A 144,179-nucleotide genomic window follows, 5' to 3' on the forward strand; every position below is an offset into this window, starting at 1 on the left:
TTGAATAAGAAACCTTATTCAGTACTACATACATCTACATAATATTACCTTGATAAATTAAAGCATCAAATCACTTAGAAATACTCTTACATGTATTACACTCCCCGTATTTTGATTGTCAGAAAAAGCATTTATAGTTTGAAATATTTTACCTAATACATGTATTATGAAACTTGTTGCAATTTTCTTGGGTCATTTCTTACACATATTTGAAATAATCATCACTGAGGCTAAGAAATTGCTCTTTTTTGGTAAATTGGATGACTTGTAGCATTTTTATTCACAACTAGACATGCCATCCTGCATGTGTTTTTTTTTTTGTTTCCATGAAAATGGAAGTTAACAATCATATTTAGTGAATATCTTATCTATTCTGGTTTCTAGTCTCCTTTTGATAAACAGTAGGACCTGCAAGTATGATATACCTACCTTTAATTTAAATAAAATTAAAACACACCAGGGTTACGCTGGAGATGGATTATAAGAATTTCATGAAAAATGTTCAGTTTTTACATGTATTCTACATTTTTGACGCATATATATATACAATAAAAGGGTAAAAATATGTTGATTCTTGTTCGTTTCAATAGTAGTACTGTAATTATAGTAGCTAGATGTTATTTGAAGGTCAAGTGTACCTTTACATATCATACATGTATACGTAATGAAAGAAGGGAGATGATTTTTTAACTAATGTAAAAACATCTTAAATATCACTTTTGCACAGGATACACACACTTGGGTTTTTAAGGTTGATACTATAATAACTACATTTGTTTACATGTAATTACATTTGTACTACATTTGAAAGAAATTATTCTTTAAAAAAAAATGGGTTTATAATTTGTCAGGTTTCTTATTGGTATTTCATAAAACCAGAGAGCAACTTCACTGCAGATTTATAAATTTAAATGATTAAATTGATAAAAACTGTTTTAAAAGTATTAATTTATTCTTATCTCAGTAATTAACTTAAGCCTATAAATTGTCATCAGAATAGGAAATTCCAACTTTCTGGGTAGGCCAAATTTTACTCAAGTGGTGGCCATTCTACACATGTAACCGAAGAGGGAGTATTAATAAACTCTCCTTCTGTATGTATATAAAAATAATTGTTTACATTGTACCTTTTGTAATCAAGTCTCCCAAAAGAAGTTTGGAGACATTGTTTTTGACCGCTAGCCGTTTCTTCTTTTTCTTCTTTCTTGCCTCTGAACTTGTCCATCGCTTTTCTCAGAGATGGCTGCATGAACAGAGTTGTACACAACTCTAGATCTAGAATATGATAGGCCTGCATACCCTGTTTTAAATTTTAAATTTATTGTTTTTAAATTGGGGTTGGGCAACTATAGTTTTGGGGGTCAAATAGGGGTGGGGTCTAACACTGAATCCGTAGGGAAAAATTATACACTATATTGTAAATGGTTATCACTTGAAAACCGTTAAAGATATTGACATGGATTTTTCAAATGCTAAATATATTGAGTGTTAATTATGGTCAATACATGGTACATTATAGATATGATCTCTGGGGACTATATATATTCCCCAACCCCGAGGTTTGGGAAATTACTTAATATTTAAAAAACCGTGACTCCTCACCCCTAAACCATATAAATTCTTGTTCCTTGTGCAATGGGGCATCATATGGTATATAGGTTATGGCCATATGGGGGTGGTTCCGTCTACCCCTGAAACAGGAAGTGCCCTAATTTAGATATCTCATTAAATTCCTATGAGATCCCCAACCCCAAACTACTTATATTCTTGTTCTTTGTGTTAAGGGGCATCAAATGGTATGTAGGTTATGGGCCCTGGGGGTTGTCCTGACCCCCATTGAACAGGAAGTGTCCAAATATCTCGAAAACGGTTGAGATCCCCACCCCTAAACCAAATGAATTCTTGTTCCTTGTGTCAAGGAGCATCAAATAGGATATAGGTCATGGGCCCCAAGGGTGGTCATGACCCCCCCCCCCCCCCCTTTGAACAGGAAGTGCCCAAATATCTTAAAAACAGTTGAGATCCCCGCCCATAAATCATATATATTCTTGTTCCTTGGGTCATGCCGGTTCACCTGATGTACAGTATCAAATCAAAATTTAAAACAAAATTGAGTCTCCTTTCAGCAGTGAAAAGTAAGAGTTTATAGGTTTACATAAACAGAAATATTTTCATTAATATTCAATAGAATTGGTAATTTTTGGTATTTATTTTCTCAGAATTTGTTAAATCTTATTGTTATAAGCTCTATTAAGTCATTTCAAGAAGAATATGTTATTGATGGTACATATAATTTAGCATGTGTAATTCATTAGATGGATATAATGACATTATCTAATAAATTAATACATTGGTTGTTTGAATATTGCTTTTACTAGACTATATGATCAGACAATTGAATCATAAGTGTTTAGTTAACCCCAACATACAATCAATCAAGATGATATATTTAGAGGACTTTTTATCCTCTGGGATAAAATATCCCAACATGGTCATTCATAGGATTTTAAATCCTATAAAAGCCTTTTATAGGATTAATTATCCTATCAACACCAAAGATGGGAGAAAAAATCCCATGGGAGTTTATATCCCACAAAGATTTTTTTCTCCCATGGGATTTTGGTGGGGTTTGAGATGGGATGAAAAATCCCACCAAAATCCCATGGGATTTTGATATTTGAGAGACAATTATAAGGAAACTAGAGCAATGTGTACATTCATGCTGACATGATAGGATCAAAGTAAAATGTCCCACCAAGATATATAAACAAAAGTAAGCTATGTCCAACGGAAAGGGTAGCTAAAAGCCCGGACCTTGTCATGTCCGGACTTAAATGTCGCACTGTTATAAGCCTTTTACATAAAAAATATGTTTTATCCAATTGTCAATAATTTTGAAAAAAAAAATGCTCATTACTGGAAAAATAATGAGGTTGATCTAGCTTTTTTCTGTCAAACAGAACAAAACTACATTTTCTTCACTCATATCCAGACATACGTTGTCTGTCATCAATTAATGGTGTTCAATTTATAGCATTAGTAATGCTTTATAAAAAAGCATAAACTGTTCCAAATCATTTTATATCGTATTAAACTAATTGATATTGAATTCATTGCTTATACTTTCTTTTTGCAGTTATTGTAGATGAAAACGATCATTCGACTATAAAAATGACATAAACATGTACAAAATTCAAAACGTAACATTAGGCGGACTGTTGGGTTTTTGACGTTATTCTTACTATGACGTAGGGAACATTCTTTACACGATAGCGAATCAGAAAGCTCGTTACAACCAGAATTAAATTATAATGGTTGGCATTAAGGGTGCTTTCCATTTAACGGGCATCGCCGGATATGCCGGTGTTGCCTCTGTTGCCGATTGCTGGAACGCGCGTCGCCGGCGAGCGATTGTGGCAACGCAATATACCGTTGCCGATTAGGAGACAATATGGCGTCGAGGTTATTATGTTCTACAAATCCAATATTTCTAAAACTACCATTTGTCCTACTACATTGAAATATATTAAAACTGCAAATAGCCAAACTTTCTGGTTCAAATTTTAGATAAGTATCAGTTTTAAGTTGCAATAGCCCTCGTTGGAGCATTGTGACGTTGCCAACCGTTCCATTTACGTCACCGTTTCCCGATAACGTCGCCAGCAAGGCAACGTTAATGGAAAGCACCCCTAGTTTTTATACTTTTATTTTCAAATAGAAAAATATATGAAACAAAGGATTGTATTTCTGTTAAGCAAAGATTAAAATAAATATGGCGTGCTAAATCATATTATCTTGGTCTCCACTAAAACGGGCTTTTATTTCAACATGGTGGACAATACTGCTAGAGTTCACAATTTGTTAACTTAAGTATCTTAAATGGGAGAAAAACGTGAGTCCTGCGCATGCCCCCTAACTCACTGCCCAGGGTCGCTCAAAGATGGACACCCCAGGGAAAAAGGAACAGAGGCCTGCCAAAGGAGACTTGGAGAAGAACTGCCCTGAAAGACGTTAAAAGCATAGGCCTGACCATGGAGACAGCACCTAGAGTAGCTGCAGACCGAGCCAGGTGGAAATCCCTTCTAGACGCCTCAAGCACCTGACGGCGCAGAGAGGGTTGAGTGAGTTAAAGCATAAAGAAAAAAAACTGAAGTGGGACAGACAGACGGACGGACGGACAGACGGATACAGTGTCTCTAAAAAGGCATTAAACAAGCTCCTGGCCTCCTCTTTTAAATGATGTCAAATTGAATATAGGTACCGGAATTTCTTTTCCCGTGATTAAATATAGAATGTCTAAATATTGTTTTATTTTCTATATAATTCCATCAATTATGACGTCATAATGGTTCTAGCACCAAAAAGACAGTCTGGAACCATTTACTTGACCTTAACCGTTTACAGAATGCCGAAAATGATAAGTTTTTTTTAAATATCATTGTATTTATCTGTATTGATTTATGTTGGTATACCGGTAGTATTGTATAACAAAATGTCTGTAAAACTTAACAAATTCAGGGATGGATTGTCTATCACTTTTATCAAATTAAGATCGCAAATATCTTGACAGTCAAAGGTTTATTAGTAAGCGCTGGGGTAAATTAAGGGGAGTTGGGAACTTGTATAAACATCAAATTAAGTACTACTATTTTTTTTATGGCATCACCGGTATGGGGGGGGGGGGTAGTATCTATTACTTTAATTTCACTCTACATTTCCGTACTTTCATTCCATTTTTTAACAAACTCCAAAAGAAAAGTATGTGTGGGGGGGGGGGGGGGAGGGGAGGGACTCACTTTCCAAATTCTTTAAAATCCTAATCCGTGGGGGGAGGGGGCTGGCGTATTATCTTACAACTTCAACTTCACTCTACATTTCCGTTCCTTCATTCCACTTTTTTACCTACTCCCAAAAAACATGGGGGGGGGGGCAACTTCATGATAATTCAATTTAATTTTTTATACGTAAATTTAAGAAAATTTGTTGGTGCAAGAAAAAGTGCCTCCGCCCCCCCCCCCCCCCCTCCTGATGCTACGTGCATGTTTTATATTAAATAACGTTTTTTTTTTACTTTGCAATTTAAGTAATTATTATTGAAACATGTTGTCAATTTACAAGTTATTTTTTTTTTTACAGTAGTACATGTTCGGTAAACAAATATCATTTGACCTTACTACATATAATTTTACACCCTTTTTAACTGTATTAATTTTTAAGGCGAAATGGGAACACACCAATAAACATGACATAGATTAAATCAGTAAGAGCATTATGTTACCAAGCAAAGCGTGAATATAAAAATTGAGTTTTGAATCATGCGTACTTGGCCATTATATAGGCAAATGTTTGTATTTTTAGCGCTATTCGTAACGTAAGTCGATTATGACGTCATCAGATTCCATTTTCAAAATGAAGACGTCAACCAAACTGTCAATATGCGCAGCTAGTGTACTGACGGTAGGTTTACTCTGGTTTCTCTACAAGAAGAGGAAGGTCACCTTCACAAAGGTACAAACAGTAATTAATATCAATTTAATAACTTGTAATTAGGTATCGAAAAAAGTAATGGTCACGTGGATGAGGTGTGGGTGTCATTCTCCTACAGCATGCTCGCTTTTTACAGACTGAATATCAAAGAAGTATCAATTCAAAGAATGATACTTAAGTTTTTGGATAATGAATTATCAAACACACAATTGACAATTTTCGTCTTGAAAAGTACTAGGTTTATATAATGTACATAGTTTCTCATTTTTAAAATGTATTGCATGGGAAGTCATAATTGAAAATTTAATTCATTATAATTGTCAAACGAATAAACCCCTGCAGAATAGATTATATCGTCCGATGACTTCGTATAATTATAAACATTTTATATAATTATGTTATTGGGTAAATAATCTTAATTTATTAAGTTAGAATTTGAATTATTCTCTTCTTGGATTAAACCCCGTATCAACAATGGCCCCACTATACTCTGTCCCAAGATATTTTGGATTCACTTTTGGCTCAATTGCTTGATATTTATAAATACCTCAGGATTCAAACGATGTTCATTCAAAAGTATGAAAAATTCCCAAGATTTCTCAGTCAAAACGCCCCTGTTAGCATATCAGGTTTCAATACAATGCTAAAAAATGTGATGTCTACGGAGATTTTGTATTGCAGCAAGCCCGGATGATAACGTTGAAATATTGCGCGATGTATTCCGAGTGTATTCCGAATGGAGAAAAGATGTAAACATTCCCCATTATAAATCTCCGTAAGGAATCTGCTTTCGTTCCTGTGAATTTTTCTGAGTGAAAGATGATAATGTGTCAATGAAATTATCTTGGAAAATATTCATTTCAACTATTTCAATTTCACTTCTTTCACAGGTAAGTGTATTTTTACTAAAAATCGTCCAAATGCGCTGCATAAATATCTTGGGACAGACTATAGCACTTTAATACGAAAGCCGAATAGGGCCACATAAAAAAATATTTTTATCACGTAATTACGAGAAAAGATCTCGTTATTACGAGTTAATTATCTCGTTATTACGAGAAAAGATCTCGTTATTACGAGTTAGTTAATTCGTTATTACGAGAAAAGATCCCGTTATTACGAGAAAAGATCTATACAAAATGGTGCGTTTCTGAAAAAGAATTCGACTGGATCACACTTTAAATCTATCTTTTTCATTCCAGAAACGTTGATTCAATTTTGATCAATATTTAAAAATAACAACGATCATTATTCATTAATTTCTACATATCAAAATGATTGGATTTGACATTTTATCTGGTATTAATAAAAGGAAAGAACTTTATGTAATTTTTCTATTCAACTTATATATATTATAATCCCACTCCGAAGTAAATACCAGGTAGTCCTATAGTCGTAAAAACACAGTTTTATTAGTTACTTTTAGATCTTTTCTCGTAATTACGAGATAAAAATATTTTTTTAAGTGGCCCTATTCGTCTTTCGTACTTTAAGACTCCGGACAATGTTTTGCCTTGCGCATGAAATCTCTCCATAAATGTGATCTTCTCATCTTTGGTGATTTTATACTGATTGGTAAAATCCGATTATTTTACCCTAAAGCAAGTTAGAAACGCTGAGGTGGATTGAAAAATTAATACACTTCCTATAACTTTAGTTTCAATCCAGTGTTTTCTCAGACGTCCGCTCAGTTTGTTCCCGCCCATATCAAACGTTTTGACTGCAACAGGTGAACTTGACGTTTGCTGTATATTTTCAATCTTGCCAGTTAATTAATGTTCCGCGGTCTTATTATCTGAATTTTATAGATTCTAGATAATCATTACACATGCACGTAGCATCAATAAGGAAATGAGGAGTGAAATTGAGAGTTATATACAAGAACAGTCTCCCAAAAAAACCCCAGTGCTTTTGTTTACCCTCTAGTATGTTCAAATCATTTTGTTATTTTCAGAGAAGTTGCCTTGCGTTGATCGAATCACATATTGTGACGAATTTGATGAAAGAATTTGTACCGAAGAAAGATACGGGGAATACATGAGGGAGAACTGCAGAAGAACTTGCAATCTTTGTCAGGGTATTTTCAAAATAACCTTTCCGAATAAAATATATCAACAAATGCCAAAAATGAAAAATCCATAATTCACTCTAAGTAGGTATCTTACATGTATAACTTGAAACCTATGAAGTTAAACCTTGTACTTTATTTTTGATAGATAACTTATGACATAATATGTAAACGATTAAAGTCCATAAATGTTCTATTTAGTTATTAAAAATTGCAACAGAAAAGATGCAAATGAAAGAATATACCTGTAAAAAGTTGTCACGTTAATGACGTAAAAAGTAAGTAAGCTTAATTCTTAACAAAAAGACTTTAAAGTCGGTATAAAAGGTTATTTGATAACTACCTGAGAAGAGTTCGTAATAAAAATAATAATCACTTTATTGGGAGTAAGTATGTACGTGTATAAAAAAAAATTATAATCTCATATACAGATAGCTATTCATCTCGTTATAACAAGATATTTCATAACATATCAGATGCATCATTTGTAGTTTCTAGTGCTGAATTTTGTTTATTTTACAATGTTTTGATCGAAAATCTTTCTTATGCATTGGATATATTTAATGTGAATAGTATTTAAACATGCGATAAAAAAGGAACACTTGTATATAACAAAAGAATTGACCTATTGAAAAGATCAATTTCGTGGGAAAAATCACTTTTTCTACTGTACATATTTCTGATTTTTTCATTTAGAACCTAGCATGTTGTGTTTGTAATTCTTAAATTAACCTTCCAGGTTGTCTAAAACATCATTATTTTTACAGTAAAACGGTCTATTTCTGCATGACTTTTGGCCTAGAAATCTATCAGGACAGGCATGCTCCTAAAAAAAGAAATGTTGATAGGTTATGATCATAGGAATAGATAAATATACGACTTTTAGGGGCACGCCTGCCCTGAGGTCGAAATTTGCCAAAAACCTACTCCAAAAAATGAAAACTTACCAGTACCATAGTATACAATTATTTAATGCTTGAGCAGTCAATAGACCAGCATATTTTTCCCGAGGTGCAGGGAACGGCTCAATATGATCTATTGCACGAGGCCAACGGCCGAGGGCAATAGATGATAATGAGCTGTTCCCTGCACCAAGGGAAAAAAATCTGGTCTATTGACTGTTCAAGCATTAAATAATTGTTTGATTACCTAATTCAGTTTTTAGTTTTCCGGGTTTACAATTGGCATATTGCAGATGGTTTTCCTGCCATTATGCAATATACTAAGATTTTTTTTCGTCTTTTACATGCACCAAACTTGTTGCATGCATTACAACATCTCGATTTAATATTAGTTTACACAAGGAAGGAGGAGTCTTCAACCCATTAGATTTTAAATAGTCTTTTACCTTATATGAGGCTTTAAAACTGTTGAATATTTGATACTCCATTTTGATAACATTGAATTTGGTTTCACCATGTACTAAAAACAGCGTCTATGTAAAGACGTCGGTTGACAATGGTTTTCTCGGGGTGTCAATTTCAACTGTTATCCTCCCAAACAGGCACTATTTATTTTGTTATACTGAATGTCTTGATTTTAAAGAAAACATCACTGCTTCTAGATAGAAATAACAATTCGTAATGTTACCCGTTGCTAAGTGCGTTGCTAACGCTGAGGGTAATAGAACAGATTTATATTTATGAACTGCGTCTAATCCAATCATATTACAGTATTTTACATGAAAGTATAACAATATAACATACATGTACACGTTGCCGGTCCAATAGATCACAGTCTATTGACTGGCGGTCCAATAGATCGCAGTCTATTGACCGGCGGTCTAATAGATCGCAGTCTATTGACCGGCAGTTCAAAAAAGACGCTAATATTTAATATATATATATATATATATATAAATATATAAATATATATATATATATATATATATATATATATATATATATATATATATATTGTAATAAAACAACAAAATCCCCTTGATTGGGTAATAATTGCTTTTATATACTTGTTTCACCTGTAAGGTTTGAATAGCTCAGTTGGTTTCACCGCTGTGACTTACTGCATATATACTAAAGGGTTTATTTTGTATCCTGGCTCGATTCCACCTGTCGACATATTTTTTTTTTTTTTCTTGGTTTAAATTATCGGATTTTAATTTTGTTTTTATACAGGAGTGTGCATTTTGTATTTTACTCCGATTTTCTTCCTTTAATGAACGTTTGCTCTTCAGTTCTACAATATGCAAAAGTATGTACTGAACTAATGGCAATCAACCGTAACTATACCTTAGTGTACGCACGCTTTGTTTGAGGACAAGAATCGTTCACTCTGTGTTACTCGAGACAGGTGCCACGAAAATAAATCTTACCGAGCAAAAACTGTTGTGTTTGCCTTTCGAGAACATGGTACAACTGTGGGAGAAGCACTACAAAGTAGATGCAGTTCGTTCTTTGCAAAGAACGTGTGCATTGTTGACAGTTTATGCCAAAATTGCAGGAGGAAGATTAATATATTAGAGATCAGGTAGGTCCCCTTATACAACGGATGCAGCTATTAATCCAGACAGAGTTCAGTTAAATGTACATTGAATAATAGTAGTGTTCCAAAGTTATGGTGGCATAGATCTGCCACCACTTGTCAGATAATTATGTTAACTTCTCATATGATAATGTCGACTTGTCAGATATTTATGTCAACTTGTCAGATCTTTATGTTGACTTGTCAGAAAATAACCATAGTGACTAGAAACTCAATATTATGTTGTCAAAGCGTGTTAGTGCCACTAACTGCCATTTACTTGTCATCATTATATCATGTAAGTCGACATAAATATCTGACAAGTTTACATAATCATCTGACAAGTCGACATAAAGATCTGACAAGTTAACATAATTATCTGTCAAGTCGACATAAAGATCTGACAAGTTAACATAATTATCTGACAGAAAATATAATATGGCCACTAGTTTAAAGAAAATTATCATTCATATTGTATGTCGACTTGTCAGATAATGATGTTGTCTTGTCTGATGTTTTGTCGTTTTGTCAAATAATTATGTCGACTTGTCAGATAATTATGTCGACTTGTCAAATAATTATATCGACTTAAAAGATGATTTTATCGACTTGTCAGATCCTTATGTTGACTTGTCAGAAAATATTATTTCAAATGGATGACACAAATTGGGCGTGAAAAGGTTAAAGTGTTGAATTCTTAAACACGTTAATAAGTGACAAGTCGACTTAAATAACTGACAAGTAAACATAATTATCTGACAAGTCGACATCAAGATCTGACAAGTCGACATAATTATCTGACAAGTGGTGGCAGATCTATGCCACCATACAAAGTAGTGGTAAAAATCTTGATAAAGATAAATAAATTGATAAAGTTGTAGTGCCCCTTTTGAGCAAAATGCTCAAATAGAGCCTTGAAACTTTTATCTTTGTCTTACTTTGACTTTAAGGACCATTCAGTCTTTCATATCAAAAGGATTCAATGTCATCTTAAAGCAGTTATAGCCCTTGAAGTTTTTTAATTTGGTTAAAAACACTTATAACTTTTGAATCTTGCATTGTAGGGCAATCGGACCACTTCACATTAAAAGGTTGACCTTGACAAGTCATAATGACATAAAGTAACGCAGAGAAATATTTTTTTCATTCCATTGAACAACAAATAATAAGGTGGAATGACCTTTAGGTGATCGAAAACAATAAGTTTACTAGTTTTTATTATACTTCTTGGTAATCACTCTATTTCTCATCCGTTTTTTGACCAATTTTGATGATTTTTCCAGGTATAATGTTTGTAGTTAATAATCTTCATAAACTAGAAATTCTTCATATACTAGAAATTCTTTTTTATGAATTATCTCCCTTTTGTACATTTTTTAAACATGATTTTGTCTACATTTTTTTTAAAACCAGAACAGCAAGAGTCTTGAATTTTTATCCTAGAAAGAGTCATTGTTATAAATGTGCCTCTTGCTTTTTGATTTTATTAAAATATTGCTCAGGGAAAGTTCGTCTTATAATTTGAAAATGATGATGTCAATTTTTCTTCTTAGACTTTTGTTTACAATTTTTTGTAATAAATGTTTAAAAGATAAATGCAGAAACGAAAATTTATAGATTTCCAAGAGCTGTAAGAATTGGGATCGATAATCAGCAAACACGGCTCTGTTCTCAAAGTTAATGAAATATTTAATGAACAATTTGGAGAATTAGCCACTTTCAAAACAGTTTGATTTTTTAAAATATCTTTTAAGGTTTTCATATAATAGTAATTAAATCAGTTTGTTTTCTTTATAATAACATGTATATATAGATGAACTGTTGGAAATGGAAATTGGATTGAACATTGCCTTCTTATTTGTAAAGGCTTATTTGATATGGTTTTTATGCTTGGCGTTACCCTTTGCAAAAAAAAAATTATGAACATTAAAATTTCAGTTCAATTCAAATTGTCATGAACATTATGTTTTAAATATTTAATCAGTTTCTAATCTATTTTAACAAGAGTTTTGGAAATGAAATTTATTATCAAAATAATTTTTTTATCAACTTATTTTAAAAAACAAGTTGCTGTCCTTTAAAAAAGGACTGCAATACGTGGACCATGTGCATGTGTTTACAACGAACACGTGAAAGCCTTAAGAGTATTAAAGATTCCACCGACTCTAACCCCCGTTTTTAACCACTAAATTCGTACGTTGTATTACGTATATATATATAGCCCTGACTTTTTATCTCAGAGTTTAAAGGGTTCATACTTCTCAAATAATTATGATCTATATTAATGAAGATTGCATGTATAGTATCAGGCATTCGGCGAATTCTACTATTTTCGCACACATTACGCTTCGCACTACTTTGTTAACTATACAGCGACAGCTTTGTGTAAAGTAATTTCATATTTTGATACATTTTTCTTGAGATTTCAACTTTTATACAGTGACAGAATTATATCATCTATCATATACAGTCACAAAATTATTCAATCATACTTAATGCTTAATTTTTTTTAATCGGAAGTACTCTAGCTTCGCCTACAATAAAAGTAATGTTAAGCTACGTGTGTATTCGGAAAACAACAAAACAATGCAAATTATGCTATTTGATGCCTGTTGTTGTTTCGGCATAACATTAACTTATTTCATAATACTGACAATTCATATCACATGACGATCATTTCTTTAAAAGGAATTCTTTGTTTCTGTACTATTTACCGACTTTACAATTACAGCGCCTTCGAACTTATGTGTGCATAGGGCATGGAATCCCGATCCCGATTCAGATAAACATGTGCTAGCCTGGTTCCCTGAGCTACCCATTACGCACAGGAACCAGACTCGCTCATGCGCAGACTGAATTTTCCCCATAGCATCCGGTTTAACCTCGCTTATATATTTTCTGCGTGGACCTCAGGGTCCACGCAATAATTCAAATTTGTTAGAGTGGACACAATACCAAATTTTAAAGTTAAATGGAAAATAAAAAATGTTCACTGATTTTTGACAATGAATACTTCATAAATGTTACAATGTACCATGCTTTTTTTTTAAAAATGGCAACTGCGTTATTTTTTCTTCACCTGCTATTCTTAAGACACGCGTTGAAATACTGAGTAAAAATATTTATATCGAACATTTCAATTTTTGGTTATCTTAGAGCCACCAGCTTTGAGAAAGTAACACAGAATTATTTTGGTCTTTACTGAGAATTTATTTTAAGACGTATCTTTGGACGTTCTTAGATCAAGAAGGTATTGCAACTCTCATCTAAGCGTTTCGACTCACTTCGGTGTGTACCTGCCATGAGATTTTATTCTAAATGTGGTGATAAGAGTGGGTATCAATACTTAACAAAATCAATTCACTTTGGAAACTTATTTGTACAGAAAATCAATTTATTGAAAATCATCTGCTTCTAATTTACATGAAAAACTTTTGATTACAAATCTCTGATATAAAAGAAACAAGATAAACATTACAACTTTAACTATAAAGAACTTACAGCTCTAGACGTCATTAAGTGCATCAACTATGTATTCCAGTGAAACAACATGTTTTTGTTTTCTTATAAAAGTAAATTACAATCCTGAATTCGATTCGACAGCAGCATATACTTCCCCTGAGGTATTTATTTTCTCATTATACATCTTTTTTTTCAGATGCTTAAATCAATTGTACTGAAAAACTTCGTCCATTTCAAAGACAAAATAGTTATTGTTCTAAATAATTCACAGACAGAGCAAAGAAAAGAGCAATCGACAAATGCTGGTGAAAATACATCGCCTATTGATAGCTATGCTCTGAATAATTCACAAAGACAGCAGACAATAAAACAGTCGACAAATATCAGTGCATATACAACGCATTTGAAGGGTAACGCTTTAAATAGTTCACAAAAAGAGCAAATAGAAGAGGAATCAACAAAGTTTGCTGTGAATACTACCCCTTTGGATAGCAATGCTCTAAATAATTCACAAAGAGAGCAAACAGAAGAGGAATCGACAAATTTTGGTACGAATACTACCCCTTTGGATAGCAATGCTCTAAATAATTCACAAAAAGGGCAACCAGGGGAAGAATCGACAAATCCTGGTGCGAATACTTCCCCGTTGGATAGCAATGCTCTAAATAATTCACAAATAGAGCAAACAGAGGAGCAATCGACTAATACAGGTGCAAATACAACGCTTATGAAAGGTAACGCTTTAAATAGTTCACAAAAAGAGCAAACAGAAGAAGAATCGACAAATTCCGGTGCGAATACGACCCCCTTGGATAGCAATGCCCTAAATAATAAAGAAAACAGAAGAGCAATCGACTAATACAGGTGCAAATACACCTATTGACAGAAAAGCTGTAATTAATTCTCAGAAAGAGCAAACAGAAGAACAATCACCAAATGCTAGTGAAAATAAAACACCTATTCATAGTAATGGTCGGAGCTAATTTTTGTGGAAAAAGTACCGTTTGTGAGTTGATAAGAAGATGCATGACGGATGAAATAAATGTATCAGTCACACGTTCATTGGATGAAAGAAAAGTTGCATATGCATTCTGCCAATTTGATACGATTCATCACGAAGAGATCATTTCTGGAATTATAAAAGACCCACAAATGAATAAATTTTACAAGGTTTTCATTTACAAAAATCGCACTTTGGTCCTCTCAAAATTGTCGGGCAGTAAAACCACTCAAACTTTTTCCTTCGATGAACAGGAAGGTAAGGAGGTAATTGAATCAATTCTCAACAAAAATGATGATGGAATTAGTGATGGTAGAGTAAATGTTATTTTACATAAGATTAACCAAAGTGAGACAGAGGCATCTTCGAATGAACCAAACTGGACATCTCTAGAAAAAGAATTCATCGCTACTTTTCCTTTGAGGGGCATTGGAAGTGTACAGTGGACCAGAAGTACGAGAATTGGTAAAGACTACAAAGAAAATAACTACGAAAAAGCAAGCGAACGAGCAGAAATTATATCGGAATTAATGTCGCAAGAAAATAATGATGAACATTTCAATAAAAAGGATGATACGAGAATTTTTGATTTTCTTACTTATCCAGAAGTATTCAGATTTAAGAAGGTCGATAAAAAAATCATGGTTCAGCATAATGAACTATCATTTGATTTGTTGAAAACATCAGAAGGAATATTAGAGGCCAAAGTAGTATCTTTGCTACTTGCACAAAAATGACATTCGTACTCTTTGTCTAGAGGAACCAGATAGGGGGATGCATCCTCAAATGATAGAACGATTAAAAACAGTTTTGTACAAGAAAGCCCGCTGCAAGACAATTATTGTTGTGACACATAGTCCTTATTTCGTTGACACTAATACTATTCATAGAACACATGTCTTTATTCGAAATCGATTACATGAACCGTATGTTTGTTCCGTTTTAAATGCTGGAGATAATTCAAATCTCTCAAGAGTGTCTGATATTGAAACCCTAAGAACCTTATTGTTTGCAACAAAAGTTTTGTTAGTGGAAGGGCCAACTGACAGAGATGTAATGCAAGCTATTTTGACCCAAGAAAAATGCACTGAATTAGAAATTAGCAAATGTAAGGAAAGCAAAGAAGATTACTTAACAGAGAACATGACTGCCTATCAAATTATTCCAAACGGCGGTTGTGATAACATAGAAAAAGTACAGGCATTTAGCGACTATATCGATTTACCATGTTTATGTTTATTACATCGTGACAAAGCTATAGGAAAGGAAAAAAAAGACAAAAAAGACAAAAAAACCCCAAAAGTAACATTCTTGGGAAAACGCAAGAATATTGAAGATATAGAGAAGTTAGAGGCCGAAATACGTTGTACAGAGTCGGCGAAATTTCGTACCAGAGAGATATGTTTTGAAACATATATGGAGGCATTAAAGTCAAAAAAGAAGAAGTCAACAAGTGCAAGAAAAGAATCCAAAATTAATGAAATTATAAGTTTTAGGCAAAAAGAAAAGAAAGATGAAGACTTAAAGAACTATATTGAAGGCTTGGAAACAGACTTCTCGATTGAAAATATTTCTGATTTACGTAATAAACCTCTACAAGAATATACAAGAGTTTTCGAATCAAAAAAAGGAAACAGTGCAACTGAATTAGAAAAAGAACATTTAAGAAAGATAGCAAGCTTCTGGGAAAAGAGAAAAAAGGAAGAAAGTTTTCAAATGTATATCGATTCTTTGAAAGAAAAGTTTAAAACTTTTTCACCAAAACAATTCCGGGAAGATTATAAAAATGATTTTAAAGATTATTTAAAGAGGTTGGAAACCGATCGAAAAACATTTGTTTGGAGAAGTGGTGAATTGGAAGATGCGATTCTAAGTTCTAACAATTGGTTAGAAATTGACAAAGTTCTTAGCTTAACAAGTCAAAGTACTTCAGGTCCTTCCTCTAGTTCTGAATACAAAACACAAGCTTTAAAAACACTAAAAGAGGAATTACTGGAACGACTTGATGATTGCGCGAGGAAACAGTTTGCAGAATGCCTGATTAGTGTCGATGAAATAAAACAATTTCTCATATTTGTTAAAGACGAAACGAAACCCGATTGAAAATACTGTTTTAGGCAGCTAAGTTCTCAAACATCCTTTCTCAATGTCTTTAGTGATTTGTTTGTTCGTTCATCAATTTAGATTTTGTTTATTAAGGTCTTTCCACCTTTCAGGTAAAATACCTTATGTATTCTTTATGTTTTTCATTATTTTCTTCTTTTTTTTAATTATCAAATGTGTTGAAGCATTTTTTTATTTGTGTTATTGACCATTAAAAGTTATGGCACCCTTTACCTGATAACCCCCACAACTAACAAAGCTATTGCCATTTGTATATGAAATGCTTGTTATCGCCACTTCTCTGAAACCCCAAGAGATAGAGGCTTGAAACTTAAACCAAAGCTTTAGTTCACTTATAAGAGGATCATTCAATTATTAATACTCAAAAGATCCAATGTCCCTCTCTAGCAGTAATTGCCCCTGAAACTTTCTAAACTTCATCATAAAGACATCTGACCACTTCGGTTGGTGGCGTCTACCTTGGCCAATTAAAATGATTTAAATTACTGATTTTTTATATCTCTATTGTTTAGGGTGGTATTGAATTTTTTTTAAAGAATATAGTAGAATTTCTTATGGCTTTTCAAAATATAACCCCTTAGTCCCCATCTTGATATAGTTATAGAGTCGATGCCCTTATTATATGAATTGCTTGTTATCGCTTCTTCTCTAAAACATTAAAAATAGAAACTTGAAACTTTTACCAATATCTATAGTAGGATTTAAGAATTTCTTGATTTATTCATATCTTAAGGATCCGATATTCTTTTAGACAGTATTTGGCCCTGAATGTTTCTTTATTTTGTCAAAAACACTTACAACTTCAGATTCATACATCGTCGAGACGTATGACCACTTGAAAATGAAAAGTTGACTTTGGGCAATTAAAATGATATAAGGGTCAAAAGTCAATGTCAATTAAAAAATCATACTATATCTTTTGACATTATTTTATCATGAAGTAATGCAGGGACAGCATTTAATCGATTCTCTAAAAACAGAAATGTTCCAAACCTAAAACATTATAAGGTGGAAAGACCTCTAATTGTTCGAGAACAATGAGTCTACTAGTTGTAATCTGTGATGACTGATAAATGTGTGAATTTGATCTTTTTCTGATCAGCGCCTTTTGAATGTGTTTTAGAGTCTTGTTAGTTATAGATATAAATTTGTTATATGCAATTGGTTATCAATTTTATACATTTTTGCATTCAGCGTACGGATTAGAGGCCTGTGCTCCACATCGAGATTTGACAATTGGAAAAAAAAAAGATTTTGCATTTGTAAAACCCTAGTGCAAGACAATCAATGATGTTTTAGCTTAGATTTGTCCTCCTTTCATAAACAGATTATTAGATAATTAGATCCATTTCTGACTTAGACATAACATAAACATGATAACAAGAGATCAAATGGCCACATGCATCGTTCACCAGAGCAACAATCGCCATAATGAATTCAGATTTATGGAGTGAAGTACGATATATCTGGATAATGTTGTAGAAAAGATTCTTTAGATAGATTTCTAATTTTTTCTCCTGCTATTCTTATGTTAAACATCAAGCACTTTTTGAAACAGATTGATTTCATAGTCATATCACATATTGAGTACTGCAGTTCTCAAGAAAATCATAAGCAATCGTTGATATATCAATAAACATAAATCAAACTTTGAACCTCTGAAGGGGCCCAAAAATTTTCAAGGTACCATAGAGTAAGCAACTGAGAATCAACAATATGTCAAGATGCTCGCATATAAGTAATACAATATATCATGCCATTTGAATTTTTGAGAATGTTGCATTACACACGTACATTTTAGCAATGATTATCAGTTCAAACTATATCTCTTCTGATTAGATTTATATTCCTTTTTTTTTACCTGCAAATAAACAAATTTTTCGATCAAACGACAACTTCTTATCTAATATGAATATGTCCTTATCTTTGTAGTGGTTTTGTCAATAACTTGAAAAGTAAGACAAAATTCTAATGCACCATTGAATAAATGTTTTTTGATAACGATTATTTGATTCAAACTATTTTGTTGTTCAAGTACAAACATTTCTTGTAAATGTGTATTTCAACACAGTCAAAGTATTGGACTTATAAATTAAGACAATATTTTGTTGGTGGTTTGGGTAAAAGCTTGATAATTGCTTGAAATACATTATCAAAACGAGCACATTCGTAACTTTCAAATTGAAAATATATATAATAATTAGTTTTTTTAATTGATACTATGAATATGAAAAGTGGGTTCCTCTCAAAATTTTAAACCTATGTTGGGAATGTGTAATGCAATACGAGTTACATGGTGTAGTATACACGGTATCTTACGGTATAAACGGTGCTATCAATGTTAAAATTGGAATTTTTATACACTCTTATATTATCATATTAACCTTATGTCAACATCATTATTTGGCAATCTTACATACAATGTACGTGTTGAAAATAACTTGCATATTGTGAACATATATATAAATACACTAAGAACAAAAGAAAATACATATTTACATCTATCCTTGAGATAAAAATTGACCAAAAAAGCAACTTTTCTTTACATCCTAGTGCACATGTATGGTTGTCATTAAATTACAATGATAAGGTTAATATAATCAATGTATGAATAATTTGTCCGTAAAAAACTAATCCCATAATTTGCTTATTTTAAATGTACAACATGCTTTCACCTGTTACTGCTTTATTAATGTCAAACGGGATTTTCGTAACCTTGTTTATCGTTCGTAACATGAGTTATCTCTCTATTAAAGCAGGTACATGTATGTTACATGTATGTAACCAGTATAATAAACAAATGTTTGAAATAAACGTCTGTTGTCTTATTTAATTGGTTTTTGATGTAGATTGTCAATATAATAAGGCAATTCTGCAATTATAGTATGTTGTAATACTTCAAAAACATTCAGACTTAAGATTTGACGAGCGCGTTTAATTGTACCATCCAGGCAGGTTGCATCGTGATTGAAAGAAGTGGTAGGAGCATACTCATTCAAAACATCTTGACAAGCCAAAGATAAAAAAGAGGAAAATTACATCCTAATCCGTGTGTGTAAGGTGGGGGGGGGGGGTGTAGCGTACTGTATCTTTAACCCATTTCCTTCCTTTCACTTTTATTTGTTACATGCTCCCAACCAAAAAAGTGGCTGGCGGCACAATTTCCTTTTTTATATGAAAATTAATGAAAAATATTTGCTGCGAGAAGTTGGGTAGGGGGGCTGCTTCAGTAAAATGCATTGGTTTCAGGAGAGCGCCGCTGATACGTGTACATTGTAGCACCCGGAGAAGTGGACGTGTAAATCAATCATATGGGCATGGGTAGGTTGTTACAACCCACTTTGAAAAATTACGCACTTTGAAAACATTTTTCAAAGTGCGTTAATTTTGGAACCAAGTCAACGCACTTTGAAAAAAAACATCTTTTTCAAAGTGCGTTGATATCGTCGATATTAACGCACTTTGACAAGAAATTGTTCAGAATTTATGATAAAAAAATGATTGATACTTTTATTTTCAGTAAATGACTGTTTAAGGTCAGACGACACGTTCCTCGAGAATCTTTTTTGTATCTCCTCGTAATAAAGAGTTCTAATAAAAAACATTAATTTTATAATTACTTAACAAATGATCAACATTTACTTGAATTTGGTTATATGTGTACACAGTCGAGTGGTTAGAACCGTGGCCACTCACTGCCAGAAGCGTATAGGTTCTGGAGGTCGTGAGTTCAAATCCCCGCCCCGGCGGAGATATACTTCTAATTTAGTGAATTTCGCTGTGCTGTAGATGTATTTATTTTTATATCAGCAATTCAAGTGTATTTTCAAGAAGATTATATAGGAAACTGCATACTCTATTATTTTGCAGAAATGCCTGGTAAGGTACCCTAATTTTTTGCAAGAAAGCTTGTCAAAGTAATAGTAAACCATTAACAAATTCCTGGAAAAAGTTATCTAAAATTGAGGAACGTGTCGTCTGACCTTAAACCTTGATTAGCTCAATGTGATATATTTAAGAAAGAACCCTTTGCATTCTCAGCTAAACTTGATAAACAGTTTCTCGATTAGAAGTTTTTTTTCTTTTCTCATAAGACAATATTGACAATTTACACCAGGTTTGGGGTAATGCTAAATGTAATGGTAATGCATTACAATGTATTACAGGTTTTCAAAGTAATGCAAGTTATGTGTAATGCCACAAATTTAGCAGTACAAGAAATGGTAATGTTAATGCATTACTTTTCAAAATCTAGTGTAATGCTGGAATTACATTGCATTACTTTGCAATACTATGCTTTTTATGCATGTTCATTTCCATAAAATTGTGATGAATTGAATAACTGAAATTGTATTCTATTAAAAATTGTTTTTTAAAGAAAAAAAATGATCCTTTAAATTAAAATAGTTTATTTTTATTCTATAATAAAATTATCTTATATTAAATTGACCAAAAAAGCGTTATTTAAGGCAAAATAGGGTTTCAAAATGACCAACATCTAGATTTTGTACTTTTTTGAAGCCACTTAATGGGGTAAAATGTATAAGTTTTTTACTATACATATAAGTATTTGACAAATTAAATTATATCACATTAACGAACAAAAAAAGGCTAGACCATGCCAGTGGTTATTTGCAATACATCCTCATAACTAAGCTAGTTGACGAATGTTAGAACCCTTTCAAAATTACATATATTAAACATCCCTGTCATTGCTGTTGTAGGAAATGTTCCTCTCTCTAAAACTTCGTATAAGCGTGTCGTTCATTTTAACTGATATGGGGTGACACGACCTCTTTTCTCTGCAGCATATCAAGGAAATTGAGATATAAAATATACAGAAACAACTATGATATGGGGAATTTACCAGAAAGCAAAGTTCTCGAGAAGTTCTTCAGTTATATGTATAACCAAGACCCATTACCAACCGACACGGTTGATTTTGCTTTATTAAAAAAATCAAAGAGCCCGTTAATATGTTCCACCATAGGATATATCTAACGTTTACTTATGAAACAAACACATTACAGGGTAATAATAAGGGGACAGGTATATATTAGTTTGCCCATATTACCATGACCAGCCGAGATGAGTTCATAGCTAGCAACTGTCCTACAGGTTGTAGAACTTTTCTGTGTGAATGCAAACCTGCCACAGCGTAACCAAAATTCAAAACAAATACTGGGGTTTATATGCTAAAAGCTTGTTTCTACGCTATCATGCATTTATCTATACCTTTCTGCATTAAAAATGCATATAAATTGTTTTTCTCTCTATTATTTTTTTATCGGAATGAACCATGACATCATACAGAAATTCATTTTATTTACGATAAATTAAAAACATCATCAGGAAAAATGTCACAATTTCATCACTTGATTAATATTTTGACCTTTTTTGCACTAATGAAACACAATTTTCAGTCATTCACATTTCAATATGTAATGAAATTTTTAAAAGTCTAAAACTTTTAATAAAATTAGAACATACTTGCCAAAAAAAATCCCATGAATTCAAAAAATAAAACCAAAATTATTGGTCAATAATATAAAATTTTGCATGAAATAAGTTAATTTTAGGCAAAAATTCGAGTTACATTTACTTGACTTTTATGAAATATAAACAAAACATGCCAACATATGTAAATAGAAATATTAAAGAAAATTTCAAATAAATTGTTCAGAACAAAATAAATATATTTCTATGCACAATGAATCTGAAAGTTTTGCTAGCATGATGGTTGAAAATAAGGAAGCTAAATTTATAGTTCTCGAAACGTATAGGTTATAAGAAATGTTCATTTTCTTCTTGAAAACCTTCATTCTGTCATTTTCCCGTAACTGTTAATTTTGCGAGTTAATTCGGCATAATAACATATTAATGTACAAGTAGAATTAATATATGATGCAGGATTTTCAGACTACAGGTGACCCGAAATGGCTACCCATACTACACATGTTTTGAATTAACTGAAACATTGGGTTGATTATAAAACACAAATGATTTAAATCATTTTTGACAATAAAAGAGAAATACTTTACCCGTAATGGATTTTTAAACGCAAAGTGACAGTTCTTAGTAATATAGCGATTTTAAAGTCGTTATTACAACAAGGGGCCCATGGGACCACATCGCTCACCTGAGCAACAATGGGCGTTCTAAAAATAGTTTGCCATATGGTCCCTCGGTGGAATAACAAAAAATATAATATTGTAAAGTAGTCGAACTTTAAACTTATTTTTGCTACTTACTAATTATTGTATTTTTAAAAAAATATAGTATAATAGTTATTGTATTTTATTTTTAAAAAGTCTATAGATGTGAAGAACAAAATATACAGCATAGCATCAGTTAAGTATAAAACATTTATCGAGACATTTCTAATGATCAACCAAAATTTCAGCATCAATCGTAGAATCATAAGCAAGATACAGTGCCCACAATTCTGCTAGGTTTGAATCATATTTTGTTCACATGAGTTTATTACATTCAGCTTAAGATTTTTAACTTGGTATATCCTATTCAGCATTTAAAATGGGAAAAAAGAATGGCCTCAGATATGTGTACAAACATAACATTGTGAGCAAATATCTGTATCTTGCTTATAATTCCAAGCTTAACACTCAAATATGGTTTACTTAGTAAATAGAAATTGTAAACAATTAAACATACGAAACATGCACTATAAAAAATAAAGAGCACAATTTATTTTTCAAAATGAATCAAATACATGTATATACCTAAATATTTCCGTTAGCGATATTAAACTCTATTTGAACTGAATAAACTCGAGAAAATGCTGGGCATTTCAACAAAACACATTGCATTAATATACCATTACGCAAAAGATCATACTGAATTACCGATAGAATTATTTGTATTTTAGTACTTTTTTAATACATCAGATTTTGCTGAATTAGCGCAGGTAAACTGTCTGATTGACCGAAGTCTCTGTTTGATTTGAAACGTAAAAATGAAAATACAGGCGATAGTTCTCAGGTTACAAAGCATAAATAATGAGGACGAAATGAAAACCAACTTTTGTTCTGCACCGGCCCGGGTTTGCCTACCTATTTTACCAAGACTCATGGAATACCGAACCTGAAGCTATAAAATAATGGAAACACGCCTTACCTATACTAACCCAGATTTGAAACAGAATTATCCCATAATTTTTATATTTTCCTTTCCATAAGGATTATTTATGCAAAATTACATTGAGTATGACTCAGCAGTTCTTAAGAAGAAGATTTTTTAAAATGCACCCCCCCTTTTTCTACAGTTTCGAGGTTTTTTCCGCTTTCAATGAAGATCGGTCTTTCATTTTTGCAATTAATATTTGCCTTCCCATAAGAATTCTTTTTGCCAAATTTGGTTGAAATTGGCCAAACAGTTTTAGAGAAGAAGTTCAAAATGTAAAAAGTTTACCGACGGACAGACGGACGAACGGACGGACAGACAGACGTCGGATAAAATGTGATCAGAATAACTCACTTGAGCTTTCAGCTCAGGTGAGCTAAAAAGTTGAGCTAATTATTATGTGAGGAAAACGTATAAAAATATAAAACAAAATTATTCTGAGTAAGCATGTTTTTTACCTTATAATGAGTTACAGATATTTATCTTGATATACTAGTGGTTAGTTATCACTATATGCCAAGACATTTCATCTCATATATGTATCGGGTACATGCATTTTTAGTAGTTTTATTTAGTGCTGAAGTATGAATGGTTAATATATATTATACGCTCTGCTGTCGAAATTCTGTGCAATGCATTGGTCATATTTTATGTTTGATTGTATTTAAACATGTGATAATAAATTGAAGAAAAACTGTAGGCATTTCATATCACTGGCAAATAAAGGATCTCTATTCAAAATAAAATAAAACAGATATGAAATACATGTAGTTTGCCATGTTATTGCTCATTGACTGATAACAGCAAGACTAAATGAAAATACAACAAACTTGAATAAAAACGATTAAGCAGTACCCAACCAAACCCCTGCGTTCTATTGACACATATTGAAGGTAGTACTGTTTTAATTGGTTGTTTGGATTTTTATACATTACATTGAGTTGCGAATGGTAAATATTAGGAATTTGGTTTATAAGATGGTAATAGGACTAAGACATCTTACTAAGTTTATTTCATAATATTCAATCATATATAAAAAGTTTACACCAAAATGGTAAAAGTGAAACACAAGCTGAAGACCAATTATTAATAGTCTCTCGGATAGGATTGTTTTTATATTAATTTCTTGGATCTACTTCATTTCGATTAATTTCATATTTATATTTAAAAAAAAGCAGTAATGTCTGTAAATGTGGTTTTGGATTGACAAAAGTCCATAAAATTAATATTGACGTTTTTTTTTTTTACTTTTTTAACGATTTTGATATTTTACTTGCCAGGTAAATGTTTCAACTGGCGCCATTATGAAAACTTAAAATTTGCCGCTTCCAACTGAAAAACGTCAGATATTTCAGACAAGAATGACAAAACATTCAATTAATTATGTTAACAGTGTAATTCTTTGACCAGTATTTTGGGAATTTTATAAATTCTATAAATTTCAGATCAGAGTTGCGTTGATCTAAAACATCCATAAGTTCCATCTAAAAGTTATGACAGAATGGATTTAGATAACGTATCGATTTTTAAAGCTTAATATAATATGAATGTTTGGAAAATGAACAACCAATACAATAGCCATAATGTTATTGCAAAGATTATACAAGTATCAAAGCTCATAGTTTGTGCTCTTTCCTTGTCAAATTTATGGAAAACAAGAAACACATCTGCAGTTGTGTACCTATACTCTTTTAATTAATATTTTCATTATTTGAAAATCGATTGTCAAACCGTTTCGTGTGACCACCTCAACAATCGACTGCAATCGACTTACCTGAGCACGCCAATTGATTATTCGATGAAAAAACATTGTGTAACCGTACTTTAATATTTTTTCTTTCCTTCAATCCCTTTGTATAACAGAACAAAATTCACAGGAACGAATATACATATTCTATGGGAATTTAAAAATATATTTTATCGATTCAGAAATTCTCAGGATTCTTTGCACAATTTCCCAACATTATCATCAGGATATGTTTCATGTCGTTTGCATTGCAAAATCCCCGCTTGATTTTTTACTGTTTGTTGAAACCAAAGCGACAGGGAAGGTATTTCAAATAGAAAAAATGGTATTTTATATTTCAGTTAATATATGTAATCTGGGCACAAAGGTATAAATGATTATCTAACTAACAACCAAAATCAAAGTACTGAAAGTGTTGTTAGACGGTGGCGTCGTTTGAATGTGGCATATTACATGTATGATAATTGATGTTGTCGAAAATCCGCGTCCAGTATCGCATAAAAGTGCTAATATTTAACGCTTACATACACAACTGGTCGTGAGTTTCCTGCATGAATAATTATGTGGAAATCGTAGTTGTAATCTCAATCCCCACCTACATCTCTTGGCCGTCAATGTTTGGGAGAAAACCCGTAGATTTATCACAGTAGCCTTTGTAGTGTAGAAGTTTGTAACTAAATGTTTGTATCAATATCATTTGGAATTGAAATCCGTTTTCGGTGTGTATTTTGTTTTTCCCACAGTGCACCATTTAATATGTGAGTTGCCACCAGATAGTGAATAAATAAATAAAAATCAAAGCGATTTCATCACAGTACGCCCAAACATTTGATTGTATATAAAAGGGAAATATGGTTTTTATCCCTTTTGACCTTTGGGTTGACTCCTTAAAGAGGAACAACTTTTAAAAAGTGTGGATTGGACTATTGTGCTCTAAAGATATTGTAGATTTCTGAAAGTAACGAGAACAAATAATGATTTGATGGTATGATAAAAATTAATACTTATCAGAATTTTACTAACTATTTGGTCATACATGAAGTATTTTTATTGTCCCTCTCGACAACATTTTCCCTCAATTTCTTCACGTTGAAAAAGTTGCAGTCTCGTGGGCCAACACACATGTAGGTGTATACATGTAGAAAACGGAATGAGTTTACAAGACCCTGTTTGATAAAACTGGAAAATGCTTTTTAAATACGTCATCATGAAACCGCAGAGTCATTAAATATTTTATCTTCGATTTCGGGTGGTTTATTTCCATTTGCTCACAAAGAACGTAAAAGAAAATTTGAAGAAAAAATCATGCAATATTCAGTCGCGGCAGTTTCATTAATCAACGTTTTAAAGTAAGTTTGTTCAATTGAATTTAGCTGTAAATTTATTCAAATCATTTGAATGCATTCGGGAAAGTCACATGTATATTTTATCGCTTCTCGGTACATTTTAAAACGCATAGTTTACTTATTAGATTAAATTTTTTAGATTAATTTTCTAGTAAACATACAATAGATATCTGTTAATTATTCAGAAAAACAATTGCTTTACATAACTAAAGGTCATAATCAGTTCCTTTGTTTGGAAAGCACATATTTAGCATTTAATTTGCGAGATTTTGAAGACTCTTTTTTTAAAATTTCATTTAAAAAAAACTCTGTGTTGTGTCAGGAGTTTTCCACTAATATGTATAATTTTTACGAGGTCTTCAAATTTGCATCCGATTTTTTGCTGTAAGATAATGTATGTCAATTGTGATTCGCAAAAAAGATTATGATTGGCGCATATATATTGACCCGCCCGTTTATAATTGCATGTTGAGAACATGGTGCTAACATATGGAAACAAACGATGAAGAAAGCTCATATCAAAGTTGTACTCGCGAGTTAAATATTACAGAGTTTATTTGAGAACAAACGGGGCGATTTTTACGTACATGTAACATTAAAAAACACAAAAAAACAAAGAAAAAAGCAAGGACGGGCGCATATGGATAAATTAAAAACTCACATATTACGTTATTTAGCTTATTGGGAAGAAATTCGTCAGACACTATTTATTGAACATTAAAATATAATCTATGTTACAATGTACCATACATGTATATGGAATATCGCATGAGTTGAACCGATTGTTTTTCCTAAAAAAAGCTAGCTTTGCTGCAAAATGGAGATACACGAGTTGACATGTCGTGAAATCTACAAGACGTTTAACAGTATTTGTCTTCGATCCCTTATTTGCTTACAACAAATCTGTACTGAAAATCTTTGAAACAAGGTCCGTATAATATGACAAAGTGTGGTTTGTTTACATACATGTTAAACTGTGTGAAATGGCGACTCGATTTGCGCGTAAATTTTACAATCTAAGGTCGATTAGCATGTTTGAGAGACAGTCAGTGTAAAGCGTCAACATCAGTAGTAATTATTGTCTGATAAATATGGAGGTGTATGTTTTAAAACCAATACTTCTACAGACTGAGTGGGTTACAAAATTAGGTTGATCACAGACCAGTCCAAAATTGAAGAAGTTTGTTTCGTAAATTTCAAGCTCTTTGTATGTTTGAAAACATATGCACACTTGTAAAAGTATGCTATTGATCGGTTGAAGTTCAATTAAATGTAATTTATGTAATATGCATAGTCAATATCTGTTGTGAATTCTTTGGAAAAAGCTACAACAAAATTAATACCGCCTTAACTTAAATTGATGCGTTGAAAATGATTGAATTTATTGATGAAGCACAATTGCTGAAAAATAAAATGGCAAACCTGTTTAAATAGTGTTTGTCTGACAATTGTTTACACCATAAAAAAACAAGAAACGATTATTGTAAGAACTCTTGGTCAATTATTGCAGTAAAATAGTATTTGCAGTCCTGATACTGTTAAACGTCACATGTGACAGTTATTACAAATGTATCAATACCGCATAAGCAGTCAGGGTAACGGCTCATTAAAAATAAAAAACAATTTCATACATTATTGAGATGTATTTACAAAATAATTAGCAGCTATAATGCTTAAGATATCTGATAAGGTGTAAATTAGTTCTCAAACTGAAATCGACAAATAGGTAAAGCATTGCCTGTAACACTGCATACCTAACACAGTTATCGTTCCTTATCCGCTAGCTAGGGTCCCCGTGAGAAATACTCTTCCGGTCAGGACGATAGCAATAGACCGTGGCTATTTATAGTCACCGTCTAAAAATTGTAAAATCAGAAACTTGAGACAGAGCATAACAGTTTTTAGCCGGGCTCTGCTAAAAGCAGAGTCCTGGCTAAAGGCAGGCAAATCGCCAATGTTACTATAAATAGCACAAGTAAACAAAAAACCAAACAGCGTCAAGGTAAAGCTTCCGCTATACCAATTAAATAGTTACACAAAGAGTCACGTTTTGTCAAAAGTGTTGACATTTTGTTTCTTTTTTTTAAATTTCGAATAAATTGTCTATCTTTTTTAGTTTTCTTATTAATAACGTGTTTTTAAAACATTACTACGCATTTTGGACACATACAATGCGCATGAATTTCCATGAACTACTTTGCTGCGCGATGAAGAAATGGGGATTGAATATATAATGCTTGTCGCAAAATTCAAGGCAGCAGCTGTTGAACTTTTTAATTTCTACTAGACAGACATATTTTTTGTTTATAGCCGCTTACAAAATTTGGTCGCTCTCTGATGCTTTGCCGACATTAAAAGCAAGAGAGAGAGAGAGAGAGAGAGAGAGAGAGAGAGAGAGAGAGAGAGAGAGAGAGAGAGAGAGAGAGAGAGAGAGAGAGAGAGAGAGAGAGAGAGAGAGAATTTCAGTCTTTACTACACAATATGCATAAAGACACACCAAAAGAGCCCGGCTTTCTGTACTTCAGTACTTTGCTTGTTGTCTTCAAACCTGCATGTTTCATAGACATATAGCGAACCATGCGATCAAATTAAAATAGGTTCTTTACTTACTAAATCGTCTCATTATCTTTATCCTTTTTTCCCGTATTATTGTCTACAAGGGGAATGAAAAACTTGGAAAGTTCATTGATAGATTCAATTTATTTCCTTAATTTAAAGATGGTTAAGCCCGGATTTTACTGTGAACTTTTTCGTATCCCTGCTTATACTTCAGTTATTGGTCATAGCCAAAACAATCATTTTTTCGTTTCGTAGTACATGTAGTCACAAATTCAAACATCCTTTGCTCCATGATTTTATCGTGTAACGTCACTTGAAAGATGACGTACTAGCTTCCATAATCATGAATGGACAGATCGGTTTATTTGAAAGACTGTGTATATTTCATGCAATTGACTTTGACAAAAACTTCTTTATGACTTTCATTAGAATTTCTTTAAATTCAAACTATTTGTAATAACGAAAAAAAAAATCAATTTGATCTATCAGTTAAGTGTTTGTGAATATTTACTTGTCCTATCATAAAACAATCGAACAAAAATTAATGTTAAACTTTGATTACTGTTATTGCTTATTTATAGTAAAAAATAGCGCGGAAATTATTCTCCACGAATAAACTACGAATGCAATTAGTTATGTAGTGTACTTGACATGATATAATCATAACAACAGAACGTAACTAGAGGTACTGTGAGCAAGCTCACAATTGATACCCCCCGCTAAGAAAATCATAATTCATGTATTTTTTCTATTGTAGAAAATATTGGATGAATCTATTTCACCGTCCATTTTCTATGAATAACAACTGCTCTATTTTTTAATAAAACTGTTAATGCTTATATGAGTACACAAACCAATTTCTATTCTTTAAATTCCATTTTAGTTCAAGTTAACTGTTAATGCATGAGAATATTTGCATCCTTATGTTAACAAACATGACTCGAATCAAACAAAATTCCACATGTCAAGCAGCCATTTAATATAAACGTTTTGAATTATAAGAATACTGAGCCCGATTTTTTTTTAAACAATGACCTTGAACTTTCTCAATTGACCTTGGTTCAAGGTCATGACACACTTTCAGGTTAGAAGCAATCTTGATGTGAATTAAAGAACTTCCAATATTTGTCCATTAAAAAGATATGGACTGGACATGAATTTTGCACTTTTCTGCCAGTGACCTTGGCCTTGCTTAAATGACCTTAGGCCAAGGTCATGACACACCCTAGGTCATAAGCAATCTTTGTGTGAAGTAAGAACTTCCAATGTTTCTCCATTAGAAAGATATGAACCGGACACGAATTTTTTCTGCCAGTGACCTTGACTTTGCCCAAATGACCTTGGGTCAAGGTCATGACACACCCTTAGGTCATAAGCAATCTTTGTGTGAAGTAAGAACTTCCAATGTTTCTCCATTAAAAAGATATGGACCGGACACGAATTTTGAACTTTTTCTGCCAGTGACCTTGACCTTGCCCAAATGACCTTGGGTCAAGGTCATGAAAGAACTTCCAATGTTTCTCCATAAGAAAGATATGGACCGGACACGAATTGAACAGACAGACGGACGGACGGACAGACGGACGGACAAGGTGATTCCTATATACCCTCCAAACTTCGTTTGCGGGGGGTATTATAAGTTTTAACACTGTGTCAGATTTTCAGCATTTTGCTTCATTTAACTGGCTCCATACACCCACAGTTTATTCAAATTTTCAATAGAAGACTAAAAAAAAATGTCTATCAAATATTAAAATGATGATAGTGAAACTATGGGTATTTTTAAAGATTTTTAAAATGTTTTATGGTGTTTTTGTAAATTAATTTTTAAAAAGTTACATGTAACTATAAACAAATTGAAAGAATTTTTTTTGGTCATAATTATGAATATTTCCTGCAGACACATTATATAAATAGTGCCTGTTTGGGAGGGTAACAGTTAAAATTGACACCCCGAGAAAACCATTGTCAACCGACGCGAAGCGGAGGTTGACAATGGTTTTCGAGGGGTGTCAATTTCAACTGTTATCCTCCCAAACAGGCACTATTTTTTTTGTTATACTGAATGTCTTAATTTTTAAGAAAATTTTACTGCTTTTATATAGGAATAACGTGAATTCTACAGCGAACCGTACGCGCATAATTTTCGCGCATGTAACATTTTTTAATGTTACCCGTTGCTAAGTGCGTTGCTAACGCTGAGGGTAATAGAAAATATTATTAACTGCGTCTTAACCAATCAGATTTCAGTATTTAACATGAAAGTATAACAAAAAAAAAATATAACACTTCATAACATTAAAAAAATTATGATTTTTTTAGTATTTCCCCAAACATAATTTTTTATATCTTCTTACTTTGTTGACAAATCATCTGAAAAAGCTGCTTGATGTTATAAGAAAATGTATTTTAATAAATGTGACATAAAAAAAGAATGAAAATCATTGCAAATAAACACCAAAAAATTTGTAAATTTTATTTGGTATGAAAGTTCCTCAGGTAAGAATTATCGTTCCTAAGTCCCAATGCCCAAACAACTTGGGGACTTTTCAATTTCTGAGTTGAAAAAAATCCTTAAAGTTGTTATGTAATGATTAAAACATACATATTTTATTTTAAAATATATAAGTAAATATATAGTATATAAGTAAATATATTCGCTTTAATGCAAAACAAAGTCAAATAAATAAAGGTGAAAATTAACTTATAAAAGTTTTGTATCCCAACCTGAGAGAAATTCAAAGCCATGCACCCTCCCATCCCCTTACGATGGTAAGGAACATCTGTCGATATTAATGTGGATTAAAGTACATTATAATTGAAATCCTTTCACTTGTTTAGAATAATTTTCTTTAATACAATTTAACAAAAAAAAATACGTTATAGAAAATTTTGGAAAGGTAAAAAAATTTTTTATAATCACCAGCGGGATTGGAACTCATGTCTTACATGACCGTATTGAACCCTCTTACCCACTGCGCTACGTTGTAAGATGCCAATGGTAGGGGAAAACTATCTATAAAATTATACTCGATTTTATTGTTTTTTTGTCCCCCGCCGCAACGCGGAGCGGACACATAGAAATGCCGGGCGTCCGTCCGTGCGTCCGTGGGTCTGTGTGTCCGTGGGTCCGTGCGTCCGTGTGTTCGTCCGTCACACTTTTTTGTAAGCACTCTCATGCCTACAAATTTTGACGGATTTTCATTAAATTTATACCAAATGTTTATACCACTAATACCTTGGTCAAGTTCGAAAATCAGCATTGGTCGATACTTTTTGTTGGAGTTATGGGACTTTGACCACAATAATGACTCCGTTTTATCCAAAAATTGACCTTGTAAGCGCTCTCATGCCTACAAATTTTGACGGATTTTCATTAAATTAATACCAAATGTTTATACCACTAATACCTTGGTCAAGTTCGAAAATCAGCATTCGTCGATACTTTTTGTTGGCGTTATGGGACTTTGACCACAATGATGACTCCATTTTATCAAAAAATTGACCTTGTAAGCGCTCTCATGCCTACAAATTTTGACGGATTTTCATTAAATTTAAACCAAATGTTTATACCACTATTACCTTGGTCAAGTTTGAAAATCAGCATTCGTCGATACTTTTTGTTGGCGTTATGGGACTTTGACCACAATAATGACTCGGCTTTATCCAAAATTTGACCTTGTAAGCGCTCTCATGCCTACAAATTTTGACGGTTTTTCTTTAAATTTATACCAAATGTTTATACCACTATTACCTTGGTCAAGTTCGAAAATCAGCATTCGTCGATACTTTTTGTTGGCGTTATGGGACTTTGACCACAATAATGACTCCGTTTTATCCAAAAATTGACCTTGTAAGCGCTCTCATGCCTACACATTTTGACGGATTTTCATTAAATTTATACCAAATGTTTATACCACTAATACCTTGGTCAAGTTCGAAAATCAGCATTCGTCGATACTTTTTGTTGGCGTTATGGGACTTTGACCACAATGATGACTCCATTTTATCAACAAATTGACCTTGTAAGCGCTCTCATGCCTACAAATTTTGACGGATTTTCATTAAATTTATACCAAATGTTTATACCACTAATACCTTGGTCAAGTTTGAAAATCAGCATTCGTCGATACTTTTTGTTGGCGTTATGGGACTTTGACCACAATAATGACTCGGCTTTATCCAAAATTTGAGCTTGTAAGCGCTCTCATGCCTACAAATTTTGACGGTTTTTCTTTAAATTTATACCAAATGTTTATACCACTAATACCTTGGTCAAGTTCGAAAATCAGCATTCGTCGATACTTTTTGTTGGCGTTATGGGACTTTGACCACAATAATGACTCCGTTTTATAAAAAAATTGACCTTGTAAGCGCTCTCATGCCTACAAATTTTGACGGATTTTCATTAAATTTATACCAAATGTTTTTACCACTAATACCTTGGTCAAGTTCCTTAATCAGCCTTGGTCGATAGACTCGATACTAGTATACTGCTTGACCGGCGGGGGACCCAGGAATTCTATTCTTGTTTAAATAAATATTACGACATAACATGAAAGTGTCCCATACAACCTTACATGTAAACAATGCATTTTCAAATTATTAAATTAAATCTATTCATTTAACAAATTTTTTAAAAGAGCGAACCCGATACAATTCGCCTCAGTTTAAATCAGCCAGTACCGGAATTACATGCTTCAAGATTTACTTTTTTTGCCTACTGCGTCATCAAAAAGTGTTCGTATAGAGCCACCTTTATTGAATAAATTATTTTCTTTGGCGATTCGTGCTATTTTTTCTACAGTTATCGCTACCTTTACAACACGCATGAATAATTTTTAAAAAGCATGTTGTTTGTATCTTTTTTTGACAAATTAACAAATTGATCGTAAAAATTAAAAAAAAAATGACTAAATTATTATCACTGTGTCGGATAATTATGCCATTGCCAAGATGGAATATTTACACCCGCTTAAGATGCAGTTTCGGTAAAATCCATATATACGTAATGGATTTGTCTGGAGAGTATATTATAATAACATTAGTTTTTAGTCAGGGGCCCGTTTCACAAAACAATCTTATGACTAAGATCTGTCTTAAACTTTGTCATAAGTTTTCATCACTGCTGTTTCACAAAACTGTCATATCTTATGATTATCATAAGATCCGTCTTAATCTTAAGACAACCGTATACATGTCATAAGTCCAAACTTAACATGGCGGCGGCCTTTGTTTTGATTCAAAACAGAAGACAATTAAGAAGAGAACGGGTGTTTAGAGATAGAAATAATCCCTTGGACTATATGGACGACGTAGATATCATAGATAAGTTTCGACTACTGCGTTTTCTGATACTAGATTTATGTGGGGAGCTCAGGGTCCATCTGGAACACCTGGGGCCCGTTTCACTAAAAGGCGTAAGATACAACGAAACTTAAGTTAGGCCTTAGGGCGTACGCCGAAATTTAGTCCGGCGTAAACTGCGTTTCACTAAGAGGCGTACGCCTGGCCGTAAACACTAGTATCGGACTAAGTTAAGGCCAGACTTACATCCTTGACAACGAGCTTATGCACATGCGCAGACAGATGATAAACAGTAGAAAGGAAGATAGATAGACAAATATAGATAGATATTCTTTAGATAGATAAAATGATAGAAACTGAATTGTGTTTGAGAGAGAGAGAGAGAGAGAGAGAGAGAGAGAGAGAGAGAGAGAGAGAGAGAGAGAGAGAGAGAGAGCCGTAAAGTATTCAGGCATATTAATCATGCATGTTAAGTGACAAAATCACACAGCAAAACTTGCTAAAATGTTTTATTTGAAAGATATTTTTGATGAGGCATATAGGATATGGTCATTCAAAATTATTAAGTCAACAGAACTATTTTGTTATCGATATCTACGGGGATACATGCTTCGAACCATGCTTCGAACATCCTTGATCTTACGTCAATTATGGGCCGAGCATAAATATTTTTTTATTAGATTTTCTTGCTTCCTCTTGCTACATCATTGAAAGAAAATCAGTGAATTTGTTAAAAAAAAAGAAAATATAGCGAATTAATGCAGCAATGGGCTATTTAACCATGGATTGGACAATATTAAGCAAGCATCGAACAACCATACAACAGATACTAAAAATAGCGAAATTTTAATATTTCATGCGAAAAAAAACCCATAAAACGAAGAGGCTCGGATACATATGTTTATTACTTTCATATTAAGATTTGTGTTAATGTAAAATGTGGAGCAAAAAGGACCTAGGAAATAATTGATGTATTCCAAGTCTAATTTTTTTTTACACAATTTGTTTCCGAAGTTATTTTTTTTTCGAATTATTTATGTGAAAGGGTACAAACATACCATAAGTGCATGCACGTTTATTTGTAAATGTTTCCCCAAAGTTATCAGATCCAAGGTACAGATGTATGTGTCAGACGTATGGTGGACTCAACAGAAACTACCCAAGTACAATTACATGTGTATTTAGTATATTGAACGAGGCTTCATATAAATTTGAAGTTAAGAAAGAGCAGGTGTATGTAACCTACGAAATAAAATCTATTTAATCTGGAGTCAGTGTTTTGCATCGGTTGTATGGTAAATACATTATCTAATATATAAAAAGAATTAGGGTCTTTTGATGACTCTAAAACATAGTTGGAGATTGAATCATCACATTGTGGTATTAACATTTTCACAATACTGAAAATACTTTTGTGATTAACCTTAGTTTAACTACCTAAGCAAGACACCTTTTACTCACCAAAAAAAAATAAAAAAAGAGGAATATATAATAGTCAATTATTCACTTAATGAGTTTTGAATTTCAAAATATCCCGCTCACACATATTTTGCGTGGAAGTTGGGGGGGGGGGGGGGGGGGGGAATGCTTGAAATGCTAGACATTTCTTAAACAAATATACCTTTGTACTACATGTGCATCATGTATGTATATTTTCTGCATTATTCATTGCCCAATTTACTAAAAATATGAAACGTAAATCAAATTATTGAATAAAAATAATCGAACGAAAACTATATATCGATTGTCTAAATATGTAATTTAACATGTAAACGGAAAGTGCAAATATATAGAATGTGCATAAAACATGGTAAGAAAGTTTCTATTCGAGAATTGGTATTACCTATCAAAACTCTCTATTTCCTTAATTTCATATGAAATTAATAAAATTTACATGACAAATTGTACAATTTAACATTACAGTACAGCACTTGTAACTTTAAGCCAAAATTATGTAAGATTTCCACGCGATGACAGAAGCATAAATGACACCATACTGGGCTTTTCCCGCATATCCAATTTCCCTAATGTCATTGGTGCCATAGATGGAACTCATATTCCTATAAAAGCTCCAAAAGATGACGAACATCTCTTTGTCAACCGAAAATTTTTTCACTCTATAAACGTTATGGCAGTTTGTGATGCAAGTTTGAAATTCACCAACTTAGTTGCTAGATGGCCTGGTTCATCACACGATGTTTTTGTGTGGACAAATTCTACGCTATGTGATTTATTTGAGAGTGGTGGCATGAATAGAGGGTGGTTACTTTGAGACAGTGCATACCCCTTGAAAAAATATTTGTTGACCCCTGTCATGAACCCAAGTAACCCCCATGAAGAAGCGTATAACGAGGCCCATACCAGGACGAGAAATACAATTGAAAGAAGTTTTGGGGTCCTAAAGATGCGTTTTCGTTGCATCGACCATTCCGGGGTAACACTTCTCTTTCATCCGTCAAGAGCATGCCGAATCATTACAGCTTGAGCGGTTTTACATAATATGTGTATTAATAACCATGTACCAGCACCACGCCCACAGAACCCCCGGGGAAATCGATTTATGTCGCCAGACAACTATGTGTATCAAGGCCCAAATAACGATGGGATGGAGGTTCGTCGAAGACTTATCCATACTCGATTTTAGGACCTTAGTTCGGAGAAAGAATTTGTGTAATTTCAGTGAATTTTTTCCTAAAACCATGAAGACATTATTGTGTATGATTCCTTATTCCGCTTTAAAATTGAACCTGTAACAAAGAAGTTTGTTCACTTATTGGACTAATTGGTTTGAAATGTGTATTCATGTATATTTATTATTCTTATTAAGGGATGCTTAATGAACAAGATATAAAATGAATCAAACACATATTTTCAATTTATTACTCATTTTCAGTCAAAGGGTGGCATTATTTACTATTCCGAGTTGACACAGGTGAAGCGAGTGCTGCTCACGCTGTATCTGAAGCTGATGCTCAGCAACCGCAAGACGCCGGTCCTCAATCTTGAGACGCTTCTCCTCGGTGTCAGGTCTTCTTTCCTCTATCTCAAGCCTTCTTTTCTCAATACTCAGCCTTTCCTCTTCTGCTGTCACAAGTCTCGTCATGAGGTCATCCCTTTGCTGCGATTCACTAGTACTAACGGTTCTTTTTGTGCCCTTTCTGCTTAAACGCGAGTTTTCAACGGAAGGTTGGCATTCTGTAAAAAAAAAAATTATAGATAAATCTTTCTATATACAATGCAAAACAATGTAAATATTAATTTAACTTGTTTAAGTATTTAGAATATAAAATTATAGTAGATATTCCACGTAAAAGATGCGTGTTTAAAATTAACTTAGTGCACAAAAAAAGCCATGTAATTACATTTTATACCTATTGAGGCATCTGTCATGTTGCTTGGAGGTGCTAATAATGCATCCGTGGTCGTAGAAGAGTCTAGGACATCAATGCCACCTTCAACTCCGGATATGGAAGTTTCTCCGATAATTCCCTCTATCTTCTCGTCTATGGGTCGTAGTGTAGCTTCTGATGGCAAACACCCCCCTCCAGTCTTTCTCTGCTCTCTCCTATTCAAGGCTAGTTTTTTCCTACTTTCACTGCTCAAGCAAATCCACTTCTTCTTCTTCATTTCTTCCCCCGTCCTGACGTACCCTGTTGTATTTACTGCATTCACTTTTAATGCCACTTCTTTCCATGCATCTCGCTTTAAAGCATTTGAGACAGTGGAGTTTTGTTTTGAAAAAAGAATATCTTTCTTACTTTCAACTTCATCTGTTAAAACAGATATTTCTGCAGCCGAAAAATTTTGACACCTCTTTGCCATCCCCGAGCTCACTTAATGTCGTTTTTCTGACCGCACGGACTTTCGATTTCCTACCCGCTTACTGGTCACAACTGAGTGCATTCAAACATCATGCTTTGGTTTTTTCTTCAATAGACACAAAGGCAGGGGCGGATCACATTACTTGTAATGATATGATTACAATATATTTTATATCTCTTATTTTCTGTTAAAATTTTATATTTAAAATTGTATTCCACATGCGTACATTGTATACTAGTATAGTAATACAACAATTCCCTTACTTCCAAAAAAACCCCACTATTGTCTTATGAATACAGCAATAAATGCAATTAAGTATATTTTTAAAAACTTAAGGTAAAACATAAAAAAATTGTTTAGATAAGTTGAATATGTTTTAAAAACCAAAATAATAATAGATAAATAATGAAATGAAAATAATCCAAGTGTGAGCGCATCTTTTTTAACGTATCGCATTAAAAGTTGTATATGTTTAAAAAGTATATACAAGTGTAAACATATCTTAAGATTTATAACACTTAAGATTGTTTTGTGAAATGCAAATGATAGATCTTATGATTGTCATAAGTCAGATCTTATGACAATCTTAAGATCTTTCTTATGACAAATCTTATGATACTTTTGTAAAACCCAGCCCAGTTTTACCAGACAGGTGAGATATTTACCTTTAAAAATGAGAAACGGTTCTCCTACAGGAAACATTGACAATCCTATAGGATTTTCTAAAATTCCTTGGAATTATATTTCCTATAGGAGATTGGTATTTCCTGTAGGAATTTGGTTTAGACAGGTTTTTTTTACCATAGGAAATTAAAATTTCCTTTCGGATTTTATCAAATTCTATCGGGATTAAAATTTCTATAGCAATTTCTTGTATTCCGGTAGGAAATTTCAAAATTCAAATTTCCAATTGGAACATATTTTTTCCTATGGAAAAAACATTTTCCTGTAGGAATTTATTTATGAAAGGCAATTATCACACCTTATCTCACCTGACAGGTAAAATACAATGATCGATATCAAAGGCGGTTTTAAACTTTTTAAACAAAGGTATATCATATGGCATATTGGAATTTTTCGATATATGCAGCTTAGACGGGTGCAAAAATGCCATCTTGGCACTGGCATAATTATACGGCACAGTGTTTATTGTTGTGAACACCAGGATTTTGGATAAAAGAAACAGCCAAATCATCTTCTTTAAAAAAAAAATGAGTCTGACATCAACATGGTTATTTCGTCAATTCGTAAATTTTCTCAGGTTGCTAAAGGTTTCAACCATTTGATAAACGGGGCTTGTAGATTTTAGTCATGTCAGTCTCTACACAGCTTTTAGTTAACAATAAATTTTTGCAGGAAAAAAGGGAATCATACTTGAAGGACGTATATTCCTAATATTTGCACTGCATGTTCCTACAAAAATTAAACACATGATATAATTTAAAGGTAATTTAAAGTAATCCAAGTGTTTTGCAAAGTCAAAACATCCGTTGTCTGCATTATGTCCCGATTGATAAATTGCGATCGATACGCATTGGAAATAAAAAAGATATGAACAAATGTGTGTTTTGTACACCCATTTAAATGCCCCTGAATTCTGTTACGATCGATTATCTGCAATTGATAATAGATACCTAATACATAATTGTATTTAAAAGTTTTTGATTAACAAAGTTACACGTAACAACTCCCTTAGTGATATTTGTTTTCCTAAAATGTAAAGAATTAGCGAAGATTCTAAACTGTTCGTAGTTAGACAAAATCATTGACTAGCGCATGCTCCCTGTGAACTTGGTTAAATTTATGATCGATATAGAGTTCTGAGGTTAAATATCCTACTAGAAAGCATCAACAAATTTGTGAAATACCTCTCAAGGAACTGTCCTTTCCGATATATTTTATTTTATCAAATAAAACATACAACATGACTACTTTAAGTAGTCATGTTGTATGTTTTATTTGATAAAATAAAATATATCGGAAAGGACAGATATGATTAATAACAATATATGTGTGTCTTAATTAAAGATAAATGTTTTTTTATTTTTTTGTGTAGAATTTCATTAGAGACATTATTTAGCCAATTAGTGTGTTTGATATGTAGTGTAGAATATTTTTTTATTGATCTAATATTTTACTCAGGTTTACCATTATCAGCAATGCACATTTTAATTTTGATTTTTTTCTCCATTATATAAAATACATACAAGACTTTAATGTCGGCATATCTAACAAATATTGTTACAGAGTTTTTGAACAAAGTCAGATGGTTCAAAGTAAATAGCTTATTTTTGTCAAATTACTTATCTAAACATTATCTGTAAAACATGCGGAGTAACAATGTCACAAAAATGTATAATTATGTAATTGATTAATCCGAAGACCTAAGAAATTTACATATGGGTGCTTCAATGTTTGTAATTGTTATTACGGTGTCTTTTTATCTTTTTACCTGGTGTCAAAAACAAGATGTGCTCAGGTGTCAACAGATTTTTCTTTGTCAAGGGATTATCTACGTTAACTCAATTATTTCTTTATGGCCAGTGTCCGTCGATAAGGTCACGTGGGTTAATTTTTTAATTACCAAAATTGTTCCGAACAAAGAATCTAATTTTTGATTGGTCGAAATAGATCAGGGAAGCCCAGGTCTCCGATTGAGATAGCTTGCCCTACCTCGGCCATTCTAATCGGAGACCTGCATCAATAAAGTTGTTCAGTTAATTAATCAAGGCTTCCCTGTATCTGATTTCAGGTAAATTATGGTTTACGTTCATTTTTGTTAAATTCATTCATGCAAAGTTCAAATATTTTTCATTTTCTTTATTTTAATGAAATATAAAGTATTTCTTATTATTTTTAATGTTTAAATGCACTTTTAAGAAATTTGAGCTTTCATCAGAGTTAAAGTTTTTATTTGACCTTGTTTATTTTCATTAAGCCTGTTTTGATATTTTTCTACTTTTAAATGTTAAGTTAGTTGAAAAAGGTTTTTGGCTTGATTATTCATTTTGTTGATTAGTTAAATTTATTTTTAACAAGTTTCATAACTGACACCAGGCGGCATAAGCGTTTTTATATTCTCTTTATAAAACCGGAAATGGTTATTCCGTTTTGGTTTTTCATTTTACTATTTCTTTAAACAATGCCGCGTGCATAAGATTAATACATTACATGTACCGGAAATTCTAGGGGGGTTTCTTGGTGGACTAGATGGTCATGGCCATCTTCTGTATTCTGTCTTCAAGAGTTCTGTATAAATAGGAAAATACTTAAATTTAGAAGCCAAACAATAGTTCAATCAATCATACCTTAAAATTTAAGGTACTGGTAGATCTGATGGAAAATGTTTTGACCACCCAGCCTGCTCACTACACCTTAAAACAGTTTCTCAAATCAGCAGAAAATTACTTTATATATTATGACAGATAGCATGATGGCTAAGCGGCATGTAAATATAATAGGTGAAAAAATGTGCAATTTAGGATATAAATAATATTTCAAAATTTAATTCAGTAAAGATGAACAAAAGCCCCATTTTAACGAAACATTCCAATTGCCATCTTATGACGTGGTGTTTAAACAAGTATAAGTCAAGGTGTAGTGGATTTCCGGTACCTTAATTGAAATAAATTTGCATTATATTAATTGATCAAAGTTTTTATCAAAATTATTGCTATGGAGCAGATACTAAAATTGAAGTTTAGGTAATAAAAAATGCCTCACTTCATTGATTCACAATGCATGTAAGTTTCTGAGTTTTCAAACACATTTCATTATTATCAATATTGATATCATGATTATCATGATTATGAAAAGACAAATTTGAAAAATATTCATTTCAATCTTTACTCTCTCTAAGATATCTCTTTAAACAACTATGGCCTAGTTAAAAATAGTTACCCATCAATGAAGAGTTGATGAAATCTGGAAAGTTTATTACAGACACTAGGACACATTTTTTTCATTCATCATCAGATAAGTGGGTCTATCAAAGCAATGGATGAGGGAACAGGGTCTGGCTCATGTGGGTATTTCAATTTCTCCATACTGCGCTGTAACAAGCAGAATATGAACTTTAGTATACATGTACACTGTATATATAATTATGATTATACTGATATATTTATTAGACATACATATACATGTAAATACATTTTATGTCAATCTAAAACTGACTACATTAAACAAATACTAAAAAGAAAAAGACATTAATTGCCTAGTACATTGTTTACACTGACAAGATACATATTACATTGTCCAGAAACTGTTAACATTGTCCAGTTAGTGAATACTAAATAAATATTATCTAAATACAATGTAGTGATTACATTAACCACATATAGATTACACTGACCAGACATACTGATTACAGTAAACAAATACTGATAACAGTGACCTGAGAAACTTATTACATTGACCAGACACAAGTCTCTGAATAACATAGGAGCCAGTCCAGGGGTCAATCACTTTAAAAAATACAATTTCATTGGAATTCTTTTCATTACAATTATCATTATCATTACTTTCATTTACAAAAGTAATAAATAACAATTATTTTTCTAAACAATAAAGTAATGAATTACATTAAACATTACAAAAAAGATACAATGACAATTTTTCATAACTATTCATGGCATTTTTATGGAAGTAATGCATTACATTACAATTACTTGTAACTGAGAAATGGGTGCATTACACATTACTTTTGAAAAATGTAATGATTACAATGCATTATCATTGCACATCACCCCAGTTCTGATAGGAGCAGTGTGAATAAGACTAAAGAATTCATAGTAATTCCTAATGTATTGAGTATTACATGCATTATCAAACAGCACAAGTTCTTTTTTAACACTTCACAAAAAATAGATATAGTTACAATTAGGTTTCCTCTGAATTACAGTACATCAATTTCTTTTAGTGTCATATAGTGTGACTGTGTGCTGCACATTACAAATTTTAACATTTATGATATGCATGAATATAATTCAATATCTTGAACCTACTGCATGATGTAATAACTTGAAATTTACAAAGCATGTGAGTGATCATTATAGGTAAGTAGTTACATAGCTATGTCACTGTCTGGATCAAGTGAGAGCTTCTCATTAACTGAAACAAATGAGACACAAATGGAGATCTTGTAAAACCTAACAAGTTGAATCAAGATACATGTTAATAACGTTAAGAGAATGTCAATGACTAATTGTAATAATAAGAATCTCTTTAAAACACAAAATTACAATAACATACTGAAGCTCTAGAGAAGTCTCCATGTGGATTACCTGATTGTTTTGTTCTGCCTAGTAAGGTGTATAGAAAGGTAACTTTATCACCAAATAGATGAAAACACAGGGTTCCTGAAAAACAAATAGAAATCTTTCAACCAGCATTGAACAAGAATCACGTCTTCCACCTCATCTATTTTGCATGTCTGAGAACACCAAGAATTTAGCAAGAACAAAATGCTATACCACTCTTAAGTCAGCAGTCCCACCGCTCAAATGGAAGACTACATGATATTGTGTAGGTCAAATTTAGGGAGTACAGAAGGGTTTATATTCAGATTATATCCACTGGTTGACTAGGGTGCTTGTAAAGAATCACCCCAGCTGGCTGACTGGAGGATTCTGAAACAATAAAAGCATGCTTTAATCAATGTAGAATTATTATAGCAGCTGTAAAAGCTAGGGCACACGGCCCAATCCTGTACAGCATGTAATAAATACTTGTCTAGGCATTGAAGAGAATCAAAGCTTATACAAAATTTAAAAATATCAATCTTACAGAAGAATATACTGTACTTGTAATGTACTTCTAACATTTTACATTGAAGATTGATTTTATCACAGATTTTTTATTTCAATAGGCAAGTCAAAACTCTATTTTCACTAATTAAGCTCACTTTATTTAGAAATTAGCATAATGAATGACAATAAAGACAAGACATCAGTGAGATAGATCATAGGTATATGGTAGAGCCCACACACAATGAAAACATATAGGTCCTGTGAACATTTACATTACTAAATTTTCTTAATTAATTTATCTATAGATGTCGACGACTCGAAAGAGCTAGGTCATAAGGCTCTATTAAGTAACTGTCATTAGGCCCCTGTTACGACATAAGGCTCCATGTATTTATTACTAATTACTACATTATGCTAGACCACTGATGGCGGCAAACATTTATAAGCTCAAAGATTAATTCACTATTCAGGGTCTATGATAAATATATAGCACAAGAATTTGACACAATCTGAGTAACAAAAAATAGAAGGTGCATTATATACCTCTTTTATATACCCCCTTTTTATTACTGACAGATTGAGCCGAATTCCAATGATGGTTAGGACCTGTATATCTGCTCAACTTAAATAATTATCTATATTTACAATACATGTACCTTCTATGACATACACATATCATAAAATTTATTAAGATAACATTATTTCTTTAAACACAAGAAATATTTGAGCATATATAATCCATAAAAGACAATAAAATTATTTTTTTAAATCGTATATACCTCGCTGAATCCTTCCTGAGCGTCTAACTTCGTCTAACTTGTTATGCTGAGATAAAGTGAAAGCGGAGGTTCGATTGCGCATGCGCAACTGGGTAGCAGGGAGCTGCCGAAAGCTGCATTTCGCGTGAAACGTCTACATCGTAAGTTTTATTTGTTATACTTATTTGATTTTTATCTCAAGGAAGAAACGGGTAAAATTATACATGCTTTTATCAATGGTTTATCGTTGCAAAGTTTTATTTATCAAATCACTTGTTTACCTTATTTACTTCTATACGTTCGAATTTCCTCAGCATTTGTTTACTTTAACAACTATTTAGAAATGTGTAATTGTTTAGATTTTTTATACAGAGTGAGTATTTTTATGTTGTTTGATCACTCTGATAGTCACCAGCGTTAGGTAGGATAGGGCACCTACATTTGTAATGCTTAAAGCAGTTAGAAATATTTTTTTATTGTGCCTGGTGACTATTATGTTGTTTGCATTCTAATCGGAGACCTGCATCAATAAAGTTGTTCAGTTAATTAATCAAGGCTTCCCTGTATCTGATTTCAGAGTCGCTAGTCCCAAACCTTTTGGACCGGATTTAGTGACTAAGGGTCCTCCACTGCCAAGTGAGTTGCTATTCCCCGTACTTATAGTGTCGCAAAGTCATAACATCAATAACATCTTAAACACGACGTGACAGAACTGACATTCTGATACTGTGTCGAAAACTTTCGCGGAAACCCAATCGCTTCATCAACATTTTTAAGGTTTGTATTTTTATGGCCCGGTAGAATTATTCTCACAAAAAAGTTTTATTTTGGATTCACTTGATATCAAGTGGCCAATATGCAGGTTACGATGAAATTTAGACGTACCAATACCCTTTGAAATTTCAAAAATACTTTATTGTAATAAAACATACTTTATACATGGAATATGAAAATAATTACATTAGCATTGTAACGTGTCTGCATAAACACGCTAATATTTATTACGGGCCCCCTCAGATACCTTGCTGAGGTGTTTGATTCTTATAATAATTGTTTAAGATATATAATAATTTTCCTTGTCGCTTCCCTAACGTTTATTGATTCAAAACTCAATTAAATATAAATATGTGAATGTATGGGCCCTAGCCGAACTCTATGTGTCGCTCTGACGAACCCCGTCGCTTCTATCAGTCACTTCAAGCGACCCGTCGCTTATATCGGTCGCTTCAAACAACCCGACGCGTCTATCGGTCACTTCAAAGCAACCCCACGAAGCACCCTCGTAACTGATAACAAATGTCTACCCGCTGAATCTAACAAGCAACGCTCACGAAGACAAGTTGCTTCTATACGCCAGTATTATTGTTCTGCAAATCGCTGAGCAATATTGACTTACGAACAATAAGCTTATCTGGAAGAATTCACTTCAGCGTCTACACTGCGACTGACTGCAAACTCACGTCATCTCATATTTATACCCTTTGATCACGTGATCTGAGATACTCGGAACAATCAAAGAATCGGGCATTTGCGACTTCAGAGTGTCTCTCGGTACTCATCACCCATTTTCATTTACCATTTATGTTACAGCATTACTGTTGAGAATTACACAGAATCACAATTATAACTAGATGCTGTCATTAGACAGTAATACCCGCACCAAGTGTTTGCCCCTAAATAACACTGTTTTGTACCAGTTTAATTAATTAAAAATGAAGGCCACATGCAAACTCTGGTAATACATTTAAAAATTATAATTTTCATAACTGAAGGATGAGATCCCTTTCCATATGATAATACACATGAGCAGCACTTTATGTGCAGTTTGGGGTTGAACTGTTTGCAGTGAACTTTCAGTTAATCAATAATCTTAAAATTTCATGTCATAGAAAGTATAACGGTCTATATAATTATTACAAACAAAATTAAAAATTAAAAATTAAATTATGCCCCCTCCCTGTGGTGGTTGCCGGTTTTAGATTTGCTTCTGTGTGCATACATATGTACATCATCGTGTGCACAGAGTTAGAGAAGGGGTGGGAGTAAGGGGTCCAGACACCCCCCCCCCCCCCCCCCCACATGAAAATTCATTTATATCGATTGTAAAATTACCATAAATACACCTTGGACCCCAATGCTCTTACAGACATGTAAACGCTCTAACCCACTGCACTTTAACGTTAGGTAACATTATATTTAATTAATATTTAATATACTTTATTGTTTATCTCAATAGGAAGTATACATCACAATATGCAGGTGTCCTGCACCACCTTAAAGCTGTTATTTACCTAATAAAATGGTGCAAGTGGATTTGAAGAATAGGTCATAAAAATACATGCATGTTACAAATAACTGATCCGTACACAACACAGGTCTGCAGGTATCATTAGCGGGTACTAGTTTTACCCAGCTCTTCGATTAGATGGGTTCGCATGTATACATACATGTCTGTGTTTTCCATATGCAGAAAAGGATTAGTTAAGATCAGCTAAAGGAATTCATTATTGTGCTTTAATTGGATTATCATTATGATGCTGACCAATATAGGTAAGCATAATACATGTAGTAGCAGTAGCACAATATAATGAGATGCCGGCATACATGAGTTCTACTTTCACTTTCTAAATGTGATCTCCCTTTGACAGCATACTGTATCATCATCTTTTGATATTGAAATAAGTTTATCATCATTACCTATCCTATCGCATTTGTAAAGTTTCTGTCATTGTCAGACTTGCACTATTGAGTTGACCCCATCTTGACCCTGAATAAACAATTTCTTATTAAATTTGTGTATTACATGTAAGTAAGTGTACTAGACACTTAATTATGATTTTTATATGAGTTATAATAGGAAGGAAGGAGTATTTCTTTCTTAATGTATTATATTTTAATGCATCAAATACAATGTAGGTCATGACCTTATGGGACTATAGCTGTTCTGACCCCACGAAACAGGAAAATACAAAATATCTTCTAATGTCATTATGATCATGCATCAAATGGTGTAAAGTACTAGTACATTAATGACCCCAGGTGTTGTCTTAAACTCGCTTTGCCCGAGTAAGTGCATAGGAGGCACAGTTGATTAAAATCAACTCCAAATAAAGTATTTTATCTTATTCATATGTTACAGTAGTGTTTGATCCATGTGGGTAATTCCTAGCCTAATGATGTGACTGATTTAATGTTTAGGAGACTTTACAATTGCCCCAAATAGGCGAATACACATGCATATAACATTTTGTTTATATTTAATCTTAAAAATTGAATTAAGCAATTTCAAAATGTTAATGTGCATCAGGAGAGAAAAAGCAATCAAGAAATGATTTAAAATTTGCTACTGCAAACATGTAAGAATGTATAAAGAAGGCTGAATCTTAAGAACCAGGTTAGATTGGGGGGGGGGGGGTGAATGTGGAGTATAAACATTTATAATTTGAATCATTTATTGTTATTAATTTTAACTTGTCAATGAATACTAGTTATTGATCCCAAGGTAGAAATATGACCTCTGATCATATCTCAATAGATCATTTGTCAATTATGCAAGGTGTAACATAATTTTTTTTAAGAATAACATTTTTTACCAGTTTATAAAAGTTTTTAGACACCCAAATTATATTTTGATTTAATAGATCATTCGACAATTAAGGGGGGGGGCAGTTTATATTTGAGCTTGGTTTGGGGGTGGGGGTTCCAAGTCATATATTTGACGATTTTTTAATGTAATTTAAAATAAGACTAAGCCATACTACAGTCATGAACATGAATAATATATAGAACAAAACACAAACTAATACATGTATATATACATAGGAAATATTACAAAACATAGATGATTGATCTATATCTGGGTTCTTAAATTGAATCATATATCATGTACATATTATATTTTTGTTTTTTTGTTCAAGGCATTTCAGATGGTATGTAGGTCATGATTCCAAGTGCTCTTCCTGAAATTATCAAATATCATAAAAACCATTGAGATCCCCAACTTAATCCAAAGATATTATTCCTCCTTAGGTCATGGCGCATCAGATCATTATGGCATGTAAGTCATGACCCTAACGGGTGTCAAAAGGGTGTGGGGTCTAACATTGAACCTAAATTGTAGGAAGAATTGTAGACTCTATTTAAAATGGTAACTTGAAAACGGACAAAGATAATAATATAGGGTTTTCATAATCATATATTGACTGTTACTGGCAATATATAGGGTTTATTAGATCTGACCCCTGGGGTCATCCCCACCCCCCAGGAATTTGAAATTACCATATATCTCAGAATCATGACCCCTAAACCATATATATTCATGTTTCTGATGTCAAGGGGCATCAAATGTTATGTAGGTCATGGGCCCTGTGGGTGGTCCTGACCCCCTCAAACAGCAAGTCCCTTAATATCTTCAAAACAGTTGAGATCCCCACCCTTAAACCATATATATTCTTGTTCCCTGTGTCAAGGGGCATCAAACGGTATGTAGGTCATGGGCCCGGGGGTGGTCATGACCCCCCTCGAACAGGAAGAACACGAATATCTCGAAAACGGTTGAGATCCCCACCCCTTAACCATATATATTCTTGATCTTTAAATGGCATCAAAAGATATGTAGGTAATGGGCCTCAGGGTTAAATTTAATTTTTTAAAACCGTAATGCACATCTACATTGATCTATGGAACAGTTCCTATCATATCCCAAGATATGATGTGTCTATCCATTAAATCATAAAAGGAGTTCTAGGATCTATGTTTTTTTTAAGTGATAAACGTCATTTTCTGCTACTTTTTGACTCCCTGGATGAAATTCAAATTTTTAAAACCTTACTGCACATCTATAGAACAGTCCCTATCATATCCCAAGATATGATGTGTCTATCCATTAAATCATAAGAGGAGTTCTGGGATCTATGGGTTTTTTTTGAGTAATAAACGTTAATTTTCTGCTACTATTTGACTCCCTGGATGAAATTAAGATTTTTAAAATCTTATTGCACATCTATAGGATAGCCACAATTAAATCCTATGAGATGACGTAGCCACCCCAAAAGTTGTAAGAGGAGTTCTGGGAACCATACTTTTTTTGCAAAAAATCGTCATTTTTTGTTGCCCACTGATCCCCTTAATAAAAAAAAAATTCTGGAACCTGATCACACTTCAATATGACACCCCCAGTCATATTCTAGAAGATCATTTGGCTACCGCAAAAAGAAAATGACGTTTTTGAAACCAGTTTTTTTGTTAAAAAAAATGTCATTTTTTAGCAATTAATTGACCCCCAGGACAAAATTGAAAATTCCGAAACCTTATTGCGCATCTATAGGATACCCTAAAACATATTCCAAGAGATGATTTGTCTACTGTTGAAAATGTAGGAGGAGTTCGAGGAAGAAGGTTTTTTGTGAAAAAACGTCATTTTTTACCAAGTATTTGACCCCCAGGACTACCAGAGAATTTTTGAAACCTTTTTACAAAACAACATGACACCCCAAATCAAACTCTAAGAGTTCAGATTGCTGGTTTATATGATGTAAGAGCAGTTTGAGAAAGTAAAACGTGACAGACGGACGGACGGACGGACGGACGGAACAGAGTAACAACAATATACCCGAACTTTCTTTAGAAAGTGCGGGTATAATAAATGTTGACCCTTTATACAACATGTTACGTTTAAAAAAAACAAAATTTTTCGACTATAAATAATGTTTAAAGAAACGATAATTGCTTACCGTTCCTATTTGACCGGTTCAAACGTAAAAGGGTTACGATACGAAGACACTTTTCGTAACTTTAAAAAACGACAAAAATTTTCATTTTAAAATGTGTTCAATTAGTAAAACCCAAACCAGGTCTGTCTACAGACAAGCCTCTTAAAAAGCCTCTTAAATTCTCTTAAAAAATATCTTAAGTAATAAAAATAGCTTAAAAGATCAGTTCTCTGTAAGGACCAAAAGTACGTGGTTTTGCACTATCTCGGAATTTAATCTTATGCCTATGACTTGCAGGTTTTGTACCTCCGTGTGACAATGTGATATCATACTGTAGCAATTTCGATCGCTCTGTGTACACACTCATCGTATGCAGCGTACATGGATAAATTGCAGAAAGATCTGTCATCTTTGTATATGTGCATATAGACCATATTTCTTTATAATAAATATTGCATTTTAATTGGGCTTGGTATTTTTCCAAATCAAACAAAAATCAATAAGAAGATGGGTGGATAAGGCGCGTAAAATGCCCATACGCGGTCGGACAGGCTACTTAAAAATTAAAGTATCGATAAATCTGATGGGTTTTTTAAATAATTGAAAACAATATATATTTAACGAATCATTGATTTTTAACCTAATGGTATGTTCAATACTTGGAATATGCTGACTCAAACAGGCGTATACGTATCAAAACCTGCAAATACTGTCATTTTTTAGAACTTCAAGGCATTTTCTTTTATAGAGTGGGTCTGTGCTCCATATTTTTCTCATAATCTATTTAAGGTCTATTGGAAAACAAACCGATTTCAATCAACAAAAACGTGGAGAGATGACCCACTATACATTAAAAATATCATTTTGTATCCCAACAATTGAACGTTTTGAAAAAATAATACAAGTCCGGTAGTTCGTGGCCTTAGTCACACATAATATTTAAATACCCCATTTTGTTGTGTCTGAAATGGCTCAGAGGTTAGAGTACCTGGCATAAGCTAACCTTATATATCTAGGGTTTTTATGTTACGTGTTCGATACCACCAACATTTAAATCCGACGATATTTTTTTTCTTATTTTTTGTTAAATATATTAAAAACTGACTATAGTTAGAAATTTTGCTTTCGCAAAGTTGTATTATAATATATTTGAATAGATTTAATTGGGGAAAAATAAATTCAAAATTGTATTTCACTACTAAACCGAATGGGCATTTGCGCCATCTTATTCCCCCATCTTCTTTATTTTCTATACTCTATTCAAATTAAAGTAAACTTAATTTTGAATACAGAGATTTTAAAATCGGTATAGAATCGAAGGTCATTTAAATGATAAGCACTTTATTGTGAGTAAGTATGACGTTCACATATAACGAGTAATTTATCTCCATATTATGGAGATACATGCAGCTATTGATCTCTGTAAGAAGGACATTTCGTATCATATAATATGAATCTTCAGTAGTTTTAGTGCTAAGATATAAATTGTTATTATCCAATGTTTCGATAAAAAATATTCTAGCATTGAAATCGAAATTCTTTGATATTTATTGGTTATAATATACGTGAATTGTGTTAAAACATGCAATAGCTCCGACGTATCCAATTACCAGTATTTAATGTTCATACATGTAAAAATATCTTGGCTGGCAAAATGTTGCCAATCTTATCCCGTATTTCTCAATGTGGCATAATGATGGTCGATTTGTTTTATGTAGAAATTTGAACCGTTTTGGGTAGCTTGTCTTGTTCAATGTAAACTATTATTGTAACTTTTACGAAAATACGATGTATCATATAAACTTTAAGTTGCTTAACAGTCTCATTTCATCTATAATTTCAGATGCTTAAATCAATCGTTTTCAAAAATGTTGTACATTTCAAAGACAAAACAGTCATTGCTCTTCATACTTCAAGTGAATTGCAAAAGGAAGAATCAAGCCCAAGCAAAATACCAAAACCCAATGTCCAAGAAGAAATCACCGATAATTGTAATGCTCTAAATATCTTTGTGGGAGCTAATTTTTGTGGGAAAAGTACCGTATTAGAGCTTATCAGAAGATGCATGACCAAAGAAATAAATGTGACAGAAACAACTTTATTTGATAGTAAATCGATCGCATATGCATTCTGCAAATTTGATCTGCATCCATATGAAGAAATATTATCAGGAATTATTAAAAAGCCGGATGAAGTTTTGTACAAAGTTATAATGTACAGCGACAAAACGAGAACTTATCTCAAGTTTTTGGACAGCGACAAGACAACTTATGAATATCAATTAGAAGAATCCGTTCAGGGGATAATCGATACAATTTTTAGAAAAAACAAAGACATTGATAGTATATTACAACTTCTTCTCAATCAAATAAACAGTAAAAGACGAAGAGAAAATGAAGTAAGTTCAACCAGTAAACCAAACTGGAAATCGATTGAAGACAAATATATTGCTACTTTTCCACTGCGAGGAATCGGAAGCGTACAATGGACAAAAAGTAAAAATATCGGGGATGACGATAACAACTATAGGACGGCGTGTGTACGAGCAGAAGTTATATCAACATTGTTGTCGAAGGAACACAAGTCAGATATCGATGAGGAGCGTGAGCAGAAAATCTTTAAATTCATTACATATCCTGAAGAATTTAAATTTGAATTATTAAGCGACGGGAAAGTCGTTGTTAAACATGAAGCATCTACAAGCCCTTTGTTAAAGACATCTGAGGGAATATTAGAGGCAAAGCTAACATCTTTACTCCTGGCACACAAAGACATTCAAACCCTTTGTTTAGAGGATCCTGATCGCGGAATGCATCCTCAAATGATCGAACGTTTGAAAAAAGTTCTATACAGATATGCCCTTAACAAAACAATAATTGTCGTGACACATAGTCACTATTTTATTGACACATATACCATCAACAAAACGCATGTATTTTTTAGAAAGAAAACAGACGAATCTTACGTTTGTTCTGTGAGAAATGCTGGGCATAGTAAAGAACTCTCAAGAGTGTCCGACATGGAAACGTTGAGAATCTTGTTGTTTGCAACCAAAGTTTTGTTAGTGGAAGGAGCAAGTGACAGAGAAGTGGTACAAGGTATATTGACACAACATAGATTGTTAAAAGAAGGCGATAGCAGTGGCGATGACTTTACCAATATATCTTCACATCAAATTATTACTATTGGCGGTTGTGAAAACGCGGGCAAAGTAAGAAAATTTTGCAACTTTATCAATCTGCCATGCTTGTGTTTGTTAGATCGTGACAAACCTTTGAAAGTTACAAATGGTATAATAACAGATATTTGGGGGATTAAAGATCAAGTTTTAAAGAGAGACCTAACAAAAAGATACGTTGATAAAGAACTCCAACTTTTTTTAAGTTGTGATAAAGATTTTGAAACATTTCTGGAGGCTTTGAAATCAAAAGAGAAAATTTTTATTTGGAAATGTGGTGATTTAGAAGACGCAATCCTAAGCTCTCCAAGTTCCCAGAATGATATTGCACGTTCGCTGAACATGGAAGACGTGACAAAATCGAAACTAAAGAGTAAAATAAGAGAACGACTGGAGGAAGGAGAGAGGAAGGCGTTTTACACTGAGCTAATTAAAGTTGATGAAATTAAAAGATTTATTGCATTTATGGAGGAGGAAGAAAATGAACTTAAGCGAAAATGAAATTACAGGATGAAATATAAGAACGACTAAATAAAGGAGAGAGACAAGCGTTTTACACTGACCTATATAATAATGAAAGCTGATGAAATTAAAAGATGTATTGCATTTATGGAGGAGGAAAAAAATGAACTTTCCTTTGCGTAGTGAAAAGCCGTGGCGAATCTTTTCATGGAAACGGTGATTTAAAGGGCATGGTCATAATTCAAAATTTAATTTTCCTTTTTTAATGTTTACAATGCTTTAGTATGGCATTAATCACAGTCAAACAAAATTTGAGTGTTATCTGTCGAGGTGTAATTGAGATACAGAGCTTAAATTTATTTGTTTAAAATTAGTTATATGATCATTTATTTAGCAAGATGCTGTTTAATCAGAAAATCACAAACATTTTTGGATTGTTTCCAAGAAATGAGACATAATTGTCCTTTCCGAGGAAACTTTAGTTACTTAGCAGGCATAACCTTTTTGATTTTTTTTTGTACAGTCATCCCTAATAAACTGTCTTGAAATAAGCATTATCATGAGTCACAGATAATAATTCATTTGAAAGATGTTTGATCGAGTCAGCCTCAAGGTTTATCAGAAAGTTATACTTAAAAATTACCGTCAATAATTATGATGACGCTTTTTTATATACTTAGTTGTCAAATGTATGGCACTTTCTAACAACGTTTATTTATATGTGTAACAACCTTTTATATCTATTTAAACCGCCATATTAAATTTAAATGCTGCTGTGGGGTACTTTTATTAGCAATTGTTCTCAAGGCAAATAGTTCGATATCCGCTATCGTTGCTTTTAAATTTTCCTACAAAATATTCGCCGTGCTTTATTTCGGCATAGTATGCTTATGCTAAACAATTTGTATTATACTATCATTCTGAAATTGATGAATATTGAATAAATAGTGTCAAACTGACTAGATGGATTACAGTTTGTTATATTATGCATTAGAGCTTATATTGATTTAAGCATTGAATGCTTATTTTTGGATGTCGTCGGTCCTATAACACACCAAGGCGGTGCAGACAAATTGAATACCGTGCATTTGGAAATAACAAATAACGTCAATTGTGACAATTGAAGTACATAAAAAATCCCTTTAAGATACTTAATTAATGTAATTATGAGTTTCCGGAATTTTAAAGGGTCGTACAAAACCGGATGAATCTAACATCGTTTATTTGTACCACGTTGATCTTGATTGACAGTAATTGACACGTGCTGAAAACTACAAGATCTTCGCCAGACTCCTGTCATCATGGAATATGAGATAAAGGGGACTCTCTAAACGGAACAGATCATCACTTTCTCAATAATTAATAAATGGTTGACCACTTTCAGTTCATTTTAAAATCAACAGACATAAATATGTCAAATAACCCCTCAAGGGGCCTCACTTACGAAATGAATTTAGGTTGTAGCAACTCTTGTGATAAAAACTCAAATACATGCTTACAAAAAAGATAATTCTGATTATTACCTGGGAGAAGTAGAAAAGACATGGTATTTATAGTAAATAAGCATGCGTAATGGAACCCCGTAACACACTGCGATGTATATATTATGAGTTATAAATAATTATATAAGTTTAGTGAAATAATTAAACTGGTGTTTTCTGAAAGTTTATACATTTATAAGTAGTACAAAAATACTGAACCCGCTCGGAATTTTTTTAAAGTCGTTTTTTTTTAATAAAATGCGCCGTACTGACTCTTTAAATAAACGGCGCATATGATAAACTAATATTAATTGATTTTAAGTAATGTACATGTACTTTCTGTAATATGTATGAAAACTACTTTTAAAAACTTGTATATACATGTATTTATTTACATATGTCAGAATTTTATTTGAAAACTAATGCGACAAAAACACATAGACATATTTTGATTTTTTCTTTCCGTTCGGATGTATGATAATGTGGGTGAAATTCACATTTATCTCCTTGATTTCATTTCTATTGTTTTGTTTACTATACCAAATACATGAGTAAAAAATAACAATCATTACATAAGTATTCATTTGATGAAATTGGATTATAAAAAAGCGTTAATGGGTCCTCAAGACACGCATGGTGAAATGATAAGCCCCAAAGTTTTAAATTGATGACCATTCGGTTTTGTAAACAGCTATGCCATGCCAGGTATCAAAAAGTACAAACACACGGCATATACACACATAGGGGCTACGCGTTTCAAGGTTGAACCTTGACAAATATTGAATCAAAGTACTGAAGTACTGACGGGAGTTGATTTTATCAATTAACATTTATTTTAAAATCAATTTATTTTGCATGGCAATTAGTTTCTAGTTTGTATTTGAATTACGCACTTTTTTATAATATGAATTTTTTGACTTTTCCGACAAGAATTTCGGGAAACCCCATATGAATCATGTTGTGTAATATTTAAACAAGATAGACTTCAACTACTAGTATGTATTAGTTATCGAAACAATTCTAAAAATTGTTTGGATCAAAGCACTATTGATATCGAACTCTACATAGTCTCGTTTAACTAGACGCTCGGCTGTCTCCGTCAAGCAAGAGACCCCCTCTCAGCTTCTCGCAGATTTACGGAGACAGCCGAGCGTCTGGTTGAACGAGACTATATTAACTCTGGCATAGGAATACATGAGACTACAAAAATATCTAAATTGTTCGTAGTATATGAAATTTGACTATTTTCAAAGTGTTTATAGATAAGTTTCCTTGAAAAACAATATTTCAGCATACATTACATCGAATTTTTTCCTATTATTTTGAAGAACTTAGTCTTGTCAACGGTGATGATTTGTGCTTAGGTCCAAACACTGTTTCACTTTCGGCTTGCCAGAGTAACTGCATAGGAGAGTTGATTAAAATCAACTCCCAAAAATGATATTCAGATCATAAGTTCTTTATCGGATCAATTGGAATTTCGGGGAAGGGGGGTCGGGGTCGTTATCCCGGTTCACATGGTATAAAAGCAGTATATAGCAATGTGATTTCGAACATATAATATCAAGCACATAACACATCATTTTTTTCATCAATAAATTTACCAGTGTAAATGAAATAAATTACATGATGTGTACCAGTTTAAAGTAATATATATGTATACCAAAAACTTAACATCAGTTGTCATCAATTGTTGTATTGGAAATATACTCAGTAAAATTGTTTTGAGGTATGTTCACTAGGACACAGCACAATTAGGACGACGTATCAAAAGTTACATGTATTTAAAGAATAGAAATACATGTATGTTACATTAAAAGTTTAAAATCAAATATTTCTAAACTTAATTCTAACCTCAGCAATAGATGTAAGAAGTTATCTAAACAGCATTAAGTGTGAATGTTTATTTTTCAAGCGTGTGTTTATCTCTTTGTTATTTAAAAAGCACATAATTCTTGAAGCCATACCTTAAAGAGTGAGGTTAGAGTAACAGTACCTTAGTGTCTTGAACGTTAGTAAAAAGTGTGTTATATTGGGCTTTGCTGGAGCTATAATATTTTGTGATTTTTCTTATTATATAAGATAAACGATAGGATAGGATTCACGCACGATACGATTTGATTAACGCACGATAGAATAGTATACACGCACGATAGGATAAGATTAACGCACGATAGAACAGTATACAGGCACGATAGGATAAGATTGATTGACGATAGAAAAGGATAAACGATGTTCATGATAATCGTATAATCATTTTAAACAATCTTCACGAATAAACTGATAATGGCAAAATTTGAGAAAGAACACGCACGAATAAAGATTTACTTGGAATTTCTTTTTAGTAACAATTGCCGAGTTGTTAATCATCGCTGCATCATTTATAGAATGTATAAAAATAACCAGTAATTATCTTAACTAAAATTATGAGCTTGAATGATCAATAAATTTCCTGTATTGTTAACATTGCTTTCATTACCGAACACCGCCGCGAATATTCCAGCCCGAGATCAAATCACATTGAAAATAGCGGGTTACAATTATAGAAATCCAACTCTTGTTTAAATAAAATATAAAATCTATCATAAATACATTTCTTTCTGAATAGGAAAATGATGCATTAAAAACCAACTATATTACATACAAGTTAAATAAATATTTACGCAGATACACATTCCGCGTACGAATTGTTTACATTGCTTTCATTTCCTTTACACCCTAACCAGGCCAATTGCCGAGAACATTTCAGCCCGAAATCAAATATCACACAGAAAATAATGGGATCAATTAAAATACAACTCTGGTTTTATTAAATATAAATTATATCATAAATACTTTTGTTTCTGTAAAATATGATGCTTAAAAACAAATTATATAATACTGCATAAAAGTTAATGTTTACTCAGGTATACACTCCGCGTACGATTTAATATATTCGATATACAGGTAAATATGTTACGATTTCGATAGTTTACATTATTTTTTTCATTTTCAAGGCTTTCAGATATGGTTTACATGTATTGATTAATTTTGATCTAAAAAATTAAGAAATTAGTATCATGATAGAATGCTGGATAGGATTTTACAATTCTTGTTCGATAAAATTTTCATATACAGCGCGCTGAACGACTTGCAACTTTGAAATAAATTTACTTGCTTATGAAAAGGCACGAAACGATTAACACGATAGGATAAACGGACAAACTGTTAAAACTGAACGATAAACTGATAGAATAATTGCACGATAGGATAGGATTAACGCACGATAGGACAGTATACACGCACGATAGGATAGGATTAACGCACGATAGAACAGTACTGTATACACGCACGATACGATAGAATTGATATTATTTGAAAACTGAACGATAAACCTGATAGAATAATCGCACGATAGGATAGGATTAACGCACGATAGAACAGTATACACGCACGATAGGATAGGATAACGCACGATAGAACAGTACTGTATACACGCACGATACTATAGAATTGATACGATACGATAGGATAGGATTGTAAATTTTAAAAATAACGTTGCGGGTACTGTAGAAGCATAATAAATTTAATCCTTATGAAAAATGGCATAGTATATATATATATATATATATATATATATATATATATATATATATATATATATATATATATATATATATAATTATATATATATATATATATATATATATATATATAAAAGCATCATATAAAATGAAATTTGAGATCATTGTGGATATACTTTTATTTCTTTAATGCAGAGATACTTTCTTTAACGTAGAGATACATATTCAATTGTGGAGATACTTTATTTCTTTAATGTGGCACAATGACCAAATCTGACAATAGGGCATTACGATTAATAAAAACATTGAAAAATAAAGCGAGGGCGATCAATATTATGTCGATCGGGAGTCGCGATCTGGTCTATCCGGATAAAAACGACTTGGTGCGAAAACGTCTTGAATATTAGAAATGCAACACGTATACTGTTTAGTGAAAATGGCGATATCACCTGCTTAGTAATAATTGGTAATATTTACCTATTTACCTGTATTATTTAGTGTTACAGTGTATGTATCACCTTTTCAAACTTAATTGGAATTTATAAAATATTATTCCCACGAATGATCGATGATTCTTCTTGATTATTCAACATGTTCATAAACCACATACATGTATTTAAAGTATGGCTTGTTGGCACCTTTTTCATGTAAATTCTATTAAACCGTTCCCAGAGTGCCGAAAATAAGAAGTTTTAAATATTGTTGTATTTATCTGTATTGATTTATGTTGGTATTTAAACAATAACATGCTTTCTTTGGTGATTCATTCGGGTAATGAATTACCCGAATGAATCATCAAAGAAAGCATTTTATTGTTTATATTGACATCTTTCTTTTAGCCAATTGATAAATTGATTATGAAAAGTAAGTAAAATTCACTAAATTACTGTTGTTGTACGTAAGTACTTTAACTAAAAGAAACAGCCAAATCGTCTACTGTGAGACTTTGAGTCTGACGGAGTCATGATTACTTCGTGCAGTTCGTGATTTTTCCTATAAATATAGGTAGTTGTAGGTCTCGACCAATCGATCAACCGGGCGTGTCAAGTTTGGTCCTGTCACTTTCTTGTCAGTTTCAGCCGCTGTAGATTTCGACAAATCAATAAACGGGGCGTGTAGATTTCAATCTGGCTTTTTCTATAGAGCTATGAATTAACTAGTATATGTTTCCGTAAGAAATAGAGGGAATCATACTTGGTGGATGTAAATATAGTATTGTATGACGAAATGTCTCTAAAACTCAACTAGTTCAAAAATTATTTATCATGTTTATCAAATTAAGATCGCAAATAGCTTGACAGTGAAAGGTTTATTAGTAAGCTCTGACAAAAATTAAGGCGAGATGGGAAATTGTATAAACATCAAATTACAAATGTAAGTACTTATACTGTTTGTGTGGCATCGCCGGTACTATCATGTTTGTTCTAAATAAAGCAAAAGTAATTCAATGAAAATGTAGAGAGCGCCGATATAAATAAGTATAAAGTACCCATTACTGAATTAATGAAATTTACATAATTGTGAATCTTATTTTATATCAGCTAAAAATTCTTAAGTAAAATGTCTGTAACATTTAAAATGAATCTAATATTTGATTGTCTAAAAAAATTTTTACATTGCCCCTAGAGTAATACATTAACTTTAAATTTGAAAAATATAATGCTTTTTAATTCTGCAATTTAAGTAATCATAATCAATATTTATTTATAAATATTGTCAATTTACAAGTTGCTTTTTTTACAGTAGTACATGTTTTATAAAGAAATTGCCATTTGGCCTCACTACATGTACATATATTTTTACACACTTTTTTACCTGTATTTCATAGTTAAGGCGAAATGGGAACACACCAATAAAAAATGGCAAATCTTAAATTAGTAAGAGCATTATGTTACCGAGCAAAGCGTGAAAATAAAATTGAGTTTTAAACCATGCGTACAGTCGACTGTATTTGGTCCATATCTCGACAAACGCGTCATTTGTATTTTTAGCGCTATTCGTAACGTAAGTCAATTATGACGTCATCAGATTCCATTTTCAAAATGAAGACGTCAACAAAACTGTCAATATGCGCAGCCAGTGTACTGACGGTAGGTTTACTCTGGTTTCTCTACCGGAAGAGGAAATTCGCCTTCACAAAGGTACATCAATTAATATCAATTTAGTAACTTGTAATTAAGTATCGAAAAAAGTAATGGTCACGTGGATGAGGTGTGGGTGTCCTTCCCCAATGCTCGCTTTCGCTTTCTATAGACTGAATATCAAAGTGTCAATTCAAAGAATGATACCAAAGTTTTTGGATAATGAATTATCAAACACCAAATTTGGCAATTCATGTCATGAAAAGTACTAGGTCTATATTATAATGTACATCATTTCTCATTAAATTTTTTATTATTTTGATGTATATTTTTTAAATTGCCATACTGCAGTACTGTAGGCCCAAATAGGCCCCGTGGCACTTAACGTAGATATTGAAATAGGCCCAAATAGGCCATGTGGCATAGAAATTGTTAAATTAAATTGGGAAGTCGTAATTGACAATCCATTACAATTGTCAAACGAATACTATAGTAATTGAATTTTATAGATTTTAGATATTCATAATAAGATATAAATTTGTATTCCTACACGTTTCACTTGAAACTTTAATATATAAATGGATATTCTGCTACAGAAAGTACATGGGGCATATGATGACGACAACGACATATCCTCAATTTCCGCCACACGGTTATCGGACGACGACCTAGAGGAAGCAGCTGTCAGTATCGTCAGCTTTGGAGGCTATCCTAATGACAATGAAATGACTGATGAAGAAGATAAAGACGACATAGAAGATGTGAATCATAGTGCCGCAAAAAGCGCTGACGTCACATCTGCTATATCAGGAAATGTTGACGTTATACACGAGTACGCCGATATCGATGTGCTTTCTTCCTCGTCTGAGAGTATTGAATGGAGTGACACGACTTCGTCTGAATCGTCTATAAATAGCGACAGGACCACACCGACAGTGAATTCTGTGATTACATTGGATATTGACAGAGTGCAGTCTTCGCTTCACGAACAGATATCTTCGCCGGTGGTGCAAGCACACGGCGTCAATCGCCAGACAGAACAGATGGCGAGGAGGCAGAAAGAGACCAACAACTTCCCATTCCTAATGAGCGGGTCAACGGTGTGTGAATATATTGACAGAGAATACCGTGACGTTGTGTCGGGAAGTTGTCCAAACAACGAAGCTTTGAACGTTAACAGTATACAATTATTTAATGCTTGAACAGTCAATAGACCAGAATATTTTTCCCGAGGTGCAGGGAACAGCTCAGTATGATCTATTGCCCGAGGCCAACGGCCGAGGGCAATAGATCATACTGAGCTGTTCCCTGTACCAAGGGAAAAAATTATGGTCTATTGACTGTTCAAGCATTAAATAATTGTTTTATTACCTAATTCCTTTTTTAGTTTTCGGGGTTTACAATTTGCATATTGCAGATGGTTTTCGTGCCATTATGTAATATACTAAGATTTTTTTTTTCATCTTTTACATGCACACAACCTGTTGCATGCATTACAACATCTCAATTTAATATTAGTTTACACAAAGAAGGGGGAGTCTTTAACCCATAAGATTTTAAATAGTCTTTTACCTTATATGAGGCTTTAAAACTGTTGATTATTTGATACTCTATTTTGATAATATTGAATTTGGTTTCACCAAGTACTAAAAACAGCATCTATATGTAAAGGAATATTCATCATTCCCTGAGAACTATCGAAAGAATGTAACATTAACATACCCGCGTTCTGAAATACGTTGCCGGTCCAATAGATCGCAGTCTATTGACCGGCGGTCCAATAGATCGCAGTCTATTGACCGGCGGTCTAATAGATCGCAGTCTATTGACCGGCAGTTCAAAATAGACGCAAATATTTAATTTGTAATAAAACAACAAAATCCCTTTGATTAGGTAATAATATTCTTTAGTGCATTAAATGTATCAACAATAACCTAAAAAAAACAAATATTGTCAGAAAAAAAAAGTTTATTGAAATTTACGTTTGACAGAAGTTGACATACATGTAGTGAAAGCAAATTATTGAGAACAAATTGAGAAGAGAGAGAGAGAGAGAGAGAGAGAGAGAGAGAGAGAGAGAGAGAGAGGCGTCATTAAGTCTGTGGGTTGTCCTCTACCATGGCCATAGGGTTCACAAAGCTTGTTGGTCTCGATCCCAGGTCAGAAGTTTTCTCAACGACTGAGGGATCCGTAAACATTGACTCCTACAGATACAGTTATTACTTAGTAATAAATATGGAATCGATATAATATTGATGACATGCATGTAAAAAAAGAAGAAAAAAAACAACTTATTATCATTATGCGCTAAAAAAACGTGCGTGAATCGTGACCGTAAATTAATTAATTAAGTTTCTTTTTTTTTGGCATATCAATTTAATCTACGAGTTCTAGCATAGGATTACTAATTTCAATATCACAATATAACAACGCACGTTTAATGGTGGGCTGTCATACAGTGGGTTATCAAACCCCCGCGAAGAGTCGAAAGTTGGTTGTTCCTCCTGTTCCAGACCAAGGGTACTTGGCATCATTTCCATGTCCATTGGTTTTTCGTTCTGTACATAAAAATACCAATATTAATATTATTTACGCTATCATTATCTATCATTGAAGTACTAGTATATCAGTAAGCCTATGTCAATTTTCTGTCATCACCTGAATGTTTTATTATCTTAAATATTCTACCTCCAGTGGGTTGTTTCCATACATTGGGTTATCGAAACCCTGCGATGGACCAACATTTTCCGGTCCACCGAACCGGAAGCCAAATGAAGGAGGAACTTCAACTCGAGGCTTCCGGAAATTTGGCTTTTTGAAACTGATTTTATCAAAAACTTTGAATCCCAGTTCATCGGTTGGACTAAAATGCAAAGCAAATCACATGTTTATAACAGCTAATGAATTTATCCTAGCAATGTATTGTACTATAACAGTAGAGGTTTTTTTAAACAAATGTGTATGCTTTATCTTCACACTAGGTTGCTTGCAAAGTAATACATGTAATGAGTTTTCTTTCTTATTTTGAGAAATGATTAACGTTTATGGAGCGAATACAGCAGTTTTTAGAAATACATAACGAGAATGAAGAGTGAAATAGGCGTGAACAATTGTTCATGTATAAGGATTTAATTTATGGGGATCTTCTGGGTGTATCAGTGGGAGTGAGAGGAGTTGAAAAAGATACCTCTGTTTTCTTCTATATACAAAGATGGCTACCACTACAAGCAACCCAACCACAACTGCCCCTCCGACAACAATACCCGCTATTTCTCCGTTGGGGATTGATTCCGCTAATTAAAAGAATTTAGAAAAAAAACTTTTATTTTAAAGATATGACAACTATTTTGTTTTGCTTCGAGATACAAATAATTGATTGTTAACTGATAATATATCTTTTTATTCTGGAGAAGAATCTTACCTGTCTGTGCGCCGGGCATCGGACCCGTGCTGCCTCCCCCAGAAGACACGTCCACTCTTACGCTCAGAACGCTATATTTGAAACCGCCCGCGTTAATGTCTGCAAAAAAATAGCCCAAAACAAAATTTTACTCATAAAACCTCACACCGATATAAGTTTAACCAAATTCTGATTTTTCATGCAAAGTACGTATGATGCTTCGAACAAAAGCATTCACCGAGGTAAAAAAAATATTGCATTTAATTAAATATACATGTAATATATTTTTACACTTTTGCACTTTTAAAAACTGTTCAGCATACCATTTTGCACCTCCTTTGCTATTTCCCTAGTCAGCTGTGACGCACGCACCCCATCTGTGTCCAAGAGTACCATCTGAATCTCGTCCTTGGAGATTTTGGAGGTGATTACTTGGACATCTTTGTATTCCGGTTTTCCGTCGATGAGGTTTCTCCGAATCCCATTCACTAGAGTATCAAATCGGAACCCGCTTCCAAATTTCATGACAGCGACGCCACCTTACAAAATTTCAATGCAAATTAGAATTACATATCATAAATCACGAAATCTAATTTTTTGCTGGAAAATTGGCAAAACTCGTTTGTATATCTCAGAAATATAAAACAACTCATATACAAGTTTAACAACAACAGCATATGGGGACTCGCTTCCAACTCACCGGCTTAAAAAATGATAAAATAGGTCTATTATTTGTAAATAATTATGTTGTATCTTAATACTCCATACGGCATATGAAACTTGTTGTTGACTTGAAAAAAAACCCCACCCCAGATTTGTTAATATTTTACTCACCACACAAGTCGCAGCAATGTCCGACTGGTTTCAATGGTGTTCTACATTGTGCTTTGGTGCATCTCTTTCGTTGTATGACACATACACGATTCAAAACCTAAGATAGAACAATTGTAGATTTCGGATTTCTTACCTCGGAATAGATAAAATGACTCTCACATATACTCAAATCTTCAATATATGCACACATTGTATACATTATATGCAGTAAAACTGTTTTCATTACATGTATTAGTACTGGAAACAAATATTGTGAATTATAAACAATTAGATAATATCAATAGACCGTGAACAATTAATCACAGATGTAAACAACTATATGGGTAGACACATTAAAAAGTGAACAACTAGACACACTAAACACATACTGTAAACAACTAGACAAAAACAGTGAATAATTAGACACACTATAAACACAGACGGTGAACAACTAAACACAAATGTGTTGATACCGAAACACAATAACGGTGATGAACAACTACATGAATACAATGTAGATGGCCATGCAGACAACGAGCAGCTTAACAACAACTGTAGACAACTTATGGCAAAGATCATTGACAATCTACGAGCATGCGGCAACTGTAAACGACTACATGTACACGTATACTCAAAGACATCAAACATCAAGATTCATAGTTGATCCATTCACAGAAACTGAAATGATAGCGAATTGTTTAAATCAAAACACTAAAACATATCATGAATGCATTGTGATTATTACTCTGTTAATTAAGCTGAACAGAATAGAGGATGAGTGATCACGAACAGCCGATGACGCTACATACCTCCCCCTTGTTGTTTCCACACATACACCCCGTGGGGTCGTTACATGGCCGCCTCTGTATGGTGACTGACGATCTCTGGCCATTGTTAGGGAGGGGAAACATCCCTTTACCTTGATCGGTGGACAGAAAGGACTGAAAACTCGTCGTTGTATACGCCTATAAAAATAGTACTTAGGTACAATGTACGTTTCTCTATCAGTGAAAAATACCATAAACTGAAAACATGTATATTCCAAAACATACTTTTCCTGTAATTTTGAAAGTATTGACTTTAATATCAATTCCAGTTTCTAAATTAACGTAGAATGAGTTTCCGCTTGGATAAACAACATCGTCATTCATGCATGGCACTTTTTCAGAATCTAGCCGGGCAATGGTTTTGCAGTCCCCGGTTTCTGAATCCGTTTCGCACCAATTGTTGGAGTCGAACCAGTCTCTGGGATAGGTGACATTAAACTCGACATCTGTAGGAAAGAGAACATTAAGATTAGTGACATGCGCAAAATGTATGAGAGCAATTCCTTTATAAGGTCTACTGAATCATGAAAAAGGAATCGTACATTCAGACATACATGCATCTCGTCCAAATGTTCAACGTATATCGTTTCATATGAGAAATGTGTGATACTATCCCTTTTGGAATATGTTGAGTAATATCATTTTAGTTGCAATTTAATAGTAATATCTTTTTTGATAGTATATGATTACCATTCAGTATCTATAGTCAGCTAAAAATCCGCATAGAAGTCTATGATTTAAAACTGCATGGGGTGTTTACCACCGTTATGTAAGTGCAGTCATCGTTAACAAGACTTACTAGAGCTGTACGGCGTACAAGAGGCGCTATGATCAGGCTGTTCCGTGAAGCCCAGGACAACATCAGATCCGAACACCACTTCTCCATTCATCGGCATCAACTAAGGGGTAAAAAGTAAACTTTAGCTTATCAAATATAGCTACCGCAAACAATCAATGACGTATTTTTTAATATATAGTTATCTATGGCAAGCTGCGTAAGCCGTTTGTATCAAAAGCTTCCAAGTGCCAGCAACAGGGTCATTTAATATATTACAGTGGTTGTTACGGTTATATTGCAATGGTTGTATTGCAATGGTTATTACAATGGTAATACCAAAATAATTATTACAATGGTTACATAGCAATAATAATTAAAATGGTTAATATATTTTACAATTATTATTAATTTATACAATGGTTATATTATTATGGTTTTATTGCAGTAATTATTACAGTTGTTTGGTTCCACTAACCAGTTGCTTGACGGTGGTGTTGACCTGAAGGAACACCGCGGCGCTCTCGTCATGAATCACCGCCACATCGTTACCACACGGCGCTCGACCAGCATTCCAGTTCGCGGGGTTCCCAAAATTTGTGTTGGACAACCACCGCTTGTACGCACAGTCAACCAGACCTAAAGAAGTACCATGTACTCATAATAGGAAGATCACATCAATTTTGCAATGGAATTTTTTGAGAGCTGTTGTCAATTTAGTTTTAGTACTTTTTTTAAATTTGATAAACAGTTAACTATGCTGATTAAATTAGAGAGCGGATGGTATAAGTTTAAGAACTTGTGCCCAATCCCAATTATATATTTAATTTCAGCATAATAAAAATATGTTTAAATCTGTGTCAAGTAAAAGGATATTTAGTTTTTCTTACCAATACAGAGAAGGAATACCATCCATTGTCCCATGTTTCCTCCCCTTGTTTAAAATGTGTGTCCCGTACAAAGGTAGGCTGTAGTACTCGAATAATTATGATCGGTACCATCATGTACACACTGTCGAATACTAATATTGCCCCTCAATTTATCGTCCCATCTACATTATTATCCCAGGGGATGATAAGTCTGTCGGCACGTTTTATTGGCCCTTATCATCTCATTTCAATAAAAACAGCATACAAGTCAATTAAAACTTCATAAGACCTGATAAGATTTTGGTCGAAAGTACGATGTACTAAAAAGTGAAAGCCTATACTAGCTCAAGTAGTAGAAATTATACGAAAAGAGAAAATCAGTCTTTTAATTTCGTGTTGAGAGGGGTTGGGGAGGGGTAGTATAAGAGGCAGTTTGTACCATAATCTGAAGTATCTTTATTTAAATACGTTGTGAGAGACTACAGGTAAAATGTTGTGTGGGACGGAGGGAGGTTTGCTTGCAACCATTGGAAGGTGGTTATCCTAAGAAGGGGCCCAATAACTTGTTTCATTTATACAATGTAATTATCACAACATCAAACTACAAATATAAACGATAAACTTCTTTAAACGTATCAATGTCATGGTACAAACTTACAGAAACTCCATGCCGTTTTGCTATCAAGTGAGATGGAAGGTGAAGTCACATTACGCAAAAAAAAAAAACTTCTGGCCGTTTGTGGGATGAAGACCTTTGACCCAAAATATTCATTTGAATCACCTTTTGCGAATATTTGGGGAAATAATTTATTTGACAGTGATAGCTTAAGTTTGGATCTTATTAAAAAAAGATTTTCCAGCTGAACTTACATCAAAGTCACAATTTATTTTTAGTCTCAATGCGCGATCGATCCTCTATTGGCAAAATTCAAACAACCCCCCCCCCCCCCCCAAAAAAAAAAAACAAAAAACAAAACAAAACCCAAAATGATGGTTAATTCTAAATAAATATTCAATAATATTGAATATTTATTTTTAGAATTAACCATCTTTTTTTTTGGGGGGGGGGGGGTTAAATTTTGCCAATAGAGGATCAATATATTATATTCAATATCTATGAATTCATCTAATATTTTTACAAAGGTATTAATGTTTTAGTAATGCAGTCAGAATTAAGTGCTTAATTTCAAATACGTTCCTTTGTGTAAAGCAGTTTCTAGTCATATGGCTACCCTCCTTTTACTATGATATTTATAAACCATGAACATAAAGAAAACAAAATACTGAAATACTGAATGGAAATGAATTTATTGACCAAATTGTAGGAAGTGTGTGTCTTTCAATATTAAACAAACAAGAAAACAAATAAGGTACATGTACAACCAGCCAGTATACCTGTATACCTTGAATGAAGCACATTTGTCTGCATTAACAATGCACTGAAACAACCATAGTCTATAATCACTGGGCAAGGTGGGTACAATACAATATACTACAGTATATAGAATATAACAATATGTATCAAAAGACAATACCTACTGAAACTAGCAAAAGTGATATGAATTTGTATCAAAAAATCAGCAGAGTCTAACAAAATGTGTATTACATTTTCAAATAGTATAGATACATTTACATGTAATATCACAGGAACTTTGGCCACAGGGATAATCAGCTTTTCATAAATTTTGATTATGATGTACATTATATGCAAACAGTTATTTTCTGGAATGTTAGTATTAGAGTGTCTTGTAGGACCCATTTCCTTTAAATGCATTTATTGACTGCAGCCTTTGGTGATGGCTTCTAGAATGGTCTCTGTTGGCACACTCTCCTCACATAGGTTCACAAAGGCATACAGATGTTTGAAAGCATATCCAAATTGCTGGAAAAGAAACCCAGAGTAAATACCAAATGGACAATGAAATCATTCATAGCAGAAAAAAAAAATTATGTAAATTTCATTTTAAATTGTGATTTTAGGTATTCTTTTCTAAGCATACAGTCATGTACATGTGTACGGTAAAATTTTCAACAACAAAATTGAGTAGTGAGTGAAATAAAATTTAACTTTATCATATCTCAACAAATGCGAAAAAGTCAAAAATATTTTTGATTTGGAGGAAAATAAATCTAATGTCTAAGATTTCTGATCTCTGTCAAAATTAACATAAACAAGTCCAGATAAAATGTAGTAAGCTGATCTATCAGATTAATCTTGAATTGTACATTAAGATAGACTTACCTGTCGGAGTTCCAGCTGAGGGCAGGTATCGGCCAGGTGTTCCACCGCCGCCTTGTAGCACTCGTGTCGGAACAGTCCCATCCGGGCCTTCATAATCCTCTCCACCTGTCTGTTGTTGCTATTGGTTGCTATGGAAACAATTTTCTGTATAAGTGGAGCTACTTTTCCTCGTCTCTGTAATAAAATGGAAGTTTGCTAAATAAGAATTCCTTCAAAAACCTGTTATATGATTATTTTTTTCTACATTTAACTTGACATGTCAATTAGCCAATATGTACCTGTTCAGAATGTATGTGTAAGTATGGCAACTTGATCTATGACAGCAATTTTAACAATTTAATTATCAATTGAGCATAATGATATTGATATTTGTTTTACATATTATTTTAATTGCTAATGACTGTTATCTTCACAGGAACATGAATACAGAATATCACTTCTAAACATGAGCATAATTTGTGGATGTATTGTACTGTTCTACCACGTGTATAATTATACTGCTGTAGTCATGTATACATGTGTAACCTAACGAGTACAATTTTAATATACTGTTAAACTAGTTTATAAAAAACATTTGAAGAGAAATAATGTATAGGTGAACTATATTTTGCCTTTTTCACCCCCCCCCTTTACTATTTGTAGTGTGACAGGAGAAATGATATTATATAGCTGGACAAGGAATCGAACCCAAGACCCCTGCAATTTTCATCATGGAGCCCTTGGACAGTCGGCATTGACCCAGGTAGCTCAGAGGTAGAGCCTTCCATAAAGCTACCCAGGCCAATGGCGGCTGTTCAAATAATCCCAATAGTTTTACATTCCTATTCTGCTGCGCGCTCATCTGGTGATGGAGGGTTATAAACAAGCAGTCAAACCATGAACCCACTGAATAAATGACCATATATATAATACATGTATATATCCACACTCACCATAGACTCCTGTGCTATTTTTTCAGAGTAGTATTTTCTGTCTTCTGCTGTTGAAGCCAGCTTGAATAAATTCATGTTGATGTGTAGATCCACATCCTCGGATGGCACTGCACCAACCTGAGTAAAATCATCAAAACTCATATAAGACTAGTATGTTTAAAACAAAGGATTCACCATTCCTTTTTAGTTTATGAAAATTTAAAAAAAAGAATTTGGACATACATTTGGGTCGGGAATGGGGTACACTATTTGATTGGACTGGCTCGATCCCTGGAACTCGCTAACAGTCATTGAGTCAATTTTCTGAAAGAGCAAAACATATTACTAAATGGATGTAAAATTGTTCTAAATAAAACTTAAAGCTGCTTGGTCCGATTTATTTATTATTACAGTATCATTTTTTTCCCATACAAACCATTTATCTTAGAATTCAAAGTTATGGACTTTCTCCTATCAACATCAGCAGAATTAGTCTCCTTTCAAAGTTAAAAATATTCAAAGTAAATAAAAATAATTTCTCTTTGGGCAAACTAAAAAACAAGCCAAAATGCATCACGGGAATGTTTAGAAAAAGAAACTGTTCGGTTTCGTCCCCCAAATAATTGGGGTCATTCAACCCGCATGCTATGCATCGATTGTAAAGAAAGCAAACTTCAGAAATATTAGCGAACAAAACGTACGCATGTTTATTTGTAATTTGTCTGATCATTTCGACCTTTATTCAAAGCAATAACAAAGTCGTAATACAACCATACCCGTCTCGGCGTCAGGGGTGAAATTTAACATGAGGCGAAATAACGCGGTACCCTTTTATGTCGTTTGTTTTGTTAGCAAATTTTGTACATATTTTTCTTCATTGAAATATGGCTTAATTGACTGGGAAAACTACTGCAATGTCTATTATTATACATATACTTAGCATAACCATCGTTTAAAAGCGTGCATAAAATTTGATATAAAATCGGACCAAGCAGCTTTAACAACTTTTTATTAAATCCTGTTATATTCTAGCTTTAATATTTCAATATCATATAACTTTAACATGATTGTACTTTTTATGAGATAATCAAAAAATTTTTTTTTCCTTAAATCATTGTCATTCATAATATCAATGTCCCCCATAATTGCCTAGTAATACATTACACAGTCATGTAAACCATACAGTCATTTGATACTTTTGTTATCAATTAATGGCAATATAAAAACATTGGCAAGAAACCTTCACCTGACTGGGACCTGATACATATATTTACTCTATATTTGTTATCTCAAAATAAATCACTGAAGGTGTATTGGGTTCCTAGACATATATAGGGCTACAACAAGCTACTATGAATATTAATCTAATAACAGAAAATAAACAATATTTACCAAATCCCCAAACTGGCAGACTGTACTTGTATTGGTTTCTCTCTTGACTATCTTGAATTGTTTTTCGATGGTTTCTGAGTTAAGGTTCTCCTGTTATTGAAAGTAGAATGAAGTATTGTAAAGATTACTCACAATTTCACAAATACAGTACTGTTGTGTAGAAAAAACCAGCAAGCTACTCCTCTGAACACTCAGATTCATTTTAACTGCATTTCAAATTCCAAATCCAAATAATTTTATTCACTTCAGTAAAACCGAACAGTCAGTTTTTATATGAAACTCAAGCAGCTATGCACCCCTAATTAATTAAAGCATATAGGTAGACACTTATACTGTGATGTATAGTTAAAGAATCAATTCATCCTTAACTATTTGACTTCTTGAATGTATAAATTAAAATTGTAACAAAAATATCTATCATTTTCATGAATAATATAAGTTATCAATATATAAGTACAATAACAAAACTAATGAAACATTATTGCAACGTATTCTGTGCTTTAATTAGTAAAAAAGTATGATTATTTTTGGAATAATTGATCAACCTTATCCGAGTCTTCCATCCACTTCACACTGAAGACATCTCCCAGGTAAGTCTTCCTCTTCTTGTCAAAGTAGCAGGCATAGGAGGAGGTGGTAGCATTGGAAGCAGTCACTGCCAGAACTGTTGAAGGATCATCACGAACAATGAATTTTTTTAAAAAAGTACGAGAGATATGAAGAGCCAAAGGAGGCGAGCATTCAATGGGAGTACATGTTCATATAGAATATAGATGTCAGAGAGAGAGAGAGAGAGAGAGAGAGAGAGAGAGAGAGAGAGAAACATGTACAGATAATTTGAAAGTAAAAGCATTCAGTCATAAACTGAAACTATTGTAATTGTTATATCCGTGAGTCGGCTCAAATTGCTTACTGTTTCTATTTTTGGCAAGCAGATATTCAAACATTGATCCGGATTCACAGGCTTCCATGTAAAACAGCAGCTGTATAGACAAAACAGGAAACGTTTTATTGTGGCATGACATATATAAATAATTTAAGCTGATGTAACTTCCATTCAGAACATTAATTAGCATGGTTACTTACATACCAGGAACAATTTCAATATGGTCATTCATCATACCTTGGCAAATTTCTTCTCTTTATGCATGTCATCCAAAGTTTTTATCAGATCCAGGGCATGAAGCTTAAGATAGATTTTCATTACATATGAAAGGCTTTGTAATAAAGAAGCGTAATCTAGCTCAAAATGTACATAAGTCAAATATATACTAAATATACATTCATTTATCAAACTGACACAATTCCATACAATTTAATATTAGAGATATGTGGTAGAGATATTTACCAGAATATAATTTTGAAACAAACATACATATATATTTCATTCAGTTAAAAAATGTTTCACATGTACAATTTCAAGTATTTTAAAACTAATTAAAAAAGAAATAAGATGAACAGTTTATATCAGTCTGATTTTTTCCTAATAATGTCATACTTACAAACTTCCTCCCGAAAGCCACAATGCCTGGACCACCGTGATCAACAAAATTCACAAAGACATTGTCATTGGGGCCACTGAAGAAAACCAGTAAGCAAAATTGATAACAAAATGCTTTTAACAGATTAAAATTACATGTATATTCGATGAAGTATTAAATACCTTTAAACTGAATATGAACTCCTATTGGCATATTGATAAAATATATTTTTTTTGTTGGCAGTTACAAGTTAGTTTTGTATGTACAAATGCTACATTTGTAATTAATAAAATATTAATATTGAAACCTACCACTATCAGTACAATGACAATTAATATTGTATACCTGTCAATCACTTTTCCGGAGCCAATACCAGCAAGCTCCTCCTTCTTCCCTTGTAGAACTTTCAAGAACACCTCAGGAGCCACTTCCTGCAGAGAATTATTTTAAACAGACAAAATTATTGAAAATATTTTCTATATCAAAATTGAGGCTGTATGTGGTATAGTGGTATAATTTGAAAAGCCCCTTTTCTTCCCCTTCTTGTTTTTGACCCACTGATTCAGACTTTTTTTTTTGGGGGGGGGGGGGGGGGGGGGTTGCAAACTAATTAAGATGTTAAGATCTAACATGGTAGCAGATATTATAACAAGTAGCCAGTGTTACAAATAAACTCTGAGCAAGTGTAGGGAGGAAGAGGTCCCAGGGATAATCTTCAATGCTGTGGGTGGGGATGTTGGTTTGGTAGGTCCAAGGCCTTTTTCATTATAACTTTACTCTCAAATTGGGAATTCAACCCTTCCACTCTCATGGAAATGTTATCTTAGTTGCTGAAACATGAGCTATATACACACTTTCAATAAAATGTTATTACTACAAAATCAACCTAAGCATGTCCAGGAATTGAAAACTAACGCTTGTAAAGTGCTTGCTACCTCTAGTCCAGTGTAGTCTTTCACGACTCCATGATACACATCATCACCCTCTGGTCTGTTGATGATTTTCCCTGGGGTGGGATTCCTAAAAAATGCAAAAATCGATCAAATTGTTAATGACTTTTTTTTAATCATCAATCTAAATAGCATGCACCCTTTTTTGGACCACATCCTAAAGTTAAATACAGGACAGGGATCTATATATAGCAATTCGCAAATTATATATTTATTAATAAACCTTTCAACATTTTCCTTGAAATTTTTTTTTCAAACATAGTTCAGCTATATGCCATGTTTCATTACACAAAAGAATCTGATTCAATGATTTTATTGATCAAGTTTCGCATTCCACAAAAGTTTCTAGATTAATATTAAAATCAAACTTCCTGTTTTCATGCATGGTTCAGCTGACCAGGAACACACTTTGCTACTCAAATTTAACTCTAGTAAGAGAAGCCCCAACTAACTAAGCAAGGGTTTTTGCTTGGATACCTGTATAGGGGTTTTCCACAAATTTTAATTTTTTTCCTTTTATATATGCTTGTAACTTACATTTTGTTGTTAGCAATGTCATCCACCATCATAACAATGATTTGTTCATCTGGAATTCCATGACTCTTCAGAATTTGATAGGCATGGCAAACATCAGCCTAAAACAAGGAAAAATAATAATTATATTGAGTATTCCTTCTGTCATTGTATTGAATGGGATGTAGATTAATTCTGCTAATTGTTAGCCAATTTATTTGGTTGTTTGCTTTTTTTTCAAATACCCATGTATTTGAATTTCAATTATTACAAATCTAATATTTTACGACAACAAAACAGTTCACAGAGATGGACATGCAAATATGGAATTCCATGGCTGGTCCTACAAATAATACAATGGATTCATGCATATATACCAGGTAATTACAGAAATAAATAAAAATTAACTACTTCACCATGGTTACCAGTATGAATTTTTGCAAGTACTTTTAATTTACATCTTACTCCACAGCAAAAAACGTACACCTTCTGAACTCCTAATTTAAAATTTATGTTTTCATTTTCAATTTTTCAAATTACAGGAAGATTTCAATTTCAATTTCTGCTTGTTCACTCAGGTACAAATTTTTCTTCATCATTTTTAATATCTATGAATTATCATATATGAAACCAAAAATATTATACACATACAGTAAAACACGGTTATAGCGAACACGCTTATAATGAATTGACGCTTACAGCGAAGTGAATTTCATTCCCCAAGTCTCTAATTCATGTTGTAAACTTGACGGATATAACGAATTACGCTTATAACGAAGTTAAATTGCTCGTCCCTGAGACTTCGTTATAAGCGTGTTTTACTGTATATCTATATATAAGAACCATGACCATATAATATTCAATAAATCAGCTGACACGTGAACCAGACTAAAAATTCACTATATGTGTGTATAAACTTAAGAATCAATATAAATATGCCCTTGAATAAATGTGTGTTTGATTATGATAATTTAATCTTTTAAAGATATCATACATTTCCCCCTCATTAGCAATGTTTAGGGTATGGGGCATCATGAACTGATAAGATTTATTATCATAACTAACACTGCCGGTACCAGGCAGAGAGTATATCTTAGGTTTTATCTCTATTAATCATAAGACACTATTAGACTAGCTAGCTGTGATAATAGATTTGTGGAAAAACTGTAATGATAAACATGGACAGAATTTAGTACATATGATAAAGCTGATGGACATAAATTACAATGTATCTATCTAAATTTCACCTAATATACATGTATACCAGTACATGTATCATCATATCAATTAATAGGCTTAATTATTAAGCTATAATTTTAGCTGGCTGTCCTGTAAGCATGGTAAGAGGTGGAAATTTAAAACTATTTTTAAGTAAACAGGGCATCTAATTTCAATATATCAAGTTCAACTACAGAAAATGCTCTCTCTCTCTCTCTCTCTCTCTCTCTGTTTTGAATTTAGTTTAGTCATCAATAATGACAACCTTATACACATAATTAAACTTGTGTGTAGTCTTATCAATAACTTTATATATTCTTAAGAAGAAAAAAAAAAGCATGACATTTGTACTGAATGGCATTCTCCACACATGTATAATGTATAACTACATGTATTCTTCATCACATATATTGTGAAATTGTCACTAATTATAAGGCCTATAACATTACACACGTATATATGTTCCTATGATAACCTAGCATATACTAATAAACTAGTAGGTTCCTGGGGGTAAGACTTATGCTATTACGTTATACGTAATAATATTCTGACCACCCATTCTACTTTCCCACATGTTTTAATTCCCACATTAAATTTACCTGGTGCCTGTAATTTCCCCAGCCATTGGAGCCTGCCACCAACAACGCCCAGTTCTTTCCGCCATTCTCCAGGGGTGGAAACACAAAATCACTGGGGATCGCCACCGAGAGCCCCACAAAAGCGAGTAAGACACACAACGCCTTCATCCTGAACAATCTGCTGTTTTGATTTTCGCGATCACGTGTTCTCCTGTCATGTGATGTACTGTTTTCGAAAATAATATGCAAAACTCGGCTCGTGATTTGTCATGTGCTCAAGTTATGTACGAATTGAATGTCCTATTAAGCTATTCAAACGTTTAATTATTTTTTTTATATAAATTAGCAGGAACTATTCGGTAGGTTGTATATTTATACATTTGCCACAAGTTGTTTACATGTTATTTCTACTTTCGGTTTGACGTCAATACGTGACTAAAATGGGTAGCGAAACCCGGACCGGGCCGGGATTTTCGAAACTGAAAACCGGGTTTTTGTTGATTTCTTACAAAATACTTATTTGTTCTGTACGAAAGTTGCAGGGATACTTAATTACATCTTTTTTTGTTTTCGCTGATTTTTTTATTATCACAGAATGAGATTTTCAATATTTATTACAGATTCTCATTTTTCAAGTTTTGAAAAAAGACGACATCAATCAACCTGGATAAGGAATGTCGTTTTGTGGTTTGTTTGCGTTTTTGTTTCATTGACGGCGCTGAGTAATTCGCCGACTTCCATGTTGGTATACATACTAGTTACATCATATGTAATTAGTAACACTTCTGCTGGAAGTTCGAGAGTCTCAATTTTATTGATAAAATCGGCGGTGTTCTTAATATAAGTTGATTGATTTTGTACTATGGGAATGAGAAAGTAATCGCAATATGCGCCGATTTTCCGTGTTGGCGTATCACACTGTGAAATAATCGGGCGGACAGGTGGTAATTGTCTGATGCTGCATAGGCCGTTTTGAATGGCATATCGGACTTCATCTTTGATTTTGTGCATTTTAGGGAGCAAGTATAGATGACCGCAATTTAGCGATGGTTTGTTATCGCAGAGATATTACTAAAACCGATTTGGTTGGACTTTTCCGATCGCGTCGCGTTCAACTTTTTCAGCTACGTCATACATAAACAATACCCGCACCTTAAGCTTAACCACAATTTTTTTATTGGTGGATTTAGCTAACCGCTGATTGGCTGCTGGTTAACTAAGACTAAATTATGCACGGACAGAACAACAACATATCAGAGAATGAAAAATTCTCATGGGTACTCGTGACTGTCGAAATTGGGCTATTTTTCGAAAGTGTACACTTGTGATAAAACAATACATACGGTACATAACATATATAGCTGTAGCTCTATGTATAAATTTTGGGTTGGAAAATATAAAGCTACAGTGCATACAATACTTACATGTACAAAAAAAACTTTACGGCAATTTGCCGCGTATAAAAATAACGCTATTTTTGAAAAAGATTTACATCCTACCATACCACATTTTGTACAAATAATCCATTTAAATAATTCTTCATTTAGTTTACTACTGTTAATAATTGTATTTTACTTGCCCCCAAACTTTCTCCTATTAAACAACCTTTAACCGTACTCGGAAAGCGGATCAAGAACTGTATTTTTTATGCATGTAAACAAACCAGCGTACATGTATTGAGCTGGTGATCGGGGGTTCAGAGACAGGTAAAATAAAGAAAACTGCAGTAATTGGTTTGTGGATATTTAGTTTATATATATTTACACCGAAAGTGATAGGGCAACAGAAGAGAAACAAATAAGACACTTGCCTAATGAAGACACACATGTACAAACCCCCTTGCACTCGCCACTTCCGTCTCGTTCTTTCACACCATCGTTCAATTCTTTTATTGACTGTTGATTGGCGATCGAAAGGTGTAGAAATAAAGGAATTCATATCTATCACTTCGACTGGCAAGGTAGTAGGTAATACATGTGCATTATACATTTACGGTATTTACATGAAATGAACGCTTACCACATGCAACTTTTAAATATTATATTTATATATAACGCCGTTCTGTGGACCGTAGCTTGTGGCTATGATTTAACGCCCGTTTACACAGAGAGAGGAGAGAGAGAGAGAGTTTTGCACAGAATTTAAACATAGGGGATAGTCGATTTCGAATGAATAATATTGGGGGATATGAACTGTTCTGAGAAATCCTTCAGCTCTGGCAATTGCATAAGCGTGTTCTGATAACTCCGCCTAAGAAAAGGAGTTAACCAATTATAAAGTTTTCACAACGGCGGCGTGTATAATTAATGCATGACGTAGCTGACAGAAATGATCGTGACGCTATAGGAAAAGTCCAACCAAATCGGTTTTGATAATGACGATACGTTTCCTTATCTATTGAGCCCTTAGAGTACATTTGCGTTGCTCTCTTTTGTATGATATATGATGCAGGTTCTGTAGATCTGGTTTATCAACTTGCATGTAATGTTTTAATTTGAGTTGGCGCATGGCCTCTGCAATATACTGGTCTTTGTCCATAATAACAATTGTATTGCTTTTGTCGGCTTTTTTAGCGAACCCGGGTTACACATTTTGGCGATATTAAGCGAATTACATTGATTATTTGGAAAATTGTTGTGTTTAATCATTGCTATCTTAGTTTAAACACTTAGATAATACAACAATTCCGTCAAAAGAGTTATGGCCTAATATAATTATAAACCCGGGACGGAACAAAACCGGACACGTTTACCCGGGACAAACCATTTATTTCCGAAAAAGCGACCAGAGGATCGATGTTAGCTATTACTCATGTGACATTGCCCAGCTCAAACCACGCGGATGTATCCTCATTTGAGCCTTCTCCCCCCTTTAAAATACAAATATAAAGGATGCAAACAGCAAATCACGGAGAAAAACCGTTCTTATTGTGTAAAACACAACGCCCTACCAGGGCCCAGACTCGGTTTGTATCTTAATGATTTAACCTGATTACTGAAAATCAAACTAACTATCTATAAGCACTATCTATTATTTTTTTAAATAAAATTTCTGGTAATTAGATTTGTACAAAATATTTACAAAGCTACAAGATGTCACAATTATGTTCCAAACATACTTAACCATACTTTTGGTTGAGTTCTGGTATCTAAATTTTGTTTGAAATGTATTTCCATACTTTTGAGTTATTTATATATTTTTGCTTGCATGAGTGGTCACTGGATGTAGAAATACTACTGGAGAAAACCTGTTTAACAGGTATTATTTATTTTTAAATCAACTTGCATAGTGGTTTGAAGAGTGAGGTTAGATGTATTCTGGGCGACAAGCTGTGAGGACGTGTCTGTACTCTTGCTGAGATATCTTGGGCGTTTCCCATGCTGTGTGATCTTGGGAACGGCATCCCTGTGTGGGATTATTTGTGAGAGAGAGATACAACCCAGTGACCACGGAGTGGGCACGTGCACGTGGTGGACCATGTTATATCCGTGCAAGGACTTATGGTGGGACAGTTAATATCCGAACCAAAAACTTATACTTTCCCAGTCCTACGGAACTTACCTTATGTGAGACGTCTTGTCGAATGCCATCTAGTTCATCCAATAGAACTGAAGTCAACAAGCTCCTATTAAGTGTATATTTGTAAATAAATTGTTTTTGTTTTCTAAATTTTGTTTTGTTTGACTTACAAGGACCATCCTTTTACCAGATTGGTGAAATGTTTTAAAGCTGACATGAATTCATAAAAGCATTTGGTCGCCATATTATTTTCGATCGATCCTCTACTGCCACCGGGGTATATATACCGGTTGAGAAAGTTACGGTCGGTTGCTTTCCGATCGAGGCTTCACGTTGCACGGACTTCTAAAGGCATGAACTACACACTGTAGTAAAATGTAATAATATAGAATAAAGAAAACAACAATCAATGAAATACAAAATATATTTATTCTTTGAAAGGATGTCCAAGGTATCCGCATTATTTTGCACAGACTGTGCTGACTTACTTCGCATGCACATCGAACACGTGTGTCGTTCATACAGAGTGCATAACGTCTGCATCTTCTTGAAAACCCCGGCGACACAACATCCAACACAGTAGCTAAATGATAGTAAATCCCCGAAAATAACGTTTCCATCTGTTCCTACAAAAATCCCCCCGTTTATAAAATCCATGATTGACATTGCTCGATCTGCCAAAGTGTGTGGTTTGCGCATGTGCGATGTTATTATAACATACACAGGAAAACGGTCTACAATTATTGAGGAAAATTTGAAGTATCTGCGCCTGGATTTCAGCCTGTCTTGTTTCGTCGTATTGGACATATCTTGCCAGTGCAGTGGTTGTCATATTATTTTTCTTCAAAACGCTTCTCTTTGCGTCTTTTCGTCCAAGGTAACGTGTTCGGGTGTATGAAATTCCTGAATGCGGTGAAGCATGAATAGTATTCTCGGCCTTATATAGGGGGTGTGTAGCGATGAACAGAACAATAGAAATCGACAACTAATATGGCAGTAGTCGGAAATAATGCGTATTTATGAATTCATGTCAGCTTTAAGAACCTATACAATTTGAACGCAATTGTGACACAAGAAAACCGTTCTTATTGCATTGTCAGCAACGCCCTACCAGGGCCCAGACTCGATTTTCATGTATTTTTACCCTGAATAAGCACTAGAAAATACCAAAAAAAAAAATCCCATTAAAAACAAATAAAAACAAAGACATGCGTTTTTTTCATATTCTTTATTTGTTCGGCCTAGTTAGCGCATTATGGACACATGAAGACCAGACTCTCTTTTGGATCTTGGATTCCAACACAGCGGAGATGGTATCACTGTCCACATGATGGATTTTCACAAGCAATCATGTTGTCATATACATTTGGAAGGCTACACCCTGCAGCACAGTCAATGTTGATTTGTTTAATAAATTCCCTTTTCCGGGTTAAACTCAAGCGTTTCTTTTGTTTTTGCTTCTTTGGGTATTTTTCAAACTTTTTATCTTCTAAACATTTTATCAAATGACTCCTCATTTTTTCTATGTCAAATGGATTTGGTTGGTCCTTGATGTCTTCTGAAAAACAGAAATCAGTCTTTGCAATTGCAAATACGCCACAGTCAACGCCATTTGTTTGTTGTTGAACATCCAAGATGGAAACATTAAAAGTTTTATCTCCTTTTCCATACATCTTTCCCAGTTGTAATTGTGTTGACTGTGACAAATAACCTCTCTTTTTGTTGGAACTATCCAGAATCATAACGTTTTCACTTGATTTCATTTTCAAACTGGCAATCCAGTGTTGATACCCAGTGTGGTGAATTTGGGCTACAGGGGCAATCTCCAGTTACATCTGCAATTTATATTCCCAATTATTGTCCTTTACAACTGGAGCATATCCAGTGTGTTGGAATCCATTAATCGTCGGGAATTGTTGTTTCAGGATGCTTTGTGCAAAATTTATTACATCACTAAACACCATGTTGTCCTTAAAAATGTCATTTTTGTGTTTGGTTGTAAGAATTTGTTTGCCATTTTCTACCCATTTTTCTTCCCCTGGATTCATCATGTCAGCATCACTTGGCTCTTTATAAATTTCATTTTCATCCTCAAATTTAATGCGTTTCCTGGCTTTGGAGTGGCTGTCATTTTGTTTTCTTTTGGTTGTTGAAGCTGAATTTGGTCCATCTGGTTTTTCACAAACTGGCGTGAAAGCGTCCATATGCGAAGGTAAAATATCCTCTGACCATTTTCCGTTTCTTTTCATGCAGGAATCTGGAGCTGCAATAACTGTTACATCTTTGTCGCATGGTCTTGGCTTTTTGGTACCTGCTTTTTTTTTTACCCGTTTTCTGTTATTCCTTCGCAGCTGTGTGAGATTGTAAATGCGATTTTCTTCAATATTTTCCTCGCCAATACTCACCTTAACTGCCATGATGTGATAGCAACTACCTACAGATGGACATTGGCATTTTTCTGGGAACAACGAAACACTGTAGTTATCTCCATTTGAACCTTTTACAACAAACGATCCTGCCTCTGGTACATGAAATACCCTTTTGTCTTTCACAGCAGCAATCGCCAAAGATTTCTGTGTTGTACTTTGCTGTTTTTTCTCGTCAATAACTGTGACATTTATTGGCAGGTCTTCCGCGTGGTCTTTATCTTCACCATTCTGTTCATTCTTAACCATCTTCCCCTTCACCAAGTCAACAATTTTCTCTGGGGCACACACATCATTTAGGAAGGCTAGATCACATTTATTAACAGCAGCTCCTAAGTCCTCTCATTGTTTCGTACACATAACACGTCTGAAGATAATTGAAAGCCAAAACAGTAGCATCTGGTGGAGCTTGTTTCCAATGCATCCTCCTTTTTATGACTGCATTCATTCTCTCTGACATGTTGTAAGTCACACCTGAATATGGGTCATAAACCTTGTGTTCTTCCAGAACCCATTTTGCCGAATGCTTAATAATGTCTTGATGTAGTTTGCTTTGGTAATATTCAAGAAATGGTTTGCTCCATGACTGAGATAGTTCCTCTAATTTCTCAGCATAGTCATCCTCATTTTGCATCTGTAGCAATTCCTTCAAGTTGCTGATATATACCAGTTGATCGTCGCTTTTACCACCGTGTTGTTTAATCCAATGTTTAGCATCACTGTGGATGTGGTTCCAGCAATGGACCAAGGCTGCATTTGGAATTACTTTCTTGATTGCATTTACTACTGCCTTTTCCCTATCAGTCACTAGTACAGTCGATGCCCTGTTGATGTTCGGTACCAGTGTGGCGATTTTCCTCCAAAAGTCTAAATGAATTTCCCCTGACTTTCTATCGTGTATGTAGAAGGCAACTGGGATGGAAGGGTTGCAATCGAACAATACGTGTTTAAACACTAACACTGAAACATAGAAATCTCCAATAATAATCGTTGTGTCGTACGACAATAGTGGAATTTCGTCTGATTTCACTTGAAGAATTTTGTTCAACTCTTGTAGAAGTTCATTGTTTGCTACAAAGCATTGCAAATCAGGGAAAATAGAAAACTGGTGCACAAAATTATCCAGATGGTATGCCAGTTGAAGTGTGTTGTAAATGTCGTCGTGCGACAACCTTCTTGACTTGTTCATTTTCGTCTGCATATTCCTGATTTGTTTTGCATTTTTGGGATTCAATACACCTTAATATTTTCCACTCACTTTGTTACCATCTGATACCATACTCCTATAAACTTCCTGGGGTTTATCAGATGCATGTACCACTTTTTCTTTAATCTGTGACAACACAGAAGGACACGTGGATACAAAGTCGTCCCCTGGATCTGATTTCTTATTTCCATGAGGTCTTGGCACATATACATTTCCATCCCCTGTGTAGTGAACAAGAACTATTGAATGATTGTCAACAAGCTTGAAAGATGTACGCTGAAATTCAGACGAGCCAATTTTTTCTGTAGGCATGGTACTCATGCTGTAATATTTCCTCCACAATATTTTCTCCTTCCTAGGATAGCTATTTCCTCCTTTATTAACCCACTGATAACCATCATGAGACCAATCATTTTTCCTCCTGTCATCACCACCACTAGATATTGAATATATTTCGCCCGCCTTTGGTCGCCATGGGAGAATTTGCAATATCAAACTTTGATCATGATTCTGAAGAATCTGAAGAGCCTCTTTGCTGGTTAATTTTGATGATTGTGTCCTGTAAACATTTGCGGTCATAACACCCTGCTCCATCCTGAAAGTCAAAATAACCATCATTAGTTTCGTCATTACACATGTATTCATATTCTATTTAAATTTCGTATTTCCATCACAGTTGTACTAGTACTTTCAAGATAAATAAAATTATTCTTAAAAGATAAAAGATCTTAAAGATATATATAATTATAGTTTTTTTAATTACTTTATAAAAAAAATAATTGTATATTGATTAATATGCTGTACAAGTTTTAACGCTACCGTAATTTTTAATCGGAAATCTGCCTAATTCAAAATACATATATTTCTCATTTGCAATATCTTCATTTTTGGATCGGTTTTTTTCTTCAATATACTATCAATATGCATAACGCACATCAAAGTGATCCATGTATGGGTCTTCTATTCCATATTTATCTTTTGCTGTCACAAACTTATATTCATTCCTATAATTGTCCTTCTTATACCCTTCGTTTACTCGTAAGCAATCCTTTTCCTTTTCATCAAAACCCTTATGTATGGATCCTCTTATCCATATTCATAAACATTTTATTTTAATCAAGTTGAACATAATTCTTCTCCTGAACATCTTTTCTATAATTCATAAAGTTAGTCTCCTTTCTTTGTACTATCCGGCTGAGAGTTAGGACGTGCAATGGGTGAAGACTTCATATAACATATACAGTTATATTGCAGTTTTCCCCGACGTCCAGCATTATCTCCTCCCAGAAGCCCCCGAAGGAACCCAGACACAGATTTGAAAGGAGACGTGTGGTGTGGAAAATACTTGGTTGTCACCGTTAGGTATCCGTACATGTTATACTATACCTGATCAAATTAATATGCCGTTTTCTTTAAACATTAATACATCTATACAATTTATTTATAATAATTTACTTTTTATATAGAACCTTACTAAATGCGATTCGTGAGAATCTTAAGATAGCCAACGTGTGCACATCACACGATCGGGTACTAAAGTGAGGCATCTGTAGTATTAGGCACTATATATATAGAAGACCTGTAAAATAAGCTCAGCCAATTATAATAATTTTGCAAATGAATTCACTTTCATCTTAATAGAAGCTGAATGATGAGCACAAATTCCTATAATTAAACTAATTGAAACATATATTTAATACTCGTGTAGCAAGCCAGCAATTGTGATATCATCATACTAATAGGTGCATTATTGCGTGGACCCTGAGGTCCACGCAGAAAATATATAAGCGAGGTTAAACCGGATGCTATGGGGAAAATTCAGTCTGCGCATGAGCTAGCCTGGTTCCTGTGCTTAATGGGTAGCTCAGGGAACCAGGCTAGCACAGGTTTATTTAAATCGGGATCGGGATTCCATGCCATATGCACATGTAAGTTTAAAGGCGCTGTAATTGTAAAGTTTTCGGTAAGCATTACAGAAACAAAGTATTCCTTTTAAAGGAATGATCGGCATGTGATATACACTGTCAGTATTATGAAATAAGGTAATATCATGCCGAAACTACAACATGCATCAAATAGCTTAATTTGCAATGTTTTGTTGTTTTCCGAGTACACATGTAGCTGAACTTTACTTTTATAGATGGCGAGGCTAGAGTACTTCCCGATTAAAATTATTTAAGCATTTAAGTATGATTGAATAATTATGTGACTGTATATAATACATGATTGAATAATTATGTCACTGTATAAAAGTTTAAATCTCAAGAAAAATGCATCAAAATATGAAAAAGATTTACACAAAGCTGTCACTGCTTAGTTAACAAAGTAGTGCAAAGCGTAATGTGTGCGCAAATAGTAGAATTCGCCGAATGCCTGATACTATACATGCAATCTATATTAATATAGATCATAATTATTTTAGAAGTATGAACCCTTTAAATTCTGAGATTAAAATTTAACTATTGAATTTTAAGGCTTTCATGTTTTCGATGGAAACACATGCAAATGGTCCACGTATTGCAGTCCTTTTTTAAAGGACAGCAACTTGTGATTTTAAATAGGGCAGTTCCCAAGCTAGCAGTGCAGATTTTACCAGTATTAACAAGTAATTACAGTTAATTAAAACCATAACACCACTGAAACTAGCTGAGAAAAATTCCTCCTTTCAATCGGTTTAAAAAAATAAATGTTCAATAATGACTTTTACAATAATTTAGTGATTAGTTCTAATCTTGCTGGTTTTGTTCAGGTCTTGAAAATATACATGTATAAGGTTTAAGAAAATAACAGGTTTTATAAAGTAAAAATTCAATTGTTCTTCTTCTTCCAATACAGTTCATCACTCGGTTGGCCGAGTATTGTCGAACTCTGTACATGCGCGCAGCGGCGAAGGACTGTACACTTAAAAGAGTTCTTTTTACAGGTTAAAACAGGGTTAAAAACGGTGTTCGACTTATTCCGCCAACTGGATCCCTGCCTTAAACGCCTCCAGCGTTGGTAAGACCACTAGTGTGTCTGGCAAGGTATTCTATAGGCGGATGGCTGAGGGGAAGAAGGAATACTGGTGAGTCTTGATCCGGGAGTGTGGCACGATGAATCTCATGGAATGTCCTCTGGTTGTGGTGGTAATAACTGGGGTCAGGTAGACTTGAGATGGAATTGCAATCAGGTTGTATACTATCCTGTACATCATGATCAATTTCATGTTTTGGCGTAGTTGATGCAGTAACGGCCAATTTAGGTCTTTTATCATCTTTGATACGCTGCTGTATGTTGAGTAGTCACCATTGACAAAACTTGCCGCTCTGCGTTGGACCTGTTCCAATTTGTCAATGTTTTGTTTGGTATATGGGTCCCATATTGTGGCAGCATATTCGACGTTAGGTCTGACAAGGGTAGTATAACACTGGGCTTTTACTTTCTTGCTACAGCTGCTGATGTTGCGTCGCAGGAAGGCACAGGTGGAGTTTGCCTTCTTGGTTATGATGTCGATATGTTTGTTCCATGTCATGTTGGTGCTGAAGGTTAGGCCCAGGTATTTAGCATGGGTTACATGAGCTAATATCTTTCCATGGATGTTATAGTCATGGTACACATGTGATCTCTTGTTGGTTATGTTGATCTCCTCACACTTGTCTGGGTTGAATTCCATAAGCCAGGTTTGTTCCCATCTTTGAAGAGTGTCCAGGTCTTTTTGGAGTCCTTTAGCATCCTCTTTACTGTTGATTGTTCGGTATAAGAGACAATCGTCAGCAAATAGTCTGGTTGTTGATGATATGTTCTCTGGCATGTCGTTTATGAACAGAAGAAATAGTAGCGGTCCCAGTACAGTTCCTTGAGGGACGCCTGATGTTACGGTCGATGATGTTGAATGCTTTCCTTCTAAGACTACTTCTTGTTTTCGTTCTCCCAGAAAGTCGCTGATCCAGTTATTAAGGTTATCTCTAATGCCGTAATATTTGATTTTCGCTAAGAGTCTCTGGTTAGGAACCTCATCAAAGGCTTTACTAAAATCTAACAGTATTGCGTCAACTTGTTGGTTCTTGTTGAGGCTGGATGCTAGATCTTCCACTGTTAGAAGGAGCTGTGATTCACATGAATGTGATTTCCTAAATCCATGCTGTGACTCAGTAAGAATGTTGTTGGTCTCTAGATGTTTCATGACGACGCTGAATATAATATGCTCCAGTATCGTGCAGCAAATGGTTGTTAATGATACTGGCCGATAATTTGATGGTTTACTGCGATCGCCCTTCTTAAATGGAGGTGTGACATAGGCATTTTTCCAGTCAGATGGTATTTTGCCCTGTGTGATGGAAGCTTCATAAATTAGGGTCAATGGTGGTGTAATTTCATTGGCTAGCACTTTTAGAAACTGTCCAGAGATGCCGTCCGGTCCTGTGGCTTTGTGTGGATTTAAGCCAGATAACAGTTTAAGTACTCCCTTTTGGTTGATGGAGAAGTCCGGTACCTTTGGATGGGTGGTTGTGTCCAATTCAAGTACACAAGTTGTATCCTCTGATGTAAATACAGAGGTAAATTGATCGTTGAGGATGTTCGCTTTCTTCAAACTGTCACTGTGGGTGGTTCCGTCCTTGGTTAGTGGAGCAACCCCCGAAGCATCGCAACGTTTGCTCTTAATAAAAGACCAAAAGCGTTTGGGATTTTTGTTGATGTCATCATTTAGCATGTTTCCAATGTAGTTGTTGTGAGCTTTCCTGCATTCAGATTGACACTTTGATTTCAAGGCTTTGTAGTGTTCCCAGTCTTTGGGATTTTTTTTATTCTTTGGCTCTGTTGAAGGCTTTTAAGCTCACATGAGCTAAAAGCTCAAGTGAGCTATTCTGATCACATTTTGTCTGTCAGTCCGTCTGTCCGTAAACTTTTCACAATTTCACCATCTTCTCAAGAACTACTGGGCCAATTTCAACCAAACTTGGCACAAATCATCCCTAGGCAAAGGGGATTCAAAGTTGTGAAAATTAAGGGTCACACCCGTTTTCAAGGGGAGATAATTAGAAATTAATGAAAAATTTCGAGTAATTTTCAAAAATCTTCTTCTCAAGAACCATAAAGCCAGGAAAGCTGAAACTTGTGTGGAAGCATCCTCAGGTAGTGTAGATTCAAAGTTGTGAAATTCATGACCCCCAGGGGTAGGGTGGGGCCACAATGGGGGGGGGGTCGAAGTTTTACATAGGAATATACGGAGTAAACCTTTAAAAATCTTCTTCTCAAAAACTTATCAGCCAGGAAAGCTGAAACTTGTGTGGAAGCATCCACAGGTAATGTAGATTGCAAGTTGTGAAAATCATTACCCCCGGGGGTAGGGTGGGGCGATAATTGGGGTGGAAGTTTTACATAGGAATATATAGAGTAAATCTTTATAAATCTTCTTCTCAGAAACTAATCAGCCAGGAAAGCTGAAACTTGTGTGGAAGCATTATCAGGTAGTGTAGATTCAAAGTTGTGAAAATCATGAGCCCTAGCGGTAGGGTGGGGGCACAATGGGGGGTCGAAGTTTTACATAGGAATATATAGAGTAAATCTTTAAAAATCTTCTTCTCAGAAACTAATCAGCCAGGAAAGCTGAAGCTTTTATGGAAACATCCTCAGGTACTGAAGATTCAAATTTGTGAAAATCATGACCCCTGGGGGTAGGGTGGGGCCACAATGGGTGTCAAAGTTTTACATAGGAATATATAGAGTAAATCTTTAAAAATTTTCTTCCCAGAAACTAATCAGCCAAGAAAGCTGAAACTTGTGTGGAAGCATCCTCAGGTAGTGTAGATTCAAAGTTGTGAAAATCATGACCCCTGGGGGTAGGGTGGGGCCACAATGGATGTCAAAGTTTTACATAGGAATATACAGAGTAAATCTTTAAAAAAATTCTTCCCAGAAACTAATTAGCCAGTAAAGCTGAAACTTGTGTGGAAGCATCCTCAGGAGTGTAGATTCAAAGTTGTGAAAATCATGAGCCCTAGGGGTAGGGTGAGGCCACAATGGGGGTCGAAGTTTTACATGTAAAGGAATATATAGAGTAAATCTTTAAAAATCTTCTTCTCAGAAACTAATAAGTCAGGAAAGCTGAAACCTGTGTGGAAGCATCCTCAGGTACAGAAGATTCAAATTTGTGAAAATCATTACCCCTGGGGGTAGGGTGGGGCCACAATGGGGGTCAAAGTTTTACAAAGGAATATATAGTTAATCTTTTAAAATCTTCTCAGAAACTAATTAGCCAGGAAAGCTGAAACTTGTGTGGAAGCATCCTCGGGTAGTGTAGATTCAAAGTTGTGAAAATCATGACCCCTGGGGGTAAGGTGGGCCCACAATGGGGGGTCAAAGTTTTACAAAGGAATATATAGAGTAAATCTTTAAAAATCTTCTTCTCAGAAACTAATCAGCCAGGAAAGCTGAAACTTCTGTGGAAGCATCCTCAGGTAGTGTAGATTCAAAGTTGTGAAAATCATGATCCCTGGGGGTAGGGTGGGGCCACATTGGGGGGGGGGTGTTAAAGTTTTACATAGGAATATATAGAGTAAATCTTTAAAAATCTTCTTCTCAGAAACTAATCGGCCAGATGATTCTTCATAATTGTTAAGACTTTGGCTCCAGGACAATTCTTCGGCCTCGCGGATGTTACGGATAAAAATATAACTACTCGTTGGCCCAACACGTAAATATTGTTCGCTCCACCTTCTACAATTGTACGCATGCGCAGAAACGACATAAACAAAAATGGAGTCTAGCCACGAGAAAATATTTTTTTAAAAATATAACAATCCTAATTTATTTTATACTCAACATTCCATAAAATTAAAAAAAATTCATATGATACTTTTTTGGAAATTTCTAATATAATTTTTTATTAAAGATCTATTAAGAGCTTCATAGGCCACTTTGTTAACGAACAAAAATAATTCATCCAAACTGGCCAGCTTAGTGTTTGTTTGATAGTCTGTTGAACATACCACCATATTGTTGGATACAGCTTTACAAGTTTTTTGCAAACACTGAAAAAAAATCAAATGTACCAAAAAAACCCGGATATAATCTAACAACCACTTAAAAGAATATACTCCTTCAAACTGTACTGTGAATTTTAAGACTTGCCCCTAAGCTGGCAAAACCGTAGAAAAAATTGCAATAGAACACCTATCTCTTTTTCCACCAATAAGGCCTTTAGATTTTTTTTTTCACACTTTTATTATTTCAGGGAAGACCAATTCGATTTATACATCTTAATAACGGCAATCAATGCTTTTTTATATGGCAGTATTTAATGCAGCATTGGCGAGATCAATCAAGAGCATTTCCTTTCAAAAGGGATCGTGTATAAAGTAGAGTACTTATAAGATATTACAGAATTTGTAAGGTGCCTCACTACACCTTGAAACATTTTCTCAAATCAGCAGAAAATCACTTGTTAAAGATACATGTAGATATCATAATGGATAAGAGGTATTTCAGTCCAATAGGCAAAAAAAGGTGCAATTTTGGATGAAAAATTAGATATTAGAAAATTTAATTCAGTAAACGTGAGTAAAAGCTCCAGGCGGATTCGAACTCATGATCTGCGGTTCAGAAGCCCAATACTTTAACCATTAAGCTACCTAACGACGTTATACAATCCAATCGAACGACATAAACTTTGACAAAACGTTTAAATCGCCATCATGTGACGCAGTGTCTTTAAAAGTATAAATCTAGGTGTAGTCTAGGTGTAGTGAGGTACCTTAAAGGACGTGCAATGTAAATAAAGCCAGAAAAAATATATTTAAACAATAAAATCATATTGTTGGCGATTCATTAGGAAAATGAAGGTGGAGACATTGCAGAAAAAAAAACATAACCCGCGTTAACGGGTTATGTAAAAAAAAATTCTGCAATTGTCGTTACTTGTAACCTTCAATACCTGCATGAATCATTAAAAAAATATTGTTTATATTTACATCGGTATCTTTCTGTTACATGTAACATATCAATAAATAACAAGTAAGTTAAATTTATCAAATTACTGTAATGTACATTATCACGTTAGCTAAATCGTCTCCTACGGGAATTTGAGTCCGACATCATCTTTATTATTCACCAGTCCGTGATTTTTCCAAGGTCGCTGTAAGTTTCGAATAATCGCTAAATGGGGCGTGTAGATTTCAGTCCTATTAGTTTCACTCGCTGTATGTTTCCAGCAATCGATAACCGGGGCGTGTATATTTCAGTTTTTTAAGTTTCTACAGAGCTATGAATTCATAATATTATGTTTTCGTAAGAACAAGACAGATTTTAGCCAGTTTCGTATTAACAAGGCAACACAAGTTAGGCGAATCATTAATTGGCTAACGGGGTGTGGGTGATGAACTCATCAGTCTGAAGAGTCATTCATTTTTTAAAAGAATTAAAGATTTTGTAGAATTATATAATTATCTTAGATTTGGAAGTCTTAAGTGGTTACAGAATGCTCATCATTAAATTTGCCTTGCATTGACTATTAATTTTTTTTAGATATTTAAAAAAAACACCATATACATTTATTTGCACAATTATCTCATAGGTTAAAGACCATACACTGAGAACAGACAAATAGATTTTGAATATCTTGATTTATTTTTAACTAACATGACGGAAAATTATATATAACTAATAAGCTTGTATAATAAATATATACAAAACGATGAAAAAATTATTTCAATTAGAAATTATTTTATCAATTTTCAAATTACAATCAAATCATACTTATATGAAAAATTGACGCAAGTCTTTTGTTGCTTTTTATGGTCTTTGTACCGAGCCTTACTTTTAGGCCCTTACATATATTTAAATATTTTTACACGTACCATTACAAGAAAAAGGAGGGACAAAGAGTTTTGTAATGACAGGTACACGTATTCGGTGAGCGAACGCTAAACAGAAGATGAAAGTTTCAAAGCCTTGTCCAGGCTTAAAAGAAGTTTGTGTTTTCTGATTCCGATGCGTGAAATCTGCTTGTATAGTTAATTGACTGAATGATCCAAATCCATATTACCATCATATGTCTATGAGGTACTGAATAGGCGATCATTTTCAAACATTCAGGGTTTGGCTACCGTGTGAGCTTTGGTGAGTAACTTAATATCAGACGTGATAGAATTCAAACTGTTCATTTAAAAAAAAAAGCAGATTCTTTTTTAACCATAACCACAGATAGAATTTATATATCTTCTTTTGCTAAAATCAGAAAAAGTTAGTTTTGTTAATGTACATATACATGTAAGCACACTAGATTTCATTACATGTACATGTAATGATTATACCATTAAGAAATATTGATGAAACAAGACATTAAAGTTTCCAGGTTGTGATGAAGATTCATGAAGAGGGTAAATTAACGTTCTAGTGTTTTAAGGCACTATTACCAAGCTAATGACAACTGAATAAAATATAATATTAATTAGATATTATCTGTTATGTGTAGTCTTCTGATTATAAAACCAGCTCAGACTTATGAACTTAAAGACCTAAAAGATACATGTACTCTTCTGTTCGTTTCCTTGAATTAACAATGTACGTGTATACAGTATGATAAAATAAACATTGTTGGAACAACTGTTATCGATCTGTCAATCTTGATTTAAAAAGAGAAAAATTTATACAAAATGAATGTTTCCTTCGCTACACATAATAGAATAGTTTTTTGGATTTTTTTTCAAACGACAAATTTCATCTCCTGTAGATACGTATATTTTAAAATACAACGATGTGTTTCACAGGTAATGGCTCAAAAGGATATTGTGGCTTTTATGGCCATTTTATTAATTGTATTATCGACTACAAATGCTTCCTACATCAATAAGCAACTGAGAGATGCTCTACGACCACAGGTTGACCAGAACATACAGCGACTGAACTATGCTATTTACCACGCGGCTAGGAATAATAGACAGGTAAAAATATTATATACTACATGTAGTATTCATTCAAATTTTCGCGCTCAAAGGGAAATAACCTAAAGTTTTTTTTTTATCACTTTTTGAGCTCTTTTCTTTTAACCAGCATATACCGTATTATCAAGGGGTGGACGTACACGAATATCATGAAATTCACTCCTTGACCGACGTATCCCACAACAGTCCCGACGGAAAGGGTAAAGAGGATGATGATCAACAGCAAAGGCAAAGAAGTAACTAAAGCATTTTAAAGGATAATGTACACCAATATATAAAAGAGATTATTTCCTCCCTGTAAACTACCAAAAAAAAACAAATAAATTTATCAAACGTACATTTTTAAAGAGTGCAAAGGCTTCGTTTGTGAGAATGGCGGCACCTTAAAGATCGAGGCTGGTCAGTGTGTCTGTTCGTGTCCCAGTCCTTATGTAGGATTCAACTGCCAGTTTAGAGGTACATCTTTCTCTCTCTCTCTCTCTCTCTCTCTCTCTCTCTCTCTCTCTCTCCACTGACATGTCTTGTACTAAATAAATGTTTTGTTCTTTAGGGGACAGATGCAAAAAATCCGACTACAGAGATTGTTTCCTAAAAGAAACACACGTCGATTTAAAAGCAGGCTATTGGGCCGTGAACTTTGTAAGCATTTACTTAATATGTTGAACTGCTTAAATTTGAAAGTGGATTTGATAAATAATATCACGAATTCACAAACTTAACAAAATAGACTTTAAAGGTCATTAATGCGTTTTTTTTCTTTTTAGCAACACCACTTCCTTGCTGCAAGAGCAAGATACTGTGGCATATGTAATGTAACAAGCGAGGAGCTTTATATTGGTTAGTATGAAAAGGAACTGTATAAATTCATACATTTGAAAGTATAATACTGAGCATCAATATGATTTACAAAGGTGACCCTTACAGCCCCCCCCCCCTTCTAAGACGCTCTTCATCAATAAGCATTCGTCTAACTTTTATAGTAAACTAAAAGGCCTCTCAACATCTCGCCGTAAATTAAATTATAAACAAATACATCCAAATGTACAAAATTATATAAAAAATTGCATTTTTCGATATGACCAATAGACATTATCTTATTTTATTTGCAATATTATATTAAATCAAAGTACTGAAGAACTGACGGGAGTTGATTTTGTCGATGTTTATTTATTTCAAAACCAATGGTATGTTCTTTTGCATGACAAGTACATGTAAAAACATGTATTACTAATTTCTAATTTGAATTACGCACATTTTTATAATATGAATTTTGGACCTTTCGACAAGAATGTCGAGAAACCCCCATATGAATCATATTAAATAATATTTAAAGATAAAATTAATTCAATCAAACTATGTATCAGTAGTAGAAATATTTCTCGAAAATTGTATGGATCCAAGCAATATTGAACTCTAGTCTCGTTCAACCAAACGCTCGGCTGACACCGTAAATCTTCGACAAGGATTTACGGAGACAGCCGAGCGTCGAGTTGAACGAGACTATATTGAACTCTGGCGTAGGAATACATACGACTACAAAAAATATTTAAATTGTTCGTACTATTTAAAATCTGACTATTTTCAAGGTATTTATAAATAAGTTTCCTTGAAAAACAATGCTTTAGCAAACATTACATCGAATTTATCAATTATTTTCAAGAATTAAGTCTTATCAGCAGCAATGATTTGTGCTGATGTCCAAACACTGTTTTACTTTCGGTTTGTCTGAGTAACTGCATAGGAGAACTCCCAAAAATCGTTCTCAAACTGTTTTTTAATTGAAATTTGTTGAAATAAAAATGAATGCCCTTTTGAACTTTGGTTAGTATGTAAGTCAGTTGTCGGCTACTTGTTAAACTGACATACATGTTCAAAGCTAGACAGAGATATGTTTCGATTGTTGATAATAAAAACCTGACTGTTTAAGAAAACTCCTTGATTTTTATGATCATTTCTTAAAGAATAAACGTTCGAGCTCGAAAAGCGTCAATCACTAAATACTGAAAGAACAAATTTGAATAGTGAACACATATTTCAAGGTCCACTTTTGAAGTAAAATGATTTTAAAACAGCGAATTTTGCACTGTGATACATACATCACTACATGATAAATATAAATTTCTGCATAACCTATACATCGATAGGGCATCCATACAAACTGACCATTGCCTACACGCAGAAAGCTCGCCATCAATACCACCGCCATAAAATGAATAATGAACTAATTGTTCTTTGGACGCCTGAATATAAGAAATCCAAAACGCTGCTCACAGTGAACGTCGGTCAACGGGAAGGCATCAACGAATCAAAATGTGTCAATATTCCTCTAGGAATAGGCGAAGTAAGTATTGTGTTGCAGTCACATCCAGTTGTTATATTAACATACAACTGAATGCATGTTAGAAATTAAAAAAACAAAAATTAAAAAGGGGCATTGTGCTTTTTTTGGTGAGTATAGATAATTACATTCACATTGTTGTGAAAAACGCCATTTATTGATGTAAATGTGAGAATATATTCTGGACATATCACTTATATTATCAAAATCAACATATACACGATGCATCGTAAGCAGGCACGTTTCAAAAAAGCGCCTCCCACACCTTATTTGTTTTTCAATTAATATTTTGAACGAGCCCAAGTCATATGTTACTTAATGACGATATTCTTCTCTAACATAAAGCTTTTAATCATGATATCATTCTTGCAGATCATAATACAGTTTTCATGCATGAATGTCTATACGTGCAATATTGTACCATCGCATGACACGAACTACATCAAGAAGAAGAACACAGCGTTCTACATTGATGAGGTTCGCTTAGAGCCTGGGAAATGTTAGCACATACACGTACACCTTTAATTTGTCAGTAATAAACTAATAAACGGTTGTAGATTTTAGTAATGTTTGTTATGATTTGCAAGTCATCGGTGATTGTCGAATTAATAAAAGCTTAAAGCAATATGAGCTGTATTTTTTATAGTTTTATTTTAGTGCAGAAACCTGCTAGTATAATAAGTCTGCATGTAACTTAAACTTTTATGATAAATTTATAAGATTAGAACAAATTATTAATTTTTGTAAAAAGAAATATATCTCTTCTAAGGAATATATAGCAAATCAATTTTTGTACTGGTCGACAGTAATTCAATTTTGTTCCAATTAAGGTTTTTTAACGCCTTTTCCCACAAAAATATGGATAACAGAAATTTAAAAGCCATGATATGTTTGTCTTTTAACTAGAAAATAACATTTTAGTAAAAAAAAATTTCAACATGAAAATTGCAGCTCATTTTGCTTTAAGTTTGTTCAGATTAAACAGGAAGCCAGACTCCATTGAGAAAAACACCACCATTTTAACAAGAATAAACTTGCCCCGCCTGCATTTAATTCTAATGATCTTCGATATTATTTCCCTATGGTAATCACGGAAAATCACTATAAAAATCCACACAGGGAAATTAACGCATTTAAAGTGGTAAAAGCGTAATAAAAATTCAGAGGAAATTAACAAAAAATTGTGAACGACCATCCGCTCTATTTTCATCGAAATTTATTTTAAATATTAGATTTCCCAAAAAAGAAATATAATATAATTTGAATTTTGAGATAACTCTTATTTGAAAATCAGTAAAATGGTAAAGAAAAACCTAGTGTATACATGTACAATGTAGATAGATATGAAATATAAGTAGTACACGTATATGTAGGAGTTATTCATGTTATATCCCAGTCTTCTGAATTTCTGTCCAAGAAAAGACTGCTTGTCTTGTTTTATGTACTTTATAAAATGTTGAGATGTCAACACTACTGAAATGAAGGATATATTGATTGTGTAGTTCAAATCTGTATCAGATTTGCCAATTCGCTAATTTCAAACCAGCAAATTTAATATTTGGCCAAAAAGGTATTTACTCTTTGACTCAGTTTGCACACCGTCAAAACAAGCAAAAGAGTCGCTACCCTCATGCTTTATGTTTTGCAATGTTCAGATAACAAGTTAATCATCTCGAGTGTATTTCAGCGGTGCTATACACATTATCGTTTAGCTAAGATGTAATGGATATATTCTGGTATACTTTGCTTTTTTAAAATATACATTTTGAGTATTTTCACACGGTGACAGTTAATCGAAAATGGAGAACATATTTGCTACATGTATAAAGACAGGGAAGTATCAGTTTTTGTATCGTGATAAGATGTCAATATTCAAACTGGCATCAAATTTCGAAGCATTTGAGCAATGTAAAATAAAACCGATGTTCTACTTTGCCATTCTGGACGGTCAGGATAGTAAATGACTAGTCTTCTTTTGTAGAAATGGGCTAAACAATAATATCGCATAGCTTTTTCGTACTTTCCTAATTTCACCGAAGTAACAGCAAGCATTATATATTTGAGATACTTTTCTGCATTCGGTGTGCGTTGCAAAGTGTTTTCTAGGACTGCTGCTAAATGCTCAACCAGTTTAAGATTTCTCAAGTAAGTATGACACAGAATTTTCAGGAACACAGAGTACAGTTCAAGTGGAATTACAAGGCGTGATTGCGCCCTTCTCATCATTGTTACTTCGAGAGCTATCTCTATTGGAATAAGCGGCATTGATCGATAGACTACAAAGTCGTAAGATACCGCCAACGACATTTTTTCCATGATGCTCAATCCACGTCCACAAAAGTGTTTATGATAGTTTGGATCATTGTAAACATTACCAGAACCAAAAGGAATATAGACACGGCCAAGGCCTTCTCCATTAATATCATCATAGTCCTTTATGTACTCAAGAGCCGAATCAAACCTCCCTATACAGTAGTAAGCGGTTGCAAGTGTAAGATTGCCCCTGCTTATATCTGAAAATCGAACAAGGTGCAAGTAGCAAAATGCTTTTCGTATAAATGCATACTTACTCCGTGTAGTGTGTTTTGTCATAGAAATGTTGAGATACACGAGAGCAAGATCATATAAAGTTTGGTATCGACGCAATCTTAAAATGTCTAGGTCCAAAGGATCGAGGTTTTCTTGAATTTCCAATGAGATCGATTTTCTAAGTTCAAACTCCAGTACTTGTATCGTTGGAAATTGTGGTTTTTTGGAAAGTATTTCGCCAAACAAGACATAATCTATGTTTGCTTCTACATGTGTATTATCAGCATCTCTTAGTGAAGTTTTTAAACATCTAAAATCCTCCTCCGGATTAAAGATAGGTAACGAAAAAGGTGTTGTCATTTTCCTAGCATCTTCTAAGGCCTTTTTTAAGACAAATAAGGAAGGGCAGCTCAACAAGCATCTCCATCCCTCCTTATGTATATCAATAAGTTTACTGGATATATACCCTAGTTCACACTCTTGTACCTTTCCCAAGAACATGTTGTTATCCCTAATAAAGTAATTAGGGCAAAATCCGTTCTTGGTCCATTCAATTAGTTTTTGAAAGCATATGTCGACACAATAAACCAAACGCTCTGGCTTCCAACAATCGGATGGCGTTTCTTCAATTGTCCAAAATAGCACTGTTTTAAGAAAGTAAGAACATATACAGTTCTTGATAATGGAATCTTGCGAAAATACCTCTTGATTCAAAAGTTTGAAAATTCCATACGTCAAAAACTGTGTGTTATTGAAGGAGTAAACAAGATGTTTCTCTGCAAGGGAAAAAGATATTCTCCACTGAAGAGGATCTCCAATCCATATAGAGTTCACAGTATCAACTGAATGGAAATTTGTATTAAGCTTTTTTGATCCAATCGCCATTAAATGACACCCTAATTTTTTAATTTTTATTTTAAGTTCATTGGAAGGCCATTCATATGACCTTTTTCTTTCAAGCCATTCATTGGCAAATACAGGCCAGTCTTTGTATTGCAGACAAAACGACCTGTCATGATCCCCATCTTCAGTTCTATCCAATACACAGGGTCCATGAAGATCTCCAACAGGATTTTGTCTCTGGTACCATTTCATAAAAGCTTCGCTAGACAAATAATAGTCGCCCCTGATCTTTTGCATTGATTCTCTTATGTGTACTAAAGGCGTAAGAGGAGTTAATACAATAAGTTTAACATAGCCAGGAGGTTCGTCGGGGGTTTTCGTCATTCTGACGACGGTCGTAAAACTTCCAACATTTTTTGGAATTTTTACAACGACTTTAGTGAGTTTATCTACATACATTACATCTACATCTGCTCCTCTTATTCGGAATCCTTCCGCACAACTACCGGCTCGTATCGTTTCCATTTGGTCATTGCAATGATTCAGGCGATCCATAACATCCATAATATGTCTTCGCATTTTTTGCGAATCCGGACCCCCTACTGCATTTACTAAAGTATCCGCAAGCAGAAAGGACAAGTGCGAATCATCTAGCCACTTTGAAGAGAGTCCTAGTGGAAATTAAAAACTTCTTGATTAATTCACGAAAACCTTATTTTGATGGTAGTATAAAATTATCAATACCTTCTAAAAAATCAGACATTAAATTTTTCTAGAAAATATTTTACCAGCCATTCCTTTTAATACGCGAAAACAAATGTCCTTTTATCACTGGAAAACCAGAATATGTCAAGGTATTTATACTAAAATAAAATAATCCAATACTTATATACATTTTAATTTATCGCCAGCTTCCGGAAGTATCTAATCTAAAATATATTTGTAATCTCGAATTAGAATATACATGTTGTTTTGCGTTGATTAAAACTTTACAAACTCTCTGTCTCTCTCTCATATTGGTACGAGATTAAACGGTTAAAATATAATTATTTTCAAAAATACCGTTTTTCTTAAGCAAAATCAACTATAAGGTCTAACATTAAATTGCCTATTCGGGCTTTATTCCTTTACGAATCCCTACAATGTACTTTGCAATCATCTTACATTTAAGGTTTACTTTACTCTGTACACACACTATTTTATCAGATAAGAAGCAAATCAACATTAATTTGAAATCTGTCATATAAGCATTTTAAAAGTACTAGTATTCTCTCAACAAAAGGAAAGACAAAAATCACATAATTAAATTCAAAATATATACATGTGTTAACAAGACATCCTCAGTCAGACTGGAAGACATGATTTAGATACTGCTTTAGCGACAAAAATTGTAGTTAAAATCCATAAATAGCCATTAAAACATAGAAAATGTACGGTGTATTTTTCCTTATGCAAGTTGAAAAAGATTGTCCAATATTCAAGAGAATTCATGCATCTTTTGACTTTCTTTAAGAGTGTAAAGAAAAAACATTTATTTGGTGTAGGATATATAATACTGTAGATTCCTTATTTTACGCGAGTACTTAATTCCGCGATTCAACGATTTACCATTAAATCGCGAGAACATAAAATCGCGAATGCCGAAATTTTATGTTACTTTCATGTTGTTTCCATGTGTCCCAAAATTAAAAGCGAGATTTTAAAATTCGCGAGACGGGCTTCTCGCGATTTTACGCGGATATTTATTCCTCGCGTTTAATTAGGAATTTACAGTATGGAATGACTGCAGTTAATTTAATATCAAATAGTCTTTTACAGTATTTTACATGCATAATCATCAATATTCGGAAGACTATATACTAGTATTACATGTACATGTATATATATGTCCGTAAACTATAATTATGTAAATACTGAGAAATATATTAAAAACCCACTTTCATTTTCGATAAACCAGCCCGAAATAGGAAATACGAGAGTAAGGTGGTTGTCACGCATTGGCGTATCCAAGTCAATGGGAGTTTGCATTTAAAATATGCTTGCAATGACATAATATTGAATGATTCCGTAAAGAGTGAATATATTCACTGGGACTTTATATATGGTATACATAGAAATTAAAATATGACAAATGTTGAATAAATGAAGTGAGACAATTACTTTCTTGAATGCCCGATTTAAGGTTTGATAGATGGGACACTTTCTATACTTTGTCCCGAGTTTTTGCTTCTACCGCTTTTTGCTTGTATTTCGATAATAATAAATACCTTTGTGCTAAAACTACGTTCATCCACTAATATGAAAAATGTCCAGATTATCTGTTTTGAAATGCCCCCTCTGCCGCTTCAGGTTTTAATACACATCCAAACATAGAAAGTCTACATGGATTTTGCATTGCATTAGCCATAATAAGGCCCGGATGATAACGTTGAAAAATTGGGCGAGGTATCCTGAGTACGTCCGAATGGAGAAAAGATGTAAACATTTCCCAATATAAATCTCCGTAAGAAATTTGTTTTCGTTCCTGTGAACAAGTGAAAAAAATGAAGATAAAAATCATCAAAAAGTGATGGAAGCAATAACTTGGGACGGACTATAGACGGGGTAATAAAGGACATGGGCTGACTAATTAACGTCATAGCGGAAAGTGTAGGGCGAGTCAATCATCGGGCAGTTACCTTGGATCTGACAACTATGGTTTAAGATATGCAAACAAATATGTACATACTAGCGTTTTTAGATTACATTTTTTTTATACCACTACAGATTGATAGTAAACCCTAAACATTAATTTGTGAACCAGAACAGATTGTATAAACGATTCTACGTCTGAATGAATAAATAATGTTTGCATAAAATGTTTAATTGAAGTGGTGGTGTGTGGGGGGAGGGGGGGGGGGGGAGGGATGATAGTCCTATATCTGAAATTCTTATTTAGAAAAGTGATAAAAGTTAAAGTGAGATTGACCTAAATAACAACTCCCTGGTTTAAATAAAAAAGTTTGTATTCTTACCAGTTAGCTGCAACAAAAAGAAAAAGAAAAGAAAAAAAAGGTCATGTACAAAACATTGTATCATATTAATGTATAAAGTGTTAATTCCAGCGCGTGTGCAGGATATCATTTAGTATATTAAGAAAGTAAATGTATCTTAAAAGTTAATTTAAACAGATCTTCAAGTTAATTGCTTTTATATCGTTATACAATTCTAAACTATTAAGTAAATGATGTATTAAAGACAAATCATATTCTTTCAAACAACAAGACTTAAAGTTTATTTTGGAGAAAACTAGATTTATTTTTTTAGCTGTTATAAAATTTGAAAGCTGCTTGGTCCGATTTTTTTGCAATTACAGTATCAATTTTTTTTTCATACAAATCATTTATCTTAGAAAGTTATGGACTTTCTCCTATTTACACCAGCAGAATCAGTCTCCTTTCAAAGTTAGACATATTCAAAGTAAATAAAAATAATTTCTCTTTGGGCAAACGAAAAAACAAACCAAAATGCATCACGGGAATGTTTAGAAAAGGAAACCGGATGGTTTCGTCCCCCGAATGATTGGGGTTATTCAACCCGCATGCTATGCATCGATTGTAAAGAAAGCAGACTTTAGAAATATTGGCTAACATGTTTATTTGTAATTTGTGTCATCATTTCGACCTTTATTTAAAGCGATGTCAAATTCGTAATACAACCATACCCGTCTCGTCTTCAGGGGTGAAATTTAACATGAGGTGAAATAACGCGGTACCTTTTAATGTCGTTTTGTTTTGTTAGCAAATTTTGCACGTATTTTTCTTCATTGATATTTGGCATAATTGACGGGTAAAACTACTGCAATGTCTATTATTATACATAAACTAAGCATAGCCATCGTTTAAAAGCCTGCATAAAATTTGATATAAAATCGGACCAAGCAGCTTTAAGATGGCAAAACAATGTCCATGAAACACACAGGTGATGGAAACACAGTATCTTAACGGACTACTGTCATGTTATCACGTCTTATACTCTAAAGCCAAAGAACTTCGTATATTTCCCCATAGTAAAACCCATTAGCATTTCAAACTTAAAATAGTTATAATTCATTGTAGGTGAATTCTGTTATTAAACTAGTTCTAGAAAAATTACTAAATGAATTACAATAAAATTATACTATTCATCAAATGACAAAAAATCGTTTTGTTAAACTTACTGAGTCAATGTGGCAATAAAAGCACACATAATAATTTAGGCAGTCAGATCCTGCCGAACAACGCTAACAAAAACCACACAGATGGCACACGTTCCCAAGATCACTCAGCAGGGGCACAAAAAGGGCGTCCAGACCTCTTCTCACAAAAACCAGCCGACACCCCGTATTTAGAGCCATCTAAACTATTTAAACAAATTTTACACCTCAGTTACTAAGTATACAAGTAACATCTGGCAACACCCCCAATGAAAATCTACATAATCCTACCAAACAAGTTCGATGAGTATCCCAATCAAGAATAGCAACAACACAGTGACCAATTAAGCGTAAATAAATGAACGATAACTTTTACGATGCACATTATAAACAAATATTTACAATTTCTACTGTCTTTGTCTGTGATAACTTTACGAATCAGTTTTTAAGCTTAAAACCCAATAATTTCACAAAAGATGAGCGACACAAAATGGGCGTGTCTTACACCATAACCGAACAAGTGAAAAGCTGTCAATGTGACAGCACACCGGGTTTTCTTTTATGTGAACTGTATCCATAATCCAAGTCAACCCATATCCAGTGAAATGGTGCACCCTAAATGCAAGATTTTGCCAAAAAATGACTAAGTTCAAAAGCTGGTATTTTTTTTTTTATAAACTATCGGAAATCAAAATCCTACCAATATGCACACCTCTGATATACGTACAATTGATCTGAAAAGAACAACTTCCTATCTTGAAAACTGTAGGAGGAGTTATCCGTACAATGAGGGTACCCTATATGCAATATTTTGCCAAAAAATGACTAAGTTCAAAAGCTGGTATTTTTTTCATAAACTATCGGAAATCAAAATCCTAGCAATATGCACACCTCTGATATATGTACAATTGATCTGCAAAGGAACAACTTCCTATCTTGAAAACTGTAGGAGGAGTTATCCGTACAATGAAGGTACCCTATATGCAATATTTTGCCAGAAATGACTTAGTTCAAAAGCTGGTTTTTTTCCATAAATTATCAGAAATCAAAATCCTACCAATATGCACACCTCTGATATATGTACAATTGATCTGCAAAAGAACAACTTCCTATCTTGAAAACTGTAGGAGGATTTATCCGTACAATGAGGGTACCCTATATGCAATATTTTGCCAAAAAATGACTAAGTTCAAAAGCTGCTACTTTTTTCATAAATTATCGGAAATCAAAATCGGAAAAACCCGGTTAAAAACGGTATTGGTTGCACCGCGTAGTAACACATATCATGTGTTACATGAAAAAATAGTGACTTTAATTTGTTGTTTTGAATTGTAGAAATTGGAAATAATATAAATATAAGTAAATAAATAAGGAAGCATTCTTTCAATATAATAAATAATTGATAATTTCAGTCGGAGCGTGGTTATGGCATTTGACCATGCCCCGACCGAAATTATCAGCTCATTATACTCAATTTGATTCCTTATAAAACAAAAAATGTGATAAAAATTCATTGGCACAATCTCACCTGAGCAAAATTTACATTCTAATCATTTCCATGACGTGACACAGAAAGGATTTAAGCAATTTTTAAAAATGACTTGAACTTGCCCAATTGACCTTGGGTCAATTTTATGAAACACCTTCAGGAAATAAGCAATCTCTGTGTGAATTAAGATCTTCTAATGTTTCTACATAAAAAGATACAAACCGGACACAAATTTCGCAAATTTTCCTGTCAGTGACCATGATCTTGACCAAATGACCTTCGGTCAAAGACTTGACACAACCTCAGGTCATAAACAATCTTTGTGTGAAGTAAGAACTTCTTATGGTTCTCCATAAGAAAGATATGGACCGGACACGATTTTGCACTTTTTTCTGCCAGTGACCTTGACCAAATGACATTGATTCAAGTCATGACACCCCTCCCCCCGGCCATAAGTAATCTTTGAGTGAAGTAAGAACTTCCAATAGTACTCCATAAGAAAGATATGGACCGGAAACGACTTTTACACTTTTTCTTCAAGGTCTTTACACACCCGCAGGTCATTAGCAATCTTTGTGTGAAGTAAGAACTTACAATATTTCACCATAAGAAAGATAAGGACCGCACACGAATTTTACACAGTCGGAAGGACGAATGAGATGATTCCTATCTACCCACCAAACTTCGATTTAGGGGGGCATAACAAGGGGCAAGAATGTTTTATACTATGAACAAAACCATCATGATATTCATTCAATGTATAAAAAAGAGGAACATTTAGAAATGCCTTTCCTAAAATGAAGTTTTTAAACGCATGAATGCCCGAATGAAAACCAAGACAATTGCACTGTTCCGAACAATTGGTGTTCAACACAGTTATTTCCTTTATATACTAGTATTTTGAACAAAATAGTGTGCCCACCAATCCTAGCGAAGATGATGGCATAAGCGTCAGAACTAATTTGAAAGTTAAGGGGGGGGGGGATTATTCGAAATTATGCGTAGACAAAAAAAACAACAACAAACAAACAAAAAAACTAGTAAAGGAAGTACTATTTTCGCCATTGCTCAAAATACTAAGCTAAAGGGAATTGCAAAATTTAAAAGTATTGCGTGAATACTATTGCTCAGGTTATTTCCCCGGGTTAAATGACCTATTAACCGACTTGTTTTCATAAATTATCAAAACTCAAAATCCATGTAATATGCACGATTCTAATATTTGTTCAACTTGCCTGCAAAACAACAACTCCCCTACTTGGAAACTGTTGAATGAGTTATCCGTACAATAGAAGTATACCCATTTGACAACTGCTCGCCCGCCATTTTCATAACCGAATTAACTTTTTTTTTTAAACCCGGTTAAAAAAATGACTAGGTCAAAGATGTCACACCTGAATAAAAGATGCTGTTTAAAAAAAAACCCACTGGTTTCAAGTAATAAAAATCCGTCTGAGCCTCTCCGACGTATGACTGTACGTACATATAGTGACCAAATATACTACTAGTCGGGCACTTTGAAGGAGACGCCTTAGTAGACGTTTTTCCCCAAAAGTGAAAAATGGTAGAAAGAGAAATCGGTCATGTGCAAGTAAAAACATAAATGGTTATGGAAGAGGGAACCAGGAAAGATTGCAGATATGAGAAGATATGGGAACTGTTTGTTCTGCGCTTTTATTTTCTTTGGGGTTCAATCGTTTCACAAAATCTAAAGAGAAACACTAGTCTCTTCCATGAAAAATATAAAATTTTGTTTGGGATGGTAGAAAACACACCGATGGAGCAGTATCTGTCAGTTCTTAAACTGAAAGATCTTGGCATTTGAAAACGAAGTTGAAGATTCTTACACTTTCTTCTTTAAGGAACATTATTATTAATCTATATTGCAATTGCGACGATCATTGATGGAGATAGTTGCCTTATAAACCTCTCAGAAGAAACTTAACAAACAATACCTGCCTTTACTTACACAAACATGGCTATTTAAAATTAGCTTTTGGTGTACAAGTAAACGTATTTTCCTGATAACATACCTTTACTTTTATCTTGTAGAATTTTAAACACCAGCCGGAGACGTCATTCTTAAATCAAAATAATAATTGAAAGAATTTTATAATATGACAAAATACACGTTAGCCTATCAAGCACTTGCACGGAAGTAGATGGATGGGTGGTGGTTTCGGACCCTAACTGCATTAAAATTCAGATAGTAAAATAATTATTAGGTTATGCCCCCCCCCCCCCCCCCAAATCGTCTATTAACAATTGTTCCTCGGACAAACCGTGGATCCGCCCATGCATGCAGTAAACACACTGTTCTAAATAAGAGATGCAAAGATTATCGACCAATTATTATAATAATCGATAATTTGATATAATCACAAATAGTATTTTACTCTTTAAACAAACTCTGGTTTAAAGACAACACATGTTTGAGTAATTTAAGTTTTCTTTCAAACAACATACCCAGTATGCATTTTACATTCATTATGAAATAAATAATCAAAACAGAAGGCGCAAAGGTCCACATCGCTCACCTGAACAACAAAAACAACACGACATAGCTGTGCATGATCCAAACCTCCTTAAATAATAAAAAACGAAAATTGTAACCCTTTTGTAAAAAGAGACATGGGACCTTATTCACAAAGCATCCGTAAAATAACTTTACGGAAACGTTAATGGGATCCGTACTTTCGAATTATTATTTATTTAACTGCAACATTTTCAAAACCACAGACATTTCAAACAATGTTATAAATTATCCTCAACTGAATATTAATTTACAAGCATTCTTAACAATTTTCTTTTTTTCACTGTTAAACAAATCTTTAATCGTTCATGTCTTTGCTTCAATTTTGCACCCACATAACAATGTCATAACAAATATTAAATGCCAGAGGAGATTGTAGGAGTGGAGGTTAATTTTTCATGCAGGGTACCATTTAGCGCGGACCGCTGTTAGTTGTAAACAAGTGCAAATTTGACCTATAAACGCCACAGGACTATATATATTTTATTGTAAATTCTGCAGGTGCTAAAAATGAAGTTTCAAATGATACCAAAGATTTGGCTGCTAGTAAAGCACTGAGAGGTCCTAAGGTTTGTTTAGAGCTATATGGGGAAAATAATTGGTAGGCTTTCCCTATAGAGACCCGGTTTTTGTTTAGAGCTATATGGGGAAAATAATTGGTAGGCTTTTCCCTATAGAGACCCAGTTTTTCACATGTCATGTGACTTTAAAGAAGAAAGTAATGACCGAATCCATGATGGAGAGGACATATTTAACAATTTGGGAAATAAATAAGAAGCAAAGAGTGAAAGGATGGGGGGTCGGGGGGTTGTGTCATATGGAAAGGAGGGTGGAAGAAAGGGTTATGGGTTTATGAGAGTTTCATGGCCAGATGAGAGAGAGCAAGGTTGAAAGAGTGCATCGGTAGCTCTTATGGTGGAGATGCGTCTGACGAGGTCACAGTTTCCAGGTACGGTACAATCCGGGAGGTCAGCCATCTCTGCCACAAGAAGCTGTGCGTCAACCCGATGCATTTGTCACTGAAGCTTCATGCCACAAATCAGGAGAGGACCCATTGCATGCAGCAGGGGGTAAGCAGTTGGGCATACCGTTCCCATCCAAGATGCATATTGTAATGTAATTTGATATTTTTAAAATATTATCATTGTATTATAATTGATCTTGTTTGGAATAGTTGTGTTCTATGCGAATCTTTTTCCATAATCGGGCTCGAGATTCAGTCAACATCATGTTTTTTTATTTAATTTCTTCCTCCTGGTGTTTCCCATTAATAAGGTTTTACATTTTATTTCGTTCTGTAACTCTTTATGGTTTGAAAAAAAAAAGATTTTTGATATGATTTATTAAATTTAATTTTTTTTTTATATTTTATCTAGGATCTTGTCCACCAGAGGGTATGGGAGCTCCGTCACCTGCGCAGAGACTTCGTAGGGAGCTGTCGGGACCGTTGTTACAGGAGTGAGCAGCAAAGTTTCTTGTGCAGGTGACATTGCGAGAGTTCAGTTGAAGCTTTCGACCCTCTGAGAATTACTGTTTTGATTGTCTTGTCCAGCTGGGGCAGCTGGAAACAACCTCTTTGAGATACAAGCATTGTTTCATTCTCGTTGGAGGACGGTATCGTTAAAATTTGGATCCAGGTAAGAACTCTTGCGTACCCAGTTATTATTTACCCTCCCTAGAGGTCACACTAGAGAGTGTTTTTTTCGAAATGCATGATCCCCTGTGTTACACTTTACCATTGCATGTTTAATGTAAGATAGCTTGTTATTTCTTTTATCTGCAACTCTAGCTTATAGTGCATACGATTAATTTATCTCGGTTGTACACCTGTCAACAGAATCAAGGGCAAAGTTATGCAAAAATTTGTTTTTTTCTGCCTTGGTTCGTTTCGGCATGATCTCCGATAGTTTCTTTTGTTTGCTTTTCTATTTTCAGTAAAGTACTGAGAGGTCCTAAGGTTTGTTTAGAATTTTATGGGAAAATAATTGGTAGGCTTTTCCCTCTAGTGTCCAGCAGAATGGTAAATATACACTCAAGAAGTTTTGTGCCTTACATTTAGGATGGGTAAGTCTGATGCCGAACTTCGTACCCAGTATAATTGGGTCCCCCGTTAATTCCCCATACTGTTTCATTGGGAAAACTACCCATTACACATCCTACCCGTCGTGTGATTTTGTTGGTTTATTTATACCTATCTTGTAACTCGACTGTTAACTTAAGTTAATTATCAATGAATTTATAGAAAACAATTCTTTTATGTATTGGGTAAATTTTAGAAATAAGAGACCCACATATTTTATGTAACGTAATTGTTTATTGGTGGATAAAGCGGGATTCAAATTCAAATAGTAAATCTGAATTGTTAAATATCGATATAAAAAAAATACAAGCAAACTGTATCCTTGTATTAAAAAAGAAGAAGCAAAAAAAACATGAAAATAAAATTTGTATGCACATATAACATTAGCTGCAGGACTGTAGCTCCCGGTCTGAAAAAATTCGGATGGACGACCTGGGAGCTACAGTGCCTCCAATAGTAAAAACTGCAATTTACGGCGCACAAAAATTGCGCTAGGTTTTGACTGATTAATCTCATTTACGATCATATTCTGTACAAATATTTAATCCCAAAAAATTCCTCGGACATTTTACTACAGATATTGTCACTTCACTTGCCTCTGATATTCTTTTAAACACCATCCCCAGCCCTGTCAATTAAAGTGGTGCAAGTTTGTTTACATTTAAAAATGGCGACTCTCGATCTCGACGTAAATTAACATACTTCATTTTCCGAGGTCGCTAATAATGTTTAAGAGAAAGTCTGAGGCAAGTAAAGTGATGATATCAGTAGTAAATTTGCTGAAGATTTTTATGGTTCTAATTATTTTTACAGAATTTGTGTGAAAATAAGGTTAATAAGTCCTTAAATTGCAGTTTTTTTTACTATGGGAGGCACTGTAGCTCCCAGGATGTCCATCCGAATTTTTTCAGACCGGGAGCTACAGTCCTGCAGCTAATATAACATGAAAGGTTTTGTGAACTTCCATGCAGTGTTTAAAGAGGAGTTTCGTTTCCTAAAAAAATGAACAAAATTTACTAGGTGATCATTTACTTCAAGATAAACTGAATCTAATAATGCACATTCACTATATATAGTCATATTTGTCACTCCACCTTCCTCCAAAACAAGAGGCCAACAGGTCGTGACGATCACTTGCGTACTATAGCCCTTAGTTTGACATGTCGGAGTTTAATGTTTGCATTTTAAGCTTCATATTAAAATCTAAACCTTGCGACTCCACTGACTGTTGTCCCACTTTCATTTATTTACTTTTAGAAACAAATCAAACCCATTAAAATATGGAAGGGAGCACAAGACCAAGGAATAGATGACCTAATCCATAGTTCCAGGGGCCAGAAAGTGTAAACTTTTGGTAATGAAAGGCCTTCAGACCTTTAATAGGCTAATTCAATAATATTCACCATTTCATTTATTATGCACACAAATTGCATACAGCTTTTTCCTACAAGTAAACAATACACATTATATTAAAGTAGTTTTCCTAAAATAGAACACATATCAAATTCAATATTGCTGAGTGACAATTTGCCATGTTGACAAAATAAACATAAAGTCAAAAGTTTATCTTACTCATCAAAACATTTATACTATGTGGCCATATTGGCCTCAACAAGGACCGGAACAACTAACCACGATTTTCACAATAAAGGTGGAGGACTTCATTAACCATGCATTTAATCTTACTCAAACACACATGTATATTGGAGTATGAAGAAATTTAATATATTTTTACCATATGCCCCCGCCCTAGGGCCTGAACCGCTTACTCAGGAACCATGAATTTCACTATTTTCATGGAAGACTTTGTAATCATCAGAATCACGCATTTAGTTTTTCTCCAATATAGCTTTGGGAGTAGAAAAGATTTTCTAAGATTTCATACATTTATACTATATGACCATTGGCCTTTCCCTTAAGCCAAAACCCCTGACCCATAATCCATGAATTCCACAGTTTATGTACAGTAGAGAGCTTAATTGACATCAAAACCATGCATTTAGTTTTTTTCCACCCACGAATGGGAATAGAAAAGAAGATTTGCAAAAAATGTTGGGTTTTTTTCATATCCTGCCCCGCCTATAGATGAGGTCCGGGATGGTAGAGCAATGAATTTCACAGTTTACGTTCCTCTTACCATAGAGATGATTAACTCTAAAGATGGAAACATTTAGCCTTGTAGTTTTCAAAAATAATTTAAGTTAATGAATTTCACTATTTAGGAAGAGGACATAAAAACACGACTCAAATAGAGAGAGGGCTTCACTGTCATCATTATCATGCATTTAAATATCTCGATCACACTCTAATGGATGTTGAGAAGATTTTTGAAGATTCATAATTTATTTTAGTGCTGATAAAATAAAGAAAAAAGAAGCCTGAATTCATACAATTCCATAACGGAAGAAAAACGACAGTAAAGGAGTCAGAATGTAAATGTAAACATTAGAACACAGGGTCAACTCCTGTTGATGCAACTGAGGAAGGTCCTTCAACTTTCCCCCAGTACCAGTACTACTGAAGGCAAGAAAAAAGGTATCTAGCACCGATAAAATTACCTGAGTTGCAATGAAGTCGCATCTGTGCATAAAATTCTATACTTAAGACCAGAACCAAACATTTCAATTATGTATTTTTTCATTTCTGTTACATGTTTTTCAGTTTTTTATATTCGTGCTTTAGTATGCAATAACACCCGTTGTGCCATTGATTACAGAAAGCAAAACCGAATAGAACAATGGAGCAAATTAATGTCACACGGATGCCATCATATGTCCATTCAGGAGAGAGTTGTTCCATAAGTTCAGGCACTTGTCGAAAAATTTAGATGCATCGACTGTCTTCAAAGTCAAGTCTGCAGACTTTGTTTGTTGACTGCACACAGTCGGCCACACTTGCACATTTTTGAAGGATGAAAGGCATTCTGCGCGAACAATTGTTAAACAAAATTGGCATATACCGGTAGATTGAGTATATTATTTCAGTCATTGGATATGAAGGCACAATTCTACTCTGCGGGTATTTAAAGGCTTCCTTATCATGACAATGGGTAGAAAGTCACAATATAATATGGCGTCATGATTTATTACTTTGACGTCACGATGTACATCCCTTTCAATTGTTCACAGCTATGGATTCTTTTTGTCCCCCGCCGCAACGCGGTGCGGGGACATAGAAATGCCGGGCGTCCGTCCGTGCGTCTGTGTGTCCGTGTGTCCGTCCGTCACACTTTTTTGTAAGCGCTCTCATGCCTACAAATTTTGACCGATTTTCATTAAATTTATACCAAATGTTTATACCACTAATACTTTGGTCAAGTTCGAAAATCAGCATTGGTCGATACTTTTTGTTGGAGTTATAGGACTTTGATCACAATAATGTCTCTGTTTTATCCAAAAATTGACCTTGTAAGCGCTCTCATACCTACAAATTTTGACGGATTTTCATTAAATTTATACCAAATGTTTATACTACTATTACCTTGGTCAAGTTCGAAAATCAGCATTGGTCGATACTTTTTGTTGGAGTTATGGGACTTTGACCACAATAACGACTCCGTTTTATAAAAAAATTGACCTTGTAAGCGCTCTCATACCTACAAATTTTGACGGATTTTCATTAAATTTATACCAAATGTTTATACTACTATTACCTTGGTCAAGTTCGAAAATCAGCATTGGTTGATACTTTTCGTTGGAGTTATGGAACTTTGTGACGGATTTATCACACTTTTTTGTAAGCGCTCTCATGCCTACAAATTTTGACGGATTTTCATTAAGTTTATACCAAATGTTTATACTACTACTATCTTGGTCAAGTTCGAAAATTAGCATTGGTCGATACTTTTTGTTGGAGTTATGGGACTTTGTGACCTTGTAAGCGCTCTCATGCCTACAAATTTTGACGGATTTTTATTAAATTTGTACCAAATGTTTATACCGCTAATACTTTGGTCAAGTTCTTGAGATTGTGGTATTTTGGATATATTTGCGACAGGAAAAATAGAAGAAAAAAAATGGGTGGTGGGGGTAAAAAAATGTTCCTCCCAACCTCCCCACACATTTAATTCTGGAACAGCCCTGAATGTTTGAAAATATTCCAATATACTAGTATACTGCTCGACTGGCGGGGGACCCTGGAATTCTATTCTTGTTCTAACAGCGCTTTATCAAGTCTTTGCTCTTCTTATTATACTCTGTCCCAAGATATCTTGGATTTACATTTTGCATATTTAAAAATACCTCAGGGTTCAAACGATGTTTATTCAAAAGTATGAAAAATTTCCAAGATTTTTCAGTCGAAACGCCCATTTTGGCTTATCAGGTTTCAATACAATGCTAAAGATGTGATGTCTACGGAGATTTTGCATTGCAGTAAGCCCGGATGATAACGTTGTAAAATTGCGCGATGTATTCCGAGTGTATTTCAAATGGAGAAAAGAGGTAAACATTCCCCATTATAAATCTCCGTAAGGAAACTTTTTTCGTTCCTGTGAATTTTTCCAAGTGAAAGATGATAATGTGTCAATGAAATTATCTTGGAAATTATTCCTTTCAATTCTTTTAATTGCACTTCTTTCACAGGTATGTGTATTTTTATTAAACATCGTCCAAATGCGCTGCATAAATATCTTTGGACAGACTTTAGGCCTTTATAAGGAGACGATTTTTTTTACTTAGTCTCTTGTTGTCACCTAATTAAAGATGAAAAAATTTATTGGTGCTTTCTGTTTTTACAGAATTTGCGTTTAATTAAGGTTAATCAGTCCAAAACTAGCGCTGATTATTCTTCAGACCGGGAGCTACAGACCAGCAGCTATAATGATACCAGCTTTCACATTTATCGCATGCGATGCTCCTCTCTCTAAAAGTAGATATACAATCTTGCTTTTTCACTACCTATTTACAAATTCTACTAAAAACACAGGCTACTTTCATCCTCATGTTCAATTGGCTGGTGTTCATGGTCACCTAGAACTATTAAACCGATCTGCATCAAACAACACACATGATGCCAATTATTTCTTATAAAAAAAATCTAAGTTTGATACAACGTCTGATCAATACTCAGAATCAACCCTTATCCTCTCACAAAAATTGCATAGCTTGTGTAGATGGAAAATTCTATGTAATTTCAGTTTGTGTGATCATTTTTTATCATTCTTACATTATGCTGCTTTGCAACAAGTTACATGACCTGTCCGTGTTTGATGGTTTTAGGGCTTGGAATCATCCGCATTATTAATAATTTAAAAAAATCCCTATAAATTATTATGAAATTTAATTACACAATAGTGTATCCTAACATATAAATAATTGTCGATTTTTCAAGGAAAAAATTTGAAAGCAAAATAATTTCATATCTGTTTTTACTTACTATGTATTATTTATTATATTCATTGCAAGAGAATGATGCTGAGTCAAATTTAAGTCATAAAATTCAGACAGATAAAGTTTACTTGATAGAAGTACAAACCTAATTTTCCATATGCTTACTGTGATTCTGCAAGACCAGGCGGTCTGCTCACTCTGCTGGTGAACAGCCACTCTCATGGATGAGAACACTTGGCTCTCCGTAAACAGTATTTAGAAGTAGTTGATATGGGGTGGTAAAAACCAACTTAAGCCGGTCTGATGAAAAGTATTCATACGCCTTTCCAGTTTTATTGTCATTGGTGTATTTTGAGGAAGAGCGTGTGTCCTTAGATGTTAAAAAGTAATTTTAAACATATAAATTGTAAACTGGTGGCCACAATCTTACACCATCCGATTTACCTTGCAAATGCAGCAATCCTGTGCAGAATTTAAGTTGATCAGGGATCACAGTACCTTCTATTATAAACATGTAGTTGTACTCTTCCTTATTGGTAATTATAGCCTCCACATTTGAAGTTCATTCTAACAGCTGCAAAGCGCTGCCTTGGTACCCTCCTTCTATAATCCCCTTTCATCCAAAAATGGCACTTTAAATGGTAAAAAATGTTTCTAAATTTTATTTACGAGTCGTTTATATAAATTGTGCGATATAAACAGTTCCAACAGTATGAAAACACGTATAAATATGAATAAATGTTAGCAATATAAAATATATCAAAACTGTCAAGCAGCGAAAACAAATATACGACGTTTAAATTTATGCACTGGACTAGTACATGTAACCCCTAGACAGTTTCGTTGCATATATATTGGAGGGGATGGGGCTCGTTCAGAGAGTAAAAAAAAGCGCATTTACACTCGTCCTTATCTCGTTTGCAGTGACTGTATGTTGATCATTAAAATTTATATCAACGTCTTTACGCTTTAGCAATAATTCAAGATGTTGCCTTACTTGGTCTTGAATAATGTCTGATAAATTTACGACCTCCGAGACTGATCCATCATTGTTGAAATTACCGACATGGGACTCTTCAATGTTACTCGTCCCGCGGACTGCCGCCTCCACAGACGGACTTGTGTCCTGAACTGCCGTACCGTTTCCACAGACGGATTGAGGCACTTTGTTGTTCATTTTAATCGTCTTTTGTAGACATTTACCGATCATTTTCGTATTATTGTCCCGCCGTTCTTTGGACCACGTTCAACACGTGTCGCAAGGAAAAGACTCGTTACAAAGACGATGTTCGTAACAAAAAACGTGATCGTCTAGTACGTTCATCTTACCAGTACATTTAGAACAATCTTTAAACTCATTATCCATCTTCCAGACGCGCTAATTACATCCAAAAACGCCAAATTCAAAATTTATTTGCACAGTATGAGGAAAACCGCATGTCTAGAATGGCGTCGAGAGAAAACTGAAGAGTTATAGTTAAGGGGGATAACTGGAGGTAATACCGTAGTCACTCTAAAAATTATATCGATGCATTGTATGGGGAACTAGAGGGAAATTGCAAATAGTTAAGGAGGCAGGTAAGTGGAAATATTGTAATGAACACGGATTTAAACCCAAAAAATCCAATTTTACGTCAACTGACGTTTATTTTTTATTTTTTACATAGTGCGTCTCTCTGGGGTAGTTTTCTCACTATTTTGCGATTTTTCATTCCTAGTTTTCTTCGTGTTACTTTTAGATTAGATGAACTGTCCTCTAAACTTAATACCCTACTACCATTACTCTGACCCAAAAAGGGGCATAACTTAAATTACATTATGCAGAGTATGATATCAACATGTAAAGGGATTTTACTATGTTATTATCGCAAAGCCGATAACTGGTACAGTTAATCGTAAAACATGGCAAATTCGGGGCGTGTTAAAATGCCCCAAAACAAGATGTTTTGAGTTCTTGATAATGATACACAATATAACAGATGGATAAACAAGGAAATCATCATTTAAAGTATGTCAAGTTTTATTCAAATATATCAAGAAGCAAGGAAATACGAAAAAAAAGTTAAAGTTTAGCTGATAACTGGTACAGTGCCAGTATGACTCATATTTTGGTGCTCAGAGGAGAATTGGTTGCTTCAATTTTTTTCAGAATTCATTTTACAAATGTACTGTGATATCACAAAGAATGGGTACATCACGAGCGACCGATCTTTGTGATTTGGATATATTACCAATGAGAAGTTCTTTATCGTGTCAGCACCTTCTAATTTCGGCCATTGCTGCCAAGCGTAGGAGGGAGAAGTTATTATTTTTTAATGCGCGTCAAAATAAAAAAGAAAACAAAACAAAACACGTGGTAAAACATGTGATAAAAAATCTCTCATGATTTGTGACGGTACCTGATTTTTATCCAACTCGTTGAAAGGCGAGGGGATAGAAAACACAACTCGTTGGATAAAAATCATATACCATCGCAAATTATTAGAGATCCTATTTATGATAAATTATTGAATTGTCATTTCATTCTTCAGGTGACCATTAATGCAATTGAGCCTTTTTTTTTACTTTTTATATTCCATTAATATTAGATGCAGAGGTAAACAAAATGTAGGAGTGTTTGTCCATTCAAAACTTTACATTGATGAAAAAATATGTTTAAATCAAGTTGAGTTGTGAATAGCTCATATTGGTTTATTATGAGTATGAATTGCAAGTTGTGAATGGCTCATGATATTACCAGCTATATATAAAATTCGCAATTCGTGACATCACTGTATTCTGTACATGTATACGGATACAATTAACCTGGGTCTAAAATGACATGGCAGCCGTTTATTTGCAGGTTGCACTACAGTATTAAATTCTCCTATATATTCTTACCAAAATTACCTACCTTTACATGGTCATCACTGATTCAAAATGAACTTCTCAGAAAATACCTTTTCACATCTTGTAGTACTAGTCTTACTTTACAATTTAGTACAGAAAAATACTTACCCATCCAGCAAGGCGTGAAATTTTGTTTACATCAAAGTCAATCAGGTGCTTTGTAACCATGTCTAAGACCTTATCACCCCCATATTAAAGAAAAAAAATTAAAAATAGTTAACAGTTTCAAAAAAAAATTTCATTTCTATTTTCTGATTAGGCATACCCAAGTTTACAACTCATAAAAAATGGACACCTACCTCTCCAGGAGAGTCCTGAAAACAAGGAAAAAACTCAGGAATTATTTCCCGTCGGCCATGTTTTGACGTGAACCTGGACAGAATTGCTGTAATGACACCTATAGTTGAAAAGGTAACGGCCATTTCTTGTGACATCACATCAGTTTAAGCAGACAGCATAGAGAACCGTGCCCTTTTGAGGTGGAATAAAATCTTTGTGATGTTATTGCACATGTGATTCATAAAGTAGTGATAATACATGTATATGATGTTTTGTGAAATATCTTCCAGACAATTTCGTCTGCTTTGATTTTTTGGGATGTAAGGATTTTTAGTGTCAAAGAGGCATTCAAAAGATAAGTTTAGAGATACATATAAGATACATCTATATAATATAAATAGTATAATTCTTGTCACGCTTAAAGTATAAAAAAAAATAAGAATTTAGTATAACAGTCGGGCTCTAACCTATAAAAACAATGAAGTCATTGCAAACTTGTGCTGTATTTGTATAATAATCAACGATATAAAATTCATAAGCAATTATACCTCCATGGACTTTACAGCCTTTGCACCTTTGGTTTTAGGCATCTTGTCTTCTTTAAGTTAGTGTGGATTGTACGAGACGAAACAGCAGACAATATCTACATACATGTATGAGTTATCCTCGGTACGGATGCGTTAAAAATTACGGCTATTACAGAGATATTCCGAAAGTAAGCGTTACAACGGCGACGTAGACGTAACAATTCGTAATGCCACGAACATATCTAATAACTGGTCCCGGCCGAAGTGGCAGCAATTTTCTCCAATGTTAATTCCCCGCAAGGTTTTATTTTTGTATCGTATAGTTAATACGTTTGACTTTGTGAAACGGTTTTATGGCAGATGTCTTGGGATTTTTTTCCTTCTAGTGAAAAAATATGGTTTTAACCCTGGTGTTTTCATAAAGGGAAATGTGCAGCAAAAATAACTCGGGACAGACTATAGTATTTAACTTCTTCTGGTGCGGGGTCAATATGACCGCATGGTATATACGTATTAAATCTTTAGAAATCTCCATCTCTACTTCCATACATGTTTGTGAGAAACACTATTACATGGTTATGATCTCCATGAAGTCACCTAAATTGTGAAATTCATGGTCCCTGGGTCAAGGGTTCAAACCCTAGGGCAGGGTCAATATATGCATAAAGTAATATGTATTCGATCTTTAAAAATCGTTTCCTTATCCCATACATGTTTGTGAAAAACGTATTGCTTGGTTATGATTTCCATGAAGTCCTCTAACTTAATTGTGATATATGAGGTCCTAGGGCGTGGCCAAGTATAGCCATACAGTGAAAATGTATTACAGTCTGTCCCAAAATATTTATGAAGCACTATTGGACGATTTTTAATAAAATATATACATACGTGTAATAGAATTGCATTTGAAAACAAAGAAGTGCATTGAAAAACAATGCAAGAGAAAGTTTCCAAAATATCTTCATTGACATCCTTTTTTACGGAAAAAAATCACAGGATCGAATACAGATTTCCTGTAGAGATTTATAATGGGGAATATTTACGTCTTTTCTCCAATTGGAAGTCACTCTGACAACCTCGCGCAATTGTTCAGGGGTCAGGGGGTTCAAGCCCTAGGCCAGGGCCAAAATGGCCATATTGTAAAAAGATATTAAATTTTGAACAATCTTTTCTCTTTTTTGAAGAAAAAAAATAAATGCAAAGTTATGAAGTCCATTCCTAAATTGTGAAATTCTTGACCCCCGGTTTGTTCTTTTTATCTCAATTTGAACTGTTCCACTAATCGGCGCGCTAAAACTATGAATGAGACATGACGCAGCAGCTGAGATGGTTTGAATGAGTACAACCATTGGCATAGACCATAGTGAGTTTTGATTTTTCATAAACGGGGTATCGTTTTGTGAGCTTGCTCACAATATCTATTGCTTGAATCGGTTGCACAGTAAATTCTTTCGGCTTTGCTGAGGGTTCAGCTGGGACAAGAATTTAATAACTATTTTATGTCCATTTTGTATTTGCATTTTATATTCAGTCTTTAGAATAAAGTGCCTTTCTTGGAGTCTGGAAAGCTCATGGTCTTGGACCAGTTAGAACATTCTTCAAAAACAGTGAAAGCAGTTTTGCAAGCACAAGTGATCATGACATTCCAATTGGTCTTCGTCGGTCGTACGCGTCGCCCGATAATAATTTCACATACTTCTTGAAAACTACTAGGCCTATTGTTACCTTTCTTTGTTTGAAATAAATATTAGTTGTGATATTTATTACCAGTCAAACTTGGGGTCTCATGACATAGACCAAGCATGCTAAAAGGCCACATTGTTAGAAATCTTCTCTCTTGTAGGAAATAAGAGGCCAATTGGCCTCAACGGTCACCTGAGTTGCATATATCCCATACACAAACTTGTCATGGAGTCTCATATATGCATCTAATTATTTAGGTTTCATACTGGAGTGGAAAAAGGATAAATTTGTAATGACGACCACATTTCAAAAAGAACTGTAAAACCTATAATTTTGGTGAAAAACTAAAAGGTCTGGTCTACAAAATCATGAATTCAGTATGTGTGGGAGTAAAGAAGATAATTGTTAACGTTATATGCATTAACATCTATACATCCATTTTGGCCCTGCCCTTAAGTCAATACCCATCCTTGAGGGAACATGAAAATTAAAATTTCAGCAGAGGACTTCCTGGTAAACATAATTATTAGTCAGTTTTTTTATACAGATGTGTGAGAATAGAGAAGAAAATTTAGATGTGTGAGAATAGAGAAAAACATTTTAAACATTATATGCATTAACACTATATTGCCCCCCCCCTCCCCTTCATGTCCTGACCCAGGGGCCATGAATTTCACAATTTAGGTAAAGGAGATTGTCGATATCATAACCATGTATTCATTTTTTTTTGCCCACATGTGTGGGAGTTGAGGAAAAGATTTAAAACATTTTTACTATCTGGCCATATTGGCCTCACCCTAGAGCCTGAACACCTACATGTAACAAAGGGGTCATGAATTTCACAATTTTAGTAGAGGCCATCATGGACATCATAACCATGCATTCAGTTTTTTGCTCACATGTGTGGGAGTAGAGAAGAAGATTTTTTTAAAGATTTAAAACAGTTTAACTATATGGCCATATTGGCCCCACTCTAGAGCCTGAACTACTAACGAAGGGGTAATGAATTTCACAACTTTGGTAGAGGGCCTCATGGACATCATAACCATGCATTTAGTTTTTAACAAATATATATGGGAGTAGAGAAGAAGATTTTCTAAGATTTAATATATTTTTACTATTTGGCCATATTGGCCCCACCCTAGAGCCTAAACCCCTGACCCAGGGGTCATGAATTTCACAATTTTGATAGAGGGCCTCATGGACATCATAACCATGCATTTAGTTTTAAATAAATATATATGATAGTAAAGAAGTAGATTTTCTAAGATTCAATACATTTTTACTATATGGCCATATTGGCCCCACCCTAGAGCGTGAACCCCTGTCCAAGGGGTCATGACTTTCACAATTTAGGTGATTATTATTCAAATTGTTATAACAACCACAATTATTATATTGTAATATGTAGCATTGTTAGATTTGGTGGACAGAACTTTTCATATCGGGGTAACCAAGAACGCTGGGTGACTAAGTAACGTCATGGCGGAAAGTGTAGGTGGAGGGCAGTCTTTTATCTTACGTTTTTATTTTTATTTTAAGCGGGTCCCTTTGAAATGGTCACCATTTCAATGTTGTCTTGTTTTGTAAGAAAATCACAGAGGCTAGCATAAACGTGTACTAACAGTGAAATGTTTAATATCCTAAAAATAACAGCAATATGTTGCATGTATGATATTCTTTGTGGTTCCGCAGATCTGACATTTGAATCGTTTCAGAAAGGTTACTTGGATTCTCTATGACCGTTTAGTGTGAAATAAAACAATTAACAATAACGTGAATTAGGGATTGACACGTGGGTGCGCAGTGGGTTGCTGACAAAAGTAGTGGTAGGAAACCAGAGCAAACACTCAAGGTTTTCACCGTGGATGAATGAAGTCAGGGAGAAGGCAATCTGATTTTAAGTCGTCGTCGTCGAGGTACTTCGTGATTTTGGAGGTGTCCGGTTCATACAGTTTGATCTGTGGAGCCGTTGGGGTCATGGTGGCGGCTGAGATGGTGGTTCTCTAGACTGTTCAGCACCAGCTATAAAAACAAAATGTAAATGTTACTAAAGGGGTTTGTGTTATACGTAATAAAGAATATCTAAAATATACCTTAAAATTATTTGAGACCTGCCAAAAAACTATAAAAAAAAACAACAACAAAAAAAACCCCACTCCCCTCTACATGTATATCCTCCTTCTCAAACGAAGTACATGTATATCCAACTCCCTCAAAGTACAAGCACACCCATCTAATAATAGAAAACAATAATACTTTCCCATGAATCTTGAGGACAAGTATCCATATGCCCATTTAGCCGAATAAATAGTAAATGGCAAGTCACAATCATTCGACTCTGTGTTTACGATGCGTCGCCACGAGTTCTTAGAGATATGTGTTATGACGTTATAATAAGAACAATAACAGTAACGTCATCATAAATGTAACTTCAGAAGTTAACTGGCTGTGAGTTTTGCAAACTGTTCTGTCTCTTTATTCTGGATAGAACGTGGTCTATGTGCAAAACATTAAAAGTACAAATTGCGGTGTCATTTTTAACGACATTCTTTAACGATTTTGCTTAATTGTGTGTTTGTATCACTGGCTGGGAAGTGTATTATTTATGTTTTTATATTATGGATCTCTGTAACAGTTTGCTGGAAAGTTGTTAATATAATTATCGGTGCAAATATAGACAAGAGGTCAAATGGCCTTAACGGCCACCTGAGTAGCATATATCCCATACACAATCTTGTCATGGAGTCTCAAATATGCATTGAATTAATTAGGTTTCATACTGGAGTAGAAAATTTATAAATTTGTAATGACGACCACATTTAAAAAAGAACTGTGAAACCTATAATTTTGGTGAAAAACTAAAAGATCTGGTCTACTAAATCATTAATTCAGATTTCCTTTCAGGTGTGTGGGAGTAAAGAAGATAATTTTTTAACGTTATATGCATTAACATCAATACATCCATTTTGGCCCTGCCCTAGAGTCAAAACCCATCCTTGAGGGGACATGATAATTAAAATTTCAGTAGAAAACTTCCTGGTTAACATAATTATTAGTCAGTTTTTTTTTATACAGATGTGTGAGAATAGAGAAGAAAATTTTTAAACATTATATGCATTAACACTATATTGCCATATGTGTCATTTTTACGACATTCTTCCACGGTTTTGCTTAGTTAGAGAAGAAGATTTTTGAAAATTTGGCTTTTTTGCATATTTGGCCCCGCCCGTGGCACCCCAGGGGTGGTACAGCCATGAATTTCACAATTTAGATTCTTACGATTGGCCTGGTAGTTTTCAAGAAGTTAAAAATGTAAAATTGTTAACGCACGACGACGGACGAAGACCAATTGCAATAGGTCACCTGAGTGACTCAGGTGACCACCTGAGTGACAAAGTCGACCTAAAAAGGTAAAAGTATTCAAAATATTAAACGACAATCCTTGTACTCAAATACAAGTTGTGAAGTGGTCAACAAACAGAAAATATAAACTGAAAAACAGGGAATAATCCCTGTGTAAAATTCTCAAAACTATCATGCCAGCAAGATGCCTTAGCGTGCGCTGGACATTTGTTTCCCCGGCCTCAAGTGTCAAGTATTGTATATGTCTATTTATGCATTTCTTTTCACGACTTTGGTGTCAAACATGATATAAAACAATTTAAAAGTAGCAATTAATTTCAAAAACATTAAGATGTACTATGTAGTCTATGAATGGTTAAAAATTGTCTTTTGTAACGAAAATAGGCTAAATGATTGGATATCCGTCGGTGTCTATCATATCGTTCCCGATATAAAACGGTGTTCTAAATTTAAGACATGATGGATTTAAAAAGTAGTTTTTAAAGATTTCAGTTCGGAAACAATATCATTATTGATACAGTCTTGATTATATATTGAAGCATATTACAGGATGAATTTCTCCATTCAGTCAACTGAAAGGTAACTGAAATGTTACTGAATGGCATAGTTAAGCCATTCAGTGTTCAGTCAACTGAAAGGTAACTGAAATGTTACTGAATGGCATAGTTAAGCCATTCAGTGGTATATCTAGACCATTTAGTTAACATTCATTTGACTGAATGGCAGATATTCATTCTGTGTATGATCATGATACTGATCATGCAAGGTACACAACTTGAAGTACATGGATTGCTACTTTATTTCTCGTATTCCACTTCTAATATGTCCCATTAGCTCCGATTCTGTGGAATTAACCATGAAACGTGTGGTAATATTTGCCATCTTTCCGAGACGTTTGTTGGTCACTGTATCGACATCTTGTATAGGGTTATGTCAACTGCATAGCCCTTTAAAGGTATGATCCTCATGACCGCCTCCTTCTTCAGCAATTAAAGTACCTCGGTATTGATGCCTGACTCTGTCATGATATTCCCAATGAAATAATGCTGTGGGCGTTTTCAGTTACAACGGAGTCCTTTTAAATTGCTGAAATGTCAGAAAACTGTATTAATTTCTTTTAATTGCGTTGGGTCATTGTTAGAACTCGCTCTATGGCTGTCCTATCATGATCAGTCGTTCGCTTGTCCGGGACATATCTTCTCTCCCCTATGCCCAATCCGGCTCATACCTTACCAAAAGCGTGCTTTTGGGAAAGGGTATGTAGTACCTATAAGCAATGTTTTTAGGTCTAAGGCTATAGCAGAATTATATATTAAAAACTACTTATCCAGGGCATATATCCCCCTTGGCCCAAATAGTCTCATACTTTACTCACAGTGTCTAGATCTATAATTAAGAGGTATGCAATGAACTTTGTAGGTCAAGGTCATATCGGACCAAGCAAAAAAAAAATTCATGGCGGCATAAATTATTTTATTTAATCCCTATTTAACTCATACTTCACACAAACAGATCTTTTGAGTATAGGGTGTGCTGTTACCGTGAATGAATTCAAAGTGGTTTTAAATAAAACTTGTATCAAGGTTATATGTTTTTAAGCATAATTTATGCCCTGATTTATCATTAAACAAGTTGATGCATGTTATTAACCAAAATGATGCATTACTTCCTAAATGTTTTATGTCGCGAGCGAATGCTCCGTTTATTATTTACTTAAAAAATGAAGTGGCTTGTGGTGCTGTTTAAAAGAATATCAGAGACATTTAAGTGCCGATATCAATTTTGAACTGTTTGAATAGTTTAATAAACTAACTGCATGTATTTATGTTTTAACAGGATATGTGTGAAAATATGGTAATGAGTGCAAAACTAGCACAATTTTGGCTAGTGGCAAATTAGAAAGACTTGACTCTATCTAATAGATCGAGGACGAACGGCGTCGTATTAAAACTGAATTGATGGTAAGTCAATACCATTTTCTATATTCATTTTTTCTAATGGTTAGACTTACCATATCTTACTCTGAAAAACAGAAAAATGAACATTCATTGTGAGGTGTTGGTCTCTAAAATTGCGTTTCTTTTCATTTCAGACGATGTTTAAGCAAAGAGAGGAAACATTGCTAATTAAGTCCATCGCATAGTTATAGGAATATCGGATTTAGAGTGTTTATGAATAGGTTTACTTTTATGAATAGGTTTACTTATCTCTTGTTATCAAGTCTTGGAACAATAAAATGTATGATTTTTTAATAAACTTATTTTTAAAAAGAGATTATCGGTAATAAACTCTTTTGACAAAACCAAGTCAGGGAAGAGAAAACCTTCGCCATATTTAAGAAAATTACCAGCGAGAGTTGTTGGTCAGTACATGTTTTTGATATTTAAATAAAGAGAGAAACTTCGACAGGTGAAAGAGAAATACCTGAAAGAGTTGATGGTGAGTACGTGATGTTCAATAAAAATAATGAAATATTTCATTTAAACACTATGTATCTCAATTCCAAGTTGTTGCTGGTCTGAATTCTAATGTAAACTTCATAGCTATCTTTTGAGAGACAAAAATTAAAGAAAAAAGGAGATTCGCCAGTCGAGAGAAAAGTTACATTAATAGTTGATGGTCATTATTTTATATATGAATTAGTTATAATTTAAAAAAAATTGTTAAAGATACTTTTTAAGTTTTATTTGATGTTTTTTTAAAACCTTTTTATAGAAAAGATTGAAAAAAGACAGAGGCTCTGTCATCTGAAAAAGGCATGCCAGCATGAGTTGATCAGGATACCGTTTCTTGTCAATCTAAAAATATGAATTATGAATATACACTTGACCTTTTATTTGATGTTAATTTTTTCACCTTTTTAGAGAAAAGATTGAAAAAAGAGAGAAGCTGTGTCACCTCAAAAAGGCATACCAGCATGAGTTGATGGTTAGTTTACCGTTTCTTGTTAATCTAAAAATATGAATTATTTTCCATAATAGGTTCTTCCAAATCTAAATCAGTGTATTACCCCTTCCCCCTTTTTTCTATATTTCAATATCTTATTTTGAGCATAAACTTCTTTATGGTAGATGGGTTGTATTGCTCTTTTGTATGGCGAATTAACATAGTACAGTAAAGTATTACGTAATGCCGGTACGGCAAATGGAATAATAATATGTATTTAGACGTTTTTTAGTCACAATTTGATTATTAACAAGACTAAACATATTTTCAGTCTACAGAATTACCACGAAAAGAAATTGGAAGAAATTGAACATCTCATTCCAAAAAAACTTTCTGTTTAAAATTGACTTCTTCATTTGTGCTCCATTGGAATGATTGAACTTTCAAAGTTTACCGATTCATTCAACTTAGTGTATTTCATCTTTCTTTCATAAAATGCTACAACAAAACAGTAAACGAGTTTAAAAAGATTATCTAAGCATATTTTTTTTAACATTGTGCCTTATTTATTCACCTAGTAAAACAGTTAGAACTTATTCCTAATCATGTATCCTTAAATCATTTAATTAAGCTCACATTATAGTTATAGAAATTTTAAAAAATAGAAGGAAAACAAAGTTTTTATCAGTCTATACATAATGTTAAAAAAAAGAAGTGGCACAAATTTTGTCTACACAAATTTTATTAAAATTACATTAAAACTTTCATTATTCAGTGCACTGAAAGAAGCTGTATCAGTAATCGCATTGGTCATGGTAAATGGTAATGCAGCCACCTACCACAAACAGTACATTGAGACCACATATGATTTTTGGGCCTGCTGCATCCTGGCATATCACAACAAGTTCTTTTGGCAGGTTGCTTCTCTGCTGACCGTATTAGACAATCCAGACCGTATTAGACAATCCAGACCATATTGTCTCATAATGTTGAACATTTATGAGTAAGGGCCTGTGGTGGTTTATTTCTTTTGAATGCCATGACATCTTTAAAAAAGAATTGGTGTTTTCTTACATTTGTTTTTTGTAAACAGTTTTTGCCCTTTTTACGTGTAAGGAACATAAATTGCAATTGCAATTGGACACCAAAGTGACTCAGGTGGCCTAAAATATAAAATTTGTTGATTGTTAAACTTGCCTGAAAAGAAAGGTATATTTATCCTAATCAAGGTTCAGAGGCACGTGTACTGCAGTGTTCATGTTGTATTAATTCCCATGAATTGAAAGCTTTACAGACTAAAAACAAAACAATTTAATTTCAAAAACTAAAATCAACAGTTAGTGCTTTGATATTTGATTGAGTGATTAAAAAAATCTAATTATCAATACAATCAACCCCACAACTATGTTCCCCCTCCTCAAATTCATGAATCTTTCTTGATCTGACAGTCATGAATGTTCTGGGGGAAAAATTGCAGTAATGACTTTATTTCCTCCTATTGTTGAAAAGCACGGGTAATCAGTAGATATCTACTGGATTTTTTTTAAGAAACCACTTTTTAATTATCATTATTATATAATCATTGAAATGAGAAGGACTGCTGAGTGAGAGGGGCATCAACCGCATTGAATTCCTCAAATAATGTTGAGTGAGTTAGAACTATAAAACTTATCAAATTCACATTAAAACTTTCATTGAACACATATGATTTTTGAGCCTGCTGCATCCTGGCATATCACAACAAGTTCTTTTGGCAGGTTGCTTCTCTGCTGACCGTATTAAGACAATCCAGAACATATTGTCTCACAATGTGGAACATTGATGAGTAAGGGCCTGTGGTGGTTTATTTCTTTTTAACGCCATGACCTCTTTAAGTTTCTTACATTTGTTTTTTGTAAACAAAGTTTTTGCCCTTTTTATGTGTAAGGAACATAAATTGCAATTGCAATTGGACACCAAAGTGACACAGGTGGCCTAAAATATATAATTTGTTGATTGATAAACTTGCCTGAAAAGAAAGGTATATTTATCCTAATCAAGGTTCAGAGGCACGTGTACTGCAGTGTTCATGTTGTATTAATTCCCATGAATTGAAAGCTTTACAGACTAAAAACAAAACATTTTAATTTCAAAAACTAAAATCAACAGTTATTGGTTTGATATTTGATTGAGTGATGAAAAATTTCAAATTATCAATACAAACAACCCCACAACTGTTTCCATCCATCTGCTTGTTTGAAGATATGTTCCCCCTCCTCAAATTCATGAATCTTTCTTGATCTGACAGTCATGAATGTTCTGGGGAAAAATAATTGCATAAATGAATTTATTTCCTCCTATTGTTGAAAAGCACGGGTAATCAGTAGATATCTACTGGATATTTTTTAAGAAACCACTTTTTAATTACCATTATATAATCATTGAAATGAGAAGGACGGCTGAGTGAGAGGGACATCAACCGCATTGGATTCTTCAAATAATGTTGAGTGAGTTAGAACTATAAAACTTATCAAATTCACAAATGTTTAAACGAATTTAATATTAGCTATCTCCACTGCTTGATGAACTTCATGTCCTGGTTTCCCAAGGAGTCAAAAACCTGGACTTTCTTGGCAGCCATGTTGGCTTCTAACAAGACCCAATGGTTCCCATTCTTATTTATTGGTAGGAATACTTATTTATAGTACCCACATCAAGCGACTGAATTGCACCTGCAGATGAGACAATCTATAATGTTAAAACACAAACAAAATAAATATTTTAATATAAAGATTATCAATTTATTCATTGAAAATATTAAAAATGTGGTATTTATGACAACAGAACCATGTGTCATGATAGTTTCCATTTCCACGTAACACTGCTAAATAGGATGGAAGGACAAAAATGTTGTCCGTGTCAGCCAGATTTGCCTCAGACTTAGGCATTGAAAGATATCCAATGTCATTACATAAAATTTCCGATCAAACTTACACGATATTCAACTTTTAGTCATGACGTCATCAGCGTATAAATCTACGCAATACAATCTAACTTTTGAAAAAATTGTCTCTATTTTTTTTTTACTTCTGTTTGGTCTACGTTTCTTGCTTTAATATTTGAGTATGTACATATATTTGAGTATGTACATAAAAACAAAGATTTGTGATTTTACGAAATTACATGTAACTCAGATTCCAAATGTTTCCTTAACACCCCGAGTTGTGCTCTCAAAGTATTTTTTTTTCATATAAAATCAATTTGATTATAATAAAAATACAGTTGATATTCATGAGGTTTTTTATTGTTTATTCTCATTAAGCTAATGAAGGGGGGAGGATTTTCCAAACTTCATGAACAATGAATTCAGTTTTCGTTTGGGTTTTTTTTTTTGGGGGGGGGGGGGGGCAGTAAAATCCTTATTTTACATGAGTTCTTAATTCCTCGATTCCGCTGTTTTGCGATGATTAAAATCGCCATCATTGATTCTCTTTATAATCTAATTTCTAAAGTCCAAAACTGTCTTTGGAGCATTCTTCAAGACAGTGAAAACAGTTTGGAAACCCCAGGTGACTCTTTGCAATTTGTCTTCGTTTGTCCTAGTGCATCGTTCCTAGACAATATCGCATAATTCACTTACAGTGTAATCTATTCGTATTGTTAAAAATTACAAGGCCAGTTGTTACCTTTGTTAATTTGAAGCATTTCTGACTTAATTGCGATATTTATTACCATATCACCCCCAGGGCCTCTTGGGCTAAGCCAAATATGCTAAAAAGGCCACATTTTAAAAATAATCTTCCCACAGTTGTAGGAAAATGAGGAAAATAACTAAATGCATGGTAATGATGTCCATGAAACCTCAACTAAAATTGTGAAATCCATGGCCTCTGGAACAAAGATTCCCGCCCTACGGCCTTGCATGGCCATGATCTTCATAAACCCCTGTACCTAAATTGTGAAATTCATGGCCCTCGGGGCAGGGTTACTGGTCTTATGACGGAGCCATTATCGCCATATCATAAAACTGTATTAAAATGAAGAAAAATCTTTTCTTTTCCCATACATATTTAGGAAAAATTAAATGCATGATGTCCATGAATCCCTCTATTGTATTGTTAAACTGTATTAAATCTTACAAATCTTCTCCATTCTCATACATATTTGAAAAAAAAAATGCATGATATCCATCTAGCCATCTACCCTAATTGTTAAAGAAACTTTATTAATGCGTGATGTCCATGTACCTACCCACTCCGATTATTTGTTTTGTTTTGAACAAATTTTATTGATTGCTCAAAAGGATTAGTAACAAGTTCTTACAATTCGTTAGTTCTTCTCCTTAAATATAACAATAATTACCACGAGGACATATAATTTAAGAACAAAAGAAAACATACTATAATATTGATATACACAGAGACAGATTATTTGAATCTCAAAGATTCGTCTATAAACTAATTCATCTATTAAACCAAAAGAAAAAAATAGAGAGTTTCGTAGCATTAGTGAAAAATTAATTCGTAGCATGTTTGAAAAATTAATTGAGGTGGCTGTTCTGGCTTCAACATTTAGTGAATTCCACTGATTGACAGCATTGGGTACAAATGATTTTTTTGTAAATCTAACCTACACTTAGAAACATGAAACTGGTAATTGTTTCATAATTTGTCTCACCGCTTGCTGGGAATAGTATGTGATAAATAGTCTGGCTAAGTCCTCATGTTCAGCCATCCCACACAATTGAAGCATATTCAAGGGTAGGTCTAAGAAATGTTATAATTATATAATTAATGTTCACTACCAATTTTATATTTAAGGTTTTTTTCAAGTCCTAATTTTTTGTATTCTGAATTTACATAACCATCAATGTATTCAGATTATCTGATTTATCGGATAAAAGTTTTATCTATCGCCTTGAAATTTTTTTTTATGTAAAACAGTTTAAGAGACTTTATATGATGTAATTTGCCAATAGTCTAATAAAGATCCATCAGTAGGACGAGGGTCAACATTAGCAACTTGCTGCACAACATTCTGCTGGGTTTCCAGAATTTCTCTCCTTTCAATACCAAAGTTGTGCAGAGTAACTGCAGCTTTAATGTAGACAACTGCCACCTCTGGGTTTGTGCGTAGCAAATTTAAACATTGACATCTCTTTGTTTAGGAATCCAAAACTTTCTCTATCAGCGCACTGGTTCTACACAACGCATTAATGTAGCGTCTTTCACTTTGATCATCAGAGTTGATGCATGAACGGGGTCATAAGAAAAGGACGGCACTGATACCCAGAATCTCCCAGTAACAGACCATCATGGTCACTTAAATTTAGAATCATTATTGCAAACTGAAAAATATGAATAAAACTTTCTTATCCCTCATAGCTTAAACAAAGGTGAATTCAGTCTAGATCTTTGAAAGAAGCTTGAAATTCCTGCTGGCAGTGTTGCGCCCTAAGACTCTGTGGTCTTGAATTTCAAAGAATGGACTGTTTCCTGAACTTTCAATAAATAATAGTCATGCTCTTGTACTTGTACCTTAGACATTAGTTCAGCAATAGAATCGTCTTTGTCATCTGGCTCGGCAGCGACCGTTTCACTTGTTATATATATGGTTAAATCACCACTAATATTTGTTAACAATTTCCAGTTTTTTTCATATTTAAGCAATCGTCGTAAATATGTGACCAATATTTTTCACAAAAACAAGACAATTCACGCGTGATAATTAGTAGAGGTTTGATTGACAATGACGTGGTGAACAGACTTAATGGTAGGAATTGGTTTGAATTGTAGATAACCAACTCTTGGTATGCTGTCAAGGAAACGAAATAAACCAGATTTGGTTCTTGTCAAATTTAAAATCGCAAATTCATACCGCGCGCATTTTGAATGAGAAATTGTCCGCGCAATACTGCTATATCTGCCTGTCTCTTTAGAAGTCCTTCAGTAGCATCTTGAGGCCCTGCAAAGAAAAGCGTTTATAAAAAGTATTGATTGAAAACACAAATGCAGGTTTTTTAAAATAGAGAGGGGCAGTCTTTAACAGTTTCATTTAGATACGTGCCAGGCTTGGGGCAAATTGCATTGTAAAGTAATGCATTACATTACCATTACTTCTTGAATTTGGGCATTAAATTACCATTACCATTACTTGATTTTCTTGAAGTAATGCATTACATTACCATCACATGAGTAAAGTAATGCATTACCATTACCATTACTTTGTTTTAAAAAAGTAAAGCTAATAAAGAGTTTTTGCAAATGTTTCAATTATAAAACACTCTTTAACATATCTACAGGTTCATGTTCAGTATCAGGTTCAACTTCAATGACTATAATTAATATAATTATAATATAATACAAGTGTCATTCTTTATTCGCTCAATATATAATCATCTTGTGGCATTATGAACAACTTATTACATAAGTAAACAGATATCTATAGACAATGGCATGATACAATATCAGATATAAAATAGAGACACAGAATTCATGCATAATAGAAAACAATTTATGGAATAATGTTGTGGTTATTAATTTAAAAGCTAAATAGAGATATTTCCCCCAGATTACACAAATCTTTATAATTTTGGACACTTAATTGTATTAATTTATAAACAGAGGGTTTTCCCCAGTTATATTTCTCCATATAATTTAATCGGATTTCTTGATGCTGGGGACACTTTAAGACTAAAGATTGCACTTTATGGTCAAAGGTTCATCTTTTAACTGCATCCTCATCGCCTCAAACCACAGGTTTTGTGTCCATTCTATTTCCACAAACATTTGTGGAAATAGAATTGAGACAATGCTGCATCCTATTAGTTTAAAAATCTTCCAAGTTATACTAAATAAACGTTCTACAGGAGCAGTGGAAGCTGGGACTGAAAGATTGTTTGACAATCTTTATCTTAGGATAAAGTGCAAAAATAGAAAAAAAATACATGAATCTTGTATTTTCTATCAGTCCAAACTAATGTACTTAATATACAACAGAGAGAGAGAGAGAGTATTTTCAAATGGGTTATACTATTGGAAGTGATTTAGATTTCCATCATAGATGGACAGTGCATTCATTTTGCCCTTAAAGGTGCATGTCTGTCCTCTATTCTATTGGGACATGGCATAGGGAAGGGGATTGAGATGTTTAGCACTTCTTATAACAATAGATTGTTTTGATACTTCAGGTTATCCTGGGGGCATAGTGTGTTGTTGACACATCTTTATTGAAGTGCAAACTAATTGGAGTAAATTGATTAAATGATTTAAAACTTTTAATAACAACACTCATAAAAATGTTATGAAACTGCGTTGTTATATCTATAGTAATATGAACAATTTAAAAATGAAATTTTATAAACTTTTTAATAATACAACTAAAACATTTTTATTTCAAGAATTATTTCTTTCTTCTTTATAATAAAGTTAATCAAATTCAGTTTCAGCTATTCATTTATTCATCAAATATTTTAAAGTGAACATGCATAAATAAGCATGGTAATGCAAAGTAATGCCAGCATTACACTCAGTTTTGGAAAGTAATGAATTATTTTAAAGTGAACATGCATAAATAAGCATAGTAATGCCATGTAATGCCAGCATTACACTCAGTTTTGGAAAGTAATGAATTACATTACCATTACTTGTAATGCTAATTTTGTGGCATTACACATTACTAGCATTACTTTGAAAACATGTAATGCATTGCAATGCATTACCATTACATTTAGCATTACCCCATGCCTGATTAGTGCCTTTAACATACATTTTAAAAAAGGTTAAAGGTCATGCTCCGTTAAAAACTGTACATATGATACATGTGACAGTTGTACTCTTAAAAAAATATTATTTTTAGCAAGTGCAGCATCAAAAATAATTCGGGTGAAATTCTTGTAACCAAAGTCATTACAAGAGTTACTGATATCCTCAAAGCAATGTCGATGTTATATTGGGCTGCACATCCATCCGTAAATTTATGCATGCTTTCTACTCGGAAGGAGATTGAAGAAAAGTAATCGGCAATAGATTGTCGAACCTCGTGGATGAAGTACGGGTCATGCTGTTGTTCAGAATTGTTCAGCGACAATTTCTGGGTTCCCCTCTGAACTCTCGACACCATCTATATCAAACAGAGCATGGCAATGTATAATGGTGACGTAGATTGATACATGTACCTCGTCCTTTGAAAGTGTGAACTTTGTAGTTGCTTCAATTCTGTACAGAGATAATTTTCAGAGATATCATGAACACAAATTCAGTGATTCAGCGGAAGATTAGAAACAAGTGTTTGCTACTGCCTGTTTTGTTATGTTGCTGATGGAAAGGAAATAATTTCAAGAGTTGCAACAAGTGGGAAAATATATAGTGGATATTTGATTCCTTTTATACAAGAACAAGTTCCTTAACAGGTTTTTTTTTGCTTAAATGTCAACTTTTTAAAAAAATTCCCACTTACCATTTTCGTCCGATTCCACCTCCTCCGTTTCCTCTGGAAGTAAACGTAGATGCCATATTCAATACATTGTCGTTTCAGACATTATAATGAATAATTCGTAATCAGTGTAGCGTTTACTAAATTGCATATGGACTCGAATGGTTGAACTTCGTTGTCTGTGTAATTCGTCTTAAGGATCTTCGTATGCATGATTTTAAAGCATTAAGTAAACTTTTCACATTTTTATCTTCTTCTCAAGAACCACAGGGCCAATTTCAACCAAACTTGCCTTAAAGTATTTTTAGGTGAAGGGGATTCAGGTTTGTTCAATTGAAGAGCCATGCCCTCTTTCAAGGGGAGATAATTAGGAATTAGTGAAAAGTAATGGTGTACAATGTTCTTCTCTTAAGAACCACTTGGCCAGGAAAGATGAAACTCATAGTGAAGTATCCTCAGGTGGTGTAACAGTACCGATCAGACCCAACCTAACAGAAAGTAAACCACAACTAAACTCTGGGTTTACTTTCTGGGTTTACTAGAGTGGACACAAAGAGTAAACCCCGATCAGAAGTACACCCCTGAAAACAGACGCTAACTGTGTATTCGGAATACACAAGGGGCAGGAATTACAGGTAGTAGGATTGTAAGATAAATTACGAGTCTGTTTCACACTTCAGCGCGCACAATTGACCAAAAAAGCAATTTCCAAGTAAACCCCGAGTAGACCCAAATTTTCAAAAAGTAAACCCAGGCTTTAGTTGAGGTTTACTCTGGTGTTAGGTTTGGTCTGATCGGTACTGTAGATTCAAGTTTGCTCAAATCATGACCCCTTGGGCAAGAGTGGGGGTGTAATGGATGAGTAAATTTTACATAAGAATACATCAGAAAACCTTTAAAATTTAAAAATCTTGTAGATTCCATAAGAGCTGTGATTAGTTACATTTATATGCAAGCAACTTTATGTAGTGCGCATTCAATTTTGTCTAGTTTGTGGCCGTACAAAATGATATCAACAGATTAGGTTTACCTTTGTTCGGCTGATCACTGTTGTGTCCATATAAGGCATCCGGCAAATGCTTTCACTTGCGCACACATTTCGCTTCCGTAAGTAGTTCTTATAAAAACTTGAAGCTTTGGTTTAGTTTTTATATAACATTTTACTAAGTTTTATTTCAATTCATTTACCTTAAGAGATTGAAACATACATTAAATACAGTTCGACCTGTTAATTCAAGAATGCACCTTTTGTCTCGCGCGTAAGAATTTCGATCGAAAGATTCATTCAGTAATGCAGTTGACCTCGATGAACTGACCTCTATCATAAGAAGATGCTCCATGAACTGACTTCGATCTATTGATGTTGCATAATAGTAGCTAGGAAGACGGCTTGATTTATAAACAAGGTTACGTTATAATGCGACCTCAATAGCACGTTTTGATGGCATTTAATGTTATTCAGTCGCATTAAATTATTTTAATACAACTCTTTCTTTGTATACGTGTTAATGCTCTTTGAAGAGCCCTACTCAGTATTCTGAAGAAGAAGAATTAACATTAACATTTAATAATTGCGTTTATAAAAATATAAAACTAGACAAGGTGTTTACGAACGGCTTTCCCAAAATTTATTTCAAATTAAATTTGTTGACGGTTTATAATGATGAAATTATGGTGTACAGATTCAAAATATTCTATATTTTGTAAAAATACAGTACTTTTTTTTATTATTTTACATCAAACCGATCATGTTGATTACTCCTAGCTATCTATATATCATAATTGCCGATCATTCCTTTAAAAGGAATACTTGGTTGTTTTTTTTCGATCGGGCGTGGGGTACCAAATAAATGAAAACGAGGCTCACTTCAGCCATTTTTTATGTGGACGGTGAAGAAGTAACTGAAGTTTAGTGTTTACACGGATCTTAAACAAAAGTATTCATTGCTGATTGTTGTTTTCATATTGTAAGGTTTGAAGAGTAAAGGATTTAGCTGAATAATTACAACCTTGCGTATATTTGTTTATGCACCATTAATTTGTTATTATGCAGTGTTTAGGCGTGATCATATTGCGCAGTTGAAGTCTCTCGGAGAAAAGGTCACACCGAGAAAAACAAATCCATTTAGATACTGCTACATTTTTGACAACTAGTCCAGACACTGTTGTATTAAAGATTGACAACATTGGAAAATGTCTCTACACACCAACAGAAGAAGTGTCAAGATTCAGAAACAACTAATCATTAATTCTGTGAGCTGTGCCATCACTCATGTGTGTATTGCGTGTCACAAGAGCATCGCATCGTTTAATGCAGCAGCAACTTTTCTGAAATGTGCCAAATGTGGGATGAAGCAGAAAACGGCCAACATTTAAAACTCAATGAAATGTCAGATTCTTTGTGGTAAGGAGAGATTTACAATCAACGGTTCCGTCATTAAGGCAAACAGCATCCTTAAAAGTTTCACTGAAGCAGACAAAATCGAAAATCATCTCTTGTCCAATCCAAACATCACAGTGGATGTAGCCACAAATGAACCAACAGTTCTGAAAATAATTAACATTGAGTGACTTCCTGTCATTGTCCTTGCTTTACCGTCACTAAACTTATAGTTATCACCATTAAAACTTTGGATCTGTGGATTTACAGAAGCAATGTGACAGATAACATGGATAATGATGTCGCCTTTTATTGCCAATTCATGAACTGATGTCTTGTTTTAAATAGATGGTCTAGTAGAATAAGTAGATAACTTGTACATGGGCTATGTACTTGTAAGAATTGGGGCATACAGTCTTTTTAAGTTTCAAGCTAGTTGCCATTTTTTTCCTTTTTTCACTATGTTGAAGGACTCTGGACTTAATGTATTGCCAATTTCAATTTTAACTTGATTATTTTAAAGATACATGTACTTTCAGTTTCATAAATTGAACTTTAATGTAAATGCCTAAATTCAATGACAATAACATTTCTCATAACATCGAATGCAACATGAGTCTTTGTAAACATGGGCTTAGTTGTTTTTGTGTTTAATATAATGTTTTACAAGGTGTTTTAAATTTACGCACACACAATGCTGATGTATTGGTTTTCCTTCCTTTCTTGCATTTTTACTCTAAAGTGTAAGAACCCTCTCTACACTGCACACGAAAGAGTTCTGATTCTAATGTATTTTTTCTGTGGTTAGAGTGATCTTCCCTTAAATCTAAATTCTAAAAAATAGAAATTTACAATATAGTTCTCAATTCTTTTAATTCAAGTATTCTTAGCATTTTGAAAGGCCAAGATTAATTAACTGAACGTTTAATATACATGTATTTTCTCTATTGAAGTAATAAACAGTGATTTCTATTCACTTAAACTGTGTTGTCTCTGAACATTTTTCCTGGGGGTAAATGCACACACCATATAGTGAAAATTAAATAAATAAGCACAATATTAACTCCTTTATACAGTGTTTTTTTCAATGCCCCCACCCCCCCCCCCCCCCCATGCACTTGTGTAGAGAGGGTCATTAAATATTAAGAATATCAAATTTTATTTCATCAAACTGCTAGGATGTATGTTGATTAAACACATCCCAAAATCCAATATTAATAATTTCCAGACAAAAGAAGTTTATAAACATGGCTTATATTTTTATTGATACAAAATACTGAAGAAAATTTATTGAATTTTTTTATTAACCTATAACCTATAATGTCCAAGCCCCTTTAAAACAACTGATAGTGTATATCTTGGTTTATTTTGTCTTTGTTTGATGAATCAGAGACCCTTACTTGTGTTTTCATGAAATAGCTGTACTTCAGCAACCTTTTAATTTACATGACTAGTCAAGTCCTAATATTTTTATGAGAATTTGTACCTTTCATGTTTTTTTGATGATTAAGAGACCCTTAGTTGTGTTTTCAGGGTCTAATGATATTGCTACTGTTTTTTAATTTACAAAACTAGTCATTTTGTTAACTTCCTCGTAGAAGAAGTCAAGTTTAGGCCATAATTAAAACATTTTTTTGTTCGATGTATTCCAACCCACATTTTTCAAAGTGGGTAGGTAGGTAGGTTTTTGATTTTTTTATTTTTTTCTTCACACTATTGACAAATTGATCAATAAAAAATCAAACTCAGAAATTTATTAATGTTTTCACTTCTTTTACAGAAAATTTTACGTACTTTCTAATAGTGGGACAAGTATTTGTATTTTCTAGTTAAAAATCAATTAAAACTGATAAAAATGGTATAATTCCTTTATAAGTGCAGTATTTCAATTCTCTATGACATATGTACATTTTAAGTACAACAAAAATAACTGACTTTCCTTTATATTAGGCACAGTAATGATTTGTCTCGCCTATCTACATCTTTATATACAAAAACGGGACAACCCAGTCTTCGCCATTTACAAGGCCGCACAACCAATGTAATCAACCGAACATTTGAATTTATTATGAATTAATTATTATATATTGATGTCACAATTACATAACGAATTTCAAGCTGTTTGTCACACAAAAATGGTCGTTTGATCATTATGTGGTTAAGACGCATTACCATTTCATGTAACGTTACATTCTGAAATATGAAGAACATACTCTGTAATTTAGATAAGTTCTACTTATTTAAATGTGTGAAAATTAATTATTGCATGCTATTCTCATTATTTAGATTTTTTCCTTGCTATTATACAATATTTCTAAATATATTTTTAGCTCACTTGAGCTGAAAGCACAAGTAAGCTATTCTGATCACATTTTGTCCACCGTCCGTCTGTTTGTCAGTACGTCCGTCTGTAAACTTTCACATCTTGAACTTCTCTAAAACCGCTTGACCTTGACCAATTTAAACCAAATTTGGCACAAAGCACCCTTATGGTAGGGAAAATATAAATTGCAGAAATGAAAGACGATTTTATTTAAAGCGGATAAAACCTCGAAGATTTAGAAAAAAAGGGATGCATTTTTTTAAATCTTCTTCTTAAGAACTACTGAGTCAAATTCAACTTAATTTAGCATAAATATTCCATATGGAAAGGAAAATAAAAATTGCAAAAATAATGGGCTATAATTCTGCTTCAAATCTGAGTTATTACGAAAATAATTATAAAGGAAATGCTTGTTTCAATCAGATTATAACTTCGGGTTCGGTATTCCATACTTCTAAAACGGGACGGTGTAAGAGTAGGTTCTTTTTTTAAAGCAGCTATGTTGAATGATAAACGGGTGGACCTCACAAATGTTGTGCAATATTTTGTATGCAAAGGGAATCTTTGAAACATGCAGGATACATTGGTGCCGATTTTATGCAGTAAATTGAGGTTAAATATTTCAATGCGTTGACCGTTGCCACATTTGACGGTTGTGTTATGTTAGCTTGTTTTGATTTTCGTTCATTTTCATATGATGGTCCAACAGTCAGGGGTCCAGAACTGTTTGACCAAATTCCTTATCAATCACATCAGGTCTTCTGAGCAGCCAACCCTTGTTCTGTATGATGGGCATAAATTCCATGCTAACCTCACCTTGACGGATTAGGCGAAGAGGCAAAATATCATACTCTTTGTTTTACCCCCAGACACCAGTCATTTGACCCAACCTCTGGATGTTGGCGTGTTTGGTCCAATGAAGGAAATAATGTTCAACAAAGAATGCCAGCTGTACATGCAGAAGAATCCTGCTGGGATTCACATAAAAAAATATCAGGTAGCTGAACTAACTGCTAGACCATATATGAGGGCCATATCACCTGGAAATCTGACATCTGCTTTTTGAAAGACCGGGATACATCCAATTAACAAAGACATTATTCCAGATTCTGACAATGCGCCATCTTTGATTTACAACCAGCATGATGTTACTTACCTGTCCTCTAGCCATCACTTCACTGACTCCTTTGCTGAGCCTCACAGTCATCAGAAGAAGAAGACTCTGAAAATTCCAACAATTCAACATTTTTTTTGCCAGCAGAACAATCACTTCAGTTATACAGAGACCTAAAAAGAGATTTGTTCCTCCATTCCTTTTGGAAAGTTTATCCATAAAGACTAACATTAACATCCTGAACTTTGGCTAGAGTCTTTGGCTTATAAAGCAGATAAAAATTCGACAGTAGTTAAAAACACACAGGATGACCAAATGAGCCGTGTTCCAGAAATTTGTGAACGCTCATATCAAATGAAAAATACTATTTGCAACCAAGGGATGACTGTCCATTATCTAAAGCAGACCGGAAAACGTTGGATGAAACTGTAAATGCGATGAAAGATTCAGAATCATTTGGACTCGACATTTTTGGGGAGATGATGGATATCATTTCAACTCATATGATATAACTTGTACTGATAATGCATCTTTGTACAAAAACAAAGTATAAAATGGCTTACCAGTAATTTTTACATGAAATCTCCTTTTATTTGACTGTTCTCAAAACCTATGCTACTTAATTTGATTACATTTGTCTTATACAAATCGCAAGACAATCAATAACATGTATGCTACCATACTCCTTTATTAGTTGCTAAATGTCACAAGTGTTATTCTATATATGTGTATTAATTAAAGGAAAAGTGTACATGCATCATAAGATCATTGCATTTACATAAAAAAAAATAACACAAAAAACATCCTGAAATCCATAGATGCAAAGCAACAGAAAAAAGTACCAGTATCTAGTGCTGCCGCTGAATCCAGCAAACCAGCAAAATGAATGAAAAGGAAAAATCACGGAAAAAGAAAAAGGCCCAAGCACGTCGGGTATCTGTCAGAGGATGAGTGGCCAGAAACAATCGATGGTGACTGCATTGCAGAGGACATTGTAGAGGAAGAAAAGTACTGCATCATGACTGTCAGCCAAAGGACCTTTAAAACTGTACAAGTGTTGTGTTTGTGAAGTGGGGCAAATGTCACTTTTGTGCCCATTGGACTCGCCTTTAGTATTGTACTCCTGTTCCCAGTGTTGAGGCGGAGAGACACTTTAAAGTGTCCCCTTTGTGAAAATAATTGAAGAAAAAACTGAATAAAAATTCAGTCAAATTATATGCAAGATACAGAGCTTTGTACACAGATATGAGGCCATTTTTTTACATTTTAGATGCTGAATAGGAAATATTAAACTAAAATTCTAGCAAAATTGTAAGCTCTGTATCTTGCTTATTTATTCCATGATTGACGCTGAAATTTTGGTTGATCATACATTCGAAATGAAATACTTGTACAAAAAATGATATGTTGTAACTGCTTTCTGGGGCCCCCTCTTGAAACAATGATTCAGAATTATATGAATTCAACATTAGTTTTTGATAATTTTTCAGACACGAGTAAATAAAAACGACACCGTTAAAACAGTTTCCATAGTTCTGACACATTTCTTAACGGGGATAAAGGCATTACCGCTATTCCTAAGAAAGTATTACAGGGTAAAACCATCCTGGTTTGTAGCCATTTGTTGTTTTTGAATAAAGATAAAAATAATGGGTGGGTCTAAGTAAAATACAGTGATATGCCTGTCAATACATTGACTATAATAACTCTTTTACATGTCTTGTGACGACATTTTCCATTTGAGTGTATTCATCAATCAAGTGAGTAAGGTTAAAAAATCACGGGAGTTTACGCAAGGAAAACAACGGTCGTTTATGATTGGGAAGACCAATTCAATTTTTGAATGCTTTTAGGGGGATTGGGCGCATTGAGGCACACTTTTATTCTTCACATCTATAGGAATTTTTAAAATAAAATCTTCTTTCCTTATGGTTCATTCATCCAATTGATGTAATATCGAACAATAAATATTATAATAGATTTTTTAGAAATAAAGGGGGGGGGGACATTACGAAAATACAGGGAATTGAAAGTTAAGGTAACTCCGTACCTATAAAATCATGGGTTCAAAGTTAAAAAACTTAACTTTTTTGAACTTATTGGACTTGAATTTCATCAAAAAATAAATAAAGTATATATGTATCCATACTATTTAAGATGTAAGGTAATAAAAACCAAAGGCTGAAATTATCATCTGAAAATCACACTTTTTCTTGCTTAAAAATTAAATAAAAGTGGATGGATACTTGTTTATCTATTTAAATTTTATTGCTTACTATGCCAGAAAACTAAAATTAATTTTAAAAAAAGAAAAAATTGTTTACATTAGAAAAATTACAGCATTTAGATATATCACTTAGAGAAAAATAGAAAAGAGTTAGTTCCCTTTGTCATTATTGAATTATGTCGAATATAAGGATGAAAAACGCTTATTAA

General features: G+C 33.8%; 5 protein-coding genes and 3 long non-coding RNA genes across 8 annotated transcripts; 4 read left to right on the forward strand and 4 right to left on the reverse strand.

The window, feature by feature from the left end:
* Nucleotides 1-37,614: 37,614 nt before the first annotated feature.
* LOC109618699 (myb/SANT-like DNA-binding domain-containing protein 4) lies at nucleotides 37,615-39,162 on the reverse strand. The gene is made up of 2 exons (XM_066088251.1): nucleotides 38,093-39,162; nucleotides 37,615-37,916 (listed from the first exon to the last, which is right to left on the reverse strand). The coding sequence occupies exons 1-2, from the start codon at nucleotides 38,541-38,543 to the stop codon at nucleotides 37,615-37,617; spliced, it is 753 nt and encodes a 250-aa protein (XP_065944323.1). The 5' UTR covers nucleotides 38,544-39,162.
* A 2,373-nt stretch (nucleotides 39,163-41,535) lies between these two features.
* On the reverse strand, nucleotides 41,536-45,192 carry LOC117688903 (uncharacterized). The gene is made up of 5 exons (XR_004601267.2): nucleotides 45,073-45,192; nucleotides 44,018-44,173; nucleotides 43,829-43,903; nucleotides 42,444-42,595; nucleotides 41,536-41,792 (listed from the first exon to the last, which is right to left on the reverse strand). It is a non-coding gene; the product is annotated as an uncharacterized lncRNA (long non-coding RNA).
* LOC117688902 (uncharacterized) lies at nucleotides 45,172-55,362 on the forward strand. Its single transcript, XR_010714923.1, has 3 exons — nucleotides 45,172-45,212; nucleotides 45,629-45,828; nucleotides 52,606-55,362. It is a non-coding gene; the product is annotated as an uncharacterized lncRNA (long non-coding RNA).
* A 6,112-nt stretch (nucleotides 55,363-61,474) lies between these two features.
* On the forward strand, nucleotides 61,475-62,729 carry LOC105319355 (uncharacterized). The gene is made up of 2 exons (XM_011416861.4): nucleotides 61,475-61,587; nucleotides 62,124-62,729. The coding sequence occupies exons 1-2, from the start codon at nucleotides 61,489-61,491 to the stop codon at nucleotides 62,727-62,729; spliced, it is 705 nt and encodes a 234-aa protein (XP_011415163.4). The 5' UTR covers nucleotides 61,475-61,488.
* Nucleotides 62,730-63,477: 748 nt separating this feature from the next.
* LOC105319354 (protein amnionless) lies at nucleotides 63,478-68,378 on the reverse strand. The gene is made up of 12 exons (XM_011416860.4): nucleotides 68,233-68,378; nucleotides 67,821-67,981; nucleotides 67,367-67,466; nucleotides 66,793-67,013; nucleotides 66,550-66,705; nucleotides 65,762-65,858; nucleotides 65,251-65,466; nucleotides 64,949-65,047; nucleotides 64,715-64,820; nucleotides 64,216-64,390; nucleotides 63,963-64,085; nucleotides 63,478-63,731 (listed from the first exon to the last, which is right to left on the reverse strand). The coding sequence occupies exons 1-12, from the start codon at nucleotides 68,264-68,266 to the stop codon at nucleotides 63,621-63,623; spliced, it is 1,599 nt and encodes a 532-aa protein (XP_011415162.3). The 5' UTR covers nucleotides 68,267-68,378; the 3' UTR covers nucleotides 63,478-63,620.
* Nucleotides 68,379-69,497: 1,119 nt separating this feature from the next.
* Nucleotides 69,498-77,731, reverse strand: LOC105319353 (legumain). The gene is made up of 13 exons (XM_011416858.4): nucleotides 77,518-77,731; nucleotides 75,725-75,822; nucleotides 75,173-75,257; nucleotides 74,583-74,668; nucleotides 74,259-74,334; nucleotides 73,880-73,942; nucleotides 73,670-73,739; nucleotides 73,302-73,420; nucleotides 72,757-72,846; nucleotides 71,608-71,688; nucleotides 71,386-71,502; nucleotides 70,454-70,627; nucleotides 69,498-70,093 (listed from the first exon to the last, which is right to left on the reverse strand). Exons 1-13 carry the CDS (start codon nucleotides 77,662-77,664, stop codon nucleotides 69,986-69,988), a joined length of 1,314 nt encoding a protein of 437 aa, XP_011415160.3. The 5' UTR covers nucleotides 77,665-77,731; the 3' UTR covers nucleotides 69,498-69,985.
* A 2,587-nt stretch (nucleotides 77,732-80,318) lies between these two features.
* Nucleotides 80,319-82,454, forward strand: LOC117688901 (uncharacterized). Its single transcript, XR_010714686.1, has 2 exons — nucleotides 80,319-80,461; nucleotides 82,261-82,454. It is a non-coding gene; the product is annotated as an uncharacterized lncRNA (long non-coding RNA).
* An 11,165-nt stretch (nucleotides 82,455-93,619) lies between these two features.
* On the forward strand, nucleotides 93,620-97,469 carry LOC105341484 (uncharacterized). Its single transcript, XM_034467782.2, has 8 exons — nucleotides 93,620-93,744; nucleotides 94,395-94,568; nucleotides 94,678-94,804; nucleotides 94,917-95,024; nucleotides 95,119-95,207; nucleotides 95,333-95,405; nucleotides 96,713-96,909; nucleotides 97,279-97,469. The coding sequence occupies exons 2-8, from the start codon at nucleotides 94,398-94,400 to the stop codon at nucleotides 97,408-97,410; spliced, it is 897 nt and encodes a 298-aa protein (XP_034323673.2). The 5' UTR covers nucleotides 93,620-93,744; nucleotides 94,395-94,397; the 3' UTR covers nucleotides 97,411-97,469.
* The last annotated feature ends 46,710 nt before the right edge of the window (nucleotides 97,470-144,179 follow it).

Source organism: Magallana gigas, chromosome 6 (assembly GCF_963853765.1).
Source record: "Magallana gigas chromosome 6, xbMagGiga1.1, whole genome shotgun sequence".
NCBI classification, from domain to species: Eukaryota; Metazoa; Mollusca; class Bivalvia; order Ostreida; family Ostreidae; genus Magallana; species Magallana gigas.

What these genes read in the sequence shown, in the direction of transcription:
- LOC109618699 (XM_066088251.1), bottom strand. Translation starts at nt 38,543, where the DNA reads ATGGCAAAGAGGTGTCAAAATTTTTCGGCTGCAGAAATATCTGTTTTA. An exon ending in CATGACAGATGCCTCAATAG is followed by an intron (nt 37,917 to 38,092) that starts GTATAAAATGTA and finishes TTTTTTTTACAG; the next exon opens with AATGCCAACCTTCCGTTGAA.
- LOC105319354 (XM_011416860.4), bottom strand. Translation starts at nt 68,266, where the DNA reads ATGGGACAATGGATGGTATTCCTTCTCTGTATTG. An exon ending in GGTATTCCTTCTCTGTATTG is followed by an intron (nt 67,982 to 68,232) that starts GTAAGAAAAACT and finishes GTACTTCTTTAG; the next exon opens with GTCTGGTTGACTGTGCGTAC. An exon ending in CTTTCAAAATTACAGGAAAA is followed by an intron (nt 66,706 to 66,792) that starts GTATGTTTTGGA and finishes CTATTTTTATAG; the next exon opens with GCGTATACAACGACGAGTTT.
- LOC105319355 (XM_011416861.4), top strand. Translation starts at nt 61,489, where the DNA reads ATGAAGACGTCAACAAAACTGTCAATATGCGCAGCCAGTGTACTGACG. An exon ending in GGAAATTCGCCTTCACAAAG is followed by an intron (nt 61,588 to 62,123) that starts GTACATCAATTA and finishes ATTCTGCTACAG; the next exon opens with AAAGTACATGGGGCATATGA.
- LOC105341484 (XM_034467782.2), top strand. Translation starts at nt 94,398, where the DNA reads ATGGCTCAAAAGGATATTGTGGCTTTTATGGCCATTTTATTAATTGTA. An exon ending in CGGCTAGGAATAATAGACAG is followed by an intron (nt 94,569 to 94,677) that starts GTAAAAATATTA and finishes TCTTTTAACCAG; the next exon opens with CATATACCGTATTATCAAGG. An exon ending in TCAACAGCAAAGGCAAAGAA is followed by an intron (nt 94,805 to 94,916) that starts GTAACTAAAGCA and finishes ACATTTTTAAAG; the next exon opens with AGTGCAAAGGCTTCGTTTGT.
- LOC105319353 (XM_011416858.4), bottom strand. Translation starts at nt 77,664, where the DNA reads ATGAAGGCGTTGTGTGTCTTACTCGCTTTTGTGGGGCTCTCGGTGGCG. An exon ending in GGGGAAATTACAGGCACCAG is followed by an intron (nt 75,823 to 77,517) that starts GTAAATTTAATG and finishes TCCTTGTTTTAG; the next exon opens with GCTGATGTTTGCCATGCCTA. An exon ending in GACATTGCTAACAACAAAAT is followed by an intron (nt 75,258 to 75,724) that starts GTAAGTTACAAG and finishes TGCATTTTTTAG; the next exon opens with GAATCCCACCCCAGGGAAAA.